This window comes from Phocoena phocoena, chromosome 9 (genome assembly GCF_963924675.1).
Source record: "Phocoena phocoena chromosome 9, mPhoPho1.1, whole genome shotgun sequence".
In the NCBI taxonomy this organism is placed as follows: domain Eukaryota; kingdom Metazoa; phylum Chordata; class Mammalia; order Artiodactyla; family Phocoenidae; genus Phocoena; species Phocoena phocoena.
This window is the reverse complement of record NC_089227.1, coordinates 63,578,434-63,699,934: the sequence shown is the minus strand read 5'-3', so window position 1 is coordinate 63,699,934 and position 121,501 is coordinate 63,578,434. Positions and strand designations below refer to the sequence as shown.

Below are 121,501 nucleotides of genomic sequence, written 5' to 3'. Positions count from 1 at the left end.
GGAAAGCTTCTTTGTTTTCTAGAAATTCGAGACCATGGGAGGAGGGCTAGAACTAAGTAACTTTCAAGTGAACTACAGAACACAGCATATTTAATCTTCATCTGATTATGTTATCTCCTGCATTCATTCACTCAATCACTCATTTATTTTTTCAACAAGTGTTTTCTCTGGCAAAATGGTACCAGTTGAATCCAAGAGGGAAACACACTGGATCCATCTGACACATAATTTCAGAATACAAGCCTTCTGTAATATCACTTCAATAATTTTTTAAGAAGTGTCTAAAAATAATTGTTCCCTGTTCTGATGAAAGACAGGTGAAAATTCAAATTCACAAAATATATAGAGTATGAGGGATTATTAATTAGCATGGCAAATTTTTTCCCTTTACAAAATAATTAATTGCCCTTAAAAAGGCATAACAGTGAATGGATGCCGATATTAATTAACTTCCTTAAATAATGAAATCGCTGGACAAAGAAACTTAAGGGCAAGGATCCACAGCCACGTGAAGCACCTGGAATTACAATGGAGATAATCAGAACGATGTGGCTTGATTTACAAAATTGGGAATTAAGGACAACTTTTTGGAACAAGCCCACTGGACACCGCAAGTAAAGGAACTTAGTTATCTAGGAGGCTGTAGGGTTTTGTCCAAAGAATGCAAGGGTGGGTGGGGGGGAGAAGGGTAACTGGGATCTGCCTGGTTTTCCTAATCTTCCTGGGCTTCCTTCAGTCATGCCTTCCGCTTGCTACGTGTAAGAAAATGCGTTTTCGACTAAGGTTTTGTATTTTAACAGCAAATAAAGTTTTTCTGCTTTCTTTCAAGCCACAAGGTTACAGCATTTAAAAGTAACAGAACATACGATAATTTTTTCTTCTCGGTCCACTCAATTTTATCACCCTCAGCCTGGGCTCCTACCCTGGGTTTCAGTTTTAATGTCAGGCACACACTTGTGTCTCGACCCTTAACAGCTCCCCTTGAGATACTCTGCTGCCATTTAAAATCGGGTTGCCCCGCTCGTCGTATCAGCGAATGCGGGAGCTGCACTCGGCAGCGCTCTAAACTGCAAGGCCACACATTGTGGAGTAATGTGACCCAGTGGCTCTACTTTGTTCTGCTCTTCTTCCAGCGGCAGGGCCACCGAGGCTCCAGAGCGCACGCACAGCGCCCCCGCCTGGTCATTCCCGAGCGTCCCCTCCCCGGTCCGGCCGTCCCCGCGACGAGCTGCTTGGGCCACGCGGGCTTTCTCGGGGTCCACTTGCAGCCTTAATCGGGTCCGAAACTTCGACCAGCGGCCCCCTTCCCGAGAGGGCCCTTTATTCTTCCCGGCCGCTCCCAAAAGGAGGGACAGCCGCTCCCGGGAGGCGATCCGTGCCCTCGCCCTGGCTGAGTCCTGCACAGGTCCTACGTAGGGCCGGGGTCGCCGGGCTGCCCCAGGTCGGCCCCCGCCCTCGCCGGAAGTCCGCGCGTGCGCGCTGGCTGTCCGGGAGCGCGCGTCCGGCGCGGAGGGGCGGGGGGAGCGGGACAGCAGCCGCTCACAGGGTGTCCCCGCCCCCGCCCCCCGGCGTTCCGCGGTCGCCGTGACAACCGGAGCAGCGGCAGCGGCGGCGGGCGCACGAGTCCGGCGCCGCCTCCCGGTAGCACCGCTAGGGAGGCAGCCGCCGCCAGGCCTTGCAGCTTTCCCCGCCTCCCCGCCGGCGGGGAGGGGCCGGCCCGCCCTCCGCCCGCCCGCTTGAGAGTGAGCGGCGCCGGGGCCGCCCCGCCAGCCCGCCGTTCCCCGGCTGCCGTCCGGGCGCGCGCAGCGAGCGGGCGCGACTATGCCAAGATGGTCCTGCAGGCGCGGAACAAGCACCGGGAGGCGGCCCCCAAGCCGCCCCAGCCACCCCGTGCCTCGCAGTCGCCGCTGAGGGGGTCGCCAGATGTCGGCGCCGGGGAGCCCGGGCCCGAGCGCGCGCCCCCGTCCCCTCGGCGCAAGGGCGCCGCGGGCAGAAAGGGGCCCCGCGCCGAGCCCGCCCCGCCGCTCGCCGGGGGCGGCCTCGGGGGGCGCTTGGCGGCCGGGCTGCGCGGGGCGCTGGGCCTGCGGCTCTCGGGGCGCGGCCGGACCTGGACCACGCTCCTGCTAGGTGAGCAGCCCAGCGCGCGAGCGCCGCCGGGACGCGGAACTTTGAGGCGCGGGCCCCCTCTCCCCTTCCCCTCCGCTCTCCTCCGGCTTCCGTGCCGCCGAGCCCCGCCGGTCGGTCCCTGCCAGTTCGCAGCCCTCTCCGAGTTTTCCTGGGACATCCTTACCTCTTCCTTCCCTCTCCCTGCCCTAGGCTCGGTCTTCCTCGCTCCCTTCCTACTTGCTCTCTGTCTTTGCTTTAAAAAAAAAAAAAAAAAAATGGCCCCGAGATCAACAGCTGCCCGGCCTGGCAGCGAATTGGCAGGTCTGCGCTAACGAGATTGGACGCTGCTGATTGGCGCGGGCCGGCAGCCTTCCAGTTATCTCGCCTCCTGTCCGGGAGAATGGTTTGCTTTGGGTTGGAAGCGATTCCACTGAACTCAAAGCAAAAGCACGTCCCGTGTTCTAGAAAGTTGCTAAACTTATAATTAAATTTTGGCGTGCTGTTTTTTTCTTGGCTGCAGACACCGCCGATGGCACTTTATTTGTGATTCCCTTCCGCACGTCACCTTCCCGGTTGTGTTGTGTTTTGGGCCCCCAAGCTGGGACCTTGCTGACCTGGGAAAGATTGGTATGGAGGGCTCCCCCTCATCCGCTGCCTTGACCTAACGGATGATATGTAATGATGTGCTGAAAAAATTAAAGTTGAAACATTCACATGTTGTGGACCGACTTCAGGTTTCCTTTGTTTTCTGGTCGACATTCTGATAAGGCAAGTTATAGCAGTTTGGATAATAGGCCTAATTTTTCTAAGTCAGCAAGTAAAATGCTGTAACACTGCCTTTTCCTATATAATGTCATTAATGGGCTTTGGCTACTGAATTATTTAACTCTTGGTCCTTTCAAATTCCTTTAGTGACCCCAAAGAATTTGGAGTTCATTATAGACCAGGGAATAAAATACAACAAATCGGCTTCCCCTGAGATCACAGCCACTCAATCATTGAAAGCCAGTCATCACCGTGTGTGTGCGCCTGCACATTTTAATGAGCTCAGAAATGTTGATATTGCTTTTGGGGTACTTTTTTTTTTTCTTTCTATTGTAGATTCAAGACTAGAGAAATTCAGTATTTTCAGTACATTTCTCCTTTTTTTCAGTAGCGAGCTTGAAAAACCTTGCCAGTGTGCAGGTTAGTTCAATTCACCTTGGGGAGGCAGCATGGTACAGTGGATGAGACAGAGGCTCCTGATCCAGTTCACCGAGTTTAAGTTTGGTTTAAGTTTCAAGTTATTTCCTTTGCGAGCCTTGCCTTCTCTGTGACATGGGATTATCACCTGCCCTACTTACTCCAGGGCACATCCTGAGGAGCAGAACTGAAAGGGGTGGGTACTATATGGCTAGACACTTTGTATCTAAAACATTTAACAAGTTTTAGTTGCTGTTAAACTAAAAGCACAAGCATAATATTGATTTGATATCTGGTGACGGAATGAAGTTGCTTTTTTCTTGAATAGATAGCTACTATAAACATTAACCACTTTGTAGCAAAATATGGAAAGGCATCACTCCTTAAGGGAGGTTACAGTAACAAATCATAGAATAATATCTATTGCCATTTTCTTATGTGCATATTTTCTTTGCTTGTAATTTCATTTCCTTTGAATCTTATACTGGATGGCTTATATTTGGATCTAGTAATGGTTCATACCTAAGTTTTGTATTAATGTAACAGTGTGACACTTTACTTGACTCATCCCTTTGGGTATTGGAAAGAGGTACAGTGAAGGTGCTGTCCCACATTTTTGGATGTACTCTGGACACTGGCCATCAGATGGATGGAGGTTGGATGACCAGACCAAGGTCTAGAGACTTTCTGTCCTTGCTAACCGTTTACATGAGGACACGGGGCAGCTTGAAAGATGATTCTGGAGAATAACCAGACCTGGAATGTTTGGTTCTTTCTCTGGATCTGTACTCTCAAAACCTGTAAAGAGGAGCAGAGTTTAGACATTTTTGAAAGCTGCCTCATTTTCACTCTTCTTCCCTCCCAGAATGAGTGAGAACTGAGCTGACATGGTATGGTTTTTTAGTACAGGATTTTGCTATGACAAAAATTGTTTCATTTGTGTTTTGGAAGAAATTTTACAACTTGAGGCTCCCTGATAGAAGCACACCTTTTAAAGAGAGGCTGACTAGGGGTCCCTAGTCTCTCATCTCCTCCACGTGTGTGAAGCACTGATGGGGAGCTCACAACCTACGAGGATGGCCCTTTCCACTGTTGGGCAGTCTTAAGCCCTGTTAAAAAATCCATTTTAATAAACGTGTTTTTCTTTTTTTTAGACATTATTTACCATTTAATGGTAACAGTCATAAAGAAGGTCTTTGAAATGTTTATTTTTAGATGTTTCAACCCAGTAGCTCCCTATATCAGCCAGGGGAGGCAGTGGTGTATTAAGAAGAACCATGACACAGTGTTTTCCTAACTTTTTTGACCACAACCCTCAGAAAGCAACACAATTTACGTTAAACTGCTCACCCTTCTGAAAATCCAACCCTGTATATTTATGCATGTGTCTCTCTGTCTGTCAAACTGTTTTATGTCAGTGTCCTGGCAGGAAACAGATTTAACAAGTGGCCTGTTTTCAAAAGTGTGAGCAGGTTTAAGGAACCCAAAAAGGACACTGAAGCACCCAGGGATTGTCACCAGTGGGAAGGTGCTACCACCTCTGGGCCTGAAGGAGAAAGGGAGCTTCCTCCGGAGCTGAACCCAAGGAGAGCTGTGGAGTGGGGGCAGGATCACCCAAGAAGAGTGACCCCAGACACTCTGCCCACCCTCTGATCTCCCACTGGTGCCTCTCACTGGCTGTCCAACGGGAAATCCTTAGGCAAGGGGTCCAGCTGAATCATTCTGTAGGGTCAGCCTCCTGGGGCTGGGAACAAGGCAGAGAAGGGAGGAGAACGGATTTGAAAAGGGAAATGGAGACTAAGAGCAGTATGTGCATACATTTAAAATAAAAAGGTCATGCACTCTTCTCACTCTATAATGTACAGTGCATTTTGATTTTCTGTTCTGTCCTTTTTTAAAAAATGCTATTTATAAACCATTAAGCTGATTTCGTGATCTAGTATTATGACCCACAGTTTGAAAACACTGCCTTAGAGGAACTGTTTTCTGATTCTGTACCTGTTTCAAACTCATTGGTGCCTGAGCAAAGCATTTAGCTTCTCTGAGCCTCAGTTTGTACACATGTAAAAATGGAAGACCTGGACTAGACTAGTGGTTCCCAACCTTAGCTGTATACTAGTGTCACCTGGAAACTTCAAAAAATCCCGAAAGCTAAGCCACACATCAGACCAATTAAATGAGAATCTGGGGTGGGGTGAGGTGGAGGGAAGCATTAGTAGCTTTAAAGTCTGATGTTATGCTTCCCTTTAGGAGCCGACTGTCTAGCATCACAGAGCTGACATTCCTACCTGACAGCAATCCCCTGGAACTAAGTGTATCTACCCCTCCCCTCTTTTAAATGGGGACACAGCCCAGTTTGCCAAAGTTTCTCCTAATCTCTATTGTTTTCCCAAAACAGGCTGTGAGTTGCTATTTATCATCTGATATGTCTGTTATTTTAATTGGAGTAGCATTCACAGAGATGGTGAAGACTAGGGGTGTGGTGAGCGGACAGATTTAAGGGAAAAGATCAAGAATTCTATCTTGGACATGTTACCTTTGAGACATTCGTGAGGTGTCCAAGTAGAAATGTCAAGTAGGCAATGGGACATAAGAGAAGAGATCTGAGTGGAAACATAAAACAGGGGGTCATCAGCAAATGGGTGGTATTAAATTCATGGGAATTGATGATAGTATCTTCTCCTGATATGGGGTTTACTCTGTGCCAGGCATAGTTCTAAGTATTTTAGATTAACCGACTTATCTCAAATTCATTTAACTATTAAGTCAGTCCTCACCATGACACTGTGATTGTCATACCCATTTTACCAGATTGGGGACCTGAGGCACACAGATGTTAAGTAACTTGCCCAAGGTCACCCCTAGAATGTGGAAGGGTCAGGACTTGAACCCAGGCAATGTGGCTCCAGAGTTCATGCTCTTAACTGCTATGCTTATATTTCATCTTCTCTAGGGTGAGAATAGCAAGAAGAGAAATGAAGCCCCAGGGTCCAGTTCAGAGAAACCTCAACATTTAGTGCTCAGTAAGCATTAGCTTTCTTGTTTCTTCCTTCTTCAGGGGAGATAAGGAAGAGAGGGATCATAACTAGAGATAAGGGAATAGAAGTGGAAAAAGAGCATATTGGGGTTGGCTTAATGGGCAAGAAAAGCTGAGGAACCGAGAGGCACAGGGGCCACTGGCCATCTTGTGGTATGGCTTTCAAACAAACACTTAGACACACCTGAGCACCAGCCCTGAGGGTGTGTTAATACATAGATGTTGGGCTAATACAGTTCCCCGAAAGCCAATGAGTTGGATGGGTATTTGGGCTTTTAGAGAGTTTCCTCTGTTTAAAACCAGTTTTTTCTTTCTAAAGTACACTTCTGGTTAACTTTAAAGAATGTTTATAATCACTTAAATATATGTTATTATTAAAATATACAATTAGGAGGGTTCTGAATATGTGATATTCATGAGAGCTCAAATAAATAACAAATGTGATAAGTTTAATTTGTGTAAATATAAGGATATATTACCAACTCGTGATTGATTTTTGGCCCATAATACGGCATCAATACTGAAAGCAGATAAAATTTTATTATCTACATGTGTGTATTTGGATGTTGCTAAAATTTGCACTGTAGCTATTTTTGTAAGCTTTACACACTTTGTAAGATTAGGCTATATTATAATGTCTCTTAAAGCTTATGTTAATGAGATATTTACATTATCATAGAGACTACAAGCCTGTGTGCTTGTTTCCAAATGGGGTAGCATAGGCTTTATAATTTATATGTTTAATCTTAAATTCTTGTTTTGCTAGTTCATCTTTTACCATCAGATTATACTTTGCCCAAACCATTGGAACATTATTCTTCCAAGGTCAAGAGTCTGCTAGTTTTCTTTAGTTACCATTCTGATGATTACTAGTCATAAAAGTTAGTAAAAATTACACCTCTTTCTAGGTCAAAACCTTTATATTATTGTTTAATCCCATAAAAAGCAGTCCTGTTTCATAGGAAAGATCAGTTCTCCATGGGTGATCTTTCATAATTCAAGAATCATTGAGTACGATTAAGTTTAAAAAGTGGAAGAATTAATTTTTGGAGTACATAAATCTACAACTGTTGTAACTTTTATTTTTGTTTTGATACTGATTTTCATTTTCTCAGCATTATTACTGTCTTCCCCCCCGCTGAATGCATTTAAGAGCTCATACATCTTCATGTTTTCCTGGCATATTTCCTCATATTTGACTTCCTTTCCAAAGTAACCAGTTATCAGGTGTGTTTTTCAGTACTTTCACTACACGTAATTGATTCTTGGATGGCATTTTGTATTTTAATCATAGCAGCAAATGTTAACATAACAGCACAGTCACCAAAACCAGTCACAGAAGTTCTGAGTGATTCATTGTACTGACCAAGGATGGAGGTGATTTTATCTTCTAGTTTACAATAGCACCAACTATATCTTAAAACACAGTTTATAAATCACTTGGCCAATAACTTTTGAATACTTGCCATCTTGACAGATTTTTAATTTGAGAATATTGTTATAATTGAGAAGAGTGAGGCTTTATTCGTATGTTCACGCCAACTCAAATTTGCCTAATATACTACTGCTCTGCATTGCATTTTCCTATTACTTCCTAACAGTAACCACTGCTTTTTGTAGTGCAGCCTTTCAGTGCTGAAAATGTCACACCTCAGAATATTTTCCCCACGTTTTAATACTAATCATAAAGTACTTACATAACTAGCAGAGAGCTACTGTTTTCTACTTATGTTTAAAAGTTTTTTTAAAATAAGACCCGATTCCTCACTCTTCTCATCTTTGATCTTCATGGAAGTTTCATGGGAATCTAGAACTTAAAAGTTAACTCCTGGAATTTGATATGTGAGGAAACTAAAGTGGGCCAGGTGAATGGTCTGACATCTCTAGTGAGTTCACTGGGTGAAGTTTGGGATTAAAGTTAAGGTATCTTGGCTTGTTAAGCACATCTGTCAAATTGTAGGTTTCAGATCTACAATCTAAGGCAACTGTCACAGATGCTTTAATGGGAAGATGATCTCATGTGTTCCAAGACCTGATAACTTTTTTAGCAAGAGCACTACTTTGGTGGCTTATGGGGAATTGCTCTGATTGTTAAATCCTTATGGTCAGCCTGTCAGTCTCCATTTTGTCTTTGCATAACCTTTTTTCGGAAACTACTAAATTCTGAATTGTTTTTGATTGTGTTAGTTTGGCATTGTTACAAAAAAAAAAAACGGAATAAAATAGTAAAAAACAGTATCACAGTTTTCTTAATCATTTAAAGGCTAAGCAAAACATTGTGCTACCCAAGGGCAGTTTGCAATTTGGGGAGAATGCATAACCTTGAGAATCCATAACTATAGCCTTGAAACTTTAAATGGCTTATCGCTTAATGAACTTCTTAAAATCTCTTGCTTAATAATATGCTGGGCCTGGGTGTATATTGTGTATATATGGATCTTTTTTTTTTTTTTTTCCTCTGGTGAAGCGATGCAGCTTCTACATTTTTTTCCATTAGATTTATTAAAGCTTTACAGTTTCACTATGCTTGCCCAGGGGCATTTAATGAGCTAGCATATTATTTCAGGTGTATATTTTATCTAGATACTTGTTCTTTAAAAACTGAAATGGAATTTTTTTTTAGTAAGGAGAAAGTTACTTTATGAAAATTGGTAATGTAGGTTACTGTTTGATTTAAAAATATTTGTGTCCATATTATGTGAGGATACGATTTTAGAAGGAAGTTAGAATTTATTGCTTTAAAAACCCATATGTTGGGTAATTGTATTAAGTATTGCCTACTTTAATATATGTATATACATAAATATTTTAAATGTGAAAATTTTCTTTGTCTATTTCTTTGTTTAGAGGCCTAATTTTATACTGTTTGGGGGTGGTGATATACATTTTCCAGGTTCTGTTTTTATAATTTCACTTCAAAATAAACCTTTGTCCTTGATTTTTAAATTATTTCTAAGAAGTTTCCTCCTTTATGTCAGTGTACCCTTTTGGTTAAATGTGCTTATTAACATTTTTTAATGCTTAAGCTTCCAATTAGAAGGGCACCAGAGGCATAGAACCCAGGCAATCCATGAGGCCTTGGTTTATCCCAATCATGTGACCTTGGGCCTCATGGGAAAATAAGAGCCATTTTTGCTTCAAAAGGGCTCCTGGATCTTTTTGCTTAATATGTGGAAGTGCTCTGTGAACTGCAACTGATAAACAGTTGTTAGATTTATTCATTATAATTGAGAATTTAATTTTTCCCTAACTGTTGTAAGGTATTATTTTGCTCAATGCCAAATATATGGAGGAGATTCAAATTAACTAAGGTCAACGTTACAAGCATTATTACACAGACCATTGTGAATTCTACCTAGGAGCTATATAGTTTCTTCCAATCGTGATGGAATTTTAAAGTAGTCCTACTTCTCACTTTGAGACTTAATGTCTCTATTAATAAATTGAGTGCATTCCTTTTTTCCCTATTGAAAAAGCAAATTAAAAGAGTCAAACCTGCCAAGGCTTTTAGTTTGGGGAGCAGAAAGATCTAAAAGGAAAACAGAAAATAGCCATGGAGGCCCCTTGGACAGTGTGAAGTCCTAAGTATTAGTAGTAGTAGTTGTAGCTATACAAGGTCATTACGTGCTAGGAATAGAGATAACCAGGTGAAAACCCCTCATTTCACATTTGGTGAAAATGAGACTGAAGCTAAATAAGTCATATAAAATCTAAGGAATATTTCTTCTTAAGAAGGACTTTCTTACCATGGAAGGTAAAAAAGAATTCGATTCTTAATTTTTTTTTTTTAATTTTTATTTATTTATTTTTTTGTGGTACGCGGGCCTCTCACTGTGGCCTCTCCTGTTGCGGAGCACAGGCTCCGGATGCACGGGCTTAGCGGCCATGGCTCACGGGCCCAGCCGCTCCGTGGCATGTGGGATCTTCCTGGACCGGGGCACGAGTCCCCTGCATCGGCAGGCGGACTCTCAACCACTGTGCCACCAGGGAAGCCCTACCATTCTTGATACCACTGGTTGAGTGGCGCTGCCAAACTCCCCTCCTGGTGTTCCTAGAGCTCTGAGAGCCTGACCCACTATATATATAGTGAGTGAGCCTTCAGTTAATGTCTCATTATTGTCAATATCATGTGTATTCTATAACACCAGTATCAGTGATGGGAATTCTTTCGTGATGTTGGATCAGAGTCCACATACAGCCTTATTGTAACTGTCTTCTTTTCTGGCTACGCACCATAAATCCTCACCTAAATTGTAATCATGTCCTATAATCCATCCCCCCTCCCCCCCCACCCAATCCCACTTTAATAAACCGTGTGCTGAGAGGGCCACTATTGATTTGCCTTCTCAGATTTCTTACAGTTCATAGACTTCGTGCTATTTGCTTGGGTGCCTAATGTGTTCTCATTATTTCATGCACCTAAATCTTCTCTCTCAAAGATTTTATCTTTAAGGGCCCAGATGCTGGCTACTATCGCTTTAATGTCCTCAGTTTCTAGGAAAATGTGTTGTGCATTTAGGAGGCATTTATGTACTTGTTGGCTTTAAAGCCCTTGATAACACACAGTCTAGGTGTAGAAAGAAGGAAGGGGCCAAGCCTGACGTATACACGACCGTTTTCTCTTTCCCAAACTGGATCCTAAAGAATGTCTTTTTACTTATTAGTTTACTATACAGAAACTGGGCTTTGATTTTTTCTAGGTACTGTAGACTAGAAACATGATTTCCTTCAATATATTAATTTTGTTATATCTGTTTTACCTTCACATAATTGGAACCCTTTGAGCAGTTTGGAATGCTTAGATATTGTCTTTAGGTGTTTAGGTTGTGACTAATTGAGTATATTCTCTAATTTCTCTCACATGGTGATAGTCATTTAACAGTTCAACCCAGTGAGGTGCCAGGCACAATGCTAGAAGATGTAGATATTAAGATGAATTAAACACAAGCTCAGCCTCAAGGCTTCTCATCCTAGCATAGGGAACTGTTTAGGTGCTCTAATAAAAGTGTAATAGCTATGATGGCAGGACAAGCTTCACAAAATGCCACATTTGAATTCCTTTGACTTTGAAGGATGAATTAGTAGTTTTCAGGCAGGAGCAAAGGCATAGCATCATTAAAACCCTTGGTAGGGACTTCCCTGGTGGCGCAGTGGTTAAGAATCTACCTGCCAATGCAGGGGATGCGGGTTCGATCCCTGGTCTGGGAAGATCCCACATGCCGCAGAGCAAGCAAGCCTGTGCGCCACAACTACTGAGCCCACGTGCCACAAGGACTGAAGCCCGCGCGTCTAGAGCCCGTGCTCTGCAACAAGAGAAGCCCACGCACCTCAACGGAGAGTAGCCCCCGCTCACCGCAACCAGAGAAAGCCCACATGCGTAGCAATGAAGACCCAACGCAGCCAAAAACAAAACGAAACAAAACCAAAAAACACTTGTCATTTTAGGGGATCATTGCCCAGTGCAGCCAAGCATGAAGGGTGTGTGGTGGGATTAACTGGAAAAAGGCCAGAATGTGGACTCCATGGTGTGGGCCATGGGAAGTCATGGGACTTTTTAGACAGGGGGAGGAGATGCTTAAGTCTGTACATTTAGAAACTGACTTCCTTCTCCAGGATGGATTGTTGGTGTGGAATAGGGAGACTATTTACTGGTGACTTCATCTTCTGGGAAGAAACTTTTAAACTCTGAATGGACCCTTGAGAACAATTGTTAGTAATATTAGGAAGAGGTTGAGTGTGGAACTTGTCAAGGTTGATTTTAAAACCTTGTCCAGTGGATTTAAGAAGAGTTCTTAACTTCTTTTTATGTCATTTTGTTACTTGAGCATTAGGGAGGCCAAAACTGTGCAGAATGCTTTAAGTATGGATTAACCTCAATTTAAGAATAAGATGTATCTTTAAATTTTGCAAGTCATTTTGGACTTACAGTATATTTCTCTGTATAAATATTGTTACGAGATGAGGTCATCAAATGCCTACAGATGGGAAGGGAGGCAGCTCTGTCACTGTGGAAAGAAACAGGCTTGGAATGAGAACTTCTGGGTCCAGGTTCTTGCTTTTGGGGAAATAACCTCTCAGAGGCCCAGTTTTTCATTTGTGAAATGGGAATAAATACAGGATTGTTGTGAGACTCAAGAGGGCTTGTGAAGGTATTCTGTGAATTAAGTCAAGTACTAGTTATGAAGTACACGCGTGAGGGATTAAATGTAGGGTAGATGGGAAACTGTAGTCCTGGCTGGGGTTGCAGGAGGGTGGCTGGCAGGTTACCAGAGAGGGGCAAGGGGAGAAGCAGCCCACCCTGGCTTCACAGTTCCTGCTCTCCTGCCTTGAGGAGGAGGAAGAGAGAAAGGACAGTGGGTCTCCACCTTTAGCGTGCAGAAGACTCAGCCGAGGAATCTTAGGAAAGCAGATCGCGGGGCTCAACTTCCCAGCAATCCTCACTGGGTGGGTGGGAGGACTTCTGAGTCACCTGCTGGGGCGAGGCGACCTGGGGGAAGGTAGGAGGCTGGGAGAGTTGGTGAGAGAGGTCTGGGGGATCTGGTGCTGGTTGGAGAGGGGATGGGATCTAGGAACCCTTGAGGACTGAGCAGAACAGCGTGGAAGGACCCCCTCCTCCATTTCTTTCCCCGTTCCTCCTGCCCTCTTTACTGCTGGAAAGCTCTGCGGGCCAGGCAAGATCGAGCGGGGGAAGCAGGGGGCGTCCCCTTCCCACTTTCCGAGCTGTGGCTGGAAGGAGGGGTGTCAGAGGGAGCAGAGCTGGGGCAGGACCTCGGGAACTCCACTGTGCCGGGGTTCCAGACTGAGAATGGCAGGCTTAGGCAGCGGGCTGCGCGTAGGCGAGGGGGTCTAATATGCACTGATCGCTGCGACTCTATTTTAGAAAAAAAACAAAACAAAACTATTATATGCACACAAGTGTGTGTGTGTGTAGCCATCCATCCATCAAAGTATATTCAACTCTGGTTTATTATGTGGACATGGTTTAGGATTATTTAATTTCCCACCTTAATTATATGCATTAATTCAGCAAACATTTGAGTCTGGCTATGTGCTCAGCTTCTTGCTAAGTACTGCTGTAGTAAAATTCAGTGAAATATTGTTTGTATCCTCAGGGAATTGCATTCTATTTTGTTTAAACAAGATTCTAATAACAGGAGAAGAATAATTTTCAGTGAAGAAGCAGCTCAAATCGCATAAGGCTGAAAATTGATATAATGTGACATATAATCTTGTACAAAATTTCTTTAATCAGAAAGTGGAAGGAGTGGCCAATTTAGTTTCAGAGTATTGGTAATTTGTGTGCTTCTAGCAAAACTTAAGAGCCTTTCAGAATTCTCAGCCACAGGATTGCAATCTTTTGAATTACGTTACAAAGCAAACCTTCTTTCCTTGAACACCTTTTTCTTATAGAATAGTTTTGGATTTTTTGAAAGTTTTCTTTATCTTCTGATTTTTTTAAAAAAAATGCTGTATTTACCTCAGTACCTTAGAATGACAAGAATAGCATATGTGTTAAACTGGAAAAATTGGTTATCAATTTTGTGACACTCCCAGAAGACTATACACAGGATTGATAATCACTGGAATACATTTAGAGAAAATCATTTATAATCTTTTCTGTAGGCAAGAAGGCAAGAAAAGCTCTTTAGGGATACTTGAGGAAGTTTTTGTCATTTTATGTCTTTATGCTTAAATTATGCTCACAAGGCAGTATCTGCTTTACTTGCTGGGGCTTTCATTTTCAAATGACATATGCATATAATTTATCTCAATTTTGAATAAATTAAAGTATAGCTCTACACTTTTATAAAAAAATAATAGCTTCTATAAAACATACTGCCTTTATCAACAGATGAATTGTAACTTTTTTCTTTTATCTTTAAAATAAATAAAGAAAGAGGGAAGGGGAATAAGATACTTAGGGTAAGGAGGCTCTGGCCTTTGTGTCAGCCCCTCCCTCCTCCACAAGAGGCCACACAGCACAGGGATCTTAGGTCGGAATTCCTGCTTCCAACCTCCCTTTCTCTGTTTATCCACTTTGTTTCTTGGGCAAGTTCCTAAAGTTCTCTGGGAATCAACGTATTATCTGTATACCAGGGAAGGTTGGTACCTAACACATCGGATGGTTGCGAGGATTTATTGAATTAGTTCAAGTAAAGCACTTAAAAATGCGTGGCAGGTAATAAGAATTCAAATGTTAGCTGCTTTATTACTATTATTAAATTGAAATGAACAAAGGACTTAAAAACATTGGACAGATTATGAATCGACCCTGGAAACTATGAAAGAGGGTCATTCAAATGCCAAGAAATCCAAGAATTGTCTAGTGCTGCACGGATTGAATTAAAGGAAGGCACCAAAAGGCACTTTGTATCTTCCATCCTTCTGAGAAGTTGTAGTATTCTGAGGAAGTAGAGAGATGATGATCTTGAGAAATCCTATGTATCGCTGCAGAATTGTGAAGGTCAAAGACTAATTTAAAGGCGTAATGTGAAATGCATTTCTGTTAAAGTCAGCAGAATACTGGATGCCCTCTTTTACCAGAATTACTTGGTATTATTCTAGAAGTTTATTATTATTGTCAGATGGGAAGAAGAAACTAATAGTAAAATTATAAAACATGAGCAAAGTTATCTTTTTAAAATATTATTTAAAATGGAGAATTGAAGATGATAAACCAAAAAAAATAAATAAATAAAAGAATTAATAGTTTCGTAAATGAGCCCAAAAGAAATACATTACAAAATAAATACACTTCAAAAATAAATACATTAACAATATCCAGTAAAGTATAATGAAAGCAAAATTTCATGGTTATTAGCAGGAGCAAACAGATGTTAAACTCCCCGGTAAGACTTAATAAGAAATATGAGTTAACTATGTATTATGTATTAGCTCTACTGATAGGATTTTTGTCGACGGCAGTTGAAAAGAGAGTTGAATAATTGAAGTTATATATCATGTTTATGGATACTAACATATACATATATATTATAAATATGTAGATTCTTCCCATATTAATTTATGAATGAAATCAAAATTATAAGCTCTAAGGGATTACCAAAGTATAATGTGACAAGTCTTCAGTATAAGGTGGTACTTACATTCTATGATAGAAGAATGATTTATTCAGCAACATGATAGTTAGATCATTGAGAAAATAAAGCCCAGATTATATTATGGTGGTGTGAAGTCTTTAAAGGTAAAAACCAAAAAGGGAGTGGATACTAGATTTGTCAATGAGAAAAAAAAAATAAGAAAAAAAAATCAAAATTTCAAAAGGTCAAAGTACCAGGTACAAATAAATGACAAACCTAGTTAAATATTTGTCGTTTCAATGATCTGGAAAGAGTAAATCTTTTTCTTTTGTAACTATTAGTATCTTCTAGGTAAAATGCATTTTTTAATTTTTAAAAATATAAATACTTCTTTAAAAATAAGACAATAAGATCTGAGCTGTTTTGTCTTTCATTTCTAAGAGTACTTTATAGTTCATTTCCTTAGTAGTTATTTAATCAGAAGCCTGCAATACAGTGAATCTTGTGATACAAGGAAACTGAATGGTATTTTCTGGATTCATTTTAATGTGTTCTTTGTACTTGTACAGAAAGCAAACTATGAGACTGGTTTTATTACTAGCTTGTTTTCTCTCCCTTTTCTATTTTCCTTACCCCCCTCCATCTCCTTCTTCCTTCTTCTTTTGTTTTAAATTTGTTTAAAAAATAGTCAACTGTGGGCTTCCCTGGTGGCGCAGTGGTTGAGAGTCTGCCTGCTGATGCAGGGGACATGGATTCATGCCCCGGTCCAGGAAGATCCCACATGCCGGGAAGATCCCACATGCCACGGAGCGGCTAGGCCCGTGAGCCGTGGCCGCTGAGCCTGCGCGTCCACAATGGGAGAGGCCACAACAGTGAGAGGCCTGCGTACCGCAAAAAATAAAAAAAAAGGAAAATGTATTATAGAAATTAAGATATTGCAGCACATATCGAAAGTGATAGTTCCCTCTTTTTGTCCATCCCCAGTCCTGTTCCCTGAGGTCACCATATTTCTTTATTCTGTTGCCTCTCACCATTGGTTCTATTTGCTTTGCAGTTGAGTTTGTGGAACTTTCCATCTGAGGGTTTCTTGTATAGTTGTTGGCAAATAATAGCTCCTCATTAATTTTGTTGAATGAGTGTATGAATGAAAATTGTAGATATATGCTTAATTCTTTTATAATTTAGTCTATTGGTATTTTAAGCAGAGCCCTGGGACTTCTTTTGAAGAGTCCCTATTCTTTGCCCAGTCCCTAAGAGTTCAAGATTTACAGTTCCCAAACTTTACCATGCTTATCTTTGTAATGCTTTTCTGTAGGGTGAAAACATTTTTTAATGCTAAAGTAATAATTTACGTTTCTTTTTTCTTGCAGCTGCCTTTGCAGCAGTGTTGCACTGGTAAGATTGTTTTTCTCCTATGGTATATTTTATGCAGATGTTTATAGCCTACCAAACTATTGCTCATATATATATGAATAATTTCAGTTTAAGGATGAATGTATATTATTACATGCAGCACACTAGTCTGAAAATGTAGTTTAATTCATAAATCAGAGCCAGAATAATGCAATTTTTTAATAAAAAAGATCTATTATTAAAGAGGTTATATTTGAGACTCTCCTTCCCTTAACATTAATATAGTGTTCATGTTGAGAGGAAGATTCATTCTTTTAATTTTCTGGATAGAAAGAAATATGAATTTCATAAATCAGACATTTCTGAAATGGTAACCCAATGACATTTATAGTTTAATCTATAATTTTATTATACTTGGCTTAAAACGTCATTATTCTGGTTCATTCTAATTTTAAAATCTAATTTGAATTAGCTTTTAAAATTCTTATAGAGAGAAAGTTTAGTAGAAATGTAAGATATACTGAGTGGAAAAACAAATATGCATACCATTGTGTTTGAGTTTTATCACAAAATGAGTTGCAAATATATAGATTTTTTGTTTTTTGCTTTTAGAGTTTCTTTTAAAATTATACTTAGTATAAGTTTCAACACTGTTGCTTTGTTACTCTTTTGTTTTACAGGAGCCATATCACACACCTCTTTGAAAATGATCGTCATTTTTCTCACCTCTCAACATTGGAAAGGGAGATGGCTTTTCGCACTGAAATGGTTAGTTTTCATGTAATATTTTATTATAGTAGTTTAGTAATCTAAACATTTTAAGCTTTTCATCCTGGAAGTTTTCAAAGATGTTCCAAAGTAGGAAGAGTAGACAACTCCCCCTACCCATTCTCCCAGCTTCAACAACTGAGGACACATACCCATTTTTCTGTCATCTACATCTTCACACACCCATCTCTTTTTAAAGGAAACCTCAGATATCGTTTCATTTGTAAATATTTTTCATATGTGTCTCAAAAGAAAGGACTTTTTTTTGTTAACTACAGTATCATTGTCATACTTGAAAATAATGAAGAGCAATTACTTAATGTCATCAAAGATCAACCAGTGTTTAAATTACCTGGGGGAATGGGCATTTAATAACCATAATTCCTCTGTAGAGAAGAACTTTCCCACAATACTTATTTAGTTTGTTTCTCTGAGGTACACTTCACAGGAAAGACAGGAAAATGCTTGATTCTTTCTTTTTATTACAACTTTTCAGAAAAATGAGTTGGTTCCGTAGCATCTCCTAGTGGTGACCAATGGAGTTCTGTTGGTACTCCTTTTGGAATACCATTGTGGCCTGATAGATTTTAACATATTTTTTAAACTTAGCTGTCTTTAGCTGGTGAGAGCCCTTGCAGTTCTCTCTGTCTCCTTGACATGACCTCACTAGTATTCTGTAGCTTCCTTACTTGCTGGTACTACAAGACATTTCCTCTCCAGACCTGGAATCATCCAGTTTTCCAAGGAGCCCTGATTCCTTTCAGTAGCACATGGTATTTAGAGACCACAATTTTGGTTCTAGAGGTGCTCACTGATAATACTTTATATTAGATTGGCCATTGTGTCTAGGCCTTTTTAGTAAACAGAATTAGGAAACAGTTTTTTAAAAGGAGAAAATAAATTATTGATTTATATTTCTAAATTCAAATTTAGTTTTAGGCGGTTTTTACTTTTTTGATATTAAATTTGTATCTTTTCTGTTAGCTTGAGAATCTTGGTTTCAAATTACTTATACTTGAGGAATAAAAGTATCAAAGATATTATTAAAAATGATTACTGAAAATAATTTAAAACTTTCTTGCAGCTCTTTTTGACTTTAGGATATATTCCATTAGAGGTGTACAGTAAAATTACTATTGATATGTCTTAAAGTTGTTTGAAATCCTCTCCCAACTAGATAAATAATTAATTCTTCTTCTTCTTTTTTTCTTTTTTTGCTGTTTAGGCATGTAAAATTTTTTGTTTTTAAATTTTAATTATATAAGATATTCACATGGTTCCAAAATCAAACCTACAAGGTAGGTTGTAGTTTCCTGGGGCTCTCATAACAAAGTACAATAAACTAGGTGCCTTAAAAGAGCAGAAGTTTATTCTCTCACGGTTCTGGAGGCTAGAAGTCTGAAATCAAGGTGCTGGCTGTCCCATGTTTTCTCTGAGACTCCTTCCTAGCTTCTCATGGTTCTGGCAATCCTTGGCTTGCATTGGAGGTACAATCACTCCAATCTCTGCCTCTGTCTTCATGCAGCATTTTCCCTTGTGCCTCTGTGTTTAAATTTCCCTGCTGTTATAAGGATATCAGTTATTTTGCATTTGGAGTCCACCTAATCCAGTATTACCTCATTTTATTTTGATTACATTTGCAAGGAGCCTATTCCACATAGGTCACATTCACAGGTTTTAGTGGACATGAAATATTGGGGGACGTTATTAAACCTAGTACAGTAGGAAGTATTTAAAAAAACAGTGATATGAGAGCTAAATACCATGGTATCAAGAACCATTTTTTTCCTTTTCTGAGTAGGCAAATCACTTTGATATTTATAAACCTTAAGGTGAGTTTAGAGTTTGATAGCTAATGGTACTGGCTACCAGGGGAGCTCTAGACAAAACTGTATAGCAGATGGAATTGGTTCATCTGTTTTGCCCTATGCTGCCACTTCTGCTCCCTCATAAGGCTTCTAGTACTTGCTTGTTTTTTGTCCCATGTAGTATTCCAACCTTGATATCTTTCATAATTAGCATGTCAAAGTAAAAAATTATTTTCCTCAAAATGGGAGTACTACCACTGTCCCTCTCTTCCACCCTCAGAGCCCTGGTCCTGCAGGGTACTTACCTTATGCTGAGCTGAGAAGAAGGAAAATAGTCTGTAAAACTAGCTGGCATCTGAATGTAACTTATATGTAACACATCAGTGTGTAGCCTTCCTAATATATTTGTATTTTTACATATAACTCTGGAGGAAAGGTGGCTGATAGTACCATTTTGAGGATTCAAATAAGCATTTAGGGGGAAACGTTTTTGGCTGAGGATGATTGCGTTGGTTCATGGTAAACTTAGGTTCCATAGTAAACTCATCCTGTTCATAAGATAGCCTTTACTGACACTTAAATTAGTATGGGTTATAGGGGTTTCTTAAATGAAGTGTGCTGTCTGAGTTATATTACTTTTTATTATTTAAAAAAATTTTTTTTGTGGTACGCGGGCCTCTCACTGTTGTGGCCTCTCCCGTTGCGGGGCACAGGCTCCGGACGCGCAGGCTCAGCGGCCATGGCTCATGGGCCCAGCTGCTCCAAGGCATGTGGAATCTTCCCAGACCGGGGCACGAACCCCTGTCCTCTGCATCGGCAGGCGGACTCTCAACCACTGCACCACCAGGGAAGCCCTATATTACTTTTTAAATGTTGAAACTATTTTTGAAGCTATTTTGAGATCAACTGTTTCAATTAAGACAAGGTTATACTAAGATATGTAAGTTTTTTGCAACCTGAGCATTTATTAGTGATCAGAAACCTATGAAATTAATTGTAGCTGTTACTTTCTTGATTGCTTTATTTTTCAAAAGCAGCATATTTAAGTTTTTTTTTAAGCTAATAAGAGGCATAGTGATTATGTACTTTTAATCATAACATGTGCTTATTTCAGGGACTATATTATTCCTACTTTAAGACTATTGTGGAAGCACCCTCATTTTTGGATGGAGTATGGATGATTATGAATGATAAGCTGACTGAATATCCCCTTGTTATTAATACATTAAAAAGGTTCAATCTTTACCCTGAGGTAAGATACTTTTTCAATTGTGATTTTTTTTTTTTTTACTTTTTAAAGTATTACTTATATTAAATGCTGATTCTAAATCTAAGATGTAATTCAGTATATTAAATTTTCTTTTTTTTTTTAAAGAAAACGTGTATCTTTTCTTGGAAAGGAATATGGAAAAAAGATCATTATTAATTTTGGGAGTCTTTAACTGATTTTATGGGAGTGATTAGTATGATTGCATGGTTTACAAAGTATGAAAACTGTCTAGATTTGGTATGTTTATAGGGATTATAGCAGAGGAGCGCCATTACTTGTACATGTCATTTGCCAAATAATGTTTCTTCCTTAGCTGGGATTCTTCATTTAATTGAATGCACTTTTCCCCTGTGGGAGTGGAAGAAAGGACCTGAAATAGGAAGGCAGTGATATCAGTAACCTTTGGCCTCTCCTTCACCATCCCTCCTTCATTTGACGCATCCCTAAGCATTCTCCAGGACCAACCTGAGATGTAACTTCCTCAGTGACTCCTCCTTGAGGTTCTCCTGTTAAGCGCACGTCCCCTGGGCTCCCCCTTCTTAGCATGCTGATGCTTCTAGAAGGCATGCTGCCTGATGCCAGGGCTATGGTCTCTGTGGGATCTCAAGCCCGGGCTCAGTACCAGCACGAAGCAGGGCTTTTGGTCATTTCGCATTGAGTGAGTGGAGTCCAACTTCCAGATCAACTGAGTTAGCCTGATTGATTAGTAAAGCAATAGAGATAGAGGAGATAGAGACCAATAAATAATCACCAGAGTACTTATTGAGTACTTTCTATAACCATGTACACATTTACTTCTACAGCAATGGGATCACACAACACGTAACATTTTTTATAAGTGCTTTTTGTCTTTTAAGAATATATATATATATATTTTTTGCGGTACACGGGCCTCTCATTGTTGTGGCCTCTCCCGTTGCGGAGAACAGGCTCCGTCCGCACGCACAGGCTCAGCGGCCATGGCCCACGGGCCCAGCCGCTCCGCGGCATGTGGGATCTTCCCGGACCGGGGCACAAACCCATGTCCCCTGCATTGGCAGGCAGACTCTCAACCACTGCGCCGCCAGGGAAGCCCTGTCTTTTAAGAATATTTAAAGCCATCTTCCTAAGTCATCTTTTCTTCAACAGCATCATGTTTTATGGCTGTATATACAATCTACCATTGTTTATTTAGTCCATCTTTTATGAAAACTTTGGTTGTTTTCAACTTTTAAAGGATCTAAAGCTGCAATAAGCATCCTTGAAGCGAAATCTTTACATACATTCTTATGTTTTTTTAAACTATGAATATGTTGATGTGGAACCATTTAGTTTAATAGAATATATGCTTTAATGATTTTGGTACATGTTGCCAAAATGCTTTCTAGATAGGTTATATTCCCACTAGCAGTTTTTCTGAAAATGCTTGTTTCCCTGCATCCTTGCTAATTTAATAGGCTGATAAAAGTTAAGATCACATGAAGTATTTTGTTCATTGCTGTATATATGTGTGTGTATGTATATTTTATTCAATGCTATATCTTAAAATGCATTTTCACTTTTAAAAATAATTGCTTATTCATGCCCTTTGTCTATGTTTTTATTGATATTTTATAAGAGCTCATTTATTATATGCAGGATGTTAATACTATGCTATATGATAAGATATTTTCTCCAGCTTTTTGTTGCCTTTTAGTTTTGTACAGTATGATGAGTATGTATTTTTTCTGTTCAGAGATATCTGTGAAGCTTTTAGATTTATGGTTTTTAGTCATTCATATGTAAAAAATCTTCATTCTTAATTGTTATAATTATGTTTTTGAGATTTACATTTTTAATTTATCTGGAATTCGTCTGGATGCTCAGTGTTGGGGTAGGGATCTAACGTTATATGTTTTCAAAGTGGTCTTCTGTGTAACCTTACACTTGGATGAGTGGTCCGTCTTCTCCCTGCTTCTTTATTATATCCAGAATTATTATACATATATGCTTGCATCTGCTTTTGGACTTCGTGTTCAGTGTTACCTTAGGTTGAGGTCCTGGAAAAGAGGAGATGTGCACACAGGAAGTGTATAGGGGAAAGCCCTTGGGGGCAACATCTGAAGGGGGATGAAGGAAGGAGGAGGAGGAGGAGGAGAGCTGAGCTGTGATGCAGTCACAGCAAAGGCCTCAGCCAATCCCCTGGGAAACTCTGGAACTGAGATGACCCCGCAGAGTTGTCCTACCTGAGGCAAGGGCCCCTGGCCTTTATACCTCCCCCTGTTGAGTAGTTAGACATTGGATGCAGTTGCCCTTGGGAGGGGGTATGATCTTCAGTGAATTTACTCTCTTCAGCAGAGGGTAACTCCCAGAGAGGGACTCAGCTGGGAGCTGTCGGCCACCAACCCTCCCAGCTGCTAGGGGAATGAGTGCCTCAGCCTTGAAGGGGGATCTGGGTGGCACTCCACTGCCTCCACCATGGTTACTTTGATCTGCCTGGCTATTCTTGTGCCAGCATCACACTATTTAATTATGTAAGTAACAAATTTTGTTATCTGTTAGGACATTTTCTTCAGTTATCTCCTTTTTGTCATTTTCCCATATAATGCATCTCAGTAGACACTTGGGCTTTTGCTTAGCATTGTGTTTATGAATTAATTTGAGGAAGAATTCACATCTTGAAAAATTAGATCTATTCAGGAAGACAGTATCTTTCTATTTGTTCAACTCTTCCTTTATGTCCCTTAGTCGAGTTTTATAGCTTTTGAAGATTACAGATTTGCATATTTCTTGTTATATTTTATTCTTACCCATGAGAGGCCATGCACTGGTAAAGACTGACCAGTGAAGAATCTACACAGGGGATTGTGAAGGTCCTTTTACTAGATTTAAAGGGACCCAAGTGGTTGGTACAGGAAGGGAAAGTTTGATAATTATCAAAATATCTCAAAAATATTCTAGTAAGGAAACTGTTGAGGATAATATTTTTTTCTTATGGTGTCTCTCTTTTTTTAAAAAAATTAGGTAGTCTTAGCCAGCTGGTACAGGATTTATATCAAAATAATGGACTTGATTGGTATTCAAACCAAGATATGTTGGACAGTTACCAGAGGAGAAGGACTCAGCCCTATTGAAAGCTGTGAAGGCAAGTTTCTATGATATTGTCCAGTTGTCTGTTGCAGCATAATAAATTTCCTGCAAACATAGTGGTGTACAGCTTCTGAAAGTAGGGAATTTGGGCAGGGTATAGGATGGTTGGTTGGTTTCCACTATGTCAGAGGACTCTGCTAGACTCAAATGACTGGGAAGACTGGAATTAACTTGGGGCTACTTCACTTAGAGCCAGAATGTAAGTACCTGCATGGTACTTGTACCTGCAAGGCTGGGCCCAACTGAGACTCAACTGTGACACCTACATGTGCCCTTTTCATGTAACTTGGGCTTTTGTGTAGCATAGTACCTCAGGATAGTTAGGCTTTTCATGTGGTAGTTCAGGGCTCTAAGTTGGATACTGCATGGCATCTTCTATATGGCTTCTGCCATGATGTATTGAAGCAGTCACAAGCCCAGCCAGACTCAGAAGCAGGGGCATAGACCCCATACCTCTACAGGAGGAGTATCCATGAATTTTCAGCCCTGTTTTGAAACCACAGTAGTTACTACTCTGCTCTCATCTATGTTCCACACTAGTGTCATGTGTTCATATGGGAACCAAGGCAACCATTTAATATATATGGCAACCATTTTCAAAATAAGCACATTTTAATGTAAATTGCCAGACACATAATTTATAGTTAGAGCATATTTTTTTCTTTATTTTTAAAGGTTTGGGAGATCCTGCTTGCTTTTATGTTGCTGTAATTTTTATTTTAAATGGACTAATGATGGCATTATTCTTCATATATGGCACATATTTAAGGTAAGACTATTCATTTTTCATATGTGTTTATAATATATACTAGAATAGTGAGATAATGATTGATTTATAGTTGTTTTATAACAATGTCATTTCTAATATATCTGTAGATACAAAAATATTTCCCATTTGAATGATTTTACCATTGGCTTAGCTAGCCACATTTAAAATAATTTTAAAGGTTTAAGTAGAGCAGGATGGGGATATTTGATAAATATTAAATATTCATAGGCATTTGTGCATAAGCAGTATATACTGTTTACATAAAATATAAAGGAAAGAACCACTCATTATCAAATGGTGTTAATGACTATTTTGCTGATGTTAAATAGAAATATATTCTATACAGATAGTGAATACCTGACCTCATTTACTTCATAGTTGAGCAACATTTCTAAAACTAAAAGATAGACAAATTTTCTGAGTTTTGTATTTCTGTTTCTTCTTTATTTTGGCCATTCCTTACATTACTTGCTTGAACTATTTTACCTTCAGAGTATCTTTAGAATTTTCTTTTTTACTTCTTACTGATTCTTTGCGGTACAGAAGTATAGCGTATGTATGTGATTTTCAATTTGGGTTAATGAGTGTGAATCTGCTATTATCCTGTTATCTTCTTTGCTTTGGAAGTGTGGCATTCTTAGTTTAGTGCGCCTCAAAGAGTCTATTGCATCCTAGCTCAGTGTTTGAGTGTATAGCAGTTGCTTGATAAATATTTGTCAAATGAGGAAGCTATTAGAAGATCAACTTAAAATATATTTGCATAGAGATTTAAGATACTTAGAGCAAAGTCAGAAATATTAGCATGAAAGAAAGTTCTTTTAATTATGTAACTGGGGGAGACCGAAATGAAAACTCATGATTAAAAGATGATGTGAAAAATTTTGTTTTTGAAACAAGACACACAGAAATAACTTAACCAAAGTATCTGGTCATCAGGAGAGGGGGCTGACTTGAAGGAAAGCAAGGCCAGTGTGCCTTGTCTCATGAGAAGCCAGAGTTAGATGAGTTTGAGGGGATCTATCCATTTTGCTAAGTACTACCCAGCTGTCTTATGGATAGCTTTATTACATTTGGGAAATTAGATTTTAAGTAAGGGAAGTAAAACATGGAACATGGCATTATTACTAAATTGCTAATCTATAGTTATGCTGTTTTTCAATTGAAAGAATTTCTAAACATTTATTAAAGTAAACATTCAGTATCATTTTCGTATAATGCTTGCTATAACAACTGTTTCAGAGGCTGAAGGCACTATATCTGCCGCAGAGAATATGAGGTTCTAGTTTTGGTTGAGGGATTCTTGGTGGTGTGGGCCCTGGCCTGAGATTTTGTAGTCCGCAGACAGCAGTGTGCTCCCTACATGTTTGTTTGTTCAGTCAGCACATAAAGTGCGTACCAAGTGGTCTCTTTTTGAGACTGCGTGTTTGGGTTCTGAGAGCATGGTGGTGGGGTGAGGTGAGAGATGGCAGTGGTGGTAGGCGTGTGTCAGTAGAAGATAGACAGCAAGGATAAAGTGCTTACAGTTCTGGAGGCAGGAGAAATTTGTTCTGTGTGGAGCAGTCGATTTAGCTCCGCCTTGGAGGGTCAGAGCATTTTGGATAGGTGGAGGAGAAAAGAATCCCAGGGGCGAGCAAAGGTGGAAAATCTGGGATATGGAGGGGTTACAAGCAGATCAGTTTTACTGGGACGCAGATGATTGAGGAGGCGTTGTGGAAGAGTAAGATTGGAGAAATGAGTTGGGCTGGTTGATGAATGACCTTAATGCCAGGCTGTTTGAAACCACTTCCAAAGCAAGTGAAGGAAATCACAAATTTGACCAATAGAGGGACAGGATTCAAGGTGAGCTATGATCTCATGTGACCCTTGACACCCACCTGCCCCCAGAGTCAGCCAGTGACTACTTCAGCACAGAGTCTGTCAAATTGCAGGGCTTTATCTAGGGGATTTTAAAATCAATTTAGTGAGTTAGGCCCAGCAACTTTTTTACATGAAAAAGAACACAAATGTAAAAAATAAAGTATACCATTATAAAATGGGTGTTATTTAGAGAGACTTCTGTTTGTTGCTTATTGTGTATATGTGTGTAGACGTACATGTGCTGAGTTGTGATGTAAAGTCTAATTTCTTATTGTAGTTTTAGGATGATAAAAAAAAAAAAAAAACATCCACAGACCATTCACTGCTTAGGGTAGCAGGAGGGAGTGACTTTACCGTAAGAGGATTTGGGTCTTGCTAACTAGCTGTCTCTGGTTCTTCACCCAGCTCTGAGGGCTGCATCCTGTTTCAGCTTCACCTACTTTACTGCTTTGTGCCCCAGCTGGCCCCTTTGTTGATGTTGTCCGACTCTTGTAGCTGGTGGTTTACCCTCTGGAGCTGTGCTTGGATATAGAGACCCCACTAGTGTCACACATTTTCTTCTCCCTAAATAATGTCTTTAATCCTGTCCAAACACATCCGAAACTCTAGGATCGTCCACCCATCCCCAAATGACACCCAGTTCCTGTGCATTGTGGAGCCACGTGTATTCTCTTGACTGTTGCACTGCACCCTGGGGGCCCAGGTGTGTAAATTATACTCCAGTAGTGACCCTGGTTTATAATATGTTGAATCGAGTCTTCTGTCACTTTTTCTATCAGTTTTTTTCATTGCATTTTTAAGTGTTCTTGACGTGAGTATTTTTAGCGGTGTCCAATTAGAGGTAGTTCTTAATGTTTTCTTCCTTGATTGTTAGGTTTGTCACCCTTCTAATTTTATAAAGTGGGATAAAGCGGCAGACTTCTTAACATGTAGGTTAAGAATAAAGAGGAGGATATCTTCAATTGAGTTTAGAATCTTTTTTATAAATTGTGTTTCTATTGAGAAATAAAAGTTGATATTTGTTTAGCAGATTAGAAATTTATAGGCAGATTGAGTATGACATTTTAAAATCCAGAAATATATGTTTTTAAACTCTCTCTCTCTCTCTGTCTCTCTCTCTCTCTCTCTCTCTATATATATATATACACACACCCACACACACACCCACACACACACCCACACACACACACACACACACACACACGCGGGTTTTCTGAAGTCAAATAAGCCAGTTCATTTCACCGGAAATGGAAGTAGAAGGGAACATAGAAAACATAGCCAAATGGTGAAATGGGGCTGGGCTGCCAACCTCTGACTTAAGGAGATGAAGTAAGGTGTTTTTGCACACACAGCCTATTTCTGATATACCTTCTTGTCTGGAATTCTCAGGATTTTGGTATTTCTTTAAAACACCTATTGTTGATTGTTTTCTAAAAGCTGTGTTGTGAAGACATAGTTACAGTTATATATTTCATAAGATACCCTGGTATTTCTCAGCCACAGACTGACAGTTTCTGGAGGCCAGTTTCTCAAGACCCCGCGTGTGCAAGTCTCTGTTCTGCCAGGGGGAGGGAACGTAGGAGAGTAGTTAGTAGGCTGTTACGAAAGTCCCCATTGCTTCTTTTGAGGGGAATTCAGTACATTCCTGAGGAGTGGAATCACTTACTAATAAATGCAAGCTTTTCTTGTTGGACCTGAGGGGCAGATATCATGCAAGTAATATTAATCCTTTCGTTCTTTGTCATTCAGTTTGATTTTAGTATTATTCTGGAGTGTGGGATGCTCCTTCACTAGTACACTGTGCATTGTTAAGTAAGAGTAGATCGGATGGTATGTATAGCTATTAATATTTACCCTGAAGCAGTGGTGTGCTGGTAAATGTTTAACAGCCAACTCTCGGGAAAAAATATACATATACCTAAAATTTATTATAAATTTTATTGATATAAAAGATGTGTACAAATAATAACAGTTTCTAAACAGGATTTTTTAGTTCTTTTTGGAAATAGCTCACCAGAAATACTCTGACTAGCTCAAATAAAAGGAGTGTGGTACTGGGATACAGAGGTCTTGTGGTATTAGGGACAGGAAACAAAGTATTTGGGCCTCATAAAAACTGAAAGTGGGAATTTGAAAGCCCTTTTAACCAAGGAGGCCTGTCCTCTCCATATCAACTCTCTCTCCTTCCCTCCTCCTACTCCACGTGTTTCCTGTCTCTATTACTTCTGATAGAGGTGTCTGTCTGGGCATGTGTGTGTCCCAGAAGTATGTGTATTTCCCCAGTTAGTTGGTTTCGTCCTTTTGCCTTGCTTTGAAATTCAAAGGAGGTCAAAACAAACTTTGTTTTTGAGGGTGAATATTTCTATTAGTGGAAAATTAATTTAGGACAGAATTAGTCCTGAAAGAGGGATGTCCATTTGAAGATGTGTTTTTGTTTTAAGGCTCATCCCCCTGTTGGTGTTACGGAGTTCATCCCTACTTGCTACCATGTAGTTATTCTTTTTTTTTTTTTTTTTTTTCGGTATGTGACCCTCTCACTGTTGTGGCCTCTCCCATTGCGGAGCACAGGCTCCAGACACGCAGGCTCAGCGGCCACGGCTCACGGGCCCAGCCGCTCTGCGGCATGTGGGATCTTCCCGGACCGGGGCACAAATCCCCTGCATCAGCAGGCGGACTCTCAACCACTGCGCCACCAGGGAAGCCCATGTAGTTATTCTTTATTTGTTATTCTTTATTTGTCACCATCCTTCAGTCTGTCTTTCTTGGTTCCTTCCCTTCTGCCAAGGAATATGTGCATCTCTTACCTTTCCCTCTCAAAGGACAAAATTGAAGCAAGATTTTTTAATTGGACTACCCTTGGGTATCCTTGTCACCCCCAATCTAATCTTTAAAACTCCTGTTCCTTCCTCTACTGCAGTCTGGTCTCACCAGTGGTGAGGATGTGGTCCCATCCACCTGTACCACCTGCCCCTTTTACAGTGATTACCTGGCAGCCAGCCAAGCCATTCTTTTGTTTGGTTTTAATCTAAGGATGGTAAAATAATGCATAAAACCACTCAAGGTTTTCACGGAGAAGTGCTGTGAACAGCCTATAGGGACTCTGTTCCTGTCTTTTTGTGCTTAATTTTCTCTTTAGTCTCTCACTGATTATGGCTGCCACCATCTTTAGAGTTTCTACACCTCTCATAAAAACTGTAGCTGAAGGATGGACAAAAATTACTTTCCCACAATTCTTTTTTAAAAATTAATTAATTAATTAATGGCTGCATTGGGTCTTCGTTGCTGCAAGCGGGCTTTCTCTAGTTGTGGTGAGTGGGGGCTACTCTTTGTTGTGGTGCACAGGCTTCTCTTGTTGTGGAGCACGGGCTCTAGGCATGTGGGCTTCAGTAGTTGTGGCACGTGGGCTCAGTAGTGGTGGCTCATGGGCTTAGTTGCTCCGTGGCATGTGGGATCTTCCCGGACCAGGGCTCGAACCCATGTCCCCTGCATTGGCAGGTGGATTCTTAACCACTGTACCACCAGGAAAGTCCCTCCCACAATTCTTAAGGCGAGAAATAGAGTAGAATCATTAAAGCACCTAAGTTTGAGTATGATTTTTAGATCTTGTAATAGAATCTTTGAGCCCTTTTCCATTCACTGTTCTACTGCAGGGTGCCCAGAAAATACCCCTTTTTGATTTTTAGGCTCTTTCAGCATGTAGCTCTCTGTTCTAGATCATCTGAGCAGATCTTCTTTAGAAATCATTGAGCATTGAGTAGAGTTGATGACTCTGAGTCCACTTATACGGTCTGGTAACTCTTCAGGCCCTGCTGCCTACTTGCACACTTGTTTGTTGTCCTCCATGGGAAATACTTTTACTGTACTTTACTTTTAGGGTCTTAAAAGAAACAGCTATATGAAATTCCTTACTTTATGTTTCGTGCATCTCTGTGATTTGAGTACATTACCTACTGTAGTACCCACTATCCTCTCTTAGGCAACTTTTATGTGTGAAATGTGTCCTACCTGTGGAATTGTATAAAATATTTAGATATATTTTTAAACAATAGTAAAGTAAACACCTGTGTACCCATCACTCAAATTAAGAAATAAATATCATTATTGGAAGCTTTCATTCACTTAAAATTCCTCCTTAGTGCATTTTCTTCCCTTTTCCCAGACCTCAGAGGAAATGGCATCCTAACTTTTGGTCTAAGTTTTTCCTTGCTTTTCTTTATAACTTTACCACCTATGTATATATTCTTAAATATGGTATATTGTTTAGTTTTGAAAAACTGTGGGCATTGTTTTTTTAGTTTGACACGTATAAGTTTACTCTTTTTAATATTACTATTTTTTAGAATCCTATTTTGCTCTGTTTTTAGTACTCATATATGTGATTTTGTGGTCCATTAATTTTTCTTAGAATCATTTTGTTGACACATTACAATTTGAATGAAGGGTAGCAGACTGTGTGTGGCATTTCAGTTTCCCTGAATGTGTATTTCTTTGATTGCACATCTCTCCCCAATTCATCCTCCTCCCTATAGAAGTGTGCCCCATAGTTTGGGATGGTCTGACGATTTGTGATGTTTCAGTTTGTTTTTTGAAGTTTTTGTTCTAATGGTTTTTCAAGCCAAAATTAATAAAATATACTATTTTATTTCCTTTAGTGATGAATAAGAACATCTGTTTTAATGTTGTCTGGAAGATTTTTATGATTGTTTTACTCATAGCTCTTTGTCTGACAAACAGGTCCCCAATTAAGTTTATTGAACTACTTTTTTTATTATATTCTACAGCTGGGTAAGAGACTTATTAGTGTGTTTTTAAAGTTAATTGTCATTGTTTTGTGTGTACGTACATGACCTTGGCTTATTGGCTTTTTGTGATAAAATGCAGCAGCAGTTTTTTACCCCGTCTGTCTCCATAACCCATCCATTCCTTTGTCCAGAGAAACCACTTTCACATCTTTAAAATCTCAGCAATTCTACCATGGAAACCAGTAGCCCATACTTAGGTTCTTATAACCATGTAAATATTGCTCACCGCTGAGTCACGTAGGGTAATTAATTGTTTACATGGTAACAGTTTCTTTCCTGTAGTTAATAATTGCCTATTATTTTGTTTTCCTTTGGTTTCTGTATACTGATTAATTCTAAACCACAACTAAACTGTAAAATGCTTAATTTATATGTTGCCAAATGTATAAAATTCACCATTTCAGTTCTCCCACCCCTAGTCCCTGGGGCCTCCCTCTTAGAGTCCTCTGTCTTCTGGTTCCACACTAGACTGATCACTCTCTAGGCTTGCATGCTGGGACTTTATATTTTACTTTTTCACTTGATTTGACTGATTTTAGTATTTTATTTTCCTCAGACTTTGTTCCACTGTCTTCTAAGATTCAATTTGGCTTTTCAAAATTAAGTTCTGTTTTGCCATCAATTCCTTTTGTAAGTGGCTTTTTTTCCCTCTGGCAGCTTTTGGGTTCTTCTTTTTCATGTCTTAAATAAAGGTCATGATGTGGTAGATTTTGTTTCATCCTTTTCATTGGATACCCTGTGGGTTCTGTTCATTTGGACATGTGTATTCTTCTGTTCTGGGGAAAATTTTCTAGTATTATTCCTTGGATGACTTTCTCTTCTCCATTGTCTCTGTTTTTCTCAAAATCCTATTGTTTGGATATGGAACTCTTGGATTGAAATCTAATTTCTAGTTTTTTCCCTCCCTTATTTTATCTGTTACACTTTATTGTACTTTCTATGAGGTTTCCAACTCTCCTAAAGAGTTTTGAGCTTGAAGTTTTCTTCTGCTTCTTGCATTGTCTCTTGACTGCAGGTCCCCCTTCAATTTGTATTTGTTTCTGTTTTTCACGCTGAAAGCTTCCTCACAGCCTGGTGATCCTTAGCTTGACATTTATTTTTAAGAACGAGGTAGCTTGTAAAAGCAAGTTGGAAGGGTGTAAGGTGGATGGGACTTACTGGCTAGTGGCTTTTATTATAGAATGAACAGGTCGGGATCATCTTGTAGCTTCTTCATTTACCAGCCTCAGAAGCCTCTATACGGAGAGTGGAGGCACATTGGATTCTTAATCACTTCAGTGCAGAAGTGACACCAGGTACCAGTGACAATTGCCCACCCCCACCTCTTGTGGACACTTAGTGTGTGAGGGCTCAAGTGCACTCACCAAGGCAGGAAGCAGTATTCCCCGTCTCTCTTTTCCATTCCCTTTATTGCATTAAGGGAGCTTTTTGAGGAGAACTTTTAAATGATTTTCTTTATGAAGGTCTCTACATTTAATGTTTGCTGCTCAGTACCTATGTGACCACTCGGATCTGTCCCTGAATCTCCTTCTCCTTTGAATATTTACCTTTCTCTACCTGTTTCTGCTAAGTTCTTTACTGCTTCTCAGCTTTTGTGAGAAAAGCCTGGCCACTCTTTTGTAGACATAGCTACTCATCGGAAAATGCCTTCCACATGAGGAACCAGCCACTCACAGAGTACAAAGAAAATCCAATTCTGGTTTTCTGTTTTTCTCTATTAGCTTTGGCCATTGGAGATTCATAGTGGCTTCTTTGATACCAGAATTTTTTTTAGAACTACTTTATTTATAGATACGTTCCAGAAGCCTTGAGGGACTGGAAGATTAGTCTGTATGTCAACCCCCCCTTTTAATTTTGCTTAATAACCCCCTTTCTATCCTGAAGTGAATAGTCATAATTAATATAACCAGTTTTCCAACTCTGTCTTCTCATGATCCAACCCAAGTCACCTATGAAGTGACTCAGTGTTTTTTTTTAGGCTCTGTGGCAGAATAGACTAACTTTTTACATCAATTTCTTACTCCTTCCCTGCCCTCCACCTGTTTTAAGGAAAAGTTGACTTTCTTATTCTGTATGCTAATTTCACTTGCATTGTTTTATTTGACATTTTTTTGTTCTTCATTAATAAATCAAGCATTTACTGTTTATGCAGGCTGGATTTTTGGTTAAAAACGTTAAAGTAGGCTGTGAATTGAACCAGCTCAAACTTTTCCAGCTCCATGTTTTTTTTTTGGTTTTTTGAATGTTCTATTAACTTGGCCTGCTAGCACATCTTTAATCATTTGGTCTAACAGTTGTATATGAATATTTAAAAGATGTGTATTTCTCTTCAGCATGCTTAAATTGATGAAAGTTATTGGTTGAAAATATTGGTGTCTTTTCTACAAAATCTGCCCCCTTTTATGTCATTATCTCAGCAAATTACTTTTTTTAAATTTAAAATTTTTGGCTGCGTCAGGTCTTTGTTGCTGTGCGCTGGCTTTCTCTAGTAGTGCAGGCTGGGGCTACTCTTGGTTGCAGTGCGTGGGCTTCTCATTGCGGTGGCTTCTCTTGTGGTGGAGCACGGGCTCTAGGTGCACAGGCTTCAGTAGTTGTGGCGTGTGGGCTCAGTAGTTGTGGCTTGGGGGCTCTAGAGCGCAGACTCAGTATTTGTGACACACGGGCTTAGTTGCTCCGTGGCATGTGGGATCTTCCCGGACCATGGATTGAACTCGTGTCCCCTGCATTGGCAGGCGGATTCTTAACCACTGCACCACCAGGGAAGTCCCTCAGCAAATGACACTTGACCACACTGTTTGTTGTCCAAGTCTAACCCTGAGAAGATATCCATGACTATCCCCTTTAGTTACCTCTGAAATCCAAGTAGTCACAAAATCCCGTTGGTTTCTTCCTTCAGAATATCTCTGGTATCCTTGCACTTCTTTATTTGTACCCTATCATTCTGCCTCCCTGGGATACCCTGGCATTCTCTGTCTCTCTGGGACATCCCAGCATCTCTCTTACTACGATACCATGGTATTCTCTCTCCCTAGGACTGCCTCAGCTCTGCCATCAGTCCAGTCCCCCACAAGGCTATTTGTTCACTGTGGGACTGTGACAAGGACAGTGCAACAGGAGCACAGGTTTTGGGGGAGAAGGAAGAACAGTGAAAGGGGTCTGGAAGTGTATGCAGGACCAGATCCCACATGGCATTTTAGACGTGTTTAGGGGTTTGAATTTCCTCCTGAGAACAATGGGATGCCAATGAAGGACTGAGTGGATAGTGTTAGTGTGATCGTATTAATTTCTTTTTAATGATGGCATGATGTAGAGAATACACTGTAGGAGGAGTGAGCCTGGATATAGTGAAGCTGTGCAGGAAGGTGCTGCCATTGTCCATGTGGAAGGGGATGGTGGCCTGAGCTAGTATAGTGGGGGTTGGATGGAGAGAAGCAGACAGACTCCATGATATTTGGGAGGCAGAGTTCATGAGGCTTTGTGATTGACTTGTTCTTTTTAAAATAATTTTAGGACAGCACAGGTTTGCACGTTGGTGTAATTTTCTCCAGTGGTGCTCAACAGAGGGTTAAGAAGCTAGGTGTGCCTGTGAGGAAGGAGAAAGCTGTGAATAGTGGGGAATGAGCTGGAGTGTTGGGAGGTAACAGCTCTGAGGAGGGCAAGTGAAGAAATGAGCTGAGATGAGCAGGGTTTAATGAAAGGCTCAGGAGCAGTGTCTGGAAGTGACAATAGAGGTGGCTGCTGGCCTCACCTCCAGGTCTAGAGCCAATACAGGAGCATGACAGAGTGACTCCCACAGCAAGGTGAGGTTTCAAGGCAGGAGAAGGAAGCATCTGGGTAGAGGCTGAGGCTGATGGGGAAGGAAGTTTTCCACCGTGGAATGGAGGTCCCAGTAGCAATGACGTGAGATGTTGTATATTTGACCACAAGATTCCCCCAAAATGAATGCCAACAGTCTTCTGATTGAATAGTTTTTATGTTTTCACTTACTCTTCAGATACCTTTTGAATCTCTGCCCTAGGAGAGGCTCAGTAGTAGGCACTCCAACAGCTGCAGTGATGTATCGAAAGTTCACAATCGAGTAAATAAAATATTATTTTTCTTGGCCCTGGCAGACAAAGAGTTAATTTAAAGGCATTAATGGTTTGCTTATAACAGACTGACAGGACCAAGCTGAGAACTTTTCTCAGCCTTCCTGATTCTCATTCTTTTTCTCACCTTTACTTTCTCTTTCCTTAATGCTCCAAAGTATCCCTGCCTCTAAGTTTAAGGGAAGATGCTCAGCTCTCAGCCAGGCCTGGTGGGCTAGCAGGTGCTGAGGATTACATATCAAACTTGAGACTGGAAATTCTCTTAATTGATTTCTTTCCAAAATATTCTCTCATATGCTCTTTCTTAAGCATTTATACAGCAAGAAAACTCACTCCAAGGGTAATTTAATATCATTTTGAATTACTACTTTCATTTTCTCTTTGAACTTTGCGTGTTTCATCATTCTTTGGTAAATAGAGGTAAAAACCTCTGAGATTAACACAGCCTACCAAAATGTGATGATTGGTTTGAATCTGCTTCACTGAAAAGTTTGGGAAAGAAGAGAATTATAAAATTATTAAACGTTAGAACTGAAAAGTATTTTTAAGATCTTTTACATTCTCACCCCCTTATTTTATATCTAAGGAAATCAAGGCTCAAAAGATTAATGGGATGTATGAGTAAATGTGGTAAATGTTTGCCAAGCTCAGAATCCTTTCAGATTTGCACAGTAGGAACTTTCATATTTTCTCACAGGTGGTAGTTGGTAATATTGCAGAAGAAACGTTTTTTTTTTAACCACTAGGGAATGCTGAAATATCAACTGTAATGGAAAAAAAAATCAATTTTAAGTATTCTGATTACTACATCTTTTCTGTTTAGCAAAATAAAATGACCTATGTGATAGGCATTAAGGATTGGAGGGTAGGAAGGTAAATGCTGGGAACACTATTTTGGATTTATTGCAAGTCATGTCATTTCCTAGTGATTGTAACTTAGAACATTCCTCGTAGATAAGCAAAGTTTATTCTCTCCTCCTGGCTATGCAGGGCCTGAATATACCAGAAAGTCTGCCTCCCTGCTTTATTAGTTAAGCAAAGGTGTCTATATAATCATGGAAGATGCTGTGCCATAACCTATAGTATATTAGAACACTATATAATTTTGAGGTAAGGAAGACCTTCACAGACAAGACAGGAAATGCAGAAGAAATAAATTAAAATATTGACATTTTACTATGAAATTAACTACATAAAATTAAAATTTTTTTTCTGACAGAATACACTGTAAATTATATCAGAAGATTTTGTCACACACGACAGTAAAAAAATTTGTATCCCTAATCTTTAAATAGGGAAACAGAGAATCCAATAGGAAAACAGACAAGAATGTGAACATACAATTCACAGAAGAGTAAATGAAGAAAACAGAACAAAACAGCCCACTAAAATGATGCTTTGTTGTAAAGCAACTATACTCCAATAAAAATTAATAAAAAAAAATTTTTAAAAAGTAAAATGATGGCTTGTACAAATAGGCAGGAAGAACAAATCAAAATAACAGTGAGAAAAACATTTTTGCCCTTCCTGTGGGCAAAATGTAAAAGGATCTGGGCATATTGGGTGCTGTGTTATAGAGATACGGACCCCTCATAGATTGGTGAGGGTGTGGACTGGAATGGCTTCTCTGGAAAGTTCACGTTCTTTGACTTGGCAGTCTCACACGTCTATTCAATAGAAATAAAGCCACCATTTTTTTTTTTACATGTACAGCGATGTTATTTTAACATTTTAAAAACTATAGCAAGGAATTGAAAAACATTTGTATGACCAATAACAGGAAAAGGGCTGAAAAAATTGCAGTGTGTTTGTACTGTGCAATATTTGACATCTCTTAAAATAAAAAGAATGCCTTGGGGCTTCCCTGGTGGCGCAGTGGTTGAGAGTCCGCCTGCCAATGCAGGGGACACGGGTTCGTGCCCCGGTCCGGGAAGATCCCACATGGGCCTGTGAGCCATGGCCGCTGAGCCTGCGCGTCCGGAGCTCTGCAGCGGGAGAGGCCACAACAGTGAGAGGCCCGCGTACAGCAAAAAAAAAAAAAAAGATGGCTCTACAGCCCTTCTGTTTTCCCTCCTTACCTCTCTCCTTAAATGCAAGTGGTATTTCAGACATCCCCTTCTCCCCTTTCCTCAAGCCTTTAGCCCTGCTACCTGTTCTCTTGAGCAGCAAGTGACTCTGTGCCCTGACTCTAGGGAAAATGGCAACTCTGTAAACTCCTTGCCACTAAACATGCAAACTTCACCTTCCTCTTGGCTGACTGGCCCCATGTGCTGGGGATCCCAGCCCTTCCTTTCTCCTTCTGGGGGTGATGCAGAGGGTGTATGTTCTTGCTACATGGATTATCCCTGCCATCTCATATATCTCTTCTGTGTTTCCTCATTCATACATCCTGAAGAATAAATATAATGGCCTAGAATACCTATGTCTGATTCTTTGTTACTTCTCTGTGTTGTACACGTATTTGCTGGATGGATAGAAAGAAAGAAGGATATTTGGGTAAAATAACAAGAAAGCAGCATGAGCTAAAGAGAGTAAAAAGACCTCAATAGTAGAGATGAAAGAAATGATGGAACAAGCCTAAAAACAGCCTTACTTTCACCTGCCCAAATGCTTCTGGCCAGGGGAGGAGGAGAATGGGGATGTTTTCACTCTTACCTGATCAAATGAAGGTTTAACTGTTAGGACTGCCAAACTATACCATTGTGGTTTCTTAGCTAGAGTGATAAGCCAGATTCTCATATTTTGATATTTGTGTTGTATTTCCCAATTTTTGGAAAACAAATGAACGATAAAACTTAATCTGTAAACTAGGTTTCCCAAGCATGTATAAAAGTAGCTTGGGTTTGGGAAATACTGAATTAATTAAATCTTTAATGTGCTAACATGCTTTGTGAATTTCCAAGAGCAGGAGACAGTGTGGTGATCTCCAGCTTTATGACCATTAAGCACTTTTCTGTACTTGCTCCCATCCCCTCTTCTGAATATATATTATATGCCAAGAAAAATACTTTGAGAAATGCTGAGGGACACAAATTAATATGTGTACTAAAGGATTAAAAAAAAAAAGAAAAAGAAAGGTCAGGTTGCATGACGCACAGTAACATGACTATTAAGAATTTTTTATTTCTTGTCAGTTTGTGTTTTTCTGTACATTTTGAAGATGGAAAATGATTTTTTTAAAAATAAAACTTGTTTTGACTAATGATACCTTAGAGGAAATAAGCTGTTTTGTAAATAAGTATAGTAGAGTTCTAGTGTGGCTAAAACTTCTTGTAGTACTGGCAGATTATCATGCTCTGTTATTTCAAGGTTTTATTAAGATTGACCTGCTTTCTGTTATTCAAGTTACATTTTCTTATCCTCTTTTCCAGCGGCAGTCGATTAGGAGGCCTGGTTACAGTGTTGTGCTTCTTTTTCAATCATGGAGAGGTAGGTAGTCAACAAATATTTTCAAAATCTTTAGGGAATTTTACTTCTAGAAATACGAGTTTCTTCTTTAGGTAGTCAGTCAAGTATTTTTAAAAATTTTAGGAGAATTTACTAATAGAAATATAAATTTCTTCCTTAATTTCTTTAAATGTAATCTATAGTAGCATTCTTTAAATGTTTGATCTTATTTTGATTCATTTTTTTAAACACTAGCACTTATCTTTAGTTAACTTTTCATGACCATTATATCTTTTATGTGATACATCTCTTAGTGGCATGAAGAAATAGTGGGTCTGTGTTAATTCTATACATAATTTAACACTGTGTTTTAACTATGACGCAAATAAGCTAGCCATGTATCCATTAACTTCCTGGGTCGGGGTAACTTTTTGATGTAGGAGCTATAGTGTATGTTTCTAGTTTAATGCATTTCTATTCAACTTTGATATACTTTTGAGTATGCTTTGCAGAATATTTTATTGTATCTATAAAATTTCACATATCCAAGGGCTTTCCAAAGAGAACAGCATTGTAAAAAGCATAGACTCTGGATCCAGGTTACCTGTGTTCAAATCCTGGCTCTGCCATTTAGTGACTGAGTGACCTAGGCAAGCCATTTAATCTCACCTTAGTTTCCTCTTTGTAAACGGGCATAATGATGTTATCCATTTCATGGGATTATTGGGGAGATTAAATGAGTTCATATGTGTAATGTGCCTAGAACAATGTTTGACACACAGTTACTGCTAAATAATTTAGTTTGTGTAATTGTTTATATTATCATTAGTAACTTATTTTAGATTAAATTTTAATATAAATTCAAGATGCCAGTGAAATCCTTCCAGGAGATTAATTATAGTTGTAAATGAATTTCTAGTAATATATCTCTGTCCAGTTTTCTTTCATGGTAAGTTTTGTATGAAGGGAAAGAAAAGAAAGGTCAGGTTGCTTTGTGTGAAGTAACTCATTCCTTTTATGTGTTTCTACACTAAGTGTCTACAGCATTTGAATATGCACATGTTACAAAGCTCTAAGAGTAGTCATGCAAAAACTTAACTGTAGACTTAAGGTTGAATTTTTTATTATTCAGTGGATTACTGATGGAAATTGAACTAACACATGCTTAGTGTTTAGAATCACAGAAACTTAAAGCTTTATGGATTAGAGCATTTGACAAATGATTACAATATGACATCAATTACTTGATTTGATCTGAATTTTGAGCAAAGAAAAAAAGAATTATTTGGCTCTTTTTGACTGTGGATGCTGCTCAGTGCTGTCGTTGGACCATAAACCTTTTGGAAGCACAGATCTGTGAGAATGACCTAAGAAATAGGAAAGAACTGCTTAACAATGGAAGAAAGGAACATTGAGGGTTCACAATGAGATGTTGAGAGGAAAGGGACTGTTGTAAATTTTGAAGCCAAGGCACAGTTTTAAATACTACTGTCTTTAAGCAGAAATATTCTCAGTGTAAATTAGAGGTTATTAATTCCTGATCTTACATTTTTCTAATAATTTTGATACTCACGTAGCATGAACATCATTCTTGACAAAGTCTTTTCAGTTTTTAACAATGAAATTCAGACAATTCAGTTCATTTTTCAGGTTGAGAGGTTTTTTTTTTTGGATACTTTTTAGCTACTTGGTACACTGAAACATGCTTAGGGAACACATTCCACTTAGGAAAAGGTAAACTAAATGAGATTAGAATTAGAATTGTGGTTTTACTGAATTAGTCAAGTAGATAATTGTATTTATATCAGTAACTGTAGCTTTAGAGTAGAAAAGTAACCATTTTGAGTAATGACATTAAAATTTAGAACATAAACTGCAGTTTTGGGTAAAATAATCTTGAGAACTCAAGTAACTAAAATCTATTTTATTATAATTTTATATTTATTTTGGTTTTCAGATTGTACGATTTTCAGACCCTTGTTTTCTTCTGATTTTTAAAAATGTTGCCTAAAGTACATAGTTTTTATAAGGGGGGAAGCATCTACTCTGATAGTACCTATTAATGCATTTAGTGAACTTTTCCGGAGAGTCAGTGTTTGCTTCACGGGAATTTCTGGCCAGTTTCTAATTGGTACCCTTCTTTCTTAGAAAAGTTATTTAAATCATGTGAGTGGGTGGTTTATGTGCCAAAAAATAGTTGTGAATTGTTACCTGCTTTTTTCTATTTCCATTATTTAGTTTGCTCTGTACTTGAGTCTAAGATAGTGTAAGACGTACTTTTCAAAATATTTTTTTCTCAGGTGATTTTACAAGGGAAAATATTTGCCTTAATAAAAGAACTGCAAATTATGTAGTGTAAATGATTAATCAAATTATTTAAAACAGAAATTTAAAACCTTCAAATCTAAAAAGTGTGAAAACACAGTAAAGGAGCTATTAATTGCTCATAGTAATTATCAATAATATTGAGGTTATATATTTCATAATAAAAATTATGCAGATGTTTTCACTTATCAAGCTTTTTAGTTAAATGTTGATTCTGTCCCTATTGAGAATTATTGCTAAGATGAAAGCTAACAATTTTGTTTAGCTTTTAAAGCATTTAGATGGGTACATTAAAAAAAAAAGCTAAATGCAATATTTTTCTGCAATTTTTTTTTTTTTTTTTTTTGCGGTACGTGGGCCTCTCACTGTTGTGGCCTCTCCCGTTGTGGAGCACAGGCTCCGGACGCACAGGCTCAGCGGCCATGGCTCACGGGCCTAGCCGCTTTGCGGCATGTGGGATCTTCCCCAACCGGGGCACGAACCTGTGTCCCCTGCATCGGCAGGCGGACTCTCAACCACTGCACCACCAGGGAAGCCCTTTTTCTGCAATTTTTGACTGTTAATTTCTTTTCCTTCCTCCCTCCCTCCCTTGCTTTCCTTTCTAATGATGGTAAGGTTTTGGCCAGGATATTTATTCTGAGTCTTCTGTTTATTCAACTCAATTAAAACAGCATATACTGAGGTCCTACTGTATGTCAGGACTTGTAGATGCTGGGGATGTGTCAGTTAGTAAAACAAAGACCCCTGTCCTTGTGGATAATCATGTGAAGGTGGGACAATCTTCTGCTTAAGGTGGGGGAATACTGGTTTATTTGGGGAGAAGCAAGGAGGCCATTGTGGAAGAGCAGAGAGTGGAAGGGATAAGGCCAACAGTGAAAGACGGGAGGTGGTGTGTGGAAGGAGCCGATTCTGTAGTCTTGTCAGTCATTGTAAAGTTCATTTGGAGCACGTAGAAAGGCCATGGAGGGTTACCTGCAGAAGAGGGACATGATTTAAATATTTTTTACATTAATTTGGACTATAGTGGAAGTGCAAGATGTGTTACTCAGGCTATTGAGTGGTGTGCCTATTTGTGAAACTTACAGTAACTCTAAAAGTCCAAAAACAGAGAGTGTGCTAGTCTTAGCTGGAAATGAATCTGTTGATGTAGATTTGAAAACTAACTTCTAATGTAGTAGAAAACTAGCCTGCAGTATCTTTCGTGACCTGGCCCTTTCTGCGTCTCACTACTCCAGGGCATTTTCTTTTTGCCTCAGTCCTGCTGTCCTTCCTTCCTCTAGTTCCCAGAAAGGACTGTTCCTTTTCCTTCCTCAGGGCCTTTGCACATGCTGTTTCCTAGCCCTGCATACTTCCCTCCCCCTGTATCTCCTAATCTGTGCCTAGTTAACTCTTAGTCATCTTTAATAACTGGATGTTTTAGTTTGGGTTTCAGTGGTGTTCTTCATTTCTTCCTGCAGATCTGGGTTTTCGTCTGGTATAATTTCTCTTTAGTCTAAGAACTTTATTTAGCATTGTGGTGAAGATCTGCTGCCCATAAGTTCTCTTAGCTTTTGCCTTTCTAAAAACATCCTTATTTTGCCTTCATTTTTTTAAAGTATATTTTTGCTGGATAAGAATTCTGGATTGAAAGCTTTATCTTTAAGCACTTTAAGTGTCATTGTTTTGTGTTCTGGCTTCCATTGTTTCATAAGTCATCTGTCACTCTTACTATCGTTGTCCTGAATGTAATGTGTATCTTCTGTGGTGGTTTGAAGCTTTGTTTTTTTTCTTTTTTTTTTTGTCGTTGTTTTAAAATTTAATTAATTATATTTTTGGCTGTGTTGGGTCTTCGTTGCTGCATGCAGGCTTTCTTTCTCTAGTTGCCGTGAGCAGGGAGCTGCTCTTTGTTGTGGTGCGCGGGCTTCTTATTGCGATGGCTTCTCTTGTTGTGGAGCATGGGCTCCAGGTGCACGGGCTTCAGTAGTTGTGGCTCACGGGCTCTACAGCGCAGGCTCAGTAGTTGTGGCTCACAGGCTGAGTTGCTTCACGGCATGTGGGATTTTCCCTGACTAGGGATCGAACCCATGTCCCCTGCATTGGCAGGCATATTCCTAACCAATGCGCCACCAGGGAAGTCCTTAAAGCTTTGTTTTTATATTTGATTTTTATTGGTTTGATGGTGATGAACTTAAATTTGGTCTTTTTTGTATGTATCCTGCTTAAGTTTCACTGAACATCTTTGTTCCGTGCGTTTTTTTTTTTTATTTAAATCAGTTTTTGGAAACCTTTTAGCAAATATCTTTTCTTCAAGTATTTTGTCTTCCCCATTCTCTCTCTTATTGTCTTTGAGGATTCTCATTCCATGTATGTTCAACTTTTGATGTTATCCCATAGGTTTTTGATACTCTCTTCATTTTTTTTTTTAATTTTCATTTTTTCTCTCTTTGTCTCTATTTGGATATATTATTTTGCCATATCCCTGAGTTCATTGGTATTTTATTCTGATATTCAGTCTGCTTTAATGCCCATCCAGTGACTTGTTTATTTTAGATATTATAAATTTCAATTTTAGAATTTCATTGTTTTCCTGAGCTTCCATTTCTCTGTTGAAAATTCTTGTCTGTTTACCCATTCTGTCCATCTTTTTCTGTAAATTTTTAAACCTAATTATTATAGTTTAAATTTAAAGTCCTTGTCTGCTAATTCCAACATTCACATTATCTGTGGATTTAACTAGAATTTACCTTTTGAATGTGGGTTATATTTTTGTATTTTGCATGTCTCATAGATTTCTCTTTTATGCAAGACATTTTGTATAAAAGAATGATAAAGCCTGAACTAGATAATTGTTTTTGCTTGTTTTTTTTCCCAGAGAGGGATTATCTTTTCCTGTGTCAGGTATGTAGGGTAAGGGCCTGAGCAATTTGATCCCACCATGAGTCTTGCTAAGCTGGGCAGGGCTGTGGTTTTAATTTGTTTTAGTTTGCCTCCAGTTTCAAATGAATTAAGGAGATTTCTGCTCTGTGGCTCAATCTCCAGTTTCCCAGATGCTCAGCCCAGGGCATGATCTCTTTGATCTTACCAGCAATTGAATCTGGAGGGGGTGAAGTTTTAGCTTTTTAGTTTCAGTCCATCACTGGATTCGACTTCAGCAAGTTCCTGGAAGCTAAGCACTGTGTGAGATTGTGACTTCTCTCTGCTTCCTCCCTGTTCTTCACTGCTTCTTCACCCCAATCTGAATATCCAATTAACTTAGTACTGTTTGTTGAAAAGACCATTCTTTTCCCATTGAATTGTAGTGGTGCTTTTGTCATTAATCAAGTAACTGTATATTTGTAGATTTGTTTTTAGACTCTCAAATCTGTTCTATTTTTCTATTTATCTTTAAGCCAGTATCACACTATCTTAAATATTGTAACTTTAAAAGTTTGATATCTGGTAGTAAAAAGTCTCCAACTCTGTTCTCCGGTGTTGCTTTAGCTAGTCCAGGTTTTTGTATTTCCATATAAATTTTAGAATCAGCTTTCCATGATTCCTCCTTCCCCCAGTAGATTTACAACCTGCTAGGACTTTAGTTATGATTGCCTTGATCTCTAGATCAATTTAGGGAGAAGTGACATTCTAAATATATCAGATCTTCCCATCTATAAACATAGGTATTCTTTCATTTATATCAATCTTCTTCAGTTTCTTTCAGCAATGTTTTATGTCTTGCAAATTTTTTATTAGATTAATTCCTAACAAATGTGTGTGTGTGTGTGTGTGTATTTTTGGGAGGGAGGGGTACTATTCTCTGCCCTTTTGATATGTCCTCAGTGTTCTTTCAACACTTACTTTCTTGCACAAAAAGGTGTTTCAAGATCACCTCGTACTGTCTTGCCCCCAGATGTGGAATCAGCCATTTTCCAAGGAATCTTGGATCCTGTTAGTGGAAAATGGTAACTAGAGACCACAAGTTGGGTGCTTGATATGCTTATTACTGCTTGGATGTAATGACTTTTAGGTCCTTTTAGCAAAAATCATTAATTCATACTGATTCCTCCAATAATTCTAATCTAGTTATCTAGTAGTATAAACCCTGCCTTCTCCCACTCCATATTTGTATCTCCTCCCTTCCCACAATCTAAATGTATTTACTTACTTGCTTTATTCTGTAATATACACAAAATAGTTTCAGAATTAATACACTACGATTACCAATAACAAACCTACTAAGTAAGGTTTAAGATTTCTTTGCTGTTCTTTTTTTTCCTAAGATTATATTCTACTAAGGGGGTACAGAGTTCAAAAGTAAAACAGCTCAAAATATACCTAGATTATTTTTGCTTCTCTGTTATGTTACCATTTAATACAGTTAGAATCATTTGTTTCAGTTTATATTTATACTGCCTTTGTATCTTGACAAATACCTTCATACTGTATACAGAATTCTGATTATGTTGATAACCTGGATAAGTTTAGTTTACAACCACATGGTAAGATGGTAGAGTTGATATTGATAACGTCTTGTCAGCTTTTTATATTTTAAATAAGTATGGAATGGTCAGGTTGCGTCATTGCTATAAAGGATAGAGTCATGAAGCTGTAATTTACTGCTTATCCAACAAAGCTGACTGATTTCACAGAAGTTCTGTGCAAACTTTATGGTAGGATATGGTGATATCCTAGAAGTTCAGAGATAAAAAAGGTAAACGTTTCTTTTCATAGAACCAGTAGAAATTCTTTATTAAGATGGTAAAGCTTACTAATAACAATTATACATCACTGAAACATTAATTTTCGTGTGAGCCAAAATTGTATTACAAATTCAAATTGTAACTGACTGGTTATTTGGGCAGCATGTCAGTACATGGTACAGAAAGAGACAAACTCCAAGAAAGCTACCTGACTTATTATCAAGGTGCAGTCCCATCAGCCTCACAAAGCCCATGCCAAGCTAAGGGTCTACCTAAACAATGGGACTGCCCTAAGTAACATCAGACAGAAGATGTTCAAACGAGAGCTGTTGCACCTAGCGTTATCATGGTTGACATCTGGATAGCTGAATCCTTAAACCTACACCATTCTCAGAAAAAGAGTAGCCAAACCCATGGTGGTCAGAAATCTTTTTTGGAATCGCTTGTAAGTATAGTGTTTACAGCAATATTATAGCTAACATAGCAGTGCAGCAGTCAGAGGTGGGATAATTTGTTTTAAACCCAAACATTATACCAACAAGTTACAATTGATCCTACAAAGGTTAACTCTAGTTAAAACTCTTGAACAAGCCTTAAACATGATCTGTTTGATACTAACTATAACTTATAATTGACTAGTCAGTTCTATTCCTATTTTTAAATTGTGAAGAGAAATCAATTAGATTATGCTAGATCTCTAACAGAATAAGTAAACTATTTGAAAGTAGAGGTTGAAAAATGAAGCTGTTTATTGCTAAAATTCTTCATTTTTGATTCTTGAGTAGATGATTAAAAAATTCAGCCTTCACCAAGCAGAAAATAGATTAAAAGCCTGTTGTCATCAATATCTAGGCAGTGTTATGTTGCAGTATTATTCAATGCTATGAAGTGTGTGCTGAAAATTATTTAGTGGATGATGACAATTAAAACAATGTAAGATTTTTTATTGAGTTTACTTTCACAATTAAAGAATTTCTTATTCTTTGTCAGAGTATAGAATACATTTGTGTAACCCTTTTTGAAGCAGTTCACATGTGTATATTTCCTCCTTTCATTCTTACATTTGAACCTATAAAGAGAACGATAGATTTTTATTTTCTATTTAAAATTATAGTTAAATAAAAAATATTTATTTGTTGAAACTTAAGGTATGATTAAAACAAATCTGCTTACTATTCTCATATTATATGGTGTCATCTGGAACAGCAATTATGTTAGTACCAGATCTAATAAAGCACCCTGTGTTATTGGAGAAACAATAAGAAGCACTTTCACATACATATGAATTCATTCACTCTTAACTTTTTAGAAGGAGAAAACCTTGCTCTTTGTTACTAATTTATAATTGAGCCTTCTTATCCCTACTTTACAGAGGATGTAATCGAGTTTTAGCAAACTGAGTGACTCCTGCTATTAAGAGAAATGAATTTCTAAGAGATGACAACATAGTTGTATTTGGTAACAAAATAAATATGGGTGAACAGTTTGTATGAAGAAAGTTTTCAAATTGTGTATTAAATAGTTTAAATATTTTCTTATTGGTTTTTGCATAGAGATTGGTAGCCTTATAAATTTTATATATCTCTACTGTCAATCATACTGAAATCTCTAGTTAATCTAATAAACTAACAGATTTTTTACTTTGCATTTCAGTAACAACAAATATACATTTTTAAAGACTTTTTCAATCTTTTCATATTCTCTTGTATGTACAGTTCATTTATAAATAGATATTTATGTTAATTTCATAGAGAATGGTGAGTTTTGGTAAAAAAAGAGGAATAAATTGGCTCAAACTTTCTATAGCAGTAGAAGAAATACCTAATAGTCTGAGGTAGAGCTAAAATAAAGGAAAGACTTATTTCCACTGTGGTCTTTGTAATACTATATAGTCTCTAAAGTAGCCCTGCTTGACGTGAAAGATGTAATGATTTCTTCTAGTGTGACGAGCTTAGTAGTAGTAATATCAAATTGTTTACATTTAATCCAGTGCAGTTTTCTTTAAATTGAAAGATGGACTTATTAATATATTTAGTATATATGCAGAAACATGATGGAGTCTCATACTGGGATACTACATTATTTAATTAAGTCTAAAGTAAGCTTTTCAGAAAGGTTGATACTTAACTGTTTTAGGACTTCTGTGACTTTATTTGATCCCCTGTGCCGCTTTTAAATATTTTGCAGCCCAGGGTGGCTTGGGCAAAGAAGAAGTAAAAACAAAGATGGAGTGCTCCTTTTAAGCAGCATTGTCAGTAAAAATACTAACAGTGATGACCACAGGGAGTTTTGAAATATTGGTTATGGAGAGTTTTGCTGAAATTCACTTGAAAGAAGACAAACTATAGTTCATTTTCAAAACCAGTTCAAATGTAGTGTTTTTACTTTTGGCAGAACATTTTCTTGCTGGTGCTTTCCCTACTTTCCTTTTAGGCTACAGTTGAAGTTTTTTAGGACTTCGTTGTTGACAGTTCATGATGTTACTGTTGCTCAAGAGCTTATGCCATGTGTATCTTCCAGTTTTGCTGTTGGTAGAAAAGTTAGTAGCTTGTTTTCCAGCACACCATTAAGTTGTAGAAAAAACTTCATAGCAGCTTTCGCTTGGTGTTTCTTACTCAACAATTTTAACAAAGATACCATACACTATGAATTTTGTTTCAGTGTACCCGTGTGATGTGGACACCTCCTCTACGCGAAAGCTTCTCGTATCCATTCCTTGTACTTCAGATGCTGCTTGTGACTCATATTCTCAGGTAACTTTGTCTTATCTTTAGTAGTTGTTGTTTGTTTGTTTTGCATTGAATAACTTAAGCTAGAATTTTTTGAACTTCCAATATAAAAAGTGTAATAAAATAATTAAGTTGATGCAGTTGCTAGGTTGAATTCATAAAGGGGTTTTAAGAGTTTAACTTCCGGGGCTTCCCAGGTGGCACAGTGGTTGAGAGTCTGCCTGCCGATGCAGGGGACCCGGGTTCGTGCCCCGGTCCGGGAAGATCCACATGCCGCGGAGCGGCTGAGCCCGTGAGCCATGGCCGCTGAGCCTGTGCTTCTGGAGCCTGTGCTCCACAACGGGAGAGGCCACAACAGTGAGAGGCCCACGTACCGCAAAAAAAAAAAAAAAAAAAAAATATAACTTCAAAATATTTACTACCCAAAACATTTTCTTGATCTGCCTTTTAGTCTTCTTTCCTTTAATTAGTGGTCCACAGGTACTGCTCGAGGAGCAGCAAATCTGCTTCCACTTCTTCTGCCATCTCTGCTTTCCCAAACCATTTTCTGCCACCACAGCAGCCTCCCAAAAATAGAAGAGGGAAAGCTGGTGGCAGTAGGGTGTATCCCATAAGCTATAGCCCTTCAAAGCAAAGAACGGTTCATAGAATAGGTGTGGTCAGGTACATTAATACTCGTAGTTCTTCTTTCTGTGTTTGTTTAGCATCCCTGAGAATTGGATAGTAGGGGTAGAAAGAAACCACATGAGTAGACAAAGGTATGCTAGGATAATTCCTGCTAGAAACTCAGGATTGGATTGAGCCCTCCCATGTTTCTCACTACAAGAGTGGAGAGAGTTGGACCGAGAACATTTCCCTCCCCTCGTTATTGACAGATATTGAATTTAGATTGATACTGCCTTGTTTCAGAGGGTGAAGATAAAACAAAACGGGGTCTATGAAAGAACAGAACAAAGCATGATGAAAATCTGAAGATGACCCAGACTAAGAACTCCTTTCAGTGATCTGCAGAATTCAGGAGAACTGGTTGAAGTCTGTTACATCAAACCCTTTGAATGATCTATTTCCCGTGATGATCTCAACAGGAACAGAGCCATTACATGGCTTTGTCTCTTATGTAGAGTTTTTAGACCAGCCTTTCACAGAATGTGGGATGGGTGGCAGCTTTTGTATTAGCTTTTAAAGTCTCTGCAACTCCAGCCTGATTGCTGTCCCTTAAATTCCTCTTTTATTATGAAAATTAGAACTTTTTTAGCATCTTCACATAAGATGAACTCTGAATTCATAACCCTTAGTTCTGGGGCACTTTGATAGAGGTTTCCTTCTCAAACACTTCAGGAGGAAGTGTTGTGCCGTATGAGTGTCTGATTCATCACTGCACATGCTGTGTTTCCACATCCGTGTTCTTGATCTTGGCTTTTTTCTCCAATACAATACAATACTGCATTCTCCAATACAGTATTTTCTCCAATACAGTGGACTGCCCATCAATCTCTACTTTCTGCTTTTCTTCTGCCTCTGCTTCTGTCTTCAATCCAGTGATGGCAAACTTTTGATTCTTCCCATATTCCCTTGCTAATGTGCTGTGATCTGAGCAGCTGTGTACGGTGCTGCTCCACCTGCTAAGGGTTGCTTCCTTTAATCCATCCCGAGGGGTGTACTGTAGAAGGTTCTGCTACTTTGCTATTGCTGCTGTAACAAATCACCACAAACAGATTTATCATGTTACATCTTACAGTTCTGTAACTCAGAAATCCTAAGATAGGGGTGTCGGCAGGGCTGCACTTCTTCTGGAGAGTCTAAGGAAGAACCAGTTTTCTTGCCTTTTTTCGCTTCTAGAGGACTGCTTGCATTCCTTGACCTGTGGCCCCCTCTATCTTCAAAGCTAGCAATGGTGGATTGAGTTCTTAGCAGTCATTTTACTCCAACCTTCTTTGACTTTAAGGACCCTTGTGATTACATTGGGCCCCCCTGGATAATCCAGGATAATCTCCCTATTTGAAGGTCAGCTGATTGGTAACCTTAATTCCCCTTTGCCATGTAGTGGGCCTCTTTGGAAGCTATTATTCTACTGACCACAGTGGAGCTACTCCAACTCCTGTTTCTTGGCTTCAGGGACCGCGTTCTGTTAGGTTCTTTTGTCTTGTGTGTCAGGTGCTTTTGTGGTAAGCTCTTTATGTTTTCTTTAGCCTCCTAATCATTGTCATTTCAGCCTCATCCACCTCCTCATTCTTGTCTTTACTTTTGGTTTTTATAAAAAAGTGTTAGGTAAGGGAATTTCCTTCCTTCAAGGGCTTTTATCATTCTCTTTGTTTTTCTCTAGTTGACATCTTCCTTCTGCTTTCTTGGCAACTGCAGTCCTTTTTGCTGGGGAAAAGCACATGCTCCTTTCCTAGAGTTGTGGTAAACTTCTTACCTTTCTTCTGAAGGATGACAGCCTAATTTCTAGTGGTCTTTTAAGTCTTTCATCTTTATTACTGAATTCTCTCTCTTTGGTAGAGCAGCCATTTCCTCTAGTTCTCGGTTTCCACCTAGAGTTGACATCTCTTGATGTGGGGCGGTGGAGAGGTGAATGCCTTGAGTGAGCCAGGAAGAAGCTGAGCAATGTTCATGTGGGCTGCAGGTACTAAGGATACTGTTATAAAGCTAGAATAGACTTTTCCTAATGCTAAACATCATTTACAAATAAGGTTAGAAAGATATTTTATCGTAACAAATTGGTTTTGTCCAGTTTTGAATTTTAAGTATTTTTAGAAATTCAGTTTTGTATAAATCACCTCATAACAGCCACAGTGAAGATGTTAGGCATGTTGGGGGCTTCACAATGGTTCACTGATTTAGGAGAAAAGTACTTCTTAAAACTAGCATGAGAGAATCACCTCACCCTCCTAAAAATCCCTTGCATACAAGTCAGGACCAAAGCAAAGCCTCTGAATGTGACTCCAGAAGGGCTTCTGCCATTGCCTCTTTTCTGTGTCCTACCTATGCAGGACCCAACTTTTATCCCATATCCTCCACAAAACCTCCCTCAGCTGCTCAGCCTGTATCCTGAATACTTGCTTGCTTGTCTGCAGAATACTTAGCACTTAGAATCTGCTACTTCTCTGATTTTTTCATAGACATCGTTTGTCTCTCCAAATGAATCTATTGAATGCAGCTTTAAATACGTTTGGTTATGAATTCACCAAAATATAGTTTGAAAAATCTCAATGGATACACTGACCTAGGTGCTCTCTCTCTCCTTGGAAAGCTTTGTTTTTTACAGTTATATTGGGGATTTACTTTTCACAGGAAATTGTTGTAATTGAGTGTCAGGAGGTATAATTTCTAATCCACTGGTTCATTTTATATCTGGTTTATGTTATAACCAGATCATGTTTAGAGATTCTAATTTGCAGTGGTTTGGAGCCATGCTAGAATATTTTCTGGTTAAACTTACTTATTTTATCTTTTTAAGGGCTACAAAACTTTACAGAGGAAGCTTGATTGCACTCTGCATTTCCAATGTGTTTTTTATGCTTCCATGGCAGTTTGCTCAGTTTGTACTTCTTACTCAGGTAAGGTGCTTACATTTTTAAAACGAATTAAGCTTAGTGAGCTTGATTATGAGAACTCATTTGTCTAAAATTACAGAACTGAGATGTTATATGATTCTAAGTCCTAAAAAGTTTTTTTTAGTCCACATTTTGAAAGAAATTTCGGGTTAGGGAAATATATGATTTACTTATTAATGGGTGTTAATTATTTACTTACTAGTAGAATGCATTTATTGAACTCAAGTTTATAAGAATGCTTATCTTTTTTCTTCAATGTTAAGTTTGCTTAAAAGAGAACTAGTGTTATAACATTAAGTATTTCTCTTAAGGAGACTGTAGTATTTATCTTAAGTAAAATGTTTTTGTGAATAATAGTGGGCTTTCTTACACATAGGATAAATACACATAGGATAACATAGGAAAAATAGCTAAACAATTTATGTTTTATATAACTCCCTTACCAGCCTGTAATATATTTATCATCTTTCCACGTACTCTGTCAGTCTCTTTCCCTTCAAATAGAGGTCTATAAAGCAAGGTAAAGGTCGCTTATTGAGAGAGGGAGTAAAATGTGTGCTCATTTCTCCCTGCCACCACTGTTTCTACTTCTTTCTTATACTGGCCATATTTATATTCATATAAAGCAGTATAAGAGTCACTTTTTAATGTTCTTTGAGATGTCTTGCTTGAGAAATGAAGTCAGACCTGGATTTGTGTCCTAACTCTATTCACTGGCTGCTTGAGTTGGACAAACTGCGTAACTTTTCTTAGTTTCAGTTGTCTCGTTTATGAAGTAGAGAAAATGAAAGACCCTACTGTATTGGGTTGCGTTTAGGATCAGATGGGGTCATGTATGTAAGAGTCTTAACACATGACCTGCTACTTAAGACATCAGGTTTGCTGCTTCTATCATTTTTTTTTAAAGAGGCTCTATTTGTACTTCATTCTTTCTTTGATCTTGTCTTTTAGACTTCTTTGTCTTCTTTAGTTTGAGGACATTTTAAATGTTTCTGGTTTAAAATGTCCCTGAGGGTCACTCCTTAAGACTCTACCCTGTAGGCCTGCTGTGTATTGCTTAGCCCCTGGAGTGGAAAGGGAAAGTTCCTATCCTTTCACTTATTGGAGATGGCCTGCTTTTTGTTTTTGTTTTTGTTTTTTGGTGCGGGAGTGGGAGGAACTGGGGGGAGGTGCTTGGAGTGAGGGTAGGCAGTACTGTGCTCCTCTGTCAGGCTTACATTGAATAACAGCACACTTTTCCACAGTTACTGTGTCATATCTGTCACCCTTCAGCAGTGCCATGTTCCCCATGGGGAAATTTGGGTCAAGGGAGACCTTGTTTTTCTTGCTACTGGGAAAATTTGTTGTAGATTATTTGGAGACAAAAAACTTGATGAATGGAACTTAAGTTACATGTTTAAGTTTCAGCTGTTTTGCCATTTGTTTAAACCATATTTGTGTAGTAGGAGAAGCGTGGAATTTAATTTGAATTGCTTTTTCCATGAAGAAAGGTGGAGAGGCATTGTTTGACATAATACCTCTCTATACTTTACTGAGGTAAATTATTTAATCAATTAATTCATATAATGAATTAATGCATATAAATAACTCCAGTACTCTTAGAATTCTTGGTAAATACATACACAGTTTTCTTCAAAACTGTTAAAAAAATTAAAAATACCTTTGTAGTGAAAGTACTTCTAGTTTGAAATTTGATAAATTTGATTATGCCCAACACTTGAATATTTGTATAAATGAAAGAAAGCACTAATGGAGATACTCGTAAAGACTGACTAACAAGCAGAACTCAGTGTATTTTTACACACACATGCATTATATAATTATTTTTTAGTTTAATGTACTTTCCCCAATTATGTATTGTCACATGTTATAATTAAATTTTTATATTTTTTGATTGAGCAAGGCACTTTGTAATTGTACATGTTGGCAGTAGAGTCACTCTGACATTAAAAGGAGTATTGTTTGGATAATCCGTAAAGTAGATAATTTACATGGTTAATTGAGAGAGATGTGAATGGAAGAGAAAAATCAACTGATATGTGCTATATTAATATATTGACCATAATAAATAATAAATTAGCAGGTAAGAGGGTAACTAAAGAACTTACTTTCAATATAAATATAAATTTGAGGCAAAGTAAAGATAATCTTTTCTTAATTTTTTAATCTATTCATTATATATATAATTTTAATATAACTTCTTTTTAAATTTCAGATTGCATCATTATTTGCAGTATATGTTGTGGGATACATTGATATATGCAGATTACGGAAGATCATTTATATGCACATGGTAATGGTTTTTAATTTTTTTTTTCCCATTTACCTTGACCTTAAAACAAACTCCTGATTAGTATTTTATTTATTCATGGTTGCAACTAGTTTTGACATAATTCCATATATAAAACAAGTGTTATTCAAAAACTGTGATATAATTAACAGACCTTGTTTTAAATAGGCCACCCAGAAAATTTAATTATCTGATTTGAGTTTGTGCCCAGCTTATACATTATCAGCAAAAGAGGTAATTCGTGAAAGAGAAACATGAAATGGTATATTATCCAGGAGCCTTCTGTTAAAATGAAGTGGAATATTCATTTATTGAGCACAAACTATCCAGGCATGTGGGACATATCAGTGAATAAAACTGCAAAGATCCCAGTGTATATGTGGATTACATCCTAAAAGAGTGGAGGAAGAAGACAGAGGATAAATAATAAACATAGTAAACGGGTAAATTATATAGTATGTTAGAAGGTGGTAAGGGCTATGGAAAAGGACAAGTCATGGTACCCCAAGGAGGTCAGGCTGGCCAAGTGTCAAGGGATGGGAGATTGAGGTGTCACATGAGGAGGTCAGAGGAGGTCTTATTGAGAAGGGGGTAGTGGAGCAAAGATTGGAAGGAGGAGAGGGAGTCAGCTAAGTAGATGTCATGGAGAAGAATATTCTAGCTTGATGAAATAGCCAGGGCAAAGGTCTTAAGGCTGGATGGTTGATTTTGATGAATATTGATTTTTAAAAACATTTGTCTTCTCTGTCATTAGTTCTTACAATTTTGATATTTTCTTTTTCCTATAATTTTAATGTAATTACAGCATGCTGTTGTTTTGTGCTGGTCTCAGCCTATCAATAACAGTGCTGTGGTTGGACAGGCACTTGTGGTTCTTATGATTGCAAGATGCCCTTCAGCAATAATTTTCAGGAAACTTTGAAAAAAACCAAGGTTTATTACTTACAGGACCTGGAAATTACACAGCACACCTGGGACCACACAGTTAGGTCGTGGGGTGTGGGGAGAGGCATGGGAGAGTTAGGGAACAAGCATGCCTTGGAGTTCTGCCTTTACTGGGGTCCAGGATGGGGGCCTAGGCTTTTGAGGGCTCTTTTTTTTTTGGGGGGTGAATTTAAAACATACGAATGGGAATTTACATCACAGGAAGAGAAAAAACTGGCCCAAAGGTCAGTTGTTGAAGTTAATCAAGATTTCTAAAACAAAGGAGCCTCAGTGGGGGCAGGTGGCCTGACCCTTTATCTAGTCATGTGGCTGGCAATATGTTTATTCAAGAGATAGCCATGTTTGGAGTGGATCGCAATAAAAGCTTTAAGTCAGACACTTGTATTACGAAGAAGAAAAAATCCCCAACTGTCAGGGTTTATACTACAGCCATATATATATATTTTTTTTTTGCGGTACGCGGGCCTCTCACTGTTGTGGCCTCTCCCACTGCGGAGCACAGGCTCTGGACGCGCAGGCTCAGCGGCCATGGCTCATGGGCCCAGGCGCTCCGCGGCATGTGGGATCTTCCCAGACCAGGGCATGAACCCGTGTCCCCTGCATCGGCAGGCGGACTCTCAACCACTGCGCCACCAGGGAAGCCCCATATATTTTTTTATTCTCTAATAATTGATACATATAAATAGGACATTTATAACATATAGAGAAGTTATGGACAGAGTTCTAAAATGAACAACCATGAGCCTACCCTACAATTGAAAAATGGAACCATCATTAGTTTGAAGCCCTTGTGTGTCCTGAACACATGCCCTCACTTCTCTTGGAGATAACCACTATCCTGACTTTTAAAATTATAATTAACTTGCTTTTCTTTATGACTTTACCATCTACTTATTCCTAAATAATATATTTTTATTATTAAATATTAGTATTGTTTTTAAGGTTTATAAAATGGTATCCTTTTTGTGAGACATAAGTTTTCACTCAGATTTTTGAAATTTGTATGTTGCTGGAGTTCAGACATTTTCTTTGCTTTATGTTTTGCATTGTATAAATAAAGCATGATATATTTATCCATATTCTTGTTGAAAGACATTTAGGTGTTTTCCTTTTATGTATAATGGTGTACATGTACCTCCTGGGGAATATATATTGAGTTTCTCTAGGGTATTTACATAGTAGTAGAATTTTTAGATGGTAAATTAAATACATGTTCAACTTCACAATTTAATGTTGCATTGTTTTTCAAAAATGATTAGACTACTTTGAACAGTAACGTATAACAGTTCTTCTTATCCTATATCTTTTTTTTATTTTGTCAATTTGGAGAGTATAAAATGGTATCTTACGGCCTTAATTTACATTTTCTCTGGTTTTCAATAAAGTTGAACATCTTTTCTTATGTTTATGGGCCCTTTGTGTTTCCTTTTTTGTGTCACTCCTATTCAGACTTTTCATCAGTTTTTCTCTTATGTCCAAGGAAAAAATGGCATCTGTTTTATTCACTGCAATGTAATCCCCTATTTTCATTATTTGCTTTGATGCTTGAATTGTTCCCGATTTGGCCAGCTACTTCCTGCTGGCTTCTTTGTTCTTTTAACATGTCCTCATTATGCTTTGAACACTTTTTCAAAGAAATTAATAAAGGCTCAGCTTCATCAAATGCTTTTCTGCATCTGTCTAGATGATCCTCTGTATTTTTCCCTCTTTAATATGTTACTGTGGTGAATTACATTAATTGATTTTTTACATTAAGAAACCATGCTTTTCTGGACTAAACAATTTTTATACTAATTATATTGCTGGATTAATTTGCTATTTTGTTAGGGTTTTAAATCTCATGAATGGTATTGGACAGTACTTATCCTTTTTTAGACTTGAGTTTTTTTCCCCAAACTGTTTAATATGTTTTTTTTTTTTACATAGCAATAAAAATTCAAGTAATTGTTAAGCATTTAGAGTCTGTCAATCACACAGTCACATAGGCAACTATCAATGAGGACTTTGACTCAAAGTTATAGTTATAAAAGTACTAACATTACACAGGTTTAGTTTGTAGTAGAACCTATCCTGGGTAAATGATATATGCTTTATGATGTCACTTACTGACTATGGAACTAGTCACTTATTATCCATAGTTGCTTTATAAACTCCTAAATCCCTATAGTTAAAAAGGAAAAAAATATGGAATTGTTTCCAAAAATTTTTTCCATTTTTTTATTGTGATAAAATACACATAAAATTTACTGTCTTAAACATTTTAAGTTTACATATCAGTGATATTAAGTACATTCTTATTGCTGTGCAAACATCACCACTGTCTATCTCCACAAGTCTTTTCATCTTGCAAAAATGAAACTCTATACCCTATAGAGTTATAACTCCCTATTCTCCTTTCTCCCCCCAAGCCCTGGAAACCCTCATTCTGCGTCCTCTGTCTATGCTTTTAACTACTCTAAGTACCTCATATAAGTGGAATCATGCATTATTTGTCTTTTCCAGAATAGGTTACTTCACCTGGCATAATGTTCTCAAGATCCATCCATGTTGATGCAAATGGCAGGGGCTTCCTTCTTTTTTATAGCTGAATACTGTTTTATTGTGTATATATACCACATTTTCAATATCCATTCATCCATGTTTCCATGTCTTGGCTGTTGTGACTAATGCTGCAATGAACATGGGAGTGCAGATATATCTTTGATATCCTGTTTTTGTTTCTTTTGGGTATGTACCCAGAGGTGGATTTGCTGGATCATATGGTAGTTCTATTTTTAATTTCTTTTTTTTGAATTTTATTTCTTTTTTTTTACAGCAGGTTCTTATTAGTCATCCATTTTATACACATCTGTGTATACATGTCAATCCCAGTCTCCCAATTCATCCACCCACCCCCCCACGGCTTTCCCTGCCTTGGTGTCCATACGTTTGTTCTCTACATCTGTGTCTCTATTTCTGCCCTGCAGATTTCTCAAGGAACTTCCATACTCTTTTCATAGTGTACCAATTTGCATTCCCACCAACAGTGGGGAAAAGGATTCCCTTTTCTCCGCATCCTCACTCTTATCTCTTGGCTTTTTGATAAAAGTCTTTCTAACCGGTGTGAGATGATGTCTCATTGTGGTTTTGATTTGCATTTACTAATGATTAGTGATATCGAGCACCTTTTCATGTACCTGTTGGTCATTTGTATGTCTTTCTTGGAAAAACCATCAATTCAGGTCTTCTGCCTATTTTTTTTTTTTTTTTTTTTTGCGGTACGCGGGCCTCTCACCGCTGCGGCCTCTCCCATTGCGGAGCACAGGCTCCGGACGCGCAGGCTCAGCGGCCGTGGCTCACGGGCCCAGCGGCTCCGCGGCATGTGGGATCTTCCCGGACCGGGGCACGAACCCGTGTCCCCTGCATCGGCAGGCAGACTCTCAACCACTGCGCCACCAGGGAAGCCCTGCCCATTTTTAAATCAGATTATTTTGGGGTTTTTTGCTACTGAGTTGTAAGAGTTCCTTGTATATTTTGGATATTAACTGTAGCTGGTATATAGTTTGCAAATATTTTCTTCCATTCTGTAGGTTGCTTCTTATCATTGATTGTTTCTTTAGCTGTGCAGAAGCTTTTTAGGTTGGCTCCACTTGCTGTGATTTTGCTTTCATTGTCTGTTTTTAAACTCATGCATGACTGTTTGTATTAGGGCTGGTTTATGAGGGATGGATAGCTGCTGGTGAGCTAAGAGCTAAAATTTACTGAAATTGACTACAATTTGCCATCTAGGGGTTCTCCTGGAAGTTGCGTGTTTTGATAGATGCCCGAGTTCCAAAATAGTTCCATCAGATAGTTTGTCAAGTTGCATTTGTTGTCTAGGTGGGGAGACAGATTCTTCCTAGTGCTCCCTATGCTGCCATTTCTCCAGAATCCTCCAGCTACACTTGCCTGATTTTGATACCAGATTTATTCTAGCCCCATAGAATTAATTGTGTTTCTACTTTCTCTGTCTGTGGTAGATTTTTTGTAAGATTGGGAGGAATATTCCCTGAAAGTTTGGCAGAGCTTGCCTGTTAAACTATATGGACCTGTTATTTTTTTTTTGTGGACAGATTTTAAATTCGTGATCTAAGTTGTTTAATGATAATAGGACAATTCAGATTTTTTCTTGAGTCATTTTTTAGCACTTTTATGTTGTTAGGAATTTTCCCATTCATCTCAGTTTTAAAATTCATTGACATGAAGTTGTTCACAGTGTTTTCTTCTTTTTAATCTGCTAAAATATAGATACTCAAAAAAGATATAGATACTAAAATAACTTGTAATATCTCTTTCATTATGTACCTTCTAAGTTCTCAATTTTCTTAGTATAATACTCCTCAAATTTTATTCTTCACATTTAAATTAACCGATGTTTTTGAGCACCAGTTGTTTGTCAAATATTTCCTAGGCCCTTAGCATACAACAGTGATAAAAACAATTTAAAAAATCTCTTCCCTCGTGGAGCTTATATTCTAGTGTACATAGACAGAAATAAATCAAATATATAAGATAAACAGTATGTTAAATGGGAATAAACACTATTACGGAAAACAAAGCAGACAAGGAGAGTGGGATTTACTGAGTACGTAGGGGAGGTGATAATTTAAAAGAGTGGGAAAAGAAGGCCTCACTGAGAAGGTTACATGGGATTAGATGAGGGAGCATCCATTAGGTTAAAAGAAGCAGCAAGCATAAGTGCTCTGAGGTGGGAATATACTGGTGTGTTCTAGAATCTGCAGAGTGTGGCTGGATTGAGTGAGAAGGGAAAGGGTCATTAGAAATGAGGTCCCAGAGGTTAGTGGGCTGACTCTATAGGGTCGTGTAAGTCTTTGAAAGGTCTTTGGTTTTTCCTTGAAGTGAGAATCAAAGCCCTTAGAGAGTTTGAGCAGAGAAGTTACCAGAGTTGCTAATGGAGGTTGTGCATATTGTCCTTTATATCTGATCTGTGACTAAAGCAGTAATGTTACGACAGCCTAGGAAGAACATCAATTTCCTAACGTTAGCAATAGGAATGGTTCATAAAACCCTGCAGCTCTATCCTGATGCTGCACGGCACTTATCTTGTGTGGTCCTAAATTGGTTCGTGTAAAATAGTTCTACTTCCTCAAGAGGTACCACTGACGGTGTCGCAGATGCTGCAGTTGCCCTTCAAACCAGATGTGTATTTAACTCTGTGTTATATAACTGCTGGTTCCTTTAGCCAAGATGCCAAGTCCAACTTTTTTTTCTCCAATTAATCACATCCTGGGATTGATTATAAATCCAGTATTGCATGTCTTGTGCATAACTGTTCTAAAGAATCTTATTTTATGTACCATATGTATCAGAATAGTGTACATTGCCATGTAATGTAAAAAAGTAAAATCGACATAAATAATGCAGCCAACTATCTAAGTGTTATACCAACTAAAACAATAAATAAACCTTGAACAGTGGGAAAAAAAAATTGGGAAAATGGACCCCAAATATCTCTCCAGACCCTTGACACATCCTTTCTTAATACTACCTTATATTTGTCTTGAATACCTTTAGCAGTGCTTTGCCTGATTCTTGGTTATGAATCTGTTTATTCAAAGTGATGATATTTTACTAGTTTCTGCCAAAATTGATTGGGAAAATTTTAAAGTTGGTTTTAAATTGTGGCACTTAAGGAAAAAGGCTATTGTTATAAAATTTTGAGAATTTGGTTCCTTACCCATTTGAGATAGGCTGGGACCTGGAATCTTCTACTGGAGTGCTGGCACCTGGACAAAAGTCTCCATTGAGCAAGAAGATACAAAGAAACTATAAGTGACTAAAATAACTACACCATGCACAGTTGGAGCAATTATGAGCAACAGGATACAAAAAGGCCAGAAATAAACTACAAGTTTCTGAGGTGCTGGGAGCAAAAAGCAGGGTAATGCACATGATTCCTGCACATAGCACCTCCAAGGGCATGGACAGACCACCTAAGTTAGGCATCCTGCCCAGCCCGTGGGTCTACCCCCATTGTTACCCCATGTAAGGATCCAAGCAGCTCTTCTCTGGGAGTGGGCAAGGGTACCTTTTTCTTGCTTTCGCTCCCTTGTGCTGCAGCATGAGCCCTGATTAAGCATTGCCTGAAATTCTCATCTGGCCTCTTATCAACTTCTATTGGTTAAAGAGTCCAAGGACCTGGGCAGTTAACATTTAGTAAGCATATAAGAAAAAAATAACGTGACGGTAAATTTATTCCAAGAATGCAAGATTGGCTTATTATTAGAAATTCTGTTAACATAATTTATCTCATTAATAGATTTTAAAAAGATCAACAATGTGATCATTTCCTTTGATATTATAATAGCATTTGATAAAGGTCAACATCTCTTTCTGATTTTTAAGATCTTAATTAAATGAAAATAGGTGGATATTTCGTTGAACTTTTAATACATACATATACTTTAAACCAAAAGCTAGTATCACACAAAATGATGAATCAGTAGAACTATTCCCGTTAATGCCAGAAACTTGACAAATATGCCTACTGCCACTCTTAACGTTGTTGCATAAATATTAACTAATAAAATTGACTAAAAAATAAGAGGAAATAAGATGTAAAAGTATCATTGTAAGTATGCTTTTGAATACTTAAAAAACCCAAATTAATGAACTAATTACTACTAGAAACAATGAAAGTTTATATTCATTTATGCATACTTAATGTAACTTTTCTAAATATAAAAAATCAAAAAATATGAAAAGATTTCTGATACAATAGCAAAACAAGTAATATACTTTGAAATAAACTTAATATGCAGGATCTGTATAAAGAAAACTTTATACTTCTACTGATGTAGGTAAAAGAAGACTTAAAGAAATGGAAACAGGAAATTCCCTGGTGGTTCAGTTGTTAGGACTCTGTGCTTCCACTGCAGGGGGCACGGGTTCAATCCCTGGTCTGGTAAATAAGAAGCTGCAAGCCGCATGGTGTGGCCAAAAAAAAAAAAAAAGGAAATGGAAGCAACATGTATTATTTTCAGATGCAAAGATTCAATATTGGACAGATGTAACTAAAATGTAATGCAATGTACTTTTGTAGAATACGGCAATTCTAATAAAAATGTCAATTTTTGAAACTTAGGCTGATTATAAAATTCATATGGAAATTTATATATGTGGATCAAAATAAAACTTCCAGAAGAAAACATGGATTATTTTCTTTTTAAAGGTTTTCTAATAATGGAGTTAAATCCTGAAGACTTAGAGGAAATGAATGAAAAACTAACATAAAAATGTAGAAAGCAACTACAATAGAGAAATACTACAAAGAAAGATAAAAATGAACTGGGAAAATATTTATAATATGTTTGCTTGGTAAGGAGCTATGCTTTATCATATATGAAGAGAGTGCTTAAGGAAAATACCAAAGCCCAATAGAAAAGTGGGCACTAGGAATAGACAATTCATGCACACACAAAACAATATAAACAGTAAATAGAAGAAAAGATGCTGTGTCTCACCCACTAATAAAAGAATGGAACAATGAAACAATGAGGCAACATATTTTTTTTGGATTAGATTGGCAAATATTTGAAAGAATAATACACCGTGTTGGCAGGAGTGTGTATCAGCAGGAACTCTCATGCCCTATTGGTGGAGAGTACAATATTTTGTATGGCAATTTGTCAGTATTTTCTCAAATTTTGAAATATGTGTATTGTTGATTCATTAATTCCATGATAGTAATTTATCCCATAAGTGTGTTGACATGTACATAAGATACATAAATAAGGGTGTTTTTCATAGCGGTGTTTGTAATAGGAAAAACAAAACTAACAACAAAACAAAACTGGGAAGCACTTAAGTTTTCAGAAGTAGTCAGAGGACTGTAGTACATCTCTAGAGTGGAGTACTTTTTTCAATTATTCAACAGAATGAGTTAGATTGGTTTGAATTGATAGGTAAAGCTCTTTGAAACAAACTGAGAGTAAAAGCAAGCAATAGCATAGCTTCTGGGCCAAGTTTCCATTTGTGGTTTTAAAAAATTATAAACTGGGGACTTCCCTGGTGGCACAGTGGTTAAGAATCCGCCTGCTGATGCAGGGGACACGGGTTCAAGCCCTGGTCCAGGAAGATTCCCACATGCCACAGAGCAACTAAGCCCGTGTGCCACGACTACTGAGCCTGTGCTGTAGAACCCGGGAGCCACAACTACTGAGCCCATGTGCCACAACTTCTGAAGCCTGTGCACCTGGAGCCCATGCTCCACAACAAGAGAAGCTACCACAATGAGAAGCCCGTGCACCACAACTAAGAGTAGCCTCCGCTTGACGCAACTAGAGAAAGCCCACACACAGCAACGAAGACCCAACACAACCAAAAATAAATAAAATCGATTCTTTAAAAAAAAAATTATAAACTGGAATTTGTACATGTGAATGTCTATAAGGATGCACAGAAAATTGGTGGTGGTGGTGATCTCTGGGGTTTTGAAGTGTGGCATAGAATTCGGGCTGTTTTCCTTATATATTCTCTTTTGAACAGTTTGAATTTTGTTTATCATGGGCATGTGCAATTTTCAGAATAAAATCATTTTTTTTGTTTTCTGTGTATTAATTATATTTTTCTTGGATTTTTCCAGATTTCTCTTGCACTTTGTTTTGTTTTGATGTTTGGAAACTCAATGTTATTAACTTCTTATTATGCTTCCTCTTTGGTAATTATTTGGGTAAGTGTTCCTTAAGTAGATGTCTGTTTTTGAAACTAATGGTTTACCAGTTTCTTTATCACTGGCTTGAGATTCGTGAGGGATTTTCTACAAGTACTGTTTCAAGTGTCTTACTGAATACATCTATATGTGATAATGTATTTAAGTTCTCGTTTCCAAAGAAACACAACAAAAGTTAATACTGGAAAACATAGTGCTTTGTTTCACAGTCCTAATCTGTCCTTTCCTCATCTTTTCTGTCACCTGACTTTTGGTCCTGGAGTTCATTTTAGAATGGTTTCTATGCTTTCCTCTTTTTCTTGTTTCCTCCCCTCTTTTCAGTGTTTATCCTACTCCTGCTCCACTTTCTGACTCCCTTTCCTCCCTCTGGCATCTCAAGCAGTCTCTCCTTGTTCCACTGTGATCAGAGGCTCAAGGCCTTATATTTTTAGTTTTTTCCTCTCGTGTCTATTTGTATGAATTATTCAGATAGTTTAAATCAGATGATGATTCAGTTATATTTTACTAGATCACTACCAAGAACAGATTTAGATTATGGGGAGACTGTCTTATAGAATTAGAGCAAAAGGTAAAAGGTTATCTAACTCCTTCTGCCACTTTCGGCAGGATGACTTTCTAAATATAAGTCTCTCTAAATTTAAGGACTTCCAGAGGTGGTTACTCTTTTTTTTTTGCTGGTGGGTTTCTCCATTACAATGTTTTGCAAACCTAAGAGGAAAAAAATTATTCCTTATATTTAACATGCATGTGCTTTAGGATTAGGCTGGTTTTTTTGAAGATGAAAGCACACTGCACTGTCTTAACTGAAATGGTTTCTACTTCTTGAATAATCATTTAAGTAAGTCAGATCATTTTGTCTTTCTTGATTTCTAGAACCCATTAACAGATTTGGAATCTGCTATTTCTTTGTCTGATTTTACAAGTAATATTTATTTAAGATCCCATTTCCCAGGAGTATGCCTCTTCCCAATCTGGGCCACCACCCTTTTCAGGTTGTGTGACTTGAGTATACTTAGGCACAGAAATTAGCAGTTAGCATGTGGTGATGCTGTGTTTTCAACAATGACAAAACAAAAACAAAAACCCAGTAACTGAGTTGCTGTGCTGTGAGATTAGTGATAGTTCTTACAGTCATGAATTTTGTTTGTAATTAGGAAATGTGTCAATGGACTCAATTCTTTATTTAAATGTGTACATGGGGAAGTCCTGCTATTACTCAGAGTAAAGTACATGACTCTTGTTACTTGTCTACAGTACACAAGTACATTGAATGGAAGATTTCCTATCAGTAAATCTAATCTTAAGTACATTTTGCAGGAAATTTCTCTTCAGTTCTATTGAGCACCTACAGTGTGTCAGGTTTCCTACTAGGTGCTTGACACTGAGGTGTGTCTTAGGTATGGATTAAGCATTATGCATATTTCACGTATTTTGGTGTATAAAAATAAATGATGGCAACAGGTACAGAATATAGCATGTTTTTGCATATTTAACTATAAACACACATTTGCCTGTCTTTATTTCTAGTTATCACTTTGAAACAATCGTAACACATTTCGTGTTCTTAGATATTCAGAAACTTCTGAAAAGATTTAATTTGGGATCATGTATTTATGTTTTGATTCTAAGCATATTTTTGCCAGGTTTGAAGTAGATTTAGATCTGTATAGGTACTATACTTTGGGAGTCTATTATGTACTTGGAAAGAAATAAGATTTGATAGAGGAGAAGTATTTAGTTGATCTGTTAAAAACTCATTTGTAGTTTATTCAAGGAGTTAGTAATATTTAACTTAAGGAAAATCTTATAACTATTAGACACCTGTCTAAAATTCTGAAATTATTATATACTTCTTGGTTCTTCGGTAAATCAGAACCAGTCATAGAAATCAATCATAGAAATTTACGTATGGAGATTCTGTTTTCAACTTTACAAAGTGACTAACTGACCTAAAATACTCTGGATAAAACAGGGCTTCTTGAAATCAAATGAGCTTGTGGTGATTCTATGTGAAACACTGAAAGTGTGCTGAAGTTTAGATTCTTGAGAGTCTTATTATTTAGAAGTATTTTTTTGGTACCTGAATTTGTGTCTATAAGTATTAACTGTATGCTATGTTATTTTCTGCATGCAGGGTTTACTGGCAATGAAACCATGTTTCCTGAAAGTAAATGTATCTGAACTTAGTTTATGGGTAAGAATCAATCTATTTGAATGTATGTGTTTTTCCTTCTCCAAAATATATCATTGGTTTTATGTTTTACTTTCAAGGAACTATCCTATATAATGCAGAGGATCTAACAGTTTTATAACATATTACGGCTCAATTTTAATGTGCCAAATTGCTCTTTCTGTGAAGCAAGTTAAGGTTAATATTGGATAGGTAGTTAAAGAATTTCAGTTTTATGTATGACCCATGTTTTTTCTGAGGAGCAGTGCATGTGTAAGAAACTGTTAGTAGAAGGGGAATTTAACTGCAATTGCTGTATAAATCTCCTATAAAATATATTAATTTTGACAACAAGATTGTGTATATTTTTCTTTTTGATGATAGCCCCTTGATTTTGGAGTAACATTCTTTATTTTAATTTAAGGTGCATTTTTTTTTGGCATTTTCTCTTGGATATAGAGATGATTACTTCACGTGTGATTAAAGCATTTATTTTTTTCTTCCTAGGCTATGTCTGTGCAATGGCTATATGATGCATCAGTTTAGTTTTGTTTTGCTATATTTTTCTTTTGTAGGTTATCCAAGGATGTTTTTGGTTATTTGGAACTGTCATACTCAAGTATTTGACATCTAAAATCTTTGGCATTGCAGATGATGTAAGTGTATTTTTGCTTAAACTTGGAAGACTTGAAATAAATCAAACAGGCTAAGAATGAATTACTAGAGTTGTTAAAGTACCACTATTTAAGTCAAATTCTAAGGTGACGTCTATTCACCTGTTATTTTATCTATTTACTATAATAGAGAGTAAATATGACTATGTCTGTAGTCCATTCTCCAAAATTAATTTCTTGACATAACTCTCATATTTTATTGGTCTTTCTATATCACAAAGATTTTAAAATTTTAAAGTAAGAAAGCTCTAGAGACTTAAGCTCAAATTTTAAGGCCTCTACAGTCATTTTTCTCTGGTTTCTTTATAATCCCCTTTTGTAACAGTTAAAGATGCCATCTTCAGAGACTCTTAAAGAATAGATCATATAACTTATTCTCTTTTTCTTCCAGTTTTCTAGTCAATGCTTGTGAAAGGTTTGTAGGTAATTTAATCCAAGTTAGTCTTATTAAGAGACATTTTTATTATTGTTATTGGTTTTGCTTTTTTTTGGTATTTGGGTAGGAGAGAAAATAAAATGAGAAGAATTCTGCTTTATAACTGTAGAGATTCACTCTATCTATAATTTTGTATTGCCTATTTTATTTTGATGTTTTGGTAAGCACATTAATTAAATTAAAAGAGAGAGCAGGACACCAACGAACATGGAAAGAGTAAAGTAAGCCACATATTTTTTTCTGTAATTTATTTCAATTGATGGTCTTTCTTCCTTCTGTATTAGATTAAAGTTGTGCTTTTGAAACTGAGTTCTGTGAAGTTCTGGGACTTCAAGGACTCTTTGGTGGGGTCCATCTACTTCTCAGTCCCCCTGCCAGCCCCTCTTCACCCAGGATAGTCTTGCTTTAATCTCCTACATAGTGAACATTTATACATGTTTTCATATGAACAAAGGAATTGTTTGCTTAAAAAAGATGGAAAACAATGGGCTATTAAAGGGGTGGTCTACAACCTGTGAAAGACATTTTAAAAGCATAGTCTAAAATGCATTTATTTATTCATTCATTCAATGTACCTGCTATGTGCCTGGTAGTAGAATGCATCCTAGAGATACAGAACTGAATAAGACATGGTCTAGTGGGAGACAGGGACAATTTCTAGCAACTATAATACAGTGTAATGAAAGCTCTGATAAAAATAAGTACAGAGTGGGACTTCCCTGGTGGTCCAGTGGTTAAGACTCCATGCTTCCACTGCAGGGGGCACAGGTTCTACCCCTGGTCAGGCAACTAAAGATCCTGCATGCCACATGGCATGGCCAAAAAAAATAAAATAAAAATAAATTTTAAAAATTCAAAATGTATTTTAAAAAAATTCATTAAAAAAAATAAGTATAGAGTGCTGCAGGAATACACAGGGAGAGTCAGGGAAGGCTCCTAGAAGTCAACTGTGAAGATGAGCACTAAGTGGTGATTGAGTCAGCCAGGAGGCAGAGAACGAGCAGGAAGAAACGGGAAAGAGCCCAAGTCCTGGGTTTATGGAATCTGTCTACTCACTGGGGGAAGACAAGCTGGTTAGAGTTTTAATTCAGGTTAAAGTGACTATTGTCATTTCTATCACAGCCTGATGTTGCACCAGGGCCAAAAAAAAAAAAAAAAAAAAAATGCTGTAAAAAGTTATTTCCAAATCAGAAATAAGTTAGTTGCAGCTTTAGTATTTCTAGAAATCTGTAACATTGATCAAGGACATCAATGTTATAAATAAATACTTAATTTTAACATTGGTCAAAGGAAGAGAATGGCAAGGCCACACGGCTCTTGAGAAGCATTTCCACCCACCCTTCTCTGTTAATTAGACACACACTTCCTGTCCTTTAGGAACCCAGCGAGGCATTTCTCGGTCTATCCTGGATTTCCCATCCTTGCTCCTATCAACATTTTTCGTGGTAAAATCCTGATGTTGTATACCAGGGAAGCTCTGTACTAAGTGCCCCAAGGTTTTTATTGGGGGCTGGTAACATAAGCATCCTCTGCCTAGCACGTTATCAAAATTCCAAACTCCCAGAAAGAATGTAGGTGTTCAGTATAAGCCACTATTATCATTTAGGGTGATGGGAGCCTTCCGGAATTCAAGTTCCCTGATGCCAGCTAAGGGTCAACCTTGCAAGCAGGTTTTTCAAAGGATCCCCTTCAGACCTACTATGTTAACTCTCATCTGAACAGCAAGTTGGTCTCATCTTTTCCTTTCTGCCATGCCCACCTTGGATCTCCCATGAATATGCATACCACCTCCCAGTCAGTCATAGATTTGTAGAGAGCTTGGGCTCTCTTGGACCCACCAGCATCTGTGGACAACTTTCCAGTGCACCAGGGATGTGAGAACTTGTCTCCTGTTATTGGTTGTCTCCTTTTCAGAATCTCTGTAAAATGTCTAGCTAGTCTGCCAGTCTACTGTTCACCAAACGAGTACTGTAACCCTAAGCTGGCAGAGCTGTGAACTTCCGCCTTTCATTTCCTCCTGAGTTTGATGCTTTTACTGATGGTGCATAAATTTTTTGCTCTCTGCCCCCAAACAAGTCAGCTCCTTGCAGTAGCAAAGGTTCTGCTTTTCATGGCCAACCCCACCTGGGTAGGACCGTTGGGCTGACCAAGCTGGGGGAAGCAGAGGTGATGTAATGGTGGGAGGGAGCGGCCAAAGCAACAATGCCACAGACTCCCACTATTTCCACCCAGAGCTCATCAGTTTTTTTTTTTTGGTTTTTTTGACTGCATAGGGTCTTCGTTGCTGTGCGTGGGCTTTCTCTAGTTACGGCAAGCAGGGACTACTTTTCGTTGCGGTGTGCAGGCTTCTCATTGCAGTGGCTTCTCTTGTTGCGGAGCACGGGCTCTAGGTGCGTGGACTTCAGTAGTTGCAGCATGAAGGCTCAGTAGTTGTGGCACGTGGGCCCTAGAGCATGCGGGCTTCAGTACTTGTGGCACATAGGCTTAGTGGTTGTGGTTTGCAGGCTCTAGAGGGCAGGCTCAGTAGTTGTGGCATTGCTCCACGGCATGTGGGATCTTCCCGGACCAGGGCTCGAACCCGTGTCCCCTGCATTGGCAGGCGGATTCTTAACCACTGCTCCACCTGGAAAGTCCCTCATCAGTTTTTTTGTGAATGCATGTTTCTCCGTTTGTTTTCCTTTTGATCAATTACTTGATCCTAATATGGTTTTTGATAGTTTTGTCCAGTTTCATAGTTGTTATATTGAAAGAGGGGATTTACTAACTTCTTCCTCTGCCATATCTGGAAGTCCCCACATTCATTGATTTTTGTGTGTTGATCCAGCCTTATATTTCTCAGATAACCTCACTTGTTTACAATGTATTAGTTTTTCTAAATATTGCTGGATTTGGTTGGCTAATATTTTTAAGGACTTTTGCTGGTATTTATGGGGATATTAGTCTGTAGTTTTATTTTCTTGTAATGTTTCTGCCTGGTTTTGGTTTCAAGGTAATACAGCCTTCCAGAATTATTGGGAAATGTTCAATCTCCTATTTTTAATGAGAATTTATATAGAATCGATATTATGTCTTCCTTAAAGGTTTGTTAGAATTCGACAGTGAAGCCCTCAGGATCTGGAGTTTTGTTCATGGGAGATTTTTCTACTACAAATCCACTTTCTGTAGGAATCTGTTGGTGTTTTATGTCTTTAGAGGAAACTCACCCATTTCATATATATCATCAAATTAAAAAAAAATTATTGTAGAATTCAGTTAGCGTAAAATTCTTATTGAAATTTTTTGCATATATGTGAATTGTCTTTTATGCTTTTTAATTTTCCTTATTTGAATTTGATATTATATTAATCTGTAAAGACCTGCTTTTTATTTTTTTGCTATTTTTTCTACTTTCTATTTATTATATTAATATTTTCAAAGTACCACTTCTTTAAAGTCTTCCTTGGTTTTTTTGTATTGCTCTTTGTAATTGAATTCTGTCACCCTCATTTCTTGTCTTCTCATTTCTTTGGGATTGTTCTGTAGCATTTTCTCATGCTTGAGGGAAAGTGCTTGGCTCTTGTTTTCACCTCTCTTATTTTCTGATAAATGCATTTTAAATCTATAAATTTCCCTCTAAGTAGTACTTTTTTGTGTGTCTTACAAATTAACTATTTTGCGACTTTCTTTTTAACCTAAAAAGTTTTATGTTATTTAGTTTCTAGCTGAAAGGATTTTTAAAGCCATTCCTAGTTACCATTTTCCAATTTTGCTGCATTTATGATTAGAAAAAAATAATTTGCATTATATAAATTCATTGAGATTTATTGTGGCATAGGATGTGAACATTAAAAAAATCTTTACTTGTGTTTGAGGGTAACATATAGTCTCTCTTTGTGAAGTTTGTATTTTCTGTTGGTGAGCTTATTAATATTGTTCAGATTTTATGTTAACATTTATCTGCTTTTTCTACTTTAGAGGGAAATTAACATTTCCAATGAACACTGTCAACTTTTTCTTCCTACAGAGTTTTTCAGTTGTTCTTCTATACACTTTGAATCTATACTGTTAATTGCAAATTGCAAATATTATATGTTCGTGATATGTATAACCTTGCTTTGCTGTTTGTTTTATCAGCATATAATGTCATTTTGTTGTCTTTTTTCGTATATTTTTGTTTGAATTTAGTTTTGTGAGACATCACAGTAGCTAACCCAGATTTCTTTGGTTCATTTTATCTGGTATATCTTGTTCTCTTTGTCTGTTTTCAACCTTTCTGTGTACTTTTAAGTTTGTCTTTTGTAGACAATATGATATTGAAATTTTCCCCTTAAATCCAACTTGAGCATCTGTCCTTTAGTTAGTGAATTTAACCTCTTTACATTTATGGCAGTTATCATTATATTAGGACTTACTTCTTTCATTTTATTTGAGATTTTCCAAACATTTTACTTTCTTTTTAGATTCTTTTCCTTTTCAGTGGTTAGGTACTTTGTGTATTTTAGACCTATGTACTCTCCCTCCTATTGATTTCTTAAACTTATCAGAATACATTTCTTCCCCAGGAGACAGAGCATTTGAGATTCTTCAGCATATCCCACCACGCTTTATAGTTCCTACTCACTCCCTGACCCCCTACTTCCTTTAGGTATCGTTTAGGGTTTTAGTCATGATGTGTTTCAGTTATGATTTATCCCCTTTTCCATGGTTCTTGCTCTTCTTGCTCTTTTAGACAATAATGAATTGAAAGTTTGGCAAATGTTTTCTCATTTGTTAAATGAAAATAATTCCAGCTTCCTCACATGGCTTCTTGTGGGAAGTAAGTTAGGTGATATAAGTGTGAGCACTTGGTGACATGTGAAGAATTACACAGTTGATTGTGAGGCAAAAGTGTGTTTTATTCCAAGGCCTGCTCATTTTCTACTTCTTTCAAAAAGTCTTTTCCAACCGCTTTTCAGAAATCTGAATTAACGTTTGCTTTGCTTTGCTCTATCACACGCTGTCCCTTCGTGACTGACAGATGCCTGTGTGTGTTACCAAGCCTACCGGATCCTGTGTAGTGTATTTCACCAGGTTTAACACCTTGAGCAGGGAAAACCCAAGGGTAAAAACCTTTGGAATGTTGATGATGGAGCGTGGACAGCAGGGTGTTGTTGGAGCTATCACTTGTCAGCAGTAGAAGGGAGACTGTGAAGTTGGAGGGTCCAGAAGTAGCCAGGTGTGGGAACAGCGAGCTCTGTCATGCAGTGGAAACTATTTTTAGGTACTATTAAGATTAAAATGCATTATTACCATATATGGCATAATCTAATGGTACCTCCCTTTATTCCTTACTAGGCTCATATTGGCAACTTATTAACATCAAAATTCTTCAGTTACAAGGATTTTGACACTTTATTGTATACCTGTGCAGTGGAGTTTGATTTTATGGAGAAGGAGGTAAGATGTGATTTCTCCTTTCTTTCCTTAGGTTTTGGTCCATTCATTTTTCATAAAGGGTGCTCCTGTTATTCAGACTCTTACCTCTGTGCTCTTATCTCAGTTTGAAGGAAAAGGAAAACCTGGCAGCTTAAAGGAAGATATTCCTATTTACATTAGTACAGCTTCCTGAAATATATGGTCTTTTCTTATTTTGATAATTTAGAAACATGCATTCAGTCTAGCAATAGTTTTTAGGATTGAGTAAACACGGAGGCATTTCAAGTCGCCTCTTTTTAGGGATAGCATTAGTTCAGTGAAGCTCTCAAGCTTTTAAGTTTCCACTCACTTTGTGGTTGTTTGTTTGAATGATCTCATTGCTTTGGAATATCATTGAGTATAAGTTTTTCATTCCAACAACATTTTGTTCCTAAAACTGTATTCAGGTGTTTAGAAGGAACCCAGTGAGTAGTTTGGTGGATAGTGAGACAGAAGTCTGTGATATTACTTGATGTTCTTGAACAAGTGACTCTCATTCTTTGAGTTGTAGCTTACTAGTTTCTGGTAGTATGCTACAGATAGATATTGTGAGGACGAAAGGAGATACATAGGAAAGTACTTTGATATTTTAAGATATTTTATATTAAATACCATTTTGCAATACTTTATGAGCTAGTTTGGTTCAACAGACATGTGTATATATGTGCCTTTTTTTCACACCACCCTTGTGGCCCCGATTTATGATGAGATTTTATTATCTGTCAGACATTTTTCTTCAAAGCTGTGTGTATGTGTATATATGGAAGTGGCCAACAGTCCTCTGCTGACACATTCATCTTCCCCCCTGGGTAGATGACCCCCCCTGGGTCAGCCCATGTCCTAAATTACAGGCCAGTGGAGGAGAGTGCAGCACACAGCAGACTTTTACCAACCAGACATTCCGAGTTGAGCGTGTCCTGCAGATGTACTGTTTCCTCCAGTGACCTATCAGTCTTCATTTCCTGTGTTCTGGCAAGTGGTTTTGACACATAATGGCTGATAAAAAGTGTACAAATGATACACTTTGAACCTGCCGAAAGAAACTAAGGAAAAGTATCTTGCAAGGCTTTAAAATGCATGCTTAATAGCAGATCAAGACTCTTTCAAGGAGGTGGTAAAGGAAGTAGAGTATAGACATCAGCAGAGAAATGAGGACTCAGTAGAAATCCTTTAACATTATTGAGGATATACACGCCGTTACAACCTGAAAGTATGAACCATCAGTTATGTGATAGAAGAAATTGTTTATTGAGGCATAAGGTGCCTTCAGTCAATTTGAAGAAAATGGCAAAGCTGTGTCCAGCCTGCCATTCCTCATCTCCATAGGTACCCTCACAGGGACGATGCTGTAGAGACAGAGCACGGTGCCAGTTCAGAGAGGGCATCTCTTGTATGGTACGTCCATATAGTGGGGAAGAGGGAACAATTTAACATGATATCATACCGATATGGAAAGACACTTAAGATGTATAATGGGATGAGCAAAATGGTCCGATCTTATTGACCTATAATTAGCACACATAGAATTAAGTGTAAGAGACCAAAATTTTAACAGTGTTTTTTTTTGGTGGAGAGATAATCAGTGATTAACTTTTTTTATAATTTGCATCTTCTAAATTTTCTATAATAATCATATTTTAATTGTTTTGTGCTACTAAAAAAAAAGTTAAAACGGTGAGGGGGATCTTTGCTTTTTAGATATGAAAATGGAAAGCAATAATATTTAAAGTACAAGGATACCAAAACAGGAACATTAGGACCAAAAACAGATAATGCTGGATAGACCCATGTGTAGGTACTTAACTATGTTTATGTGTATGTACTTAGTATGAAGTGAAGAGAGCACCACATAATATATCAATAAATGTTTAAAAGATGCATTGTTTCATGAATATTATTTGAAAAATTGAATTGGGGTGGGGAGTCAGCTTAAGGCCTTGTATCATATTATACACCAAACTTCATTTCAATTAATGTGTTAAATATAAATGAAGCCTGAAAAATTAATCTGAGAAAAATTTGAATGAATATTAACTTCATTATTAATGAGCATAATACAAGTGCAAAACATATATGAGAATGATTAATAGATTTGTCTGCATGTAACTTAAAACATCTGTACATTAAGTATTATAAAAACTAAAAGAAATGACTGGGATGATTCTCGCAATAAATATAATAAATGAAACTAGAGATTAATATAATTAGTATAGGAGCTTGTTCAAATCAATAAAAAAAGTTACCAAGGGCTTTCACCCTTTCCCAGCACCAAAAACACATCCCCCCTCCACCCTCCCCCCCCAACATATGCAGAAATGAGCAAATGTGAACATACAATCCATCTGGGAGGAAATGCTGATAACTGATTAAAATGTGAAATTCATTGTCTCCTTTATTTTTTCTCCATTTTCTAGTTTTCACAATGAGCATATGTAACTTAGAATAAAATCAACAATTACAAGAAATATTAAAAGAACTTACAGTTCTAATAGAACACACACACACGTGCATACATCTCTCACTGTGTGGTTTGCATTTATTCTGTGCATACCCTCTCTCTGGTGTATCTTTTGGCATTGAGGAAGTTTTATAATTTTGTTTCCTTTACATTAATACTTATATATATTAACCTTAGTCCCTTCTATCGGTTTCCTCCTGAGAGTTATACTGAACTTAGCTAGTCGTTTCTTGCCCCATGCCTATTCCCACCCATTTCTAATTTATTGTAATACTATAATCAGGGAGATTATTTTGCTTCTTATATACTCTCCCCCTTTTACCCCATTTTTAAGAGTCCCATTGTATCTTCATTGTCAGCACGTATAACCTCCCATACTCTTCTGTCATCTTTATATCCCTTTCATTGTCGTAGTTCTGTAGATCATTGTTTTTATTGTACACTATGAGTTGTAGGATCGAAGAACACATTTCTTGGCTGTGTGAAGATTTCTCTCTAGTGGATTCCTCAGGAAGGGCTCATGGGAGCAGTAATCCCTGAATTTTTACATGCTCAAAATATTTTATCAGTGGCTTTTATGTGTGAAGGTCAGTTTGGCTAGATACAAAATCTTTGGCTCACCTATCTTTCCTTGAGAATCCTAAATAAATTACTGTACTATCTTCTGGTCTAAAGTGTTGCTGTGAAAATCTGATGCTAATATGATTTTCTTTTTAAAAGAAATATTTAAAAAACACCTTTTAAATAAACTTTTGGAATATAATGTTAAAATTGTTTGAACTCCTTACTAAATTTTGTTAAATACTTTTAACACAGTTTTGACATACTTCCTTTTCAAACTAAACATCTGTATCTTACTACTTTTCTTATATTTATTGTTAACTGTTATTAGCAAATGTCTAACTTTTAAAATAATAAAATAATTTTAGGGGACTTCCTTGGTGGTCCAGTGGTTAAGACTGCGCTTCCACTGTAGGGGGCATGGGTTTAATCCCTGGTTGGGGAACTAAAATCCCACATGCCATTCAGTGTGGCCAAAAAAGTAAATAAAATTTGAAAGTTTAGATCTATAAAAAATAGTTGTAGTTATGACTTTTGTGTAGGTTAAAACATAATTTAAAAATTACAAAATAGAAATATATTTATTATTTTAAAATAATAACATGCAAATGTTTATAAAGGTAAATAGTAAAATGAAAACATAAAAGTTCTTTTTAATGGAATTTCTAACTCATGAAGAATGCATTTTGTATAATGAATTATGAAAATTACTTGTCTAATACAGAATAGTGAGAAAATTGGACTAAGGAGAGGGAAATCAGAAAATGCTACTTACTGTATACTTTGTAGCATTAAAATGTACCAGCATTTTTAATATGGTTGAAGCTAGATTTCTCTTTATAAACATATTGGGGAAAGCATACATCATTTTACTTAATGATGTAAGATTATTTTTCTGAGGGAAAGTGTTGGTAATAAGCAAATCAATTGCAATTTAGAAATTTCAAGCCCAGGATTGTTTAAGACTGTGATCTCAAATTATCGAGAGGTGTATAGAATTACAATGTGTGGGGCTTTTTTAATAAAAAAAATTTTTCTGTAGATTTTTATCTGTTACCAAAGAAACGTAAACATGTTTTTATTCCTCTTATAAACATTAGTCATCATTGTGTGTGTGTATCTGGAGATCATGGTTATGATTTTTATCCCAGATAAAATGCACAGTAAAGCTCATGCCATTTAAAGGAGTTCTGCTGACCCTAGGTGAATAATAAGTTATGCTCTCTAGTTAGAAAAGTAGTGTGCAAAAGTGAACAGTAGTCTTTCTAGTCATGTTTTACAAGTGTTTGGGAACTGTATTTGTTAGTGTTTTCAACTCAACATTTTGGGCAAGTTCGTTTCTATGGAAATGCATCTTCATTTTTACAATGGGAGTCAGTGAGTAGATTGGACCCTAGATGGGTGAATGCTTATGCTTCTTTACTAACATGTTTTAAAATTCACTTGGATCATGATTTGAAATTTCATTTGAAATCATCTTTTCTTCTAACAAAACATCTCTTTGAATTTCAGACTCCACTGAGGTATACAAAGACATTATTGCTTCCAGTTGTTCTTGTCGTGTTTATTGCAATCATTAGAAAGGTAGGTCTATCACTTAAGAGCACTTTCTCATAATAGAACATTTTCTTATTTCTTCATTTCTTGTGTAGTTACATATACTAGGCTACATGTTAATCTAATACAATATTTTATATAGATTTATTGAAACACATTCTGTATTTTCTTACTAATAGCCTTTGATGAACATTTATAAGCCTTAAAAACATTGTGCTAGTTGCCAGCATAAAGTAGATCTAGGGAAAGGATGCTCAAGTTTTGATAGTCATGTATTTTGAAAGATAGGATCAGAGGAACCATATTGACATAGATACAATTGTTTTTGCTTATGTGAATTATTACTGATTCACTTCTAACTTTTATGTAATATTTCTTTAAAATATTTAATATATGCCTTTCTAAGTCATTTGTGCAGTATTCATTAACTTCTGGATAGAGTTTATTATTAATCAAAAGGAAAAAATAGAATATTAACAGTGTATTACTAAACTTGATAAAATAGACTCCCAACTTGACTTTGATAATGAAATTTTAAGTCCACATATAAATCAGGCCAGGGAAGTTCCACTCTTCAGTAAAGAGTGATGTAATAGTCCCTCCTTTTTTCTTTTAAGAGTTGGTGAACTCTGTAAGTACAGGTGTTTTAAGAGAATGAATTGGGGTTAGTCTGTAATCAAAATGATAGACCCTAAAAGTTTTCTGATTTGTAGCTATTATTTTTGTGTTAGTACAGTGTCATATATTTGTAGAATATTCTGTACTATAATTATTATTTACATCATATGTTTATAATCTCCCAAAACATTCCATATACCTTATTTCAATTGGTTCTTCAACAGCATTATGGGGTACACAGATGTTATTATTTCTATTTTGACAAGTTATTACCAGCCTCACATCATGTCCGTTAAAAAAGCAAGGGAAGAGTGAGAATCAGACTGTACCTTTACCCCCCCTCATTGAGTGTTGTATAGTATTCAGCTTTGTAGTCTCACAACCCTTTTTAAATCTTGTCTGTTTATGGTTAGTCAGTTTCTGCTGTATGCCAGGCTCTGTGCTCTTGGCTTCCTTTGCTTTCTTTATGTGGGTGGGCACCCAGTAGGTAATAAAAAAATACTAGATGTTGGCAATCCAGCATGTATTAAAAAGATAGCAACCTGGATGGCTAGAGATGATGAAAATGACTAGATTGGGGTCAAAGAAAGTGGGATGTTTGATGTAAAGAAGAAAGACTTAAATGGAAAGAGGATAATTCTTTTCAAAGACTTAAAAGGCTACCACTTGGAAATAAGATTATACTCATTTTGGCTCCTTAATATTATGGCCAATTCTAGGAGTTAGGGCTTTTGACCAGCATTGATCTGGACTGATTAGGAAAGTGTTATAGGTTTAATCAGCAGCTAGGTGGTTCTTCCAAGGGCTGAATTAAAACCTATCAGGCAGTGTCACAGAGGACATCCACATTAGGGACAGGATTTCAGATTAGATGACCTCCCAGTGACTGCTAAATATGGAAGCACAGTGTTTAGTTAGTTGTGCTTATCAGTCTCTGAGCCAGTTCTCCAGTTATGTGTGTGTATAATTAAGGAGAGGCATTGCCAACAACCTGGGCATGGTGGAATTCACTTAAAGGTGAATTGGAAGCCAAAAGGTCAAGTTTCAAGACCCTTCTTAGTTGTTGTCCACCTTTAGGGAGATCATTTAATCTTTCTGAGCCTGTTGCTCATTTTTAAAATGAGGATAATAAAACTTATCTGAACGGGGTTGGATGTAGATATGATGAAGTACTGTACAAATGTAAGATTTTGTTGTTGTAATTACTATTTTCTGAATTACTTCTTATCTCCATACTTATGTATTTTTAAGTAAATAAAAGTTTGAAAGTTTAGAAGATACATTATTTGAAATTTTCTTTTTCCCAATACAGCTGTTATAAAATGTTTAAAAATCTATTTGCAGATTGTTAGTGACATGTGGGGTGTCTTAACTAAACAACAAACACATATAAGGTAAATATGCCATTAATGATTTTGTTGCCTCCTCTGTTTATTAAGTAGTTATTTACGGTATATTAATTTTATAGTTACATGTTGTACACTCAACATTTGTTAATTGGTGTTTCGATTGTTGCCATCCCTCTTCTCCGCTTTTCTCATTATTCCCCATTTGTGTAGAGCTCAGCACATCACTTGTTCATTCCCCAGATCCCATCCAGTATGATCTGACTGTAGCCCTATACTAATCTATACTTGAAGGATACAGCTTTGTGCTTCAGTTTGGCAGGGAAAACAAATTACTCTGTTGATGGTTTTAGGACCAATGGACAGCTTTTTGAGAGAAGAGCAGGGAAATGTAAAAGTGGACCCACACCTCATTTTTACATAAAATAAATTCCAGATGGAGCAAAGATTTAAATATAGAAAAGAAAAATGAAACTCCCAAATAAACCAAGAGATTATTTTTATAATTTTAAGGTTAGAGACGCCTTGTTAAGTATGACATAAAGGCTATAAGCTAGAAAGAAAGATTGACAAGGTTGACCAGATAAATTCTTTGGTTTGGTAAAATACTGTAAGCACTGTTCAAAGAAAAATACAACTTGGAGAAAATAGTTGCAAATTATAACAAGGGCCTAATGACCATCATACATAAAGAACTGCTATAAATTAATAAGAAAAATACTAAAAACCCATTTGAAAAATGAGTGAAAGACTCAAATGAGCAATTGAGAAAAAAAAAAAATTCCCATTTTCCCTTTTCCGCTATACTAATGTCCCACAGATCTCCTTTCTGCTCTTTGACCATGACAAGTAGTTTCCTGCCTCTGCAATTTTGCAGTGGTTGTACCCTAAGTCTGTAATTGTGCCTCCTGCTTTCCGCAGCCTGCCTTGGCGTGACTCACTCCTTTAATCCTTGCTTAGATGCCACCTCCTTCAAGAAGGCTTTCCTGACCATCATTTCTGAGTAGATCCCTTGTCTCCTTCCTTGTTATTCTCCACCATCACACCCTTTTTCTTTCTCTCGGCATTTGTCACCATGTGTGCTTACATACTGATGTGTTGCCTGTGTCTCCTGAAGGGGGATGGGGTCATTTCTGTTCAGTTCAATGGTTTATATGCAGTGCCTGGCACATAGGAAAGAATAGTAGTTGAGTGAGTCAAGACTTATGCATGACTTACAGATACATGAAAAAGTGCTCCGTCCCATGGTAAAGATAAAAGTGAAAGCCTTTTTACTTACCAAGTTTGTAAAAATTAATAATACCCAGTGCTTGCAAGCGTGGGAGGAAGTGGGTGGTAGGGCAGTTAGGCAATACAAGCAAGACATACAGTGGGCCTGTCCTTTAACTCTGCAGTTTCACCAGTGCAAATGTGTCCCCTAGAAATGCTCACGGAAATGTGGAGGTGATGTTACAGAGATGCCCACTGTGGTGGTGTATGTAATGTGGAAAATGCGAACAACCAAAATATCCACTAGTGCGGGATTGATTTACTTATGACCCAGTCATAAAGTGGGATTTCTTTATGGAAATACTTCATCATACATCCTTGAATTAAAAAATTATAAGACATATACATGATGATTACACTTTTGTTTAAAATATAAAGATTTTGTATGTGTCTGTACATAGGAGGGATATGGAAGGATAAAACTTGTAACTGTTAGGAGCATGGGATTAGAGGATGGAGCAAAGGAAGTTTTAATTCTAATTTCATTCTTTTGTGGGATTTTTTGGGGGAGTAGAGATTATTGAATTTGTGTGTCTATATATTTTCTTTTATAACACCAGCCTTATCTATTCTTCCTTCATCTCCAACCAGTGATAAATTATTGCATGCACTCTTGAGACAATCCTTGTTCTCGTTTAGAAACAATTTACTGTAACTGTGCCCTTACTTCTACCTGATGCCTTTGAGGGCTGGGGAAAAGAAAAAAGCTTCTGGTATGTAATGCCAAAATTTCTCTTCAATTGAGATGAAGTTTTTTTAAGAGCTCAGAAAGGGGCTACCGTTATAACTATAGTATGCACCTCTGGAAGAGAAAGGTGGAACTTTTCACAGAAACAAAAGAGTCTTTTCAATAATAACTCAACTATAGAAGTAACTATAGAAAAGCACTGAGCTTCACGGGGCTCTCAATTCAGGTAGGATCAGAGCTTTTTGGAAAGGAGAATGGCACATCGACATTTCATTTTGCATAAGTACCAAAGTCATATGCCAATGTAAAAAGGGGAGAGGTAGGACATACATTTTAATTCTCAAGGTGTGAGTATCAGTATCTCCTTTATTCAGGGAGCTAGGGGATAAAGTAGGATAGAGACAGCATGATGAAGTAGAAAATATATTGACTCTGAAACCAGTCAATATATAGACCTGGCTTCGCCTCTTACTACCTCTGTAACCTGTTTTCCTGAGCTGCCAGTTAGGATAATAAATAGTTGTAAGTAGGATAATAAATAGTTGTAAGATCAGAGTTAATGGAATGTAATGATCATATTAACATTTTAGGTGCTCGGTAAATGGTAACTGATAATTTTTACTTGGCATGAAAGAAGAATAAAGGAGGATCCATTTCACTTCCTTCATTTGCCCAGTAATTTTACTGTTTGCTAACACATCAATATATTTGAAAGCAAGTCCTCAAATCAGGTTGTGTGCTACCTAGATTGTGTGCTACCTATTCAATTAACCTACCTTAGGGGTTAATTGAATCATTTGCTCATTCATTCAAAAAAAAAAAAGATTGAACTCTATGTGCTAGGCATTGTTTTCTAGGTCTTGGAAATATATCAGTGTTTAGGATAGAGAAGGTATGTGTTATCAAGTCGCACATTTGTGTCGCTGATCCAAACTTCTCCCTTGAACTCCAGATTTATACATACGATTCCCTGTTTGTCATTTCTACTTGGGTGTCTAATGAGAATCTCAAATTTTGTGAACGCAATACTGAGCCTCAAAATGTGCTTCCCTGTCAGTACCGTTCTCCTGGATCTCCCTCATCTCATTCTGCTCCTTGCTCTCTCTTCTCCCTAATCATGCTGTCTTTGTTGTTAGCCTATCAGGGAAGCCTGCTACCATGAGGCTTTGCCATGTCTGTTCTCTCTGCCTGAAGTGCTCTTCTTCCCTGAGGGATCCTCAGGCTCAAACTCTCAGCTCCTTCAGGCTATGCTCAGATGTCACTCAGTTGGTGACCACACTGATAATATATGCCATCCCAGTCACCCAGCACTCCCTGCATCTTTTACCCTGTTTCCTTTTTTCCCCACAGTATTTATCGCCATGTGATGTATGTTTATTTGCTTTTTGTTTGTCTCCTTCAACTTATATGTAAACTCTGTGAGGGCACGGATTATTTTCCATCTTGTTTACTGCTCAAGGCTCAATGAAATTGAGTGGATGGATGGATTTGTACCTGGTCCTCCTGAAGGGTTCATTTTAGTTAGGAGAGACATATGATAATCAAATAAACCAATAAGTGAAAACTGTGTTTTCTGTGAGAAGATAAAACAGGGAAATGGAGTGGGAGTGATCAAGGTAAGGGGCATTGAATATGGGAGTCAAAGGCGGCTCTCTGATGTTTTAAGGCATAAAATTAGTCTAGTGACTGGAGCACAGTGATCAAGAGGGAACCTGGTAGGAGATGAGTTTCCAGGATGGGAGGTGGGGAACCAGATTAGGAGGACTCTGTGTAGCATGATAAGGATTTGAGAGTTTACTTTAATTACAAAAAACCCCATAGCCGATTGGAAAGTTTTAAGTAAGGGAGTGGCATGTCTGGATTCCCATTTTCAAAAGGTTGCTCTCACTGCTGTGATGAGACTCAACACGGGGTCGGGGTGCGGGAGGGGATCGGAGTGAGATGTGGGGAGGATATATGGCCCTATAAAGATGCATCCTTTCTTAGGAAATTAAAACTGTCAAGCAGAGGTAAAGCTGGCATTATGTGGCTATTTTTATATTCCAGAGCTGCTGCTGAAAAAAAATCTTGTGTGTGGCTTCCTAAATTGTCTCTAAAGCAGCTAGAATTTACGGCAGAGCTGAGGGACTGCTGAGGACTGGAAGTAGGGGTATGGGACTGTGAGGGCTGCAGAGTTTCTTTTCACTCCCTGCTTTGCCAGGTTATATTACCAGTGAGGTACCTGATACACAGCCAGCGAGCTTTGTTGGCCTAATAAATATCCGTGTAGTCAGATATGGGATATGCAAAATAAACTTTTAAAAGACTGTAGCACCAGTTTTGGTTTATAACTTTCAGTTATTTTGATTTACATGTATGTGTCCTGAGGACATATTACAGAAGTTGTAAAACTCCTATTTGTAAGATAAAAATGCGCATGACTGAAGTAAGTGCTTCAGTAGTGATTCAATGATAGTATTTCTTTTTCCATTTCAGAAAACACCAATTTGATCATGGAGAGGTAAAGACTTAATATTACCAAAATTTGGCTTGTTTTAATCTTTGTATATGTTTGGATTTTTCTTTCTAGTTCCATTTTCTAACTTTATTGGTAAGTCACTAATCATCTTCAAAATAGGCCTGTATGTGTTTTTACGAGAATACTACAAACATGACCATTCATTTGTTAGAGCAATTAGGTAGGAAACTCATTTGGTCGGCTCTGGTCATCCTCAAGGTAATAGCAGTTCATTGCTGGAGACCATTTAGACGCGTATGCAGAGTGTCTTTCACATGATTAGGGATCACTTTTCTCTCTGCTCACCTTGTCCTGAGGCCTCAGAGATGTGACTGGTTGCTGTTCTCATCTCCTGGTGATTCAGCCTGGTTTTTTTTTTAATTGAGGTATAATTGACATATAATATTATATTAGTTTCAGATGTACAACATAATGACTAGAATTTATATGTATTGTGGAATATCACCATGATAAGTCTAGTGAACATCCATTACCATACATAGTTACTCAAATGTTTTTCTTTTTTTTTCTTGTGAAGAGGACTTTTAAGATCTACTCTCTCAGCAACAGCATGGTGACTATAGTTCATGATACTGTATTTCGTATTTCCATCTGTTTCAGAAATGTGGGCTTTATTAACCCTAGGCTTGATTCTGAGCAGAATTATAGGACCACTTCCCTTAGGGACTTTATAATTTTAGCCCTCTAATAAAAGGGACAAGTTTGAAAGTGAATTTTAAGACTTTCAGAAGTCAAAATATTGATTATAATATTAAATATTATTTCAGAAATCAAAATATTGTTACTAAGAAAAAGTACCCTTTTCCATATATTCACCAATTTAACAATATATTTTTAAACTTCACAAATAGTAGGAGTAAAAATATTTTCTCTTTCTTTCAGCTGGTTTATCATGCATTGCAGTTGTTAGCATATACAGTTCTTGGTGTTTTAATTATGAGACTAAAACTCTTTTTGACGCCACACATGTGCGTTATGGCTTCCTTGATCTGCTCAAGACAGGTGAGATGATTGTTATGTTGGCATTATAGCTGCTATGATAATTTTACCCCAGCCTTTGTTATTGAGTGGCCCTAAAATAATATTAAATTACCCAAAGTTCTTTAAATTGTTTATAATTAAAGTTCTTCATGGTTTTGTACTAATCTTTCCTAAGGGGTAGGGGCCAAAGCAGATCCCTTATCCTTTTAACTTCTAAAATAGTCCTTGGTGTACAACAAACACTCATTCAGTGCAGGCTGAATTCATGAATGATAACTACAGATATTGATAGAAAGCAATGATCGCACAGGGGCCCACACTCAGAAGGACTCTGCACCTAGATTGATGCTCTGCTATTGCTGTTTTGAACATCTTAAAAAATGTCAGACAAGGAACCCACATTTTTTTTTTGTTTTTTTGGCTGCACCACGTGGCATGTGGGATCTTAGTTCTTGACCAGGGATTGAACCCATGCCCCCTGCAGTGGGAGCATGGAATCTCAACCACTGGACTGCCAGGAAAGTCCCAAGGAACCCACATTTTTATTTTGCACTGAGTCTGGCAAATTATGTAGGTAGGCCTGGCCTTACCCGAATCTGGGAGTAGAGCAAGTTGACAGAAGAGTTTCTTAAATCATGTCCCACCTATATTAGGCTAATGGTAGAATTGTTTTGATCCCTCAGGTTATTGTTTCTGGAACTTTTCCTTATAATTATTAGTCCTGAATCAGGGATTCTAGCAGAGACTGTATTCTTCTCTGGGAGGTTGGATGCAGGCTGGTTTGTACTAACAGTTGTCAATGTATTCTTAATTTGGTTTCAGCTATTTGGATGGCTCTTTTGCAAAGTACATCCTGGTGCTGTTGTTTTTGCTGTGTTAGCAGCCATGTCAATACAAGGTTCAGCAAATCTGCAAACCCAGTGGAATATTGTAGGGGAGTTCAGCAATTTGCCGCAAGAAGAACTTATAGAGTGGATTAAATATAGCACTAAACCAGGTAAAAAAAGGTCATATTATTTAGCTGTGGTTTTCCCTACAGTTCTATGTACAACTGCACAATCCTGAACCCAAGTTACTTTCAGTCTTTCTAAGCAATCCTGCTTCTAGGTTATCCAGAAAGAGAGAGATGTCAGTCTTGCTTATGTAGTTTGCAAAGGAAATGTTACATCTATTTTCTTAGTAATTTATTTCTCTATTTTACATAAATTCTAAGTTTTTTCAAAGGATATCCAAAGTTTTGCATGGCACAATTTAAAATAATTTATGTTATCCTTATTTTCCTAATTAATTTTTAATCTTAGCCCTTCACATTCCTTTTTGAAATGAACTCATGGAATGTGATATTTTATTCATATATAGAAAGAGAGGTTTTTGTTGTCATCTGAGTATCAAGTGACTGAATATTAAATCATCTTCCAGAATTCCTAGGTGCTATAAAACTTCCCTAGTCAATTTGTTACTTCTTTCCTAGAAGCAAGAAAAGACATTAAAAACAAACAAAAGAAACAGAAATCCTCAATGATGAGACATATGATGAGGCTTTATCTTCCAAGGAAAATAGTTTATCCAGGCTTGGTTGCTGACCACCATTTTATTAGCTACCTGACTTCATTCTGGTTCTGTATTGACTCTGTATCATGATTCGGGCCTCAGTTTTTTTCACCTGGGAAGTAACTGAGTTGACCAGAAGGAGACCCCTTGTCATGCTCACCAGGTGTCTTCCTAAGACCTTCCTTCCTGCTTTGCAGATGCAGTGTTTGCAGGTGCTATGCCTACAATGGCAAGTGTTAAACTCTCCGCACTTCGGCCCATTGTGAATCATCCACATTATGAAGATGCAGGTTTGAGGTTAGTACACAAATATCACATTGCTGAAAACAAATTTTTCTTACAAATAGTGAGTGAGGGAACCAGCAAAATAATGAGAAGTGTTTCAAAAGGATATGGTGAACTGGGGTTTATAGAGTTTGGGGACAAAGAATGCTGAAATAAGATGGCTAAGTTCAATACAAACTGTTAAGACCCCATAGGACAATAAAACTACAGTCTTTGGGGTTATCTTCTCTCCTAGGCAGTAAAAAGAAATCACCCCATGTCTGTTTTATACAGGTTACAGGGCTCCAAACACCCAGGTCCTTATTAGTTATCATCACCTTTTAAGTTCCCCAGAAGATTCACTAGCCTATAGTTTTTATTAAGGTTTTCTTATAGGCTATTTTTCTTGAATTCTGAGGAGTCAGTTGAGATGGAATCCCATTCAAAGAGGATTTTTTTTCTCATTTTCACCAATATAGCCTACTAGAATGATCTTGTTTTTTTGTTTTTACTAATTTTTTATAAGTTAGAGTGTTGTGTTCTCTTTGTAAAGGAAATAGATTTAATTTTCATGCACTTTCTAGGTTGGTCATCTAGTCATTTCCTAAGTAATTGGTGAATCCTTACTAATATTTTGTGTAACAGCAAGACATACCTTTTATAAATAAAAAGCTTTTTCATTAAAAAATCAATGTTAGCAAACTAATTTCCAGAGCAATTGTGTTGAATAAGTTTCGTTTTTTGTATTTTGTTTTTTTTTAAAATTAGGAATAAAATGGAGAGCCATTTAATGCTAATCGTTTGTTCTCAATGTTAGGACTGTTGTACCTTTAAAGTAGTCCTGTAGTTGTGTCTGTGTAGCTCATACTCTTACTTGTGATAGAGTGATGGAGAATTTAAAACAAAAACAAGCACTCAAACAAACCAAAAGACTAAGTTTGGAAATGAAGAGATTCATTAAACTGAACTTTTTCTCTCAGGACTCTTGTGCTACCTGTGCTTTTCTCCATTGACCTCCCCAGTGCCCCTCAGCAGGAACTCCTGTGCAGAATGTTCCCTTGACCTGATTCTTCTGTAGAGACTTTCTTCTAGTTCCATTCAGTGCTTTTGTCCAAATAGGTCGATCGCATTCTTTTGATCTTGAAAATCTTCTGCCTAATTATTTTTCTTTAGAGCCAGAACAAAAATAGTATATTCAATGTATAGTCGAAAAGCAGCTGAAGAAGTGAAGCGAGAATTGATAAAGTTACAAGTGAATTACTACGTTCTGGAAGAGTCCTGGTGTATAAGAAGATCCAAGTGAGTACTCAATACAGTATTTTATATTCAGAAGACATTAAAGTTAATTCAGTCTCATGGCAAGTGCTTTACTAGTTGTATGTGTGAGATGTATATAATAGCAAAGTATAAGCAGAAAAAACTTTTTTGATAATTATTTGGAATCTTTTCTTTTCTAGTCATTTTAAACATCTATTTATTTTATAATGATTTACATGTGCACATTACCTTAAAGGTATTGGCACTTATTGATAATTTCCCAAATTGTTCATATTTGCCTTTGCTGTTTTTTTGAGAAACTTTTATTTAAACTTGGATGTATTTTCTTTCAAAAGACTTGTGGAGTCTGAAACCAAATAATGGAGAGTCTCATTATAATGAAGTCAGGCAGCTTTGTCCATACCACATCTCTGCACCATACCATATCCTGTGATAGATGGGAACCCCCCTCCCAGCATCAACTCAGAGTGAACTTCTTTCTTTCTGTTTTGCATCTTATTTGAGTGGGAAAATAATTAACCTTACGGTGACCCGTATTCTCTTGGGTTTATAGTTTTAAAAAGTATCTGTTTCCACAGAGAAGTTCACTAAGCAGAGTAGAGCAATAAGAGTAAGATTTTAAAAGCAAATGTGAATTCTAAAGTTGACTATTTAGAAATGTTACACTTGGGTGACTAGACAGCAGATGATAGCTTGCTATTAAAATATTAGAGCATTCACCCCATGAGGAATACAGAAAGGAATAGTTTTATCAGAAATCAAGGATATTTTATGGAATACTATTATTTTTAAAATTCTCACTACTCTTTAAGTAAACAGAAGTCTCCAGGAGATTGCTGTATCTGTGGCTTAATCATACTCATTTACCATGTATTTCAACAATACACAAGGGTGTTAAGATGAAATGATTAAATATTGACTTAGGAGTAGATAGTTCTGTGACACAGTACCTATCAAGCATTGCCCACAAGGAAACTCAAATAAATTTTTATTGTTGAATGATTTTCCATTGAATATGTCACAGGTGATTTGAATTTAATCAGGATCTACAGAAAATGTTCTTGAGTCATAATTTAGAAAACGCTTTAAGTCTTTATGAACGTAAGAATATATGTGAAACTTATATACATAAACTTTAACTTTGTTATATAAATTTAGGACAAAAAGTCATAAGCATCTCTCATAACAATTTGATGAAGACACTGTAATAAATGAATGGTGGGCTGACATTTGCAGTCAGAAGGACTCAGTTTTTTGGCAGAGATTTCCACCAGCATTGGGATCTTCTTTACAGACTTAGGGTTTACTCTCCAACTCTCCAGTTCAGTGATGCCAGCCTGAAACACCTGTAGGTTACTGGAACATAAAAATTATTTCATGACCTTTTTTCTCCAAGCTAATGATGAACCTTGATTCAAGATTCTTCATTTTTTCCTAGCCTCCTGCATAGTGTTTTGAATATGTGGAAATTGCAGAGGCTAAGGTGCTTCATTCTGAAAAGAAGAAAGGGACTTCCCTGGTGGCGCAGTGGTTAAAAATCCGCCTGTCAGTACAGGGGACATGGGTTCAATCCCTGGTCCGGGAAGATCCACATGCCGTGGAGCAACTAAGCCCGTTGATGTTGATGGAGCTAAGATGTTGACGGAGCTCCTTGGATTTGCATAGTTGTAGTAGTCTCATGTTCTGATGGGCAGAGCACTGGTTTTTGTACACAAGAAAGGATCAAAAGACAAATTTAGGAAGTATGGCAATAAATCTTGCACACTAAACAAAGTCAGCAGTAAAGTAACTGGCTTCTGATCATCTCCATTTAGAGCTCACTTACAGGCATTAAGACTGAGAGTTGAGAGGGGTGGAGGTGTGTGCCAGCTTCCCCGCCTCTGGACCTTGACTTGCCCTTGTTGTATTTGTTGCAGCAGGAGTGGGGAGGGAGGAAGCTGAAGAAGTGGCTTCCTCTCATCTGGTTTCCCTGCTCAGTTACTGAAAGAACACTATCTACTACAGGATTATAAGTCTCAGGAAATCTTAGATAGGTGCACTCTGCTTAAAGCTGGAGACAAAACACAGCTGTGCTTTCTGTCCTGACAGGGAGGCAGGTGGAGGGCTCAGACAGAAGAGGAAAGGGAAGAAGGACTAATACTTAGCACATACCTTTGCAGAAGAACTGAGTTTCTGGCCAGAGAGCTCTCTGCCAGAATCGGGATCTTCTTTATTCCCTTGGCCCTCACTCTCCAATTCTTTCTGTTGTGCCAGCCTGGGACAGCTGTGTGTTACTGGAAAAGAAAGCTATGGCAGACAGGGGGAGCAAGTGGGGAATTCAAATAGGAGAAGAAAGGGAAGAGGGACTAATATCTATCTGGAGCTTAAACTGTGCTTGGCACCTTGGTGGGCACTATATTTATGTGCTCTCATTAACAGAGTGGGTTAATTGTGTGCTTGATTATTCCTTAAATACTTGATACCCTGTGTTCAAATACAAGTAGGAAAATATACTCAAATGCAAGTTGTAGATGAGTTTTTAATTAACTCCTTTTTTATTCTCAGTTCTCTGCTCTCTTTCTCATTAATTCCCATAATAGAGTTGACATAAAATTAAAATACGTGAATTCAGAAGAAAATTATTCAGATTTTCACTGATGCCATTTTAAAGATGTAGCTGGCTGGCCTGGGGAAACTTCAGAAAACTCAGAAAAGGACTAAAGGATGTTAGACAGAGCTCACAAAGGCAGCTCTTTGCCCTCTTCTTTTCCTGAAAGCAATTGACCTCAGTAGCTGGTACTTCATATATGTTTTACTCTCTACTGTCATTGGCCTGCAGTGTAATAACGGTTTGGCCTTAGTATGTGTGAGAAAATTAAAACATAGAAAATCCAAGTTCAGTCATATTTTCGTACATCGATAGACTCTAGTGTCGACAAGCGTGTGCAAAAAAGTGTGCACTGAACACTCTTTGCAGGAACACTCACTGGTAATACCTTTTTGGGAGATACTTTGATAGAAACAAAGTGAAAATTGTATAGTGATAGTGCTGCTTCTAGAAGTTTAGCTTACAGAAAAATATGGGCATAACATTGTTTATATCAGCATTGTTTTATAATGACAAAATGAGAAACAATTAAAATATCCATCCATAAAAGAGTGGTTAAATAATACATAGAAGTACTAGCATCTATGAAAAAGAATTAAGTAGGTCTTTATGAAATGCAACAATGACCACTTTTCATTGCTAGGTGAGGAGTCCCAGATTAATCTTGTTTTTGTAAAAGCAACCCAGGAGCATCTGTGAATATAAATATGTCTGTGCCTATGTTTTTGTGTGCTTGTATGTCTGAACGTGAAAAGGTCTAGCAGAATGTATGCTGGATTGTTTATAGAAGCCACCTCTGAGAAACGGTGTTGGAGGTGACAGTGACTCACTTATTTATTTTGATAGGTTTATATTTTGACACTTTTTGGGTGAAGGTTACCTTTAAATTAAAAATGTTATTGAAAAGGAGAAAGCATGTGCATTTCTGTCTAGTGCTTGCCTCCTGGTGGAGAGCAGGGGAGTGGGACTGCCACTGGGAATAAAAGGGACTTGTTGGAAATGGTTTTTTCTCTTATAAAGAAAAGTGAAACAACTATGACAAAACATAAGCTGTTGCAAATCTCTATAATTTTTCCTTGATTTTTCTGTTTTTAATATTAAAAAAATATATAAACATTGTGAAATTCCTTTCACCTTTTTTGTTTCTGTTGATATTTGGAAGAGTCCAGCCCAGTTGTCTTGTAAGAATGTCCCACATTTGGATTTGTCTAATTTATTCCACATGATTAGATTCAGTTTGACAAAATTTGGCAAGAATAGTACATAGAAGATGTGTACTTTCCATTATGTCACTTTGGTAGGTACCTGTCACTTTGTTCTATTATTGGTGATGCTAAGTTTGATCACTTGATTAAAGAATGTTCCCCAATTTTCTCCATTTTAAGGAGACAAGTCTCCTTTATAATCAATAGCCTTTCACCAGGTAGTTCTTGCATCCACTTCTTATAATTCCCTGAATCAGTTATTACATTGATGATTATAAAATAGTTAGGTAATATAGATTTGAAAGTAATATATCAGTTACTGATTAGGTGATCTTTGACGTTACTATTGTAATTGTTTGGGGGCACCATGTACTGTACCCATATAAGATGGCAAACTTGATGGGTGTGTGTGTCCTGACTGTTCTACCAACCAGCCATTACCCCCATCTCTCTCCCTCTCCTTGGGCCTCCCTACTCCCTGAGACACAGGCCAATTAATAACCTTTCAGTGGCCTCTAAGTGTTCAAGTGAAAGAGCTGCATGTCTCTCACTTTAAATCAAAAGTTAGAAATGTTTAAGTTTAGTAAGGAAAGCATGTCAAAAGCCAAGATTGGCCAAAAGCTAGGTCTCTTGTGCCAAACAGCCACATTGTGAATGCAAAGGAAAAGTTCTTGAAAGAAATTAAAAGTGCTACTCCAATGAATACATGAACGATAAGAAAGTGAAACAGCCTTATTGCTGATATGGAGAAAGTTTTAGTGGTCTGGATGGAAGATCAGACCAGTCACAACATTTCCTTAACCCAAAGCCTAATTCAGAGCAAGGCCCTAACTCTCTTCAGTTCTATGAAGGCTGAGAAGGTAAGGAAGCTGCAGAAGAAAAGTTTGAAACTATAGAGTTTGGTTCATGAGGTTTAAGGAAAGAAGCCGTCTCCATAACATCAAAGCGCAAGATGAAGTGGCAAGTGCTGATGTAGAAGCTGCAGCAAGTTATCCAGAAGATCTAGCTAAGATCATTAATGAAGGTGGCTACCCTAAACAACAGATTTTCAATGATGAAATAGCCTTCTATTGGAAGAAGATGCCATCTAGGACTTTCATAGCTAGAGAGGATAAGTCCATGCCTGGCTTCAAAGCTTCAAAGAACAGGCTGACTCTCTTATTAGAGGCTAAAGCAGCTGATGACTTGAAGTTGAAGCCAGTGCTCCATTTATCATTCTGAAAATCCTAGGGCCCTTATGAATTATGCTAAACCTGTTTTGCCTGTGCTCTGTAAATGGAACAACAGAGCCTGGGTGACAGCAGAACTGTTTATTTACAACATGGTTTACTGATTTTGTTAAGCCCGCTGTTGAGACCTACTGCTCAGGAGAAAAAGATTCATTTCAAAATATGACTGCTCATTGACAATGCACCTGGTCACCCAAGAGCTCTGATGGATGTACGACAAGATTAACGTTTTCATGCCTGCTCATGCAACATCCATTCTGCAGCCCATAGATCAAGAGTAATTTCCAAGTCTTATAATTTAAGAAATATATTTTGTAAGGCTATAACTGCCATAGCTAGTGATTCCTCTGATGGATCTGGGCAAAGTCAGTTGAAAACCTTTTTGGAAAGGATCCACCATTCTAGATACCATTAAGAACCTTTGTGATACATGGGAAGAGCTCAAGGTCTCAACATTAGCAGGAGCTTGGAAGAAGCTGATTCCAGCCCTCATGGATGACTTTGAGGGGTTCAAGACTTCAGTGGAGGCAGTAACTGCAGATGTGGTAGAAATAGCAAGACAACCACAAGTAGAAGTGGAGCCTGAAGGTGTGACTGAATTGCTGTAATCTCATGATAAAACTAATGGATGAGGAGTTACTTCTTATGCATAAGCAAAGAAAGTAATTTTTTGAGATGGAATCTACTCCTGGTGAAGATGCTGTGAAGATTGTTAAAATGACAACAAAGGATTTAGAATATTATATAAACTCAGTTGATAAAGCAGCAGCAGGGTTTGAGAGTACCGATTCCAATTTTGAAGGAAGTTCTCCTGTGGGTAAAACACTGTCAAACAGCATTGCATGCTACAGAGAAATCATTCATGAAAGGAAAAGTCCATCAAGGTGGCAAACTTCATCATTGTCTTATTTTAAGAAATTGCCACGGCCACCCCTGCTGTCTGCAGCCATTACCCTAATCAGTCAGTAGCCATCAACATCAAAGCAAGGCCCCCCGCCAGCAAAAAGATTGTGAAGCCTTATCACTGAAGGCTCAGTGATGGTTAACGTTATTTTAGCAATAAAGAATTTTTAAATTAAGGTATGTAATTCTACTGCACACTTAATAGACTTCAATATAAACATAACTTTTATATGCACTTGGAAACTAAAAAATTCATGTAACTCACTTTTATTGCAATGTTTGCTTTATTGTGGTGGTCTGGAACCAAACCCGCGATCTCCCGGAGGTACGCCTGTATAATGTTCTGTGTCAGTATATTACCACTGAGTACGTGCTTGATACAGTCTCTCCCATAATCCCTTATGTCATGGGTACTTCCCATTTTACACATGTGGAGAGGGAGACTGAGTGAACTACCCAACACAGAATTCTTGGTAAGTAGCTGAGGCAGAATTCAACTGAGATTTCCTACCCCACCACCTGAATTCATGTATATTATATGTCTTTTCTTTCTTTATAGTTACCTTTGCTGTGTTCACCTTGTTCTCAAGAGGATTTATGGTAGCTTACATAAATATAAATAACTATGATAGGATTTAAAAAAGAAAAACTAAGTCGAAAAAAATGACATGAGAGTAGGAACATAAAAAGTGTGTTCCTTTATCTGCCATTATATAATGTACATTGATTTTTAATCTGCACGTTAACTTTTCTAGGCCTGGTTGCAGTATGCCTGAAATCTGGGATGTGGAAGATCCTGCTAATGCTGGGAAACCTCCCTTATGTACCCTCTTAGTAAAGGAGTCCAAGCCTCACTTCACCACTGTATTCCAGAACAGTGTTTACAAAGTCTTAGAAGTTATAGAGGAATGACCACTGCCTACAGAGAAGTCCACCAGTAATGGTTTTCATGTTTTGCTAATAGCTCATGCCTTGTTTTTAATTCAAATCCCCAAAACTTTTATAAGTAACTGTTTTCAAATGAAAAACATCTTATTTGGTCAATTTGAATGTCATTCTGATTGTAAAAATACTTATACGTTTATCAGTTGGTTACTATTTCAATGCACCCCTTAAAATTTGCTATGCAAATGAGTATATGCTTGTACTTGACTTAAATATTTGTCCTGAAGTGAGCAAAGCTACGTGTATAAAAAATATGATGGGTCGTGACAAGGGTGATATGAAAATATAGTCACTTACGGACTGTTTAGGGGCTCATTTTACAGTTCGTGGACTATTGATGCCACTTGCTTTTTTCTCTGCCTTTTGCTGTTGTCTTTTGAACATTTCAGCGATTATTGTAAGTTCCTCAGTCAAGTCAGCCCCTGTCATCAACTTCAGTAAGAATAGATGGGGCAGACATGCGTATTTGCTATGTAGAACTCTGTTTGTTTCACTTCTTCACATTCTTTTGTTCTCTGTTGCTCTCGTTAATGAAGCATTTCCTGCCTGTTATTAATCCAAGCTCTTGGACCTGGTCCTTAAGACCAAATTCCTGTTAACTACCAACCATGTGGCATTAGTGTGTGTGCGTCTGTCTGTCTGTCTCTCTCTTTCTCAATATTCTTTGTCAAATAAGTGCTATTTACACATTTAGTTGCTTATCAAGTACTTATTCTTGGTTTAAAAAATTTAATGACAATTGTGTATTTTTAGTATTCATTTTTAGTATTGTTCAAATGTTTATATTTTAATAACTTTAAACCACTTAAAAATTTTCATGTATAATTGTAGACTTAAGAAAACTATTTTGAACAACCACAAATATAATGCATCTAGAAACTAATGTATATTTGAGTAGACATAATTTATAGTGGAACAGTAGACTGTAGTATGTGGTAATTTTTCTTTTACTATTAAAATACAATAAAATATGACTAATTTTTTTGTCAAATAAGTAAATGAATAATGATAAGTGAATGGAGTTTTTATATTTTACTTTTAAAATTGCCTGTCTTTAATAAGACGAAGCCTTAAACCTTATGTTATAATTTTGGTTCCAGAAAGCATCATTTCAGTATGAGGAATGATGAGTATATTCAGCCTTCCTCTTTGTTTTTTTTCTTTCCTGTTTATTTTTATTTGGAAAATTTTCCAACCTGCTTTAAATTCCTAGTATGAATTTTTGTTTCTTAAAAGTTAATTTGTGTGAAATGAGATTCTTCAAAACAGTGAATCCTCCTAGTTTTGAGAAATGGTTTTAAGATTTAACGTTCTAAGCAAACCATGACTCTGGTGGACTACACGTTTAATTACACAGTGTTCTCTTTATTAACCACAGGCAGATTAACCTCATTGTGGATTGTCCTTGAGACCTGAGTCCTCAGGGATGGTTTCCGGTGCCCACTCCGGGGAGCCAGTGAAGAGCTGTTCTCTTTCTGCCTTCTCACCAGAGCCCAAGGACAAGCCTGGTCTGGGGGAGGCACTAGCTTGCTTAGAGCAGACAGCTGCCGAGACAGCCTGGGCTGAGGACTGTGCAGCCCCCAGCCTGCCCCAGAGCCCGCCTCTCCCAGGGAGCCTCCTTCCAGCGGAGATTGTCAGTGTCTTCAGGTGCCTGCCCCCTCTTTCTCACTTACCGGGTGACTTATTTCTTGGTCTTTTACCAGTCAGAAAACAAGGAAGCATCTGGGGAGTTGTGGATTAGGAGTAGAATTTGAGCAGTGATGAAGCAATGCAGAAAAAAGGCAAGTGGGCACTTGAGGTCGAGGAGGATGAGAGGCACCATGGGCAGGAAGAGCGGAAGTGTGTGCTCTGCTTTATTTGCCATTGTTTCTCTCGTAAATACGTTTTATACATCCAGCAGTTACAATTTTTTAAAAAAAATTTTACTTTTAAAGTTCTCTCTTCTTCCCACCTTTCAGGAATTCCTTTCCCAGTAAGTTCACATGTAATTATTTGAAATTCTATATAAGAAAAACATTAAAATACTGTGATAACTGTTTCATATGCTGGGAAAAGATAAAAGTAATCAAATTAGTTTTTTGGTTTTTTTTTTTGCCAGAAGACTCCTTTTGTAACAGTATTTATTGATGTAACTCCACCAGCAAACTATGAGTATATTTTAGGCCAGTCAGTTTAGAACAGAGGCCTTGGGCTACACTGCCCACTCAGCCTTGGTCACATCTGGTAGCAGCCGGTGCTGTAGATCATTAACATCTTTTATGGCAGCACAGAGTAGTGGTAGATTTGATATACATGACAAAATAGTATTAAAGCTCAGTATTTTATGCATTTTTAGCATTTAAAAATATTTTGCTTTAGTGTGAGGAAGGTTAGGATGGGCAAGGAAGTGATAAAATAGCTATTGCTATGACATAAAAGAAACAAAGTTGGGGCATTATTTCTATAAAAAGATAAGCCTCTAAAAGTGCTTAGCAGAAACAGCGTAGTGTTAAAATAGAACAATGATATTAAGGAGAAAATGAAAGGATGTATCAGAAATAAAGTGATAATGCATAGGGGAATTGTATTTTTATGAATTTTATGCCAGTTTACATGTACTATATATGTTAAATAAAAAAGATCATGAAAAATATAGAAAGTGTTTTTTTGATTGTTATTTTCATTTCCTCCTTGGCTGTGGACATGTTCAGCCTCATTCTGTAGTCAGATAACCATGAACTGGTTTGTGACAGATTGCAGTCCTGAATAAATGGGAAGGGTTAAAGGTCCATGACACTACTTAGTCCTCTCCATCAGTGGTGGTATAGGTGTTGAGGTTCCCCATACTCTTCTTATATTTATGGCATTATACACTAACATTTCCTTTATCATTTCCATGAAGGGACACAATCATTCTTTAAAGCCATATTTTGAGGATAATTCCAGAATTGCTGAAACCTTTTTTTCATACATTAGTTCTAAACCACAGTTTGGTCTCATGACATTTCCTAAATTATAGCTCCTTGTATTTGCTTGATATAAGCATCAACTTAGTTTTTGTTTGTTTTGTTTTGTTTTTAATCTGCTTGGAGGAAAGACAGTTTAGCTTAATTCATGCCTGTATAATTAATATTTTTACACAGTAACACCTTCATTCTCTGACATGTTTGAGGTCAGTTATTCTCAAATATAGTGTGCATCAGAATCACCTGGAGGGCTTGTTAAAACACAGATTGCTGCACCCCACCACAGAGGTTTCTGATTCAGTTGGCCTAAGGTGGTGCTATATGATCTGAATGATTGTGTCCCCAAAATTCATATGTTGAAATCCTAATCCCCAAGGAGATGATATTAGGAGGTGGGACACTTGGGGGTGATCAGGTCATGAGGATGGAGCTCTGATGAATAAGATTAGTGCCCTTATAAAAGAGGCCCAAGAAAACTCCCTTTCCTCCTCCACCATGTGAGATCACAGCTACAAGGTGTAATCTATAAGCTAGGAAGTGGGCTCCCACCAGATGCTGAATCAGCTGGCACCTTGATCTTAGACTTCCACCCTCCAGAACTGTAAGAAATACATTTCTGTTCTTAATAAGGTACCCAGTTTGTGGTATTTTGTTATAGTAGCCCCAAAGTAGTAAGTCAGGTAGGGCCCCCGAATTTGCATTCTAACCAGTTCTCAGGTAATGCTGATGATGTTCCTGCAGGGATTGTACTTGAGAAAAGTGGCTCTAATGGATGGGAAGAGACTATCTGGAATCCTGGCCTCTAGAGGGTGCTCCATTCCTGAGAGCACTTATCCCACCAGGACAGGCTAGAGGGTCCCTGTATTGGGAACTGAATTTTACAGAGTCCTTTCTTTGTCTCTTAGGGAGCATGCTTCAACGGAACTTGCAAGGAACAAAGAATAGATAAGGTGATTTTTAACCAAGAACAGATAAGGTAATTTTTAACCAGACACTAATACAGCTCACTTGCATTGTGTTTTCTGAATAGGTGGTATGGGTCATTTAAGTATTTTGAACTTGTACACTAGACTGGGCTTAGACCTGTTTCTTTTCAGTTCAGAGATGGAAAAAGAGTGAAATCATTTGAGATCAAATTTACTTTTGTAAAATTACTTTGCCTAAAAGAAAATATATTCAGTGATGTGTGTGGATTTTAAAACTTCATTTTCCACTTTATTACTTTTGTTTGGCTCCAAAAATCCTTAGTCTTCTCCCTCTATTAGGGAGCAGTTAAGGATCAGCTCTGGTTCACAGATCACCTGTTTCTCTCTTCTGCCTTCCCTTTCTCCTTCCCTCAACTAGACCTTTCTAATTTAAATCAGTAAAACTGTTCCCTGTGCAGAAAAAGAGGAGGTGCTTTTGAACTTCATCACATTCTTTTTTTTTTTTTTTTTTTTTTTGCTGTACGCGGGCCTCTCACTGTTGTGGCCTCTCCCGTTGCGGAGCTCAGGCTCAGCGGCCGTGGCTCACTGGCCCAGCTGCTCTGCGGCATGCGGGATCTTCCCGGACTGGGGCACGAACCCGTGTCCCCTGCATCGGCAGGCGGACTCTCAATCACTGCGTCACCAGGGAAGCCCTCGTTACATTCTTGATTTTTATTTCACAGTACTGTATCAGTACAAATACATTTTTACATTCGAAGTTAAAAAGGACATTAAGATATAGAAAAGTCTTGAAAACTCTTTCCTCTCACCTTTCCTCCCATGAGAGAGATTTTAAAATTCTGAATGAATGTGAGAGTTGGAGACTTTTTCTCAAGATTTGGAGTCATTGTAGTGTAATTAAAAGGTAGATTTTTTTTTTTTGCAAAGAGATTAAGATACTATTGATATTGGCTCTGCTTTCAGAGCAATGCTTTCTGTACTTTTAAATCTAACCCACAATTCTAATTAAGTAATGAGTTGTCAAAATGACTTTCAAATAAACGGTAGCACTATCAAGTATTCTGTTTATGCAGCATGTGCATTTAAATTCAGCATAATATAATTTCATTGATTTTTTAAAAGTAGCTGGACTTTTTTTCCCCTGTATGCAGATTTAATACCTTGAAAGAAAGTTGAATGTAGCAGAATTATGCTCATTCAGTTGTTATGCTGATTGCTTTTAAAGCTTTAGTACTTACCATTTCTAAAAAAATAGAAAGAACTGAAAATAAAAAATGACCATTTCTAAGAAGATTTGGCATCAGGCTATGAAAACTGATTTTTTAAAAATGGTGCCTGAAGGCCAGCTCTTCAGCTCAGCTTTATGGACACAGCTAACATCCCTGGTTCTGCCCCCCTTGGTGATGATGCCCCCTCTGGTCTTCACTCTTGGTATCTGCTTATTAACCAGAGTCCAGATTCAGAGGCCTCCCTCTTGTCCTAGAACATCCTCTTCCTAGGAGCTGCAATTCGGTTATTCACTCCAAATCTATGATGAATTTGGCTTTTTCTAACAAAGACTTTTTATGGCAGTCGTCCTCATACTTGTCTGTACGTTGTAAATAATTTGCGAAGCTTTGAAAATACTGAAGCCTTTCCCTCACCTCCACAGATTGAGATTTAATCAGTCTGGGGTGTGTCCTAAGATTTGGAACTTCAAAAAAATGCCCAAGTGGCGTTTTAGAACCAGCCCTCTCTGCCTTACATCTGTATGTCCACCCTTTGCATGTCTCTGCCCAATCGAATTAGAAACGGTAAGCAAGTTTCTCTCACACAGTCTCCTTTATTAATAATGATTGACTCTTTCTACTTTATGAATAATGGAATGTAGTGTTGAGTAGACTCTCTAAGGAAAGAATTCTGTGTTTGGTTAGAGATGAGTGCCATGGTAGCTGTGGGCAGCGGGAGAGTGGCAGCATAAGTATGTATATGTGTAAACCCTGATTTGAGTGACAGTGAGAAATGGGGATATAGCAGCCAACAAACAAAAACCAAAAAGGAATAAAAAGAGACTAATTTAAAAATCACTTTGACAATTTAATATTAGTTGTGGAGAATCAGGTTTCTGTTCTTTGCTGATTTTTTTTTTCTTTTTCGTGGAATATGCTTTCTTGATCAGTTTTCATTTCCAGATACAACTCAACTCAAATGTCACCTCCTCTGTGAAGCCTTCCCTGACTGCCTATCCTTTGGCTGAGTGAACTGCCCCTACTGTCCCCACTCCTATAACCCCTAAATTCTGCACATTTAACATGACTTTTTCTACTGCATTGTGTCCTGTCAGACGGGACCTATGTCTTATTCCATTCCGAATCCACAGTGCCTCCTAGCACCGTGCCTAGCAAGTGGTAACACTTAATGATTTTTTAAATAAACCATACTTTATTCAACAATGCAGTCAATTCCATTGTAGATGCCACTAAAATTTATTTTTTTAAACTAAAAGAAATGGAAGATTATGTATTCCAACTGTGGAGATGAAATAATAAGGAAACACAGTATCTCCAGATTAGATTAATATCATATATAGGAAAAAAACGTCCTTGAGAAACAGCTAAACAAAAATGAACCTCACAACATATCCTAGCTAGCTACCTTGATACATTCAGAAATGGCTGGTCACCAAATAACTGCTGGGAAGCAATATGGCAAAGATGGATATGTCTGTCTCCAAAGGAAGGATTCTCTTCGGCCTAGTTTGGGTTGTGTGGCCCAGGATACTATGATGGCCGGTCCTAGGATACTAGGATGGCCGGTCCTGGGCACATTCACTGCTGGTCAGGAAGCAGGGAACTCTGATTAGGAATTTAGTTCAAGTCTGGGAGGAGGGGATTCCCAAAGGATGGGGAGAGACTCACGTTATCACTAGATGAGGATGTTAGACAAAACAGATGACAGCAGTCATACAATTAATATTACCATAATTGAGACAACTAAATTAGAATCCTGGATCCATTCTTTACAAACTTTTTAAGGTAAGACATGTTTATTTGAGAATCAGTCTTCTTTTAAAAAGGATATGCCTCCAAGGGTGGTTAAAAACGAGAAGTAGACAAATTCACAAACACAGCAGGAAATTTTAACATACCTGCCTTAGAAATTGATGTAATAAGCAGGCAAAAAGGTCAGTAAGGATATACATGATTTGACTAATAAAATAATGTTGATGTAATGGTCATATATAGAACAACTACACTGAACAAATGAAAAATACACGTTCTATTCTAACATGTGGGACGTTTTCAAGAACTGACAAAGCATGTACTCCAGGGAGGCATAAATTTTTTATCCATTTTTTTCACTGATGTAACCTAGAATAGTACCTGGCATATATGTGTGCTCAATATTTGTTGAATGAAAAAAATTGATCCTACGGGGGGCCAAATAGTGATTCTTGAAAAAAAGATTAATGATTAAAACCCCTTAATGTGAAAAATCAATACAAAATTTAAAAAACAGTTTTAAATACTCCATGAATCAAAGAAGAATCTTATGATGAAAATTTGAGGAAAAAAATAGAACAATGGTATACTACAAACTACTTGAGGGATATAATTAAAGCAAATCTAGAAATTTGCTTTTTTCTTATTTAGTCTAAAATGCACATATTAAACTAAAAATGAATTCAAATGTCAATGTCAGGGATATAGACAAAGAACAGCGGAATACTCCCTCCCGCAACTGAAGGAAATAACGAGCAGAACTTGATGAGATAGAAAACAACGGTATCAAAGCCAAAGTTGGTTATTTGAAATAATTCATAATTGAGAGAAAATAAGAAGGCATAAAAATTAGGAATGGCAAATTACGGAAGCTGCAGAGAGTAGGTGGAGGAGATGTTATGAAAAACTTTGTCAATAAATTTGAACACTTAGATCAATGGTTAAATTCCTAGAAAAATACAACTAGTCCAAAAAGAAATAGAGATTAGGAATAATCTTATCCCTAGCAAAGAAATTGAATTAATAATATTTTAAGATCTTCCCTCAAAGAAAACAACAAATCCAGAGAGTTTTGCAGACCTCTTCTACTAAACATTCAAGATACCGATTATATCAATTTTGTACAAACACCCAGAGAATAGGAGGTAAGAGAACTCCAGTTTTTTGGCGACTGTAACATTAAGCAACAAGAGCAGAGTAGGATTAATGCAGTATAGGAAAATTACAAGTCTGTTACATTCATGAACAAAGATGTAAACAAGAACCAAGAATGAATTGAACATAAGTTGTAAAAATACTAGTTTACCTCAAATTGACCTATATTTTAATCAACATACCAATAGGCTTTTTATAGAGCTTGACAAGCTGAATGTAAAAATTTTATGGATGAATAATCAAGACAAATCTGAAGAAGGACACGAAAGGACATTTTTGCCTACCATCTAGAAAGGTTTATCACAACAGCAGTAAAAGTATCGGCACAGGGATTTGGAAATTGACTAATAGAATAATCGATAGCTCAAAATAAACGTGCATATATTTAATAAATGAAGCTGAAAATTGGTTATCTATATGGAAAACAATAAATTGTTTCCCTACCTCACATCATACATAAAAATAAAATTCCAGATAGATGAAGACCTAAGTATGAGAGATAATACTATAAAATCTAGAATACAATGTAGGATAATATCTTTATGTCCTCAGGGAGAACTTCCTCAAAGAAGGACTTCCTAAAATCCCAAAACAATAATTTCTTGTTTTTAATTTTATTTATTTTTGGTTGCATTGGGTCTTCGTTGCCGTGTGCAGGCTTTCTCTAGTTGCGGCGAGCGGGGACTACTCTTGGTTGCGGTGCATAGTCTTCTCATTGCGGTGGCTTCTCTTGCTGCAGAGCATGGGCTCTAGGCGTGTGGGCTTCAGTAGTTGCAACGTGCGGTCTCTAGGGTGCGTGGGCTTCAGTAGTTGTGGCACACGAACTTAGTTGCTCCACGGCATGTGGGATCTTCCCGGACCAGGGCTTGAACCCATGTCCCCTGCGTTGGCAGGCGGATTCTTAACCACTGCGCTAACAGAGAAGTCCAAAACACTGACTTTAAAGGAAAGGAGCGATCAATTCACTATGTTATGGTTAATAACTTCTATTCACTAAAAGACATGAAGAGAGTGAAGCAAGCCATGATGTGTAGAAGATATATGCAACTTGTCTACCTGACAAAAGATTAGTATACAGAATAAAGAACTCCTACAAAGAGTAAAAATAATAGAAAGAAAAATTGGCCAAAAACATGGCATTTCCTGAAAAAGAAATGCAAATGGCTCATAATCTTTAAAAAAAATCCAACCTATTCATAATCAGGGAAATGCAAAATGCAACCACAATGACAACATTTATAACTTGCAACATTGGTTAAAATTTTAATGTACTAGGAAAAGGGTGGGAGAACACGAAGTCTTTTTCCTTCCCAGTAGAGGGTAATTATTTTGGAAATAAATGGCATTTCCTGATAAATCTGAGATTATACATACTAAGACCCAACTTCTCCATGCCTTAGATTTATACCCCAGAAAAATTCCTACACGTGCACCAGGATACATGCCTAAGAAATTTACTGCCAAGTGTTCATAACAGCAGAAAATCAGGAAATCACTTGCACATGTGTCTGGAGTAAATAGAATGGATAAAGACATTGAAGTATAGTCATCCAGCAGTGTCCTATTGAATATGTAAAACTAAAACAGCTGTAGGCAACAACATGGATGACTCCTGGGGAACTATTAAGCCAAAAAAGCCCCACTAATTTGCAGAAGAATGCATGTGATGTGAGTTCATTTAGAGAAAGTTCAATAACATGTAAAGTTAACACATTTTTAAGGGATTAAAACATGGTAAAATATGAAGAAAAACAAGTAAATTATAAGTAAAATTACATTAGTGACTGTCAGAGGATGGAAGGCACAAAGGGGTCTTCAAAGTTGAAGTGTATATGTTCTTTGAAATGCAGTAGTGGGTACATGGATGTGATTTTACTATAATTATTTATACTTTATGCATATTTTATAATTATTCTTCAACAAATATTCAATATTGAAAAAACAAATAGACACTCTCAGATACTAATACACATGAAAAGAAGAGCCCATCATAGGTGTGGCAGGTTGTTGAGAGAAAATCCTCAATTTCTCTGGCAATCACAATTTGTAAATAATATTTCCCTCGGTGCCTGGCATACCATTGGCCTTCAGTTCAATATGAAGGGAACAGAGGGAGAAGGGAAACAGGTGTCTCATTTAAAAGGCCAGCAGCAACCATTTAGGATGATAAAATCTGTTACTGAACTCAGGTCCAGCTGCTCACTGCTCAAAAATCAATACCCCAGTTGCAGTTGGTGGTGGAAAGGAAAGTTGCTTTTAATCAGAAAGCCAGTGATCCGGGAAGAAGGCAGACCTGTGTCCCCCAAAACCAACTATGAAGATTCTGCTCAGCCATGAAAGTTTTAAAGGGAAAAGGGGAAGGAATCTCAGTTAATCATTGAGATACGGGGTCAGAGGAGTCGCCACCCCACCCCCCACCAATTGTGTGCAGGCTCCTCGTCTTGTGATCTTCCTCTAGACGTTATCTTGTTCAAACAGTTTGTTCACACAGTTTGTTCTCAGGATTACTGAAGGTGAAGCTAGGGAAGAGATCTGGTCATCTGTTAATTACTTATTCTTCATTTCTACTTCTTTGATCTACAGAAAGAACCAACAGGCTAGGCAACGTATCATGTGATCAGAAGATTTGAAAAGTGTGCTAGGGCTGGAGATGAGCAGAGCACGGGAGTGCCTGAAACCAAGTTTAGTTACAATATAGCTTTGCTAAAGTGACAAGGCAGACAGTAACACAATCATAGTAGGGGACTTTAACAGCCCACATTCACCAATAGACAGATCATCCAAAATGAAGATAAATAAGGAAACACTAGCTTTAAATGACACATTAAACAAGGTGAACGTAATTGATATTTATAGGACATTCCATCCAAAAACAACAGAATACACTTTCTTCTCAAGTGTTCATGGAACACTCTCCAGGATAGATCATATCTTTGGTCACAAATCAAGCCTTGGTAAATTTAAGAAAATTGAAATCGTTTCAGGAATCTTTTCTGACCACAATGCTATGAGATTAGATATCAATTACAGGAAAAAACTGTAAAAAATACAAACACATGGAGGCTAAACAATACGCTACTAAATAACCAAGAGATCACTGAAGAAATCAGAGGAAATCAAAAAATTCCTATAAACAAATGACAATGAAAACACAATGACCCAAAACCTATGGGATGCAGCAAAAGCAGTTCGAAGAGGGAAGTTTATAGTGATACAGTCCTACCTCAAGAAACAAGAAACATCTCAGATAAACAACCTAACCTTACACCTAAAGCAATTAGAGAAAAAAGAACAAAAAAACCCCCAAAGTTAGCAGAAGGAAAGAAATAATAAAGATCAGATCAGAAATAAATGAAAAAGAAATGAAGGAAACAATAGCAAAGATCAATAAAACTAAAAGCTTTTTCTTTGAGAAGATAAACAAAATTGATAAACCACTAGTCAGACTCATCAAGAAAAAAAGGGAGAAGACTCAAATCAACAGGATTAGAAATGGAAAAGGAGAAGTAACAACTGACCCTGCAGAAATACAAAGAATCGTGAGGGTTTACTACAAGCAACTATATGCCAAATGGACAAATTCTTAGAAAAGCACAACCTTCTGAGACTGAACCAGGAAGAAATAGAACATATAAACAGACCAATCACAAGCATTGAAATTGAAACTGTGATTAGAAATCTTCCAACAAACAAAAGCGCAGGACAGATGAATTCTATCAAACATTTAGAGGAGAGCTAACACCAGTACTGCTCAAACTCTTCCAAAATATAGCAGAGGGAGAACACTCCCAAACTCATTCTACGAGGCCACCATCACCCTGATACCAAAACCAGACAAAGATGTGACAAAAAAAGAAAACTATAGACCAATATCACTGATGAACATAGATGCAAAAATTCTCAACAAAATACTAGCAAACAGAATACAACAGCACATTAAAAGGATCATACACCATGATCCAGTGGAGTTTATCCCAGGAATGCAAGGATTCTTCAATATACACAAATCAAACAATGTGATACACCACGGTAACAAATTGAAGGATAAAAACCATATGATAATCTTAATAGATGCAGAAAAAGCTTTTGACAGAATTCAACACCAATATATGATAAAAACTCTCCAGGAAGTAGGCATAGAGGGAACTTACCTCAACATTATAAAGGCCATATATGACAAACCCACAGCCAACATCATTCTCAGTGTTGAAAAACTGAAACCATTTCCTCTAAAATCAGGAACAAGACAAGAATGCCCACTCTCACCACTGTTATTCAACATAGTTTTGGAAGTTTTAGCCACAGCAATCAGAGAAGCAAAAGAAATAAAGGGAATCCAAATTGGAAAAGAAGAAGTAAAGCTGTCACTGTTTGCAGATGACATGATACTATACACAGAGAATCCTAAAGATGCCATCGGAAAACTACTAAAGCTAATCAATGAACTTGGTAAAGTAGCAGGATACAAAATTAATGCACAGAAATCTCTTGCATTCCTATACACTAATGATGAAAAATCTGAAAGAGAAATGAAGGAAACACCTCCATTTACCATTGCAACAAAAAGAATAAAATACCTAGGAATAAACCTACCTAAGGAGACAAAAGACCTGTATGCAGAAAACTATAAGACACTGATGAAAGAAATTAAAGATGATACCAACAGATGGAGAGATATACCATGTTCTTGGATTGGAAGAATCAATATTGTGAAAATGACTATACTACCCAAAGCTATCTACAGATTCATTGCAATCCCTATCAAACTACCAATGGCATTTTTCACAGAACTAGAACAAAAAATTTTACAATTTGTATGGAAACACAAAAGACCATGAATAGCCAACACAGTTTTGAGAAAGAAAAACGGAGCTGGAGGAATCAGGCTCCCTGACTTCAGACTATACTACAGAGCTACAGTAATCAAGACAGTATGGTACCGGCACAAAAACAGAAATATAGATCAATGGAACAGGATAGAAAGCCCAGAGATAAACCCACACACCTATGGTCACCTTATCTTTGATAAAGGAGGCAAGAATATACAATGGAGAAAAGACAGCCTCTTCAATAAGTGGTGCTGGGAAAACTGGACAGCTACATGTAAAAGAATGAAATTAGAACACAATACACAAAAATAAACACCATACACAAAAATAAACTCAAAATGGATTAAAGACTTAAATGTAAGGCCAGACACTATAAAACTCTTAGAGGTAAACATAGGAAGAACACTCTTTGACATAAATTACAGCAAGATTCTTTTTGACCCACCTTCTAGAGAAATGGAAATAAAAATAAATAAATGGAACCTAATGAAACTTAAAAGCTTTTGCACAGCAAAGGAAACAAGACAAAACAGACAACCCTCAGAATGGGAGAAAATATTTGCAAACGAAGCTAATGACAAAGGATTAATCTCCAAAATATACAAGCAGCTTATTCAGCTCAATATCAAAAATACAAACACCCTGATCCAAAAATGGGCAGAAGATCTAAGTAGACATTTCTCCAAAGAAGATATACAGATTGCCAACAAATACATGAAAGGATGTTCAACATCACTAATCATTAGAGAAATGCCAATCAAAATTACAATGTATCACCTCACACCGGTCAGAATGGGCATCATCAAAAAATCTACAAACAATAAGTGCTGGAGAGGGTGTGGAGAAAAGGGAACCCTCTTGCACTGTTGGTGGGAATGTAAATTGATACAGCCACTATGGAGAACAGTATGGAGGTTCCTTAAAAAACTAAAACTAGAACTACCATATGACCCAGCAATCCCACTACTGGGCATATACCCTGAGAAAACCATAATTCAAGAAGAGTCATGTACCACAATGTTCATTGCAGCACTATTTACACTAGCCAGGACATGGAAGCAACCTAAGTGTCCATTGACAAATGAATGGGTAAAGAAGATGTGGCACATACATACAATGGAATATTGCTCAGCCATATAAAGAAACCAAATTGAGTTATTTGTAGTGAGGTGTATGGACCTAGAGTCTGTCATACAGAGTGAAGTAAGTCAGAAAGAGAAAAATACCGTATGCTAACACATATATATGGAATCTAAAAAAAAAAAAAAAAAAAAGACATAGAGAATGGATTTGAGGACATGGGGTGGGGGAGGGGGAAGCTGGGATGAAGTGAGCGAGCGGCATTGACATATATACACTACCAAATATAAAATAGATAGCCAGTGGGAAGCAGCCACCATAGCACAGGGAGATCAGCTTGGTGCTTTGTGACCACCTAGTGCGGTGGGATAAGGAGGGCGGGAGAGGAGACGCAAGAGGGAGGGGATGCGAGGATATATGTATACATATAGCTGATTCACTTTGTTATAAAGCAGAAACTAACACAACATTGTAAAGCAGTTATACTCCAATAAGGATGTTAAAAAAATCATATAAAAAAATGACAAAGCAAAGGGGGTTTTCTGCTGAGGGTGGTTACAGTACCTGTAAAACAACTGAATCAGACAGTGGGTCTGTGACTCTACTGTCCTAATCCTTAACTGCTTAAGCCTGCTTTTTTTTGACTCAGGGAGGCGTGGGAGATTTCAGCTTATCTACAAACAAGAGACAGGAGACATGGAGCGGTCTTTGTATTGTACTTGAGGGGGCTGGGGGCACAAGGTTCTGCTGGGTTCCAAAACCACAGGCTGTTAGAAGAAAGTGTTTGCTGGCAAGGTTGAAGTCAACATCTTTTTATAAGTGGAGAAGCTGAGGCTGTGAGAGGGGAAGTGACTTGCCCAAGTTGGGGCTAGTACTCAGTAGTAAAGCTGAAATTAGAAAGTTGTTCCCCGGGGCCTAGCCCGAGGCACCCCATTCACCTTGGTGTGGTAGGAAGAACACGGCCTTGGCCTTGGGAACACAGTTAATGGGGTTGGAATCCAGACTCTGACACTCAGCTCTACAAGCACAGAGTCACTTACCTCTGGAAAGCCCAATTTCCCCCTGGGTAAAGTGGGGATAAGAAATAATGCCAGTCTCACATGGCTGTTATGTAGATTACATGAGGTATTGTATGTAAAAGTTTTGTAGTCAAAGTGTGATAAATGCCCGTTCCCTCCTACCCAGGATGGCAGTGGATAAGGAGGCTGAAATGATGTGGCCTGATCAGCCTCCCCACACCCAGGCAGGAAGGCACCACACTGGAGAGTGAAAGAGACTCCTGTGTGCACTGGCACACACAAGGGCACATTGGGGTTTCTAGTTAAATGTGTCTTCGTGCCCCTTGCTTCGTGTTTTTGATACTCATACAGAATTTATTTCTGGTTCCAGGTGACTAAACATTCACTTTGCATTTGTGCAAATGATTATTGTGGTTCCATGTTTACTCCAGACACAAAGACCTTTTTTTTATCACCAAAAGATCCCTATGGTAACAGAAGAATCACGCTGAGCAGACACTTCTGCCAAGAATCAGTTTCCTGAAGTCAGGAGGCCTTATCGTTCCTAGTCTGTGTGCAAAGCTTTTTTTTTTTTTAATGCACGATAGCCTCCTTTATTGATTTCTCCCTTCACCCAGCCTCCCATTGCTTGCTGTTTCCCCCTGACTTTTGGAATCTTACCCTGGGTGGTAAAGAATTGGCGAGACACTCCCTACCCAAGGAGGTGCTGTGCAAAGCCAACTCACCCCAGCGCTGGGACCTTTTAGCTTGGCCGGGAGCACAGGTGTGGCAGGCTGGGGGGCTTTGTGGTGCCCCCAAAGGGCCACTGGGAGGTTGGCTGAAGGTCCTCAGGAAATGTTTACTTGAGGCAGATCTGGGTCACGTTTTAGCTATGTGATCTCAGGCAAACTTATTAACTTCTGAGTATCTGGAGAATATTCTCCATGACAGAAATTGTAGGATTTAGTTTCATTTTTTGTTGCAGTTTAACGTACATATATTGCGTACCTGCTGTATGCCAGGCACTGGGAAATTATCATAGAATAAATAAGTCACGCTCCCTGCTGTCAAGGAGAGCCAGAATTAAGTTCAGGGACGTGCAAGTTTTATCCCAAGCACACTGGCTAGGAGCACATGTGCTGCTGAGGGTCAGATCAGGGCATGCAGACTGGCTTTGCCATTCTCTGGAAAAGGCTAAGGGATCTTAGGCAACACATTAACCTTTGTAAATTTCTGTTTTCAAGTCCGTAAAATAGGAATAATGATTCTTCATAGCCTGGGTATGAGGTTTAAATGAGATCTAATTTTTGTGACCAAGTTACTGCCAGCTCTCTGTGCTCAATCTTTCATTTAACATAAGAATAAAAATGATCTGGGGATCTCTTCCCACCTGCTGTTTCACCTCGCTGGCCTGTCAATCACACCAGCACCCTCTTTCATCTTCTTTCCTATCGCTGTTTTTTCCTCCTCACCCTGAACTCAGCAGGCAGCTCTTTTCCTTTAAGCCCCTGGACACGGCTGGCCAGACACCAGAGCCACCACATCACACACTTCCCCTGAGGTCTGGGGTGAAAGGAGGGCCTGGGTGGTGGTACGGCCATTGTGCTCCCATTAAGACCTCGGGAAATGTTTCACTGGCTAGGCTTCCTCCCTTGGCCCTGCCCTCTGCTGGGCTGCTGGACGCTGTCCTTGCTCTGTTTCACTCTCCTTCCTCCTCTGGTCAACAGCCCCCCACTTCCAGCCACTAGTGAGCCCCCTCTGGTCAAATCCTAAGTTCCCCTTCATTACGCAGAGCAATTTATCTCCTCATTGCCTAACCCTTTTTAAAAAAAATTGCGGTAAGAACACTTAACATGAGATCTGCCTTCCTAACACATTTTAAGAATACAATAGAGTATTGTTAACAGTAGGCACAATGTTGTACAGCAGTTCTCTAGAACTTTTTCATCTTGCTTAAGTGAAACTTACACCTGTTGGTTAGTAATTCCCCATCTCCCCCTCCCACAAGCCCATGGCAACCACCATTCTATTCTTTGCTTCTATGAGTTTGACTATTTTAGATACCTGATATAAGTAGAATCATGCAGTATTGGGCCTGTGACTGGTTTATTTCACTTATCATTATGTCTTCAAGGTCCATCCATGTTGTCACATATAGCAGGATTTCCTCCTTTTTAAAAAGGCCGAATAATATTCCATGGTATGTATATACCACATTTTCTAAATCCATTCATTTGTTGATAGACACTTAGGTTGTTTCCACAAGTTGGTTATTATGAACGCAGTGAACATGGCAGTGCTAATATCTCTTTGAGATCCTGATTTCAATTCTTTTCTCTCTAACCTTCTTATCTAGGTTATCTATTCCCAGGGGGCTTCTCATTCATAACCAAACATTTCTGTTAGGTTATTTTTCCCAACCAGAGGATCAGGAATCTCTTTGAAAAGAATTCCCTAACAAGCTTAAATAGCAGACACCTTAAAAACATTCTCCCTCTGGGACTTCCTTGGTGGCGTAGTGGTTAAGAATCCGCCTGCCAGTGCAGGGCACATAGGTTCGATCCCTGGTCCGGGAAGATCCCACATGCTGCAGAGCAACTAAGCCTGTGTGCCACAACTGCTGAGCCCACGTGCCACAACTACTGAAGCCTACATGCCCTTGAGCCCACGCTCTGAAATAAGCGAAGCCACCACAATGAGAAACCCGCACAGTGCAACGAAGAGTAGCTCCTGCTCGCCGCAATTAGAGAAAGCCCATGAGCAACAACGAAGACCTGATGCAGCCAAAAATAAATAAATTAAATAGAATAAATTATAAACAAAAAAATTCTCTCTTCAATTCCCTTCCCTTAATCATAGTGCTGAGCACAGATGAGCAAATCAGGGTGGAACTGATCACTAACCATTCTTTTTTTTTTTGCGGTATGCGGGCCTCTCACTGTTGTGGCCTCTCCCTTTGTGGAGCACAGGCTGTGGACATGCAGGCTCAGCGGCCATGGCTCACGGGCCTAGCCGCTCCGCGGCATGTGGGATCTTCCCGGACCGGGGCACGAACCCGGGTCCCCTGCATCGGCAGGCGGACTCTCAACCACTGTGCCACCAGGGAAGCCCTAACCATTCTTAATACTGAAAACCTCTGAGGTTTTCTTTTTGTGCTTTTCTTCCCAGATGTCTCCCCAACCCCACCAGAATAATTTTTTGCTGTTCCTCTTTGCTGTTCATTGAGAGTAGGAATAATTCATCCAAACATAAGGAGAGAAAAAAAAGCTTTGTGGGGGAAGGGAGGAGAAAATCAATCTCCTGTCAAAATAGTCTGGCTCCCACATCTGCCCCTTTCACTCAGACTTTGCTTAAAGTGGGCCTGGCTGGTTGAGATGGGCTGGGCCGGGAGCTCTGCTCAGCACAGCATCTGTCACTCCCTGCAGAGCTAGGGATGCCTTCTGAGATGAACAGGAAAATGACTAAGTGATGACAGAGAAATGGCTGCTAATTCCAAGTAGAATTGCCACCTTGGAGAACGCACAGCATTGCCTTTTCACATGATATTTTCACAACGACCTTGAACTCCCTGCAGAGGCTTATGATCTGAAAATTTGATTCCTAACCAAATGCCCAGGCATCCACTGACTCCTAGAGTTGTAGAGTTTTATGCTGGGAAAAATCCTTTTGAGTGAAAGGCAAAGTTATAAGCTGTGAAATTGGTTTTGGAAGCGTTACCAAACCAAACCTGGGTCCACTTGCTGGCATAATACAGCCAACCTACTGACACTGGTTTGTGGTGAAAGAAAGCGCAGCATTTATCCTAAGGTGCCAGATGTGAAGTCCAGGACAACTCATGCTCAAAAGACCCGAGCTCCTCGAGGGGTTTCAGGGAAGTATTTGTAAAGGCAAGGTGAGGGAGGCGAGTTGCAGGGTATGTGAATAGCTTGTGCACAGTTGTCTAATTGGTTGGTGGTGAGGTAACGGTGGTGCCACAGGGGTTAGGTTCTCAGTCCTCAGGTACCAGTGGGCCTGGGGGCTATGTGCTCCCTGATTTTCAAGTGGTTTACTTCTTCCACGTGGCAGAGGTTTTAGCATCTGTAAAACAACTCAGGAAATGTGCATCAGATACTGTTATCTAGGTACTTCAGAGAGGAACTAAAGCAGAGGATATGGGGGAGGGGTCTGTCCCAGGCCCCATAGGATCCTGCTTAGTTATAGAAGGATAGGAAATTCCTAAGGAAAGTTTCAAGAATTCCAAGATTTCTGAGTGAATGCTGAGGAAAGAACACTGGACTTATTCTGGAAGACTTAAGTGTTAGTTTCCATTTTGACACTAACATTTTGTGTGTTATTGGGCAAATGACTTCTCTGAACTTTTTCTCACCTATTAAATGAGGATGTTGAATGGGAACAATAATTTTCAAATTGTGTTCCTAGGGTCCTATGTGTCAATAAGTTGGGGAAATGCTGGAATAAATGACTTAGAATACTTTAGTAATGACCTTCTCAGAACCTTTAATATGCCAATATGCACAATGACTTTCCAGGACAAGGATAACCTGCAAGTTCTCATAAGCAATTTAAAGCCCTTTAGTGGAGGAGGTGGCAGTCAAGCCACTTATGACTTTATTGGTACTAAATGAAACTTGTTCTGGACGTTTAGTTACACAGTTCAGGAAGGTGGAGAGAAGCTAGAGGAGTGTAAAGAAGAGCAGCACCAGTCCTGAAGGTAAAGAAAGTGAGTCCCATGAGAATAAAAATCAATAGAAATGAGGATGTGAAGTTAGAAGGAGAGCTGGATAAAAGGCAAGTTGACTGATATTCACTTATATGAAGGGCTTTAATGAAGAGTTGGAGGTCTTGGAGGACCAATTAAAGGTAGAATGACTTGAAATTTAAATAATAAGAAAAAAATCTTACATGTTTGCTCAGTTCCACGTTTGCTCTTCATGCCTTTGTGTAGCTCAGGATTTCCACCTGGTATCATTTTCCTTCTACAGGAAGGACTTCCTTCACACTTCCTGTGGTGCAGGTCTGCTGGTGAGGTATTCTTTCAGCTTCAGTATGACCGAAATGGTCTTATTTTTCCTTTGTTTTGAAATATAGTTTTACAGAGTGAAGAATTCTAGGTAGACAGTTTTTTCTTTCAGTACTTTAAAGATGTTGCTCCACCGTCTTCCTGCTTTCACCATCTCCAAGAAGAAATCTGCTGTAGTTCTTATTTTTATTCCTCCATATTTTTATTCCTCCATATTCCTCTAGCAGCTGCACTCCCCTGCTAGAACCTCCAGTCAAGCTCTCCAGGTCCATCTGCAGGAAAACGTAGGGTAGTCAAGCTTCCAAGATTGCAGACACATCCAAATGTGGTGCTGCATGTGGCAGTCTGCCTTTCTTTAAATAATAAAATAAATGCAATGTCAGAATTCTCTGGTTGCTTTTAAAATTTGCCGTTTCTCACTTGCTTCTTAGCAATTTGATTGGAATGGGTCTTGGTATAGTTTTCTTCATGTTTCTTGACCTTGGGCTTCATTGAGCTTTCTTTGATCCATGGGTTTATAGTAGTCATCAAATTTGGAAAATTTTAAGCCATTAGTTCTTCAAATAAATTTTCTGTCCATACCCCTTTCTCTGTTGTCTCTTTTGGAGACTCCAGCTACTTACATTTTAGGCTGCCTGTAATTGTCCTGCAGCTTACCGATTTTTTGGGGTGGGGGTGGGGGGCAGGAGGGAGGGATTCTTTTTACTCTCTGTGTTTCATTTCAGATGGTTTCTATTGCTGTGCCTTTAAGTTCACTAATCTTCCCCCCGAAATGTCTAATCTACTGTGAATACCATTCAGTGTACTTTACATCTTAGACATTATAGTTTTCATGCCCTGAATTTCTATGTGGGTCTTTAAAAAATATTTCCATGTCTCTCCAGAACTTTTGAGCATATTGGGTAAAATACATTTTAATAAATGATTTAATGTCCTTTTCTGCTTGTTCTACTATCTATGTTAGTTTGGGGTCAATTTCTATTGATAGATTAATCTTCTCATCATGGGTCATGATTTCTTGCTTCTTTGCATATCTAAAGATCTTTGATTATGCCAAACATTGTGAATTTCATCCTGTTTGGTGCTGATTATTTTTATATTCCTATAAATATCCTTGAACTTTGTTCTGTGATGCAATTAAGTTACTTTGAAACAGATCTTATATGTCTTGCTTTTATGATTTTTTTAGGTGGGTTCAGAGCTGTGCTCAGTCTAGGACCATTTATTCTCTACTACACGATTTTCCTGGGTACTCTACCCAATGTGTATGAATTATGTGTTTTTCTCTCTGGCTGGTAGAAACAGTCACTATTCACAGTCCTGTGTGAGCACTGGGCACTGTTCTCTAATCCTTCAAGATGGTTTGCCCCCAGCATTGGGTAGTTTCCTTAAGTGTATATGCTTATCGGTACTGTGCTGAATACCCAGGGAACCTCTACAGATCACCCTCTGAGCAATTCTCTCCTTTTTGGTGCTCTGTCTTGCAAGCTCAAACTCCCTTTACCTCCCCAGACTCTCAGTTCAGGGAGTCCATGATCCTCTTTCTGGCTTCCCCCTTCATAGGCTGCAGACTGTAAACTCTCTCAAGGCTGTAATCTGAGGCAATTCTAGGGCTCACCTCATTAGTTAGCTATCTCTGGGATCACTGTCCTTCATTGCCTAATATCCAGTGACTTAAAAATCTTTTTTTCATATATTATGTCTTTGTTGTTATTTCAGTAGGAGAGTAAATCCAGTTCCTTTCACTCTATCTCAGGTAGACGCAAAAGTCTTTAACTTAAAATTGTAGCAGAAAGTTTAAGTTCAACATAAGCAAATGTTTTTTTCTATGACTATTAGGAAAAAAATCATAGAGATAGGAGACTCAGGGATATTTTGGAGTCCTCGTCTTGGAGGCCTTAATAAAGGGGACAGAACGTGAGGGCAATCTGACTGTGACATCTGTCACCCCACTGATCACGAGGGTTGATTTGGCTGATCTGGCTGGCTAGGCAGGTGTCCCCTTCCTCCCTCACTGCTCCACAAGCATCCCTCCCAAAGCTGCACACTTAGTTGAAGAGGACAACCTTCACTTATAGAGGAGAACCAGCCTTTAGTCAAGGCTACATGAGTAGCTGCACTCCCCTGCTAGAGCCTCCAATCAAGCTCTCCAGGTCCATCTGCAGGAAAACGTAGGATAGTCAAGCTTCCAAGATTGCAGACACATCCAAATGTGGTGCTGCATGTGGCAGTCTGCCTCTCTTTAAATAATAAAATAAATGCAATAAAGTAGACAAATGACATTAGTAATGGGTGGTTATTTATTAAGATTTCTGTCTGATGTATGTGACAGAAAATAAATTCCAACCTTCAGCAAAAAGAGTCATTTATTGGCTTAATACTTTTCTGGGAAGTCCGAGGAGTTGGGCCAAGCACATCTGTCATTCAAGATATGAATGGCCATTCTAGATCCACACCTTTCCTTAACTCGAGGGCCAACACAGAGAGAATAATCCTCTCCCCAGCAGAAGTAATCTGAATGGCCATTTAAGTCATGTGAACACTGCCAGATTAATTATTGTTTCTAGAGAAATGATTTAAATTACTCTCTGGTTGTTTAGTTTGGATCTTTTAGTTTGGATCTTTCTCAGCATCTCCACACTCCCCTCCAACCCTCCCCTCCCCATGATGGACAGTTTTATTAGAATTACATGCAGTGGGGGAGGGAGGGAGTGGGTAGTCAAACTTTTGCCCATGAAACATGGGAGAGCTATATGAGATGATCTTACAAGATTTCCACCTACTCTAAAAACTCATGATTGTAAGGATCAAAATGAATATAGAAAGGATTTGAAAAATATCAATTATAGGGCTTCAGACAACACACAGTAAATTGATTTCCTTCTTAGGAAACATTTCTTAAAGTTTTATTTTTCTGAATTTTTTTAATTGACATATAGTTGATTTACAATGTTGTGTTGATTTCTGCTGTACAGCAAAGTGACTCAGTTATACACATATATATATTCTTTTTTATATTCTTTTCCATTGTGGTTTATCATAGGATATTGAATATAGTTCCCTGTGCCATACAGTAGGACCTTGTTGTTTATCCTGTTTTTGTGATTTTTTTAAGTAATGCGTGCTTATAACTGAAAATTTGCAAAATTGAGAAAATCTCACTGCCCAAAGAAGACCCCTGATAGCATTTCAGCATATATCCAAATTGTTAAAGAACTTGATCGATTTGAATTAAAAGAAGGCATACCTGAATAAAGTCTGTTGCTACGTCTCTTGATATTTCATGCTTACAGAACAAGTTGAATACCAAATCTTGGCATTTATGCTCCTAGTAACAGTGAGCAGATTTTTCAATTAATTATGGCATGTATGCACTTTTGAAAGTCTTACTCCTTTAATCACTTACTAGTTGCTGCTCTGCATTGTGCGGATATTCAATAAAAATGCACATCATTAATGTCCAGTCACTGCTGCTCTATCCTGCATTACAAAACTTCACTGTGATACACAGCTTATCTTGACATATTTCTGAAAGGTCTTTATATAAAAAGCAATGGTGAGGTATGGGTTGGATGGAAGCCATGGTTAATTTTGTGCTCTTTCTACTCATTCATTCCTGCATTCATCATTCATTTACTCATTTATTCAACAACTTTTTATTGAATTCCTACTATATTCCAGGCACTTACAGGGTAGAAGAGAAATAAATGTGAACAAAACACACATGGTTCCTTTCCTCTCATAGTTGGAAGTTTAATGGGAGATATGGAAAAAAGTAAACAAGTCAATGAAATAATTACAAACTGTGATAAGCGCTATAAAGGAAGCAAACAGTGTTGAGATTTATAAAATTTAGACTAGACAAGGTTCTTTTCTCTTCAAACCATCCATAGCTCTGCATTGCTTATATAATGCAGCCCAACTCCTCAGCATGACATTCCAGGTTCTTTATAATATGGCCCCTACCTGATATTCCCAGCTTCCTTTGCCCCCAACACTCAGACACATGTATATATTCAGCACTCCCTGGACATGTATGTAATGCCAAGGAGCTCAGATTTCGACTTGCTGATGCTGGTACCTTGGAGTAGTTCCAAGTGAGGCAGTGACACAAGCTCAGACAATGTATACTTTGGATGGTAACTGCAGAGTGGAGTGTGCAGGAGGACCTAGTCAGGTGGGTGGATGCATGAGGATCTGTTAGGAAACATCCGCAGGGCTTCAGCAACAGGATGGCATAACCTGAAGTGTCAGTGGGAGTGACAGATCTACAAGATACTGAAGTGATCCATTCTCTAGGACCTGGCTGTGAGGGCCAGGAGAAGGAGAGAGCAAATGACTCCCAGCCTCCTGGCCTTGAAGAGTTTGGCGAGCTGCCAGCTGAGGCAGTAAAAGTAGCAGTAAAATGGTGTTAAGGTAGTAATACTACTTTAATCAATATATAGATTCTTCCAGAGAAACTCAGAAATAATTTCTTCCTCTGGGGCTCATCAGAGTCTTACAAAAAAAGTACCCAGACTTCTTGCCGGTGGTGTTCTGACATCAGAAGACATGGCAAGAAACGTAATTTCATAAGACTCTAAGCTGGGGTCTCCCAAGGGTGGTCTATAGGCTGAATCTGTCTTACAGACCAATGAGCTGTCTGTTTAAAACATAGGAAGTTACCCCCTGAAATTTCTGATTTCCAGCTTCTCTTAATTAAAAATGAGATCTGCTAAAATGTTCATGACACCGATTGGCTGGAACTGAGGGGTGACTGACTCTCTCTTTCCGAAGACGTCTGCCCCACAAGTTCACCAGGGGCCCCACCGCTCCCTAATGTCCATCTGGACAGCAGATTGAGAAGTCCTCCGTGACTGTTCTGTATAAGGGCTCTTGTGCAGTGCTTGCAGGGACACGTGTGAGACCATGCGGCACACAGGTGAGGTCATAAACGCAGTCGTCCTTCTCTGGTTCAGAAGGCTTGGATCTTCCCCCACACCGCCCCTGCAGGTGCCGGGTCCTGGAGTGCCCCGCGCTGTGGCTGCTCTCCCCACTCCTGAGTCTCTCCCCCAGCAGAATGTGCCCTGATGCGGTCAAACCCAACACTCTGCCCTGTAGCAAGGAGTCCTGCAGGTGAACAGCAGCCTATCTATTATTTAAGCACTGTTGGCAATAACACTTTCCGTGATATTAATAGGAACAATTATAAAGCACTTAGTCTAGATATACGACTCCTTCAGTACACCTCAGGGTAGACATTATTATTCCCAGGCTACAGATGTGGAAACAGAGGTACAGAGAAGTACCTCGCACAGGGTTACACCATGGGTGATTAGGGAGAGAGGAGAATCTAGGTTAAATCCTTAGCACCTACCCTTGAAAAATTTCTTGACAGATTATGTATTCTTAAATAAAAATTATTCCTCTTACATCTATTTTTTTAAACCTTAGTATTATGCATGTTTGGAATTATCTTTAAACAGCCACATCTATCTGGAATTGCTGATTAACTCTACATAGTGAGCCATATGCTTTCCTGTCCTGCCTCTTTGTGCACGTGTTTCTCCTGCTTGGGTTGTGGTCCCCTCCTCCTCCTCCTCTTCGCCCATGCGAATCTCTGCTCTGGAAGCTTCCAGTAACAATTTGCATATGCCTCTTTAAAAATTTTTTTTTAATTAATTTAATTTTTTTACTGAAGTATAGTTGATTCACAATGTTGTGTTCTTTCAGGTGTACAGCAAAGTGATTCAGATATATATATACATATATGATCTCTCGCTCTCTCTCTCTCTCTCTCTCTCTCTGTATATATATATATATATATATATATATATATATATGTATGTATATGTTCTTTTTCAGATTCTTTTCCCTTGTAGGTTATTACAAAATATTGGGTATAGTTCCCTGTGCAGGTCCTTATTGGTTATCTATTTTATATACAGTAGTGTGTATATGTTAATCCCAACCTCATAATTTATCCCTCCCTCCCCCCACCACCTTTCCCCTTTGGTAACCATGAGTTTGTTTTCTATGTCTGTGGGTCTATTTCTGTTTTGCATATCAGTTAATTTGTATCATTTTTTTTAGATTCCACATATAAGCAGTATCATATGATATTTGTCTTTCTCTGTCTGACTTACTTCACTTTGTATGCTAATCTCCAGGTCCATCCATGTTGCTGCATATGCCTCTTATAGGTGGCAGGGACACATTTTCTGAGGCAGTCTTGATTTCAAATATTTGGTCCTATTGTTATACTTTCTCACAGCTTGTGTCCAGACCATGGATTCTTGATTCAAAATATATGACCATGGTGTGTGTACAGTCCTTTTAATCTCTACTGAGAGTTTGGGTTTTTTTAATCGCACATGAGTCTCCCTTATGAGACAATGAGGTCCTAAGAGCAGAAATCACATCTTACTCATGTTCATGCTGCAGCCCGGCTTAAATGATAAAGAGCATTGCATGGAGTGGGCAGAGTTTGTCTTGCATCCATTTAGATATCAGTTCTCTTTACTTAATAGCATGTTCAGATTCCTTTTTCTCTGTCACCATTAAACCAGCTTGGTTGAAATGACAGAAACTTACTCTGAGGCATCAGAGACTAATGCCGATTTTGTGTGGTACTTAATTTTCAATTGGCATCAAAGACCTCATCCAGAAGCATCCACACAGAAAAGGTCAGTGACTAGAATCCCATGTGTGTGAGGGCAAGTGCATATTAAAATGGACAACCATGGTGAGTTCAGAGCAGAGGTGCTGAACTAGGGGTGATTTTCCCCCTTTCTTTCCCCCTCAAAGCAATGTCTGAAGACATTCTTGGTTGTTGTAACTTGGGGAGGGACCTTCTACTGACATCTAGAGGGTAGAGGTGAGGGATCCTACAAAATATCCCACAGTTCACAAGACAGCCCCACAACAAAGAATTTTCCAGCCCAAAATGTCAATAGTTCTGAAGTTGAGAAACTCAGGTTGAGAGGGTTTTCTATTGCTACTGTAACAAATTTCCACAAACACAGTGGCTTAAAACAACACACATTTATTATATTATAGTTCTGGAGGTCAGAAATCTGAATGGGTCTCACTGGGCTAAAATCAAGGTGTCAGCAGGGCTACGTTCCTTCTGGAGG

At 38.1% G+C, this 121,501-nt stretch overlaps 1 protein-coding gene across 1 annotated transcript; it reads left to right on the top strand.

The window, feature by feature from the left end:
• The first annotated feature begins 1,829 nt into the window (after positions 1-1,829).
• Positions 1,830-97,082, top strand: DPY19L1 (dpy-19 like C-mannosyltransferase 1). Its single transcript, XM_065883493.1, has 23 exons — positions 1,830-2,127; positions 16,734-16,758; positions 17,397-17,484; positions 20,407-20,544; positions 23,545-23,665; positions 24,346-24,439; positions 38,558-38,615; positions 48,215-48,306; positions 51,740-51,839; positions 54,052-54,129; positions 63,695-63,781; positions 65,916-65,975; positions 66,527-66,607; positions 72,375-72,476; positions 77,026-77,097; positions 79,033-79,082; positions 83,467-83,491; positions 84,392-84,511; positions 85,313-85,487; positions 86,239-86,338; positions 87,479-87,604; positions 94,263-94,444; positions 95,831-97,082. Exons 1-22 carry the CDS (start codon positions 1,830-1,832, stop codon positions 94,417-94,419), a joined length of 2,247 nt encoding a protein of 748 aa, XP_065739565.1. The 3' UTR covers positions 94,420-94,444; positions 95,831-97,082.
• Positions 97,083-121,501: the final 24,419 nt, after the last annotated feature.

What these genes read in the sequence shown, in the direction of transcription:
- DPY19L1 (XM_065883493.1), top strand. Translation starts at nt 1,830, where the DNA reads ATGGTCCTGCAGGCGCGGAACAAGCACCGGGAGGCGGCCCCCAAGCCG. An exon ending in CTGGACCACGCTCCTGCTAG is followed by an intron (nt 2,128 to 16,733) that starts GTGAGCAGCCCA and finishes TTTTTCTTGCAG; the next exon opens with CTGCCTTTGCAGCAGTGTTG. An exon ending in TGGCTTTTCGCACTGAAATG is followed by an intron (nt 17,485 to 20,406) that starts GTTAGTTTTCAT and finishes TGCTTATTTCAG; the next exon opens with GGACTATATTATTCCTACTT.